The sequence below is a fragment of the Amblyomma maculatum genome, chromosome 1 (assembly GCF_055883805.1).
Source record: "Amblyomma maculatum isolate TAMU_Amacu chromosome 1, ASM5588380v1, whole genome shotgun sequence".
NCBI lineage: Eukaryota > Metazoa > Arthropoda > Arachnida > Ixodida > Ixodidae > Amblyomma > Amblyomma maculatum.
The window spans coordinates 224,371,495-224,515,673 of NC_139344.1; the positions used below are offsets into that span (position 1 = coordinate 224,371,495).

The following is a 144,179-nucleotide window of genomic DNA, read 5'->3' on the forward strand; positions in this document are numbered from 1 at the left end:
AACCGGCAATTGGTGTAGTGCAAACATGCTCTGTATAAGCTATCCAATGCTATCCAGTGGCTTGATGCTAGTCAGAAGTTCTATTTTTAATCACAGGTAATTAACGAATGGCAAGTAATTAACAATTGCAAATAGACTAGTGCAATTTTAGTCGACGCAAGGTATCCAACGATATATTACTTGATATTGCAGTGCAAAGTCCATTTTTATTCACAATTAACTAATTAACTAATGTACCTACAATAATTTTATTGCTTTTATACTCGAAAAAAATTTCAAATTATATAGCAGTCGTGGTATTGTAGTTAGAATAAAACACAGCTACACAGTGGCCGTGGACACTTTATATATACATTAGGATATAATGGTCATCAACCAAGTACACATTGAAACAATGCTCGGCTAACAATATTTTTTACTAAGAAATGTCATTTTGGTTTAATTACCAAGCTATTATCCCTACAAAAATCTACGTAATGTATCTTATCAGTTAATTCGGCCAATTTCTAATCTACACTCCTAAGCTGAGGACCAAAATGGCGCCCACCAAGCTTGACGGCCGTTTTTGGCCGAAATCGGCAACCCTGGCAGAAGATGTCACCACTATAGTATAGTGCCTAGAATATACTGGTTAGTGTGACGAGCGCCCGCGCTTCCCTATGGGCGAGGATGGCGCTATTTGCAATGAAAGCCAATCGTTAGCGGCAGAGGGCGCTGCCTGTCGGGAGGGTGCCACCTGAGCAGACGACGCAGTTTTCTCTCTTCAGAATACGGCAATCTGTTGGTGTTGTGCGTGCGTGTTAAACCTGCTTCTGCGCATCTTTTGCTTTCACGAAGGTGCAGTAGTTTATTTACGGTGTAGGTGTTTGCTCATGCGAGTCGTTCCGCACTTCTACCTGCTCGGCGACGATTGCATCGTTTTTTTTTTTTCTCTCGTTTTGTGCGCGCGTTCTGCGCTCGCCTGTATCCCTTCTTTTTTTACTGTGTCGCCAGTGGTGAAGCGCGGTTCCCGATTGTTGTTTCCCCAGTGCCTCTCACTAGACTGCAGAGAAAAATGCCAAAGAGAAAGCGATGGTGCACAGAGAAGACTTGCTTTTTTGGCAAACGGGGCTACCGCTAGAACAAGGCGCGTACGTATTACTGCGCTATCTGATGCTACGTAAGTACGCATTCTGTACAATGGGAACGAAGCATCGATAGAAATGACGGAAGGTAAACGGCAACTGCTTTTGTTGGCGAGAAACATTTTTAGAGCATACAGTTATATTTACAAGGATGCAAACCTGGGCGAGTCCTTTTGCGCTACACATATGTCATATGGATGTAGTTATATATTAGGCGCATGTTTCACCGTAAGCGCGGCATTACCAACGAGCTTCATCGCGATTAACCGGCCGCGTCTCGTGCATATTGTGTATCTGAGAAAAAAAAAAACTTCGCTAGCTTCTTCATTCAAAAGATGGTGACTTCGGCAAAACCTTGTGCAATCGCAGGCCGCGATGTACCTTAATTAGCCGCTGTAAGTAAAGGTTCCTCGTTTGTGTTCTGCTGTTTTTTTATTATTTTATTTTTATTCAAATACCTCACGGGCTACGATTGGAGTATTATGTGAGGGGGGTTACATAACTGGGGTGCGAAACAGAAGCATATGTAGAAGATGGTTATTTTAACATCATTATTTTTAAAACGTTAACATTATACCCTCCACACCTTGTGCCCAAGACGGCACCAAAAAGGAAGGAAAGAAACATATGCGAGCAGCAACCAGCTCGTAAACGCCATAAGCGGGACGCAGGGACTGTACCCGGCGATTCGGGCTCGCAAATCAACGAGGGCTCCTGTTTTCTCGAAGCTGGCTTTCAAGACTGCAACGACTCCTCCGGCTCCAGTGAAGCGGGCATTGTGGGTGAACAGAGTGGCAGCCAGGCTACACTGCAGACACCTAACCACCACGGAGGCAGTCATCCGTTTGAGGACATTCTCATTCCGGTTACATGGATGCGGAAAGCTTCCGTGGATGACAGCCTAGCTTATGCTTAAGACCCAATAACTTTGAAAAGATGAAGGTTGACCTTGCATTCCAACTTTTTGGAGATGAGGTTATTAAAGGACTTTTTTTGCACCGGCGGCATGTGGAGACTATATGCACTGGGGTGCAACCAACAGAAGACTTCGTCAAGCTAATCAATCGCCTGATACGAGTAATGACCTCCAGGATAACCAAGCGTGCACTTAAGCCGGGTAACCCAGACATGCGTTTCTTGGACGACTTTTTAGGATATCTGGACAAGTGGGAAGAACATGCCAGCATTGCCTTCCACTCGCATTGTCACCTTTGATTAAACATGCTGCCTTCGTTCTATTAAACCGAATCTGTGTTTCGTGACTTGTATTCTTTGAGTTTGAATTCCTCCAAACGCGAAAGCTCTCATGTGCATTTACCGGGTTAGAGTGTGGCTGACGTACCGATTGAGCTTTCAAGTTCGAGCAATCTACACAAAGCAATTCGATATTAACATTAGCATGTCAAAACGTTATATCAATTCTAAGCTCCTGAAAGAGCTCTAAAACGAAGTATTAAACGTGAGCCAAAGCAACGCGCAGCTCCCTTTCCAACTCTCAGCAGCGCGGCGCAATGTGCGCGAGAAACCGGCTCGCACCCTCTCGCACCACAGCGCCGCTATGCGGCCGCCGCCGGCTTTCATTGCTATCCGAGCCATCCCAGCCGGCGCGCTCGACACACTAAGGCACTATAACTATAGTGAACTATAGTCACCACCCATGGAGGAAGGAAAGCTTAGGAGAGGCCCTGACGTCATTTTTTTGAAGCCGGCGCGGCCGCGCCGCGACCGGACGCTGCAACGTCTCTCCTCCTCCTTTACCCTTTCTCCGCGACGCTCACGTACCTAGGGCCCTTAGCAACACTGTTGCTAGTGGCCCGAGTTTTCATAGCAACGCGTCGCCGTTGCTAATGGCCCGACTTGGCTAACTTCTGTCACTTTCGCCACACTTTCTCCAATGCATTCTAAGCATTCTAAGGGCCTCTCCTAAGTTGTTTCCTTCCTCCATGTCACCACCCCTACGGCGAAGCAAGTAGCAGGGTGATGCTACATTCACACCAAATCGGTCTAGGGGCGGAGCTTCCGCTTTTCACGTGATCATTGACGTCATGGCATCGGCAAAAAACACATAAAAAAAATGCTTTGCTCCGGCGCGGCGGCTGCGCGGAAAGCGTCGCCGAGGTAAGTCGCCTGCTTCAACTTTAGAGCCATAACGGCCGCTTGTGTACCCTGCACTCGTTGTAGCTAGCCAGCAGCGGGAACTTAAAATTCCTTATGCTAGCATAAGCAGACTTTCACTTTTTATTCACTTTTTTTTTTTTGCAAATCTTCGCCGAAATATTGCGCGAACCTCGTTCAGTTTCACACTATAATATAGCTGCTGCAATAGAAATGTGAGTGATGATTATACGAACTTACTATGTGCACTCGATGTGAGCTTAGAGATATTGTTCTTGAACGATACCTTTAATTGTGATCATTCGAACCGCGCATTTGCGGAGCTACGCCGATCATCAAAATTATAGGCTTACCGATCTATAGCTGCATATTGCGCAACTTAATTCTATGCAGCTAATAAAATGGCACATTTTTAGCTGGCATGGCGTTTCGTCGGCACTTACCTCGATCATGCACAGAACCTTCATGATGAGGGCGTCATTGAATTCACCAGCTGGCACATTATATATATATATATATATATATATATATCCATTTTACTCTCGGGATCTTAATTTATTTCATTTTATACATATGTATATGGTCCTATACCTAATACCCCTTGTCCGTTCTTATGCTGTGTTCATATTTTCTTCTAGCTGCAGCTAAGGTGTTTCATGCAGTCTTCAATACCATATCCTGGAGCAAAAAAAAAAAAATGGTTTGCTTCCACTCATTAACAATATTAATTAAACCGTTAAGAAAAAGAAATAAAGAAAAAAAGCTAATTATAACAGTACTGTTTACCATGTCTCTCACAGCAGCATTTTTATTATGCCTGCTCTCATTCGATCATACCGTTCTAATTTAAACAATTCAATTTTTTTTTAACAGGACAAAAATCTTGACCAGCTAGCTAAGCTCGTGGGGCTATTCTGGACCTAACTGGCTCTAGCTGGAACCAACTGAGGATTTTCCCATAAACTATACCCTAAATGGTGAAGATTTCTGCTTGATATAATTAAAAACAAAATCTCAGAACTGAAAGCATAACCTCATGCCCTTCATAAATTTAGCAGAACATACAGTACCTGTAGCTTTCACACCATGCATCAACTTTTCTATGGAAGTAAAAGCAATCGATGCATTGATTTTCTCGAAGAAGGCATGATATGCAGGGAAGACTTCGAAGTCAATAAAAATTCAAGTTTATTTATTATGTACATTATTTACATTGAAATGAACACAATTTCATTACAGAGAACAAAAAAAAATGAAGCCATATGAAGGAATTAAAGACAGAGATGAACTATGCACGCAATAAAAAATGCGCCAGAAACATACTCTAATTTCCAGATATATAGTCTGCACTGTCTATAAAAACCAGCTAAAGAAAGGATAATTCGCATATGGCATACATTGCGTGTGACTCAGGTGTATGCATAGCAATAATGGCATAACATGGTAAACACTCTTTTTTTTTGGAAGTATTATGAGTGCTTTTCAATGCACACCATTGCCATCACGTGTGCAGGGCAAAGACCTCTGCCATATACATCAGCTAATTAACGGTTTCTTGTGCCAGCTGCACCCGCCTAGTCTTCACAAACTTCCTGATCCCATCCGCCCACCTTTCTGCCTCCCTCTGTGACGTTTGCCTTCTCTTGAAATGCAGTCAGTTACCCTATAGCAACCATCGGCTAGCTTGCCCGAATATTAAATGCCCTGCCATGTCCATTTCTTCTTGGTTTCAACTAGAATATTAATAACTCACGTTTATTCCTGACCACTCTCTGTGCTCACTTACTGTCTCTTAGTGTTAAACCTATCGTTTTCTATATCAAAACTGTCTGCATTGTCTAAAAGTTCTGTTGAAACCTTTTTTTTTTTAGCCTTCTCATTGCTGCCCAATAGGCAGTACCAAAAAGATACAGCTGTCACATATACTATTTACTTCTTGAGGTGTACTACCGGGCAGCTGTCATTCATGATCTGAGAGCTAGTACCTGCCAAATGTACTCCAAGTCAATTTTATTTTTCTAATTATTTGACTGCCATCGAAGAGACAGGCGATTGTTATACCTGTACTTATAAGACATATTTCCTAACCACTTCCAGGTCCTTGCTACCTATTGTAAACTCCTATTTGCTATCCTAGCCTATTAAGTGTTACTTTCATTTTCTCCATATAAAATTTTAGCCCTATTGCTCTACCTTGCCTGTCTAAATTCGTCCCCTGAGTTACTTTACAAGGCACCAGTATCAATGAATCACAGGTTACTGAGGCGTCATCCTATACCCTTCAGTTAAAAAAAAAAAAAAAAAAACGGCTGAATTATTTGGTGAAATGAGAGATAGGGCAAAACTGCGCCTTTCTAAGTCAATGATTGTAATGGGGTCATTTGTCGTGCAGTTGCCTTCGTTTAGGGAGAGGCTTCAGAGATGAACATTCCTTTACTGGTGAACTTTGTACATGCAAGCCAGAACTCTCTGGCAGAACTGGCCAGCCTTCTGAAAGCACAGTAAAAAAATAATTCGTTTCGGAGAGAACTTCCTCGTTATGACAATGATAAAAAATTGAAGTGCACTTTTCCCAACCTTCCACAATTTTTCTATGCATTTCTGAAGGCCCTGGAGGAACTGCTGGCTCAGACACTGCAGCCCCAGAGGTTTCTGTTGAGTCTTTATGGTCATGGAATGTTGACGCGGTCGATGCCTTCGCATCAAGCTCTGTTCGTTGAAACTTTTCAGGACGCGTCATGGAATCGAAGACCAATGTAGCTGGTGTCAAACAGATAAAAGTTGGACCCACATATATGCTGTGACATATAAGCGGCACTTTACAGAAAAAAAAAAAAAAAAACATTTTCTCATGTCCTGCAAATTTTTGCCGCTGATGAATATATGCATAATACTGCTTTTACAACATATATATTGTAACAGCAAATTCAATTAACATCATTAAGCTGCCGTCAACACCATTTTTAATATTTTCTTCCCGCGCGCTTCAACAAAGAAATACTGAGTACTTCCGAAATACCGCGAAATACCGAGTGCATATGCATACGCGCACACACACACACACACACACACACACACACACACACACACACACACACACACACACACACACACACACACACACACACACACACACACACACACATAGGGCTCCTGATATCATTCTTGAATCTATATGCATGTGCATGCAGATTTGTATATGTAGTTACAGGCGGTTACAGAAAGGCTAAATTACTAACGCTAGTTGAATGAAAAAAAAAAAAAAAGAAAATCAGCTAGGTATAACCATCATCAATTTCAAATCTTGCACATACCGAGTTGTCATTCTTCCAGTATTCTTCGCCGAGGATGCAGATTTTTACAACTTCTTTCTCTACCCAGAAAGGCACGCGTCCATAAGAATTTTTCCGTCATATGATGAATCATGGAGAACATGTAAAGAGGTACGCATTTATTAGACTCGTATAAATGACTCACATACACACACATGCACACTCTCTCTCTCTTTCGCGCGCACGCAAATAAATTTTGCGCAATCCTTGCTACAATCGAAAAGCGAAATTATTGCTCTTATGTACAGTATAAAGTTCACATTACAGCATTGCACAGTTCGCCTTAATGCTGTCGTGCTGCAGCTAAATGGCGCAAGAAAAATCGAGTAATGCTTGCATGCGTATACACATACATATATTACTGGCTAGAAGCGCCGTCACTGTGAAAGGAACTTACCTTTGGGTGACGAATCGAACTCTCGTGAAGTCCGCACAGCTATACTTTACGTTGTCAGCCGAGATCTCTCCGACTTTTTACAATCTTCTTCGCATTTCAGGTATCAATGTCAGTAGCCTCCCTCCTCATGTATGTCGCTGAGGTAGCGTCGCAAAATGAGTTCCTGACGTTCAGGAGCGTCACTCGTGGTCGCGAGGAAACAGTGGAACGGATAGAGAAGATCGAGAAGCGCGCGCGCGGATCGACAGCCGGAAGGAAGGCGCGGAGCGCGCTTTTTTATGGTATGTATTTCTTGCCGACGCCATGACGTCACTGATCATGTGAAAAGCGGAGGCCCCGCCCCTAGACCGATTTGGTGTGAATGTAGCATCACCCTAAGTAGCACTATAGTGCCTAGGTAGCACGGCCGCTCAATGGAGGCCATTGAGCGGCCGTGCAAGTAGGCTCCCTAGCGCGTCCGCACTGGTGGCGCCATCCATCAGTCGACGGCAGCGCAACAAGTCGCGCATCGTTTCCTGGGGCCAGTTTTCGCTGAATGTCCGCTCTTTACCAATCTCTTTCTCTATGCCACACTGGCAAACACCCTGCTGTATATATATATATATGGTGCATGCGGCTAAGCTAGGGTACCTCGATGCGCGCCCGCTCGTGCATCGAAGCACCCTAGGCTAAGCCGTCACGCCTCTGGAATGCGCAGACTCTAGCGCAGACCGGCGAGGCGCGCGTGCGGCGGTGGGCCCAGGCAGCGTCAGACTTGGCTACTATGCAACGGAGGTGCACAGCTGGGCACGCGCCTGGGGCCAGATTTCGCCGAATGTCCGCTCTTTACCACCGTGCTCATTACCAAATCCTTTCTCCACCGAGCAGTTTCGCGTGGCTCCTGGACGTCCGTGCTGCGCAAGCGCGAGGAGCAGTGACGTCACACGGCACGGAGCGTCCGGAGCAGCGCGCGCCTCGCCGGTCTGCGCTAGGGTGCCTCGATCGGAGGCGAAAGACACATCGATGCACCCTGGTCAGCGCATCCCAGAGGGGTGATGTCTTAGAAGCACTGGTGTGCATAACTAATAACATCCCCGCCGGGGTGGTGCAGTGGTAAGACGCCCGACCACTGTGCCGGAGTTCCCGGGTTCGAACCCGACCACGGCGGCTGTGTTTCGATGGAGGCTAAACGGAGTGCAGTGGTAAGACGCCCGACTACTGTGCCGGAGTTCCCGGGTTCGAACCCGACCACGGCGGCTGCGTTTCGATGGAGGCGAAACGGAGTGGCGTCAGTGTGCTGTGCGATGTCAGCGCACGTTAAAGATCCCCAGGTGGTCGAAATTACTCCGTAGCCCTCCACTACGGCTCCCCTTACTCTCTTTCCACTTTCACTCCCACCTTCCTCCCCTCTCTTACGGGGAGGAAACATGCATTCCACCCGCGTATTTATCTTCATTGCTCCTAACGCACACTGTGAACGTCTAGCTGGTATTCCCTGTGTTCCTACCACTCGTGTAACAGATATTTTTATCAAATGAAGCGCGTAGTCGGCTGTCAATGCAGCTTTTAAAACCAAAGATTAACATGGGGAAATGGAGCAATGCTTGAAAATTACTGGTAGGAATCTTCGCCGTGTAGCTTGATATGTGCATTTTACGTATGTAAGCACGCGAGGTTTGATAAATCGTACTGACCATGATCGTAAATCAGCTTTCTCACGTTTAATCTGTTTACACAGTTTCGGTAAAAGGTGTATCACGATGATAAATACTTCTACTGTAAATTTTCCAGCTGATACCAGGACGCGGCTGTCTCTGCTATATGGCCCGGTGAAATAATTGCAGCATACGTGCAATAGGTCCGGACCAATCTTCCGCATCCCACGAGCCAATAGGTTTGAGTTTTCACTTTCGGTTGCCGTTTCACGTGATTTAATGTGCACGTCAGGTATTTCAACAACGGTATAATTCTTAACATGAAAATATGTTAATGGTCATGAAATAAATGTCCCTAATGTTTTCTGAAATATTAATAACAGCGCATGTTTTCACATTCCAACAAATGGACTATGTCTAAACATTGCAAGCTAAGCTTGGTTGTTTTATATTGTTTAACGTCCCAAAGAGACACAGGCTATAACGACGCGCATAATAGAGGAACCATTTTTATATTGAAACTGTTGTGCATTCTGGCTATGAAATTACTGCGTGCTAGTTACATTTTCGTCGTAAAATGAATGCAAGACACTTTGTAATATGAGTCTGAACGTTTTCTAGCTTATTTCGTGCTTACAGCATATTTGTGTTTAGAAACTGTCCAAAATTTCTGAAAAGGGTAATGCTGAGGATGAAGGACGTGACCATCTGCTGGAATTTTTCTGCTAATGTCGTACCCAAAAGCATAAGTTGGTGCGAGGAAAGGGTGCGCATTTAAATGGAAAGCAATGCTGTCCCTGTAGCGTAATACCCGAGACGACCTGAAGTGTATTTGCTTGAAATCTGAGTTTAAAATAAAATAAAGGGTACTCTGAGGGAATCGCGAGTGTATTGTGAGCATATAGTGTATGTCTATTTTCTTATGTTATGTATCATTTTCCATACTTTGTATATCTGCACGTCATGCCACATTTGTCTACCTATGTATTGCTCTTGCATTGTGCAATATTCTTTAAACTTTTTTTTGGTAATGCACACGTCGGCTGATGTATCCTACGTTTTGTCTGTCTTCCTTATTGCTTTTCTGCACCAAATTGTGACAGAATTGTATCGGTTTTGTTTTTGTATGAAGCAAAATAAATGTTCATTTCACAGAGCTCCTGGCATCTTACCTGCAATACTGCTGTTTGGCAAAGGCCTTGACACAGCTGCGTTGATGGCCAGTCAGCAGTAATTCTGACCTAATTTTATGTTTCAGTGCTTAAAGCAGATAGAAAACAATACTACTCCGTTCAAAACAATTAATGCGCCAACAAGCCGCGAGAAGAGGAAGAGGAAATTTTGAGGAGAAATTGATGTGTTCTTTGCTCGTGGGAGGACGCTTCTCCTCAAGTCGCCCCAAAGGTGGTCGCCACTCGATGGCGCTCGACGACCTCCTTGGTATAGTGTTTCCTTGGCTCAGGCCGTGATGGCGTGTTGCCGGCCTGGATCAAGGCTAAGCAATGCGGCCTCCCACTGTTCCGAATTGGTAATCTGCAGGCCCTCCGGCGGTTGCATATTTTCACATTTGAACATAATGTGTTCTAGATCTGCCCTCTGATCCCCGCAAAGGGAGCATGAGGGGCTGTATTCGCCTGAACACCATTGTGCTAATTTATATGGATTAAAGCATGTATTTGTCTGAAGTTTTCTGAGTAGTGTTTGTTGTAATTTGCTGAGTGTTGGATGGGGAGGGGGGGGGGTGGGGGGGGGGTTCTGGATATTTTAGTCTGTTTTTGTACCAATTCGTTATTCTTCTGTACGTGGGGTCTCTCTCGCGAGCCGATCTTAGTTCGGGGTAACGCACCTCCCGGTCTACGATGAATCCTCGCGCATACTGGTGCGCCGCCTCGTTCCCAGGATGACCCGCGTGAGCAGGAACCCGCAAAATTTTAATCGAACGTGCATTTTTAGAATTATCAAAAGACTTCAAAATTTCAGCTGCTGGTTGATGAATTCTACCTTTTGCGAAATTTTGAATCGCTGTTTTCGAGTCGCTAAAAATTAATTTGGAGTTCGTCGTGACAATCGCCAGAGCTATAGCTGCCTCTTCTGCCTCCTCTGGAGTTCGTGCTTTGTTTATCGTTTCTGAATTTTGCAAGTGAGTGAGTGAGAAGACTTTATTTACACCGACATGGACCTCGGGGCAGGGGCTCAGCCAGGAGGAGGGTCTCCTTGCCGGCTCTCCTGCGCCGTGGCCGCAGAGAAGGTCTTAGAGTAAGCCTCCTCCGCCAGGCGTAGGACGATCTTTTGTTCATCCACATTTGGGCTGCGGATGTTGGACTCCCAGGTAATTTGATCAAGGGGATCAGTTTCTTTAGCTCCCGGAGAATCGGGGCATTGCCAGATTAGGTGATTTTGACTAAGAGGTACGTTGCAGAGATTGCAAGCCTCTGGGTCCCCTGTCAACTCATTATGCAGAGTAACATGAGGAAAGAAACGATTGGCCTGGATTCTTCGCCAGGCCCTGCATTCTGGGGATATTAGGGACCTATCTGGTGGTGGGTAGATCCTTCTGTTTAGTCTGGGAGTCTCAGAGAGCTCCTTGTAGGTGATGAGGGGGTCTTTGTCTTCGGGTAGCGGGGTCTCTATGGCTGCTCGGGTGTATACATCTCGAGCGAGGTGATGGGCAGCCTCATTGCCTGGTAGACCCTCGTGAGCTGGAACCCAGATGGCCCTAGAGGCCATCCCTTCTATACGCGTGCTTGCGTATGCCGATGATATAACCTTATGGTGGTGTCACCCAGATACGTCTGTCCATCAGGCGGCCCTCCAGTATGCGCTGGATGTATTGAATTTCGCCTCCCTCCTTTGGGTCTAACTCTCTCGCATACAAAATCCTGTTTCATTCGCATTGGAAATAAAGCTGGCTTACGGAAAGCTCCCACTATAAATTTTATGATAGATAATACCCCGATTCCTCAGGCACAAACCGTTCGCATTCTTGGTCTTCTTCTTCATTCCTCTGGGACTGGCACCCCGTGGCTGACAGCCAGCCGTAAGACAGCTCACGCTACTCTAGGTCTGATTCGTCGCATAGCTATGCGCTCTGGCGGCGCGCGTGCTCACACGGCCCGCCAGCTTGTTCGCTCTGTCCTCCAGCCGCGTATAATCTACCAGGCACAGTTTCAACGTCTCACCCGCAGACAGTGGGACTCCCTTGAGGCCATCAATCGTGAGGCTATGCGTGCAATAACGTATCTTCCCCGCCTAACACCCATACCAGTACTTCAAGAGTACGCCCAGCTAAATACGCTCACTGAACTCGTTGATCAGCGGATGGCAAACAGAGCTCGCAAACAGTGTTTACAACTACATCATTTAAAGACACTACCTCCATGGTCGTACTGCCAGCTCACGGACAATCGCCCCACTACTTCCCCGTCGGTATCATCCGCACATCTGCCTGGAGGGTGCATATTATATACCGTTGCATCACATACTGCAGAGCGAGGAGTTACTTCTGTGTATAGTCCCTCTCATCCGCATCTCAACACTCACGTGACATATACCGCGGATACGTACACCCCTCTGGCACTGGAACTTCAAGCCATTTACAATGCCATACATTCCCTTCCGCCAGTTCCTACATTCAATGCAGTTCATCTTTACACAGACTCTCTCACTGCCCTTCAACAGCTTAAGGCCGTTCGACGCACATTCCAAATAACACAGTCCATACATTTGCTCTGTTCAAAGTACCCATGTCCTGTGCGCATACACTGGATTCGCGGCCATGCTCGCGATCCACATAATATTCAAGCGGATGCTATGACGCACATAAACACATCAGGCGATCCACCACCTTCCCCTCTTCCCCCAGATCCGTTCCTGTCCCACGTTTCCGATTCGCAAGTTCTGCGCCAGCGAACACGCGCTCTCATTCCTCCGTGTTCGCACCCTCTCCCCCGTAGTCTTACTCGGCAGGAGGAGGTAACAGTGCGCCGGATCCGGGCAGGGGCGGCTCTGACCCCATCTGTTCGACATCGATGGCGGGAAAAAGATCTACCAGTGACTGACAGGTGCCCTCACTGTGACACTCCACCTGACGTCTGCAATGTGCGTCAATTGTTGTGGATGTGTCCATCAACGACTCACATTAGGCAACGGATAATTATGAAGGTGGGCCTGCGGTGGAATCGCGATTGTGACTATGAGAAATGGACAATGGACAATCGCTACACTGCCAACCTTCTCGAATACATAAGCGCAACTGGACTTCACTCCTTCTTTTAACTTTCTATCTCCTGCATCCCATTCCCCCTTTCTCAACTTATGCCTTGTGGCAAACTTTTCGAAAAAAAAAGAAGAAAGAAACCTGCTACCAAGCGATACCGTACTTGCAAAATTCAGAAGGCTGAATTTTGCAAGTACGGCAGCGCTTGTTAGCATTCAAACTGCGCGCCATGGCGGAGTGCATTTCGGCATTCAAACTGCGCGCCCTAACCGAAAGCAGATGTGCGTCAAGCACCGACCGCTCGCGCTCTTTACCGAACCTCGGCCAATGTAGTTAACGCTACAAAAAGAAAGGAAGAAAGTGTGCATACTGCTCTGTTGTTTGTCGAGGGCAGCTGCAAGCCGTCACTGGTTTGAAACCGCGCTGTCTACGATGGCTAGCCTGCCCGCCCCTTTTGTCATCTGCTAGGGAAAAAAAGAAGCGTGTGTGCTGGCGTGTACTTTGCTCGCACGAGGGGACGCATCTACCTTGACGCTTCCTTGTCAGTACTAGAGTCCCTAGAAGTATCAGTACTTACATAACTACATCACAGTTGCGGACATATTCCTTTGCTAATTGTATTCCAAATTTACAAACTTCCAAATTTTTGCTTCGTATTTTTTCTTTCAATCAATTTTGTGATCTTAAATCTTATGTTTTTGTTTAGTTGACAATTACTTTAATGCACTAATTCAGTTTGTGTAGGACATTTAGCAGTCCACACTGAACCGTGGCCAATCCCCCTTCGTGGGTATGTGCCATGTATCAAGGCAGAAGAAGAAGGACGCTTCCACTCCTCCAGCTCGATGCCGCGCTGCTCACCTTCCCGCGTATGGCCCCTGGCTGCTGGCTGAAAAAAATTTATTCACAATAAGTGGGAGGAGTAGGAGAAGTCAGCTAGCATGCCGTAAGCCGTGGAGACTGGAAAATCCCGCGCATTGGGCACTTGTTCATGCTCTTGTCCACTCATATCTAAGCGGTGACGTAGAGACACGTGACAGCCGCGAAGGACCGAAGGACCGCCCCGGTGTAGGAGGCTGTGAGATTTGCCAGATTGCCTTGCCGCCCGGGTCGCCCGCCATCTGCTGCTCTCGGTTCTCGGTCATCTCATCCGCCACTTAGCGAACTCTTCAACTGCGTTCACGATGTCGGCGAACCTCACCTTCAAAGAAAACTTCGATTCTGAAAAGGCAAAGGGTAATTTGGCCGAACTGTGTTTCATTGCTAGTGGTTTAAATTTGTGTGCGCCGACTGAAGGCGTTCTTTTCTGCTTCGCCATTTCAATGAACCCTTTCCAGCCGCATTGGAAGACATACTCGCTGCGTTTGACCAGCCTGAGAACTTCGCTAGACTTCAGGATGCCAAAGACCTGGCTGGAAATGACATGCTTAAGCACATGCAGGTTGTATTCCCACTGCTAACACAGATAGAAATGGGCGTCATTGAAAGCTACGGCTTCACTCGTGATGGAGAAGGTATGTAAAACATTACGCTGCCCTCCAGCTTGTTTGAGTATGAGTGCAGCTGGCTGCGTCGTTACAGTTTAGTAAATTTTGTTTTTCTGTCTGAGTGACGTGAATAGTGGAGAATGTATGGGTAATGTAATCGCGCTGGTCACCAGCCGTACAAGAGTTTTGAACCATCCGTGTTCTTGCTTTTCTTAGGTGTCTTGCAGTTCGCCCAAATCATCAAGCAAATGGAAAGGGAGCACTCAGAAATTGCGCGGCTGAACGCCGAGCTTCGGGCTCATTTCATCCCGCCCATGGTTCCGCCCTCGTTGCCAGACAACTAATTTATTTCACTTCTGTTTACTCCCAGTCATTGCTCGAGTCATGTGTGCCTGTGCTATGTAGATTTTCTTTTTTTTTTTTTTTTTAGTATTCATGCTGTTTGGTAGCGTCTTATTACATTTTAATGAAAGGTCGGTGTGCCGTAGCCCATAACTGTATAATTTATTCCTCATGTCAAAATTCAATCATTTATAGCTTCCGGTGATTTGTCATTTAATGCTCATTTCATTTGCTGTCATTGGACTTTTCCAAAAAAAACCCTCTTTGGTGCATCACATAGTGGATGTGTAGTGCCACATGCATGTATAAGACCAGTGCGTAACATGCCAGGACCTAGGGAACGTTTTATTTTTATTTGGCAGGCTTATTAATTTCGAGATGCTATCCAATCACCAGTTCTGTGTATGTGTTGCTCAGATTTTGAAGTTAGCATCGCCAGAAAAAAAAAAAAAAAAAAAAAAAAACATCTGAGCCAGTAATGCACTACATTCATAATATGAGGCATTCAAGAGAATGCAATTTAGCAGTTTATTGAAGTCTTATTAGCCTTTTAAGGCTGCTCCGCTAGCATTAGTGTCAGGATATGCTAGAACAAGAGCTTTGGGATGTATGGACACATCTTTTCGAGCATTGTTGCCGGAGTGTGCCATATTGTAATATGCTTAACATAATTGAATTTGTTAGAACCATTTTAATGTTTGCCTTATAGTGGCTGTCTGTGCAGACCTAACTGCCAATCATGCATTTTATGCAGGGTTGTTTGAATCAGTGACATCTGATTGCAGTCAGGATATGCAAAGCCTCATAGTCTGTCTACACCCACATTTCAAAGTTTATGGAGCACATTATCAACAAAATTTTTAAATTCCATTGCCATGAGTTTGCACACAACCTGTGTTTGGTATATGCATCCTTATTCTGTATGTGTTGCACACGGTACATTATAAAATTTTCAGAAATGTGCCCTGGGATAAAAAATAAAGTTAATTGTATTCCATAAATTTTTAATGTTGGTTGTATTCACAAATGAAAGCTTATGCTCAGGAAAAACAATTGTGGATAGCACCTGGCTATTCGGCTGTGTTATCCAAAGTATCTGCAAGTTATTATTTTTTGTGTTCACCAAAGTCTGCGTAAAAATGTGTCATTCAGGCAAAACTAATATTGATCAGGAAGGTGTCGAGTAAGCTGGCTCAGGCTACTCTCTTTGATGCAGCAACCTGGATATGACATTTGCTCACACTTGTACAGAGATTACAATTATGTACTGTGGTGAAAATGCTGGATTGATGCTGAAGTTGATGCTCTAGAGGAAATACTTTAGGAATTCTGACAGCTCATGGGTGAAAATTCGTTCTTGCTAGAGAAGTTTGTAGCCTTGTTTATGAAGTGAAAGGAGCGTTATCTTCCCATGTAGAGAACTATGTGGATTCAGATTGCTACTTGTTCAGCCTCATTTAGCATGTTTTGATACTCGTTTAATGATTGTTTTAGTTTACTGTAACTGCACCTTTCAAAGGTTCCCTGCTGTTCATGTGTAGTGAGCTCCTGCACACTGATGACTGGAAGAGCTGCACAATAGTGGTGGCAATAGTAGGAAGAGTGCTGAAAGCCTATGTTATGGACAGTGATTTTTATATAAAGTAGTACAAAGACTTTGTCCGTATTCCTGCACTTGCAACACTTACTTGTAACCACAGAGTTTAGCTGGAATTGAGTGTAATTTCTTACATTCACAGTTCAGTGAAATTTTGCTTTAAGGGGCCACTGTCCAGGGTATGACTTTTTAAGCAAAGGAGCCCAATGCTTTGATCAGGTATCGGAGATAGGCTGTGCTAAATGCAACAGTGATATGCGCACTGCAAAGCGGCAAAAATATAAATCAAAGCTCTCTCCTTCGAGGAACCAGCTTCCCCATTCTCTACACTGGCCCGCCGGGCCGCTAGGCTGACGTGAGAATGGCAACGACATCCATTGGTCCGTCTCGCTGACTGGTGAAGGATGGGCGTACATGACTAATTGTGTACGTCGCTTGCTGTGTGCTTTTCCCTCACCACGGCCGGGTTGAATGCAGCGGCACATGCTACCTCGCCTGTTTCGTTTTTGCACATGCAGAGTACCATGCCCCACCTCCCTCCAAATGCAGAGGAGGAAGGGGAATTTGTCTTACGGAAGCTAGACGACCGGACAGAAGAGTGAAAAACCTTTGCGAGGGAACAAGAGGAGAGAAACACTACATAATTGGGTGATTGCGGTGGCTGTAACTGCGTTATTAATTACTCTTTTCAAAAACATTTTGCGGCCTTGAGTTCAGGGGGCGAAGCCCCACGGTCACCAGGGAAGAAAATTTTTCCGACCGGATGGTGGACAGTGGCCCTTTAAGGAGTGCTAAATAGCCTCATTGTCAGTGCTTTTGCTATCCATTGAACATCATTGTGTTTGAAAGCCAGAGGTGCAGGGCTTAGCACATCACATGCATGGTCAGTAATGGCGCTGCTAGCTTGGTAGAAACTACTCAGACAGGTGCCGCCTAGCCCATGCATTACGAGTATTTTACGATCGATTATGTGTGTACTATGCTGCATTACCTTTCTTCTTGACACTCCTTTACAGTGGTTCAGTGGTTAAGATACTCAACTACAGAGCCCGAGAACATGGGTTTAATCCTGGCTGTGGCGAAATTCAACATGCCCATGCCCTGTGTGATGTGAGTGCACGTTAAAGAACCCCAGGTGGTCAAAATTGCCCAAACCCACCACTGTGGCGTCCTTCATAACCAATGCCACTTTGGAACGTTAAACCTCATGTACAAACACTACAGTGCCTTTTTTGATGGCACATATTGATGTTACACAGCTTGCTCTCATTAGTCATGAAAAACCAGTGCTGGAGTTTTATTTTCAGTGAGAAAAACTAACCATCAGACACACACACACAAAAGGATGCAACGAATGGCAAGAGATAACGGAACATAGAAAATATGCTCTCAACCACTCTTCAGAGCCATAAAGCTGTTTTCATCTCTTTCCCGTGTTTATTTCAGCCATCACCCTTTCACTATTTTTCCTGGCATTAGCAAGCTGCTTGTAGCATCATAAAAGTGTTACCACTGGGTGACTGTTAAGCATTGTCAAAAAACAAAGAGGTGGCCTGATAGCAGTCTATTATAGCATGGCTGTTGCATGGGTTTTGCAAGCACTATGCACTGCTTAGTACCTTGCAATGCAACAGACGTGTTTATGGCTGTACAGTCTGAATGTCATAACTTGTCAAGGTCAGGACTGCTGTGGGAGAACCTTAAAAAAAAAAAAGAAAAGTATATTGTTGAATTGAATAGTGCAGTGTGACACACACTTCAGTGATTCAGTAGTACAGTGCTTTGAATGAATTTGGACTACCTGGGTCCTTCGACATGCACAGACATTGCGTGGCATGTGGGTATGTACCTTTTTTATGTTTTGTCTTCATTAAAATGCAGCTGCTACAACCACAATCACTGGTCTTCTGGCCCAATAGTAGAGACCTGCTACAAGTGGCGTGTCATTAGCATTCATTCTCCAGCACTTGACATACCTTATTGCTGCCTGCATCACTTTATGGGCCACATATCGCAGAATGTGCACACCTGCTTGCAAAGCTGAATTTTGGAAGGTTAGCTAGTGTTCAGTGGCCATCACTGGCATGCTCCTTATGAAACGTGTAACAGTTTCTGTGATGTTCTGAGCATGACTTTGCAGTCATGTGAAAGAGTTACCATTGTTATTTGTGTGTGTGTTTACATTTGAGACTTCCGCACTTAACTACCAACTTGCCCATGTCCTTGTGCCATAACTATGAAAAGCTTGTATGCATGGCATTGAGGCTTGTTTGCCACAAATAGGGCCCGCAAGTCTATGTACCAAAAATACCGCAAACTGGGCAGGCTCAAAGATATCCTAATATAGGCTACATAAACCAAAAATGCCCCACCGCAGTGGCTCAGTGGTTTGAGCACTCGACTTGTACCCAGAGAGGAAGGTGGTGATGGGCTTCTAGGAAAGTGTCATTTTAATTCAATGCAAGCTGCAGAATGCCTTGGAATGAACCATCAAAATTGTTCGGCAATAGGTTTAACATTCCAAATAGACTCTGGCCATGAGGGACACAGTAGTGGAGTGCTCTGGAAATTTTGACCACCTGCGATTGTTCAATGTGCACTGACATCGCACACTGCATGAGGCACGTTTCTTCTCCATCAAAAAGTGGCCACTAAGGCCGGGATCAAACCTGCATCCTCGGGATCAGCAGTCTGGCACCCTAACCACTGAGTCACTGTAGTGTGGAAAAGGTATTTCAGGGTTGGGTGTGAATATAATGCAGGAAACAAAACCACGAGCAGCACAGTGATTACTATAATGACTATAAACAATTTCCACATAACACATTGACGTCAGCATGAAGCTCACAATAATTCTGAAGTACAAAGGGGGGGGGGGGGGGGGCGACCTCTTCATAGTAGTAATTGTTAAGCTTGCATATATGTCATACATTAGCAATGAATATGGTGCAGATTTATTTCCCGAAACATTTTCTTTGCAATGTGTGAATGACATTTCAGAGTTGTGTTCATCAAGAATCGCTGTACAGAAGATATATTTGTGACAAAAATAAAGATCATTTTCCCTTTTGTAGAACTTCATTCACCATTGAATACATTCCACCTGAGCACAGTTCCATAAACAGGATGAATAATAGTGAACATTAGTGGAACGAGTTGTGTAATCTTTGAATGTATATACAAACTGTGGTAACCTGCACCATCTTTAAACTCAAATGCCCTTTTCATGCCAGCTTGCATTGTGGTTAATAATACATGAAATTGTATTCTTTTGCTTCCTGTTAAAACCTCTGAAGCAAACAGCTGCATGTGGACGCCTCCTTTCCCTTCATGCTTTGCAGTGTCAAAAGGGTCAGCCACACAGACAATTCAACACCAAACATCAATGCTGTTTATTTCTTGCAGTAGCATGTTTACTTGTCAACATATGTACATGGTGAACGATGCTTCCCTACTACTGGGCAGTAGGCACACTTGAACATGTGGTTAATGGAATCTTGCACCAAGCCTGTCAAATTTTACCCTGACAAGATAAGTCATCTTGACTTGTTTGGTGTCGTAGACAATGTACTCATTGTAATACAGTGACGACTTAACCGACGAATCCTTGACCAGCTGCCCACAAGACAAAGTAGCACCATTCTTCCTGGAAGAGCAAAAGGGGTGCATTATACTTCAAGTACACATCTAGAAAAATGGCTCTTGACAGTAAATGAAGACAAGGCAAGAATAGGTAGGAACCTACTAGAATGCAAGACCTCCCCTAATTAACTTACCTCATTACTATGCATCAAGATTATATTTATGAATATGTATTTCCTTATGGCTTGGGAAGTGAGCTAGAATTGCGGCACTTTTATACAAAACATTGGCTACATACATATCTTATTCCATGATGTGGAAATGAAAAAAATTCAGTTTTTCACAGCTATCATGACTAATAAATTTTTGACATTCAGTATACATATTGCTGCCGCAAACCATGTAACACATGAAATATATTAGCATTTACAATTGTATTAGAAATTTGGCAGGTGAATAGATGAAAACAAACCATTTTTTCTTGCCCATACAGTACCTTGATAAAAAATGAATATAGCCACTGGCTGGCTTCAGACCAAATTTCTTTGTGCACATACATGAAAATCATCAAATAGGCACCTGCTGAGGTACAATGTTTGCAAGCTCCAAAGCATTGTTATAGGGATCCAGAAATGATTTTGACAGTCTTATTTCCAATATTGTTACTAGAAAACAAAGAGTAAGTATTCTCCTCGCTTGCCTCTTGCAGGAGGTAGCTGTACAGGACTACAAAAAAGGTACTGCCCGCTTTTATGCTGATTGCGAGTATCGTTTAACTATCTGTACATACATAAACATTCACGTAAAACCCTTGGAGGTCTTTGTGTGAATCTGAGTCAAGCTTGAGAGCTTTGCGTGCTCCCTATAATTATTAATTTTCAAAAATTTCAGAGCTCAACTGATTAGGATGACGCTACTCCATGTTAGCTAGCCAGTTTGCAGAACCTCAATAGGCTGGTATCAGCAGAAATCTAACATTTAAAACATGGCTAAGTACTGAGGTTCTTGCATACTTGATGCCCAAGCATTTGTTTAATACATGCATATCCAAGCTAATTCAACACTTCTGCCAGGAAGTAAAACGTGCAATCAAAATGCGCTCCACAATATTGCAGTTGGTATGCATCGCCAAGTTTTCCAACCTGTAATGAACCACCTTTGCTGCATTGCAGACTGCAAAGCCAATTCACTTCCCTAAGCAGGTGAACTGCCACTTTTGAAACGCAAAGACACCCTGTCACTGAGTACATTATTGATTGCTCCAATGTGAACAGTAGTGAGTGACGAGTGCTTAAAGCAGTGTCGTGGCTGGGTCCATTTCACAGTTTGAGCCCATCTAGCTGGTGCAAAACCGCCACACTACAGTCTCTACCTCCAGCCTGCTTTTCATAAGTGTTGCGTCTGAAAATTATGATAACGGTGGTAGATTTTAATGGCACAAGGGCAGCTTGGTTTGGCACATAATATTTTCCTGTGCGTGCAAGGTGGCTCAAAAACCAAACTTTCCAAGCATTTCACACCAAAGGAGCTGAGGACCAGGTCAGTTGAAACTTTGTACCCATGTACTGCAACCTGAGGGTACCTGGCGGCACCGGAGACTGAGCTCTGCATTTCCTGCATGAAAAGATGCTCAAAGCACTTGGCTGCTGCCACTGCAGTACGTTGGAAAATAAACTTCTAGTCGCACAGACCGAAAACCATCCATCGAGTTTGCAATATTTAACATGGATTTGCACATGCATTCGATCGTATTTCCCAACTCATGTACAACTCTTGTCATTAGTTTTTTGGAAAAGAAGCATCTTTGAGTGCCCAAACTGTTCAGTGTCTGCATGAAACGCAGAAGCCCTTCACAACAAAAAATGGTTGGTATATGCCGCTTTGTAACCTACGTGAGCCTCTTATGCAGTGGAATGGTAGTACGGTGATTAAAATGAAAATTGCAACATGACATCCTAATAAAATAATCTGTTTACAAGCCATCATTTTTTGTTACTTGGATCATCTCAGTAGAAAAATTACTGCCAATTATGCAGCAAAATGCACTTTTTAACAAATTAAATAATGGTTCCTGAAACGCCTGTTCATATCTAATACTTTATTTTTAACGGGTAGTACAGGCCAGCCAGAAAAAAATTTGTGCAATTACCACAAAAAATAACTTAAGAATTTCAAGAAGGTGCATTTTGTGGTACAGTTATGAATTACGAATACATAACAAATAATATACTGCAGTTTTCTCAGCCAATATGAATAAAAAAATTCTTAAAATAGTTACAAACCATTAGAAGCTTTGGAGGAAAAACAAATTTTGGTTCGTAAAGTTTCTCACTCTTCCACAAATATCAAAGGATGATAACATACCCAGAAAATGTTATTAGAACTTCTCACTGGACAATGAAGTACCACGAAATTTTTTGAAGAAATTGGGTAAGGTGAGGCGCAAACTATAGTGCACTTGACTGCTTCCTTCAGCTACTACTATATAGCAGCCATTTTAAGACTACTTAAATGGGTCTGCTCACTGACAGTGATTGTGACTGATGAGCCTATCATGCAACAAGAGGTAGTAATTAAGCGTGAACAGCCTTCAAGGTCTACCTTACTCTTTTTAACAAATTAAAATTTGTTTAAAATCCAGCAAGATTTATTTGAGATAAATAATTCTGTAAAAATTAACATACTAGCACTAAAACCCCAGGTCCCATTTACTAGCCTTGTGTGAAGGTGCAAGGCAACAAAGCTCCCCCTTTCTGTGCAAATGCAGAAGGAGCTTTTGGCGTGACCGCTTCCACAAGCAGGCTGCTCTTTTTTGGCACCGACACAGGTCTGGCATCTGATGGCTGGCAGCACCAGTAGCTTCTATTACAGTGCCATAGAAAGCTGTTGGCAAGTACAGCATGGAACTTTTGTTGGGCTCGAATCAGAAAAGACGGGAGGGTGCAGAGGCCTGCTTCTCAGCAATACAATATGCAGAATTGGCTGAGACAAGTCAGAAAGAACAGGCATCTAGAGCACAGTACCTTTTTTGTCTTTTTCATTCTATTTTTGTCTTTCAGAAAGTTTGCAGGAATGTAGGCGTGTGGGGCTTAACATCCCAAAGTTGCATACTAGGTATGACAGACCATAGTGCCACTCTGGACTAACAGCTGAGATTCTTAATGAGTACAGACATTGAGAAACACGCAGGTCTTTTTGCATTTTGACTCTATCAAGATGCAGTCATCGTGGCCTGGATTCAATCCCACGACTTTGAGCTCAGCAGCACGGCACTAGCCACTATGGCACATCAATTCACACCAAGTTTCTAGACCTTGTCATATAGTTTACCTCGATGAGTAAAGATTTATAAAGAAGAGCTGTTGAATATATTTAAACTATGACGCAAAGACGGAAATGCCTAAGGAATTGATGAGCACATGTACTAACATGCTATGCAAACTTATGCAGCTTTTTACCTAGATGCAACCAAGTTCAATTAATGTGAGTAATTACTCATTACCATTCACCCAAGCATAGTCATATGACTATAAAAAAAATTACTCCCTTATTACAAGTCTACTCCTCCTTGGAGGCTTCCCTAAAGATTGGACCAACATCGTCCTTACTTCGAGCTGATCAATTCACTCTAGCCCTAACATCTCATTTACTGGCTGGCCTGGTTAGTTTAGTTAGTAGAACAAGTGCCCTGGACAGGTGATAGTTCCAGATTGAATATTTCTTCAACTACGAAACTTTTTAGAAAGCTGCATTGCATTTGTAGCTATTTGCTACACTTGGGTGTATGGTAACGAGTAGTTAATCCCCTCATTAGAAATTAATTCATCTCTGGAGCTTCTCCTGAACACCGGATGAAGCTGACTTAAATTATGAATGAGTAGTTGTGGTCAGGCCATAACAGCTGCACTGGTCCATGGCAAAGCACATTCTTTTATCACACAATAGCAGCTAGGAAATGGCACAGCATCTTTTGAATAACTGCCATAAGTATGCTAATAACATGTACATAAAACAATGTTCAATGCTTAAAATGCAAAGCAGAGAAATGACATACATGACATGATCTCCACAGGGGTCTGGAGAGAAGTGCCCCAACCCCTTGATACTGTGCTTGCCAGGTGACAGCTTTGCTCCAGATGCTAGCGAATGCTTGTGCTCCTCAATGTCTCCCAGAGACACCTGCATATATAGGAGTACTTGGTAAGGTGGCACTGTATTACATGTGTTTGTACAGTGTTGATGCTTCTATGTCACAAGGCTCTCACGTATCTTCTAACTAGAAACTAAGTGAAGTGCTTCATCCCACAGCACATTCCATCGGATATTATATATATATATATATATAAATATATATATATATATATATATATATATATATATATATATATATATATATATATATATATATATATATATATATATGAAATATATACAAAGAGAAACTAGGTATGTTGCACCACCGCACACATTGCACTTGAATTCAAGAAAGAGCATTTGTAGGCTAGACCACCTGATAACGTTAAAAAAACGCACAAAAAAAGTCTTATACTCTGTAACGCACAAAAAGACACCTTGTCAAAGCTAACAGCTTTTTTTCTCATCATGGTAGGATACAACATAAAATGCAGGCGGTAGCAATGGGCCATGGTCTGCAGCAGCCTGTATTACTCTGCTGACCAATCACAACAGTAATCGAAATCAGCTTTCTGATGTTTGACTACATAAATCAAGCCAGAGGCATAATAATTCTTGCTTATAATTTTGCCTGGTGGTAGGCTTTTTGTTTAGGTGACAAGGAAAGCTTTAACAGTGGATTACTTTTTTGTTACAGAGGGACTGTGTGTAGCTGTCACTGCAAACTTAAGTTGTATCAGGCGATCGTTACAAAGAAGAAAAAAAAACTGTTATCTTTAGTTCCTGCAAGGAGCAAGCACAAATTTTTCTTAAAATGTCTCTGCTTTGGAAATGAGTGTAAGACTGAAGTCGAGAGTTGGACGAAATCTCGTCTGGTCGGGGACAAGCATATTTACGGTGAAGGAATGACGACATAACAAGAGACTTGTGTTTTATTCGGTCGGCGTTTCTTCTTTACCATCAATAAGTGTAAGAGTTTAATAAACATGGATCACAGCATGAAAATTGCTTACACTCAGCAAGTTATATTTAAATTTATTCTGCTTTATAGTTTTGGTTCAAGGTTGCCAAACCATAGTTCCAACGTTGCACGTGAGTGTGAGACCAACAAAATATAGAATAGCTCTTGTCCAGTTGCTGTCATTCAGACTTATAACCTAGTGCTTAGCCTAAGAGTTTGCATGATTCAAAAAGCAGCAAATATACTGCAGCTTTTGCATCCGTCACATGATCTCATGCTCACTTGCGACACCAGAACCTTCGTTTCACAACCTGAATCTCTAAGTAAAAAAAAAAAATTCAATGAAAAATTATTGAGTGCTGACCAATTCACTGTGGTGTCTTATGTTTACTAATGTACACACAGTTCCAAAGCAAAATTACACTGCGAAAAATACTGTACCAACCCCTTAAGATTTATCATTGGCCACCCTTTCGTTAGTGCGGAATTTGATGCGCTATAACTTTTATGATCGCTGATAATTACGGGTGTGTGAATACTGAAATTTTCTACTGCAAATCGAATACAAAATGAGCAAAAAAAATGCCTCAGAATATTAAATATGTGGTTTGTGGAAAAAAAGAAAAAAAAAGAAAAATTAAAGCACAGCAAACATTGTTCACTGTTTATTTCGGAATTTGCATAGTATTTGCAAATATGCAAATAAAATTAAACTAGAATTGCACAGCAGAGAAAAATCCAGGATAAATTTTATACAGGATTCCATACACAGTTTTTTTTTATAGGAAGGAACTGCATGAAACAGGGTGCAGCTGTTATATTGCTACTGAATGTAGTAAATTCCCACAAATTCAGCCTTCAAGGGACCAGAAAAGTGTCCAAATTATCAGAATGCATAATTATTGAATGGGCCTAAAAAAGCTGCCAAAATGATTTGCATCGCAGTAATTTTGCCTGATGAACAACTGCACAATACTTCACCTTGCGCAGACTGGAGGAGGGTCCTCTTCACAAAAAGGAATGTCTCTCTTTTACAAAACGGCCCCGTTGCGTTTTGAGGATGCTTCACTGCACAGTCCCATGGACAAGCATTGCGGTAAAGCGCGCAGTGCTTCGCAACAGCAGTGAAATCGAAAGTTTTCAATATGCTCAGTTATTTTCGAATATGCGTGTAAAATTCTGAATATCAGTTTTTTGAATATGAATCAAATATCAATAATCAAAATTTCGAACATTCACACACCCCTACTAATAATTATATACCACATTCTCCAAAGTTCAGAAAACTTGTGTGTGTGCCTCCTAAACTTGCCAAGACTTACAAGGTCTCAACGAAGCCCTATGCATGTGTGTGTGTGTGCGTTAGCTACATCAAAAAATACATTAAGTCACATTTGCATCAACTTATACAAGAGCTTGCAATTTGGCACTGCCTACAGTGCACAGACAATACTGAACTACAATTCACACATCACACAACAGTAACATAGCAATTAAAAGCTAAGTTGATATAAAATATGTTACCTTTACCACTGCAGAGATCAAGAAATGGGAAAAATCATTGTATTTATGTTACCACTCAGCAATATAATGTAGTTAAACCTAATTAATGCCTAAATTATGTATCAAGGGAAAAAACTCGCTACTCCCAAATAACGGTAGCTGAAATATCTACATAAAATCTAATATGAAAATTTTGTTTGCACCAATAAAGTTTGAAAAAATAGTACATTCCCAATTAGCAACTAGTGGCATCTGATCCAGTTTGCACAGCTAGACAAAGATGAGTGAAAGAGCAAATCAGAGGGCCCAGCCCAGCAGAGGCAATGAACAATTTTTCATTTAATTGATGGGTCATTCCACGCGAAACATCCCAGCCCCTAAAAGTGACCATCTCCGATTCCTTCGAAAGGGGCAAGTTTCGATTGCGTGAATACTATTTTGCCAACTTATTTTGTATAAAAAAAAAAAAACCCTCACGTAAGCACCTTTCAAAGTTTCCATGAAGACTTAAAAGATGCTTGCATTGAAATATTATTAAATCAAGTGGAAAAGAGACAAAGTACCAGATTTTATTTTATATTATCGCAGATGGGGGGGGGGTTCTTTCATTTTACTTCATTTGTGCCTTCATATAAGCCTTTTCTGCGTTTACTTAGTTCAATAAGAATGCCAAAAACTGGGCATTTTCAGTTTTTTTTAATCATAAAGAACGTTCATGGTTTAATCAAAATAACTTTTTTCACTGTTCATATGTCGGTAAAGTTTATGCCAAAAATAATTTGCACTTTTTTTTCAACTACTTTTTTGGGAAATCAGTCCCAAAGTTTTCAATAAGTGATGCTTTTCTTAGATTGAAACCTAAATTAAATATAAAGGTCCTCGAGGTAAAATTATCTGAGATAGTTCATTAAACACATACACTCCTTAGCCTGCAATCCGCAATTTTTGTCTGGGTAAATTTTGTCTTACGCGAGAAATATATTTTTTAATTTCACAAACAGTGCCATTGGCCGGCACTTCCGAACTGTACTTTCACTGCATAACACATATGCGGCGCCAACCTTTTATCGGGAAGCATGTTTACTTTAGCTATTTCCCGAGCAAGTACATTCTCAATCAGTTGATGCCAACAAAAATCGACCTTGAACGATGCACTTTCCAGAGCTTGACACTCATTTTTGGCCTCGGCATGGTGACAAATGCAATGAAAGCATCGATGTGATGCCTATTGTGTGAAGATCAGTAGACTTTGCAGAGGCAGAAGAATCATGTGGTACAATTCTTTTCTCCTAACTTACAGAAGAGTGAAATGATGGCTTGAACGGGCCCACGGACACGTATAGAAGGAGGCTAAAACTGTAAACAGGAAATTTCTCTACATTCCTCTTCTCTGCCTTTTGTTTTCTCATCCCATCATCTATTCAACATGTGAATTTTTCACTCCGTGATGACTTGCGAAAACTGTTTCAAGCTTGCAAGCGCACTTAGAGTAAGGATGTGCGTGACAGAGTAATGCTGACGCTGCGCATTGCATTATTCGCTTCGAAAAGGATTAACTATGGTTGGCACATATTAACAAGAATCAGGCTCTTGCATGACAAGCTCAGCTGTTTTATGTACGAAAAAATGAATCCGCGCCATTCAGAATATATTTCGTGTCTGATAATTCTTCCGTCTAGACAAAGACCTGAAATTGTTTACGGTTTGCTTTCCTCATGCGAATGTATATTATTAAAAGGCTATTACAGTGTAAAAACACTGTAATAGCGTAGATGGTGATTTTATGGTCATTTTTCGCTCAGAAGATATCCTCCACCCACAGATATTTGATTCAAAGTTTATAGGCACTCCGAAATTGAGCTGTGGCATGTAGTCTTATGCAGTGAAACACAGTTCGGCAATGCCGAGCAGTGACACTGATTGATAACTTAAAAGAAATTTTTTCTCGCATCAGACAAAATTTACTTGAGTAAAATGTTCTGGATTATAAGCCGAAGTGCTTGTCACATAGGAGCCAGGTCACATATTTTTTTTTCACATATTTGAGGAGCCATGTCACATGTTTTATCCCGAGGGCCTTTATGCCTAATTGAACTCTCAATTTAACAAAAGTATTGCTTTCTACCAACTTTGCGTCTCATTTTCCAAAAAAGTGCGTCTTAAAGGAAGTTTAAATTACTTTTAGCATCAACTCTATTAACCGGTAAATGACGCAAATATATATATTGACTGAAAAGTGAATGTCAAGATAAAAAATACTGAAAATGCACAATTTTTTTATTCCTTATTGAACCTAGAAAACACAAAAAACCCTTATAAGGGGACAGTTAAAAAGTTACATTGAAGACTAACACAATGCAATAGTATAAAATAGAATTTGTTATTGTATTTGCTTTAGCACGCGATTTAAAAATGTTAAACTGCAAGCAACTTATGTGTGTTCTCGAAAACTTCGAATGTCGCTTACGTGAAAACAAAGTTTTTTTTCCACCAAATTACTTTACCAGGACAGTATTCACACAATAGACAATTACCCCAATTTTTTTCAAGAGAATTGGTGTTGGCCACTTTGGGGCCTAGAACGTTTCGCATGGAATGACTCAGATGTCTTTCTATTCTTCCCACGATCCTTTGCAGAAAAGGAGATAAACTGTTGATCACTACCTGGAAGCTATATATTCTTGTCCCCTTTTCCTTTGCACAGCTTTCTCAGTGACACCACACATTTTTACTGGAAAACTTTGGCTACAAAAACATGTTGAAGCTCCTTGAAGTCATGGCATGTCACGAATTTGCAACAATGAGCATTAATGGTTAACAAATTATGCACAAACTGACCACGTGTTGCAGTGCAACAAGTATAGATTGGCGAATCTAACCCTTCCATAAGCAAGCTGCACTCCCATCAGCTGCAGCGCAAATCTACATATCATGTGCACTCCACTTACCCAATTTCAAGCACGCCCCCGACTCTAATGCACACCCAATTTTCATAGTCAAGAAGGAAAAACTTACACCCCCAAATCTAACGCACAAGAACGAACATGTTTCTGGCATGCCGGAAGCATATGCGGCGGCTCTGTTGCCACCAGTCTCCATGTGCAAGATGGCCTTCTTTAAACTGGTTTCGTAGTGGAAGCGGCAGACATTTGCTGTTGCCTCTGCCATCTCCACCAGGAATTGCGGAAGCGCAATTATTTCTATACCACGAAACAAAACCCGGAATGACTGCTTTAAGCTATGCTCCAATTCTAGCACATGTGCAACACTGCATTTTAATTTTTTTGGAAAAATGGTTTCTGTTAGAATCAGCCAAGTATGGTAATTATCCTCAATGTAAAGCTATGTTGTTAAGGGTCTGCCCTACTAAAATTATTGAAAAATAACAGTGAGAATCAAGTCAGAGCACTTCATTTACACTTGAAGGAAATGAAATTGTGCCAGCAAATTGGGACTTGCTATTTCATACTAGTGTGAGACTACAGAGTGTGACAAGCCTCAAAAGAAAATTTATGAGGCTTTGCAGTTGAGACACTTGGCTCTGCCTGTAAAGGTGTGACGGGGCAGTTCCCCTTGTGCAGTCTGGCACCCTAACCACTGAGTCACTGTAGTGTGGAAAAGGTATTTCAGGGTTGGGTGTGAATATAATGCAGGAAACAAAACCACGAGCAGCACAGTGATTACTATAATGACTATAAACAATTTCCACCTAACACATTGACGTCAGCATGAAGCTCACAATAATTCTGAAGTACAAAGGGGGGGGGGGGGGGGGGCGACCTCTTCATAGTAGTAATTGTTAAGCTTGCATATATGTCATACATTAGCAATGAATATGGTGCAGATTTATTTCCCGAAACATTTTCTTGGCAATGTGTGAATGACATTTCAGAGGTGTGTTCATCAAGAATCGCTGTACAGAAGATATATTTGTGACAAAAATAAAGATCATTTTCCCTTTTGTAGAACTTCATTCACCATTGAATACATTCCACCTGAGCACAGTTCCATAAACAGGATGAATAATAGTGAACATTAGTGGAACGAGTTGTGTAATCTTTGAATGTATATACAAACTGTGGTAACCTGCACCATCTTTAAACTCAAATGCCCTTTTCATGCCAGCTTGCATTGTGGTTAATAATACATGAAATTGTATTCTTTTGCTTCCTGTTAAAACCTCTGAAGCAAACAGCTGCATGTGGACGCCTCCTTTCCCTTCATGCTTTGCAGTGTCAAAAGGGTCAGCCACACAGACAATTCAACACCAAACATCAATGCTGTTTATTTCTTGCAGTAGCATGTTTACTTGTCAACATATGTACATGGTGAACGATGCTTCCCTACTACTGGGCAGTAGGCACACTTGAACATGTGGTTAATGGAATCTTGCACCAAGCCTGTCAAATTTTACCCTGACAAGATAAGTCATCTTGACTTGTTTGGTGTCGTAGACAATGTACTCATTGTAATACAGTGACGACTTAACCGACGAATCCTTGACCAGCTGCCCACAAGACAAAGTAGCACCATTCTTCCTGGAAGAGCAAAAGGGGTGCATTATACTTCAAGTACACATCTAGAAAAATGGCTCTTGACAGTAAATGAATACAAGGCAAGAATAGGTAGGAACCTACTAGAATGCAAGACCTCCCCTAATTAACTTACCTCATTACTATGCATCAAGATTATATTTATGAATATGTATTTCCTTATGGCTTGGGAAGTGAGCTAGAATTGCGGCGCTTTTATACAAAACATTGGCTACATACATATCTTATTTCATGATGTGGAAATGAAAAAAATTCAGTTTTTCACAGCTATCATGACTAATAAATTTTTGACATTCAGTATACATATTCCTGCTGCAAACCATGTAACACATGAAATATATTAGCATTTATATTTGTATTAGAAATTTGGCAGGTGAATAGATGAAAACAAACCATTTTTTCTTGCCCATACAGTACCTTGATAGAAAATGAATATAGCCGCTGGCTGGCTTCAGACCAAATTTCTTTGTGCACACACATGAAAATCATCAAATAGGCACCTGCTGAGGTACAATGTTTGCAAGCTCCAAAGCATTGTTATAGGGATCCAGAAATGATTTTGACAGTCTTATTTCCAATATTGTTACTAGAAAACAAAGAGTAAGTATTCTCCTCGCTTGCCTCTTGCAGGAGGTAGCTGTACAGGACTACGAAAAAGGTACTGCCCGCTTTTATGCTGATTGCGAGTATCCTTTAACTATCTGTACATACATAAACATTCACGTAAAGCCCTTGGAGGTCTTTGTGTGAATTTGAGTCAAGCTTGAGAGCTTTGCGTGCTCCCTATAATTATTAATTTTCAAAAATTTCAGAGCTCTACTGATTAGGATGACGCTACTCCATGTTAGCTAGCCAGTTTGCAGAACCTCAATAGGCTGGTATCAGCAGAAATCTTTATAACATTTAAAACATGGCTAAGTACTGAGGTTCTTGCATACTTGATGCCCAAGCATTTGTTTAATACATGCATATCCAAGCTAATTCAACACTTCTGCCAGGAAGTAAAACGTGCAATCAAAATGCGCTCCACAATATTGCAGTTGGTATGCATCGCCACGTTTTCCAACCTGTAATGAACCACCTTTGCTGCATTGCAGACTGCAAAGAAAATTCACTTCCCTAAGCAGGTGAACTGCCACTTTTGAAACGCAAAGATACCCTGTCACTGAGTACATTATTGATTGCTCCAATGTGAACAGTAGTGAGTGACGAGTGCTTAAAGCAGTGTCGTGGCTGGGTCCATTTCACAGTTTGAGCCCATCTAGCTGGTACAAAACTGCCACACTACAGTCTCCACCTCCAGCCTGCTTTTCATAAGTGTTGCGTCTGAAAATTATGATAACGGTGGTAGATTTTAATGGCACAAGGGCAGCTTGGTTTGGCACATAACATTTTCCTGTGCGTGCACGGTGGCTCAAAGACCCAACTTTCCAAGCATTTCACAGCAAAGGAGCTGAGGACCAGGTCAGTTGAAACTTTGTACCCATGTACTGCAACCTGTGGGTACCTGGCGGCACCGGAGACTGAGCTCTGCATTTCCTGCATGAAAAGATGCTCAAAGCACTTGGCTGCTGCAACTGCAGTACGTTGGAAAATAAACTTCTAGTCGCACAGACCGAAAACCATCCATCGAGTTTGCAATATTTAACATGGATTTGCACATGCATTCGATCGTATTTCCCAACTCATGTACAACTCTTGTCTTTAGTTTTTTGGAAAAGAAGCATCTTTGAGTGCCCAAACTGTTCAGTGTCTGCATGAAACGCAGAAGCCCCTCACAACAAAAAATGGTTGGTATATGCCGCTTTGTAACCTACGTGAGCCTCTTATGCAGTGGAATGGTAGTACGGTGATTAAAATGAAAATTGCAACATGACATCCTAATAAAATAATCTGTTTACAAGCCATCATTTTTTGTTACTTGGATCATCTCAGTAGAAAAATTACTGCCAATTATGCAGCAAAATGCACTCTTTAACAAATTCAATAATGGTTCCTGAAACGCCTGTTATATCTAATATTTTATTTTTAACGGGTAGTACAGGCCAGCCAGAAAAAAATTTGTGCAATTACCACAAAAAATAACTTAAGAATTTCAAGAAGGTGCATTTTGTGGTACAGTTATGAATTACGAATACATAACAAATAATATACTGCAGTTTTCTCAGCCAATATGAATAAAAAAATTCTTAAAATAGTTACAAACCATTAGAAGCTTTGGAGGAAAAACAAATTTTGGTTCGTAAAATTTCTCACTCTTCCACAAATATCAAAGGATGATAACATACCCAGAAAATGTTATTAGAACTTCTCACTGGACAATGAAGTACCACGAAATTTTTTGAAGAAATTGGGTAAGGTGAGGCGCAAACTATAGTGCACTTGACTGCTTCCTTCAGCTACTACTATATAGCAGCCATTTTAAGACTACTTAAATGGGTCTGCTCACTGACAGTGATTGTGACTGATGAGCCTATCATGCAACAAGAGGTAGTAATTAAGCGTGAACAGCCTTCAAGGTCTACCTTACTCTTTTTAACAAATTAAAATTTGTTTAAAATCCAGCAAGATTTATTTGAGATAAATAATTCTGTAAAAATTAACATACTAGCACTAAAACCCCAGGTCCCATTTACTAGCCTTGTGTGAAGGTGCAAGGCAACAAAGCTCCCCCTTTCTGTGCAAATGCAGAAGGAGCTTTTGGCGTGACCGTTTCCACAAGCAGGCTGCTCTTTTTTGGCACCGACACAGGTCTGGCATCTGATGGCTGGCAGCACCAGTAGCTTCTATTACAGTGCCATAGAAAGCTGTTGGCAAGTACAGCATGGAACTTTTGTTGGGCTCGAATCAGAAAAGACGGGAGGGTGCAGAGGCCTGCTTCTCAGCAATACAATATGCAGAATTGGCTGAGACAAGTCAGAAAGAACAGGCATCTAGAGCACAGTACCTTTTTTGTCTTTTTCATTCTATTTTTGTCTTTCAGAAAGTTTGCAGGAATGTAGGCGTGTGGGGCTTAACATCCCAAAGTTGCATACTAGGTATGACAGACCATAGTGCCACTCTGGACTAACAGCTGAGATTCTTAATGAGTACAGACATTGAGAAACACGCAGGTCTTTTTGCATTTTGACTCTATCAAAATGCAGTCATCGTGGCCTGGATTCAATCCCACGACTTTGAGCTCAGCAGCACGGCACTAGCCACTATGGCACATCAATTCACACCAAGTTTCTAGACCTTGTCATATAGTTTACCTCGATGAGTAAAGATTTATAAAGAAGAGCTGTTGAATATATTTAAACTATGACGCAAAGACGGAAATGCCTAAGGAATTGATGAGCACATGTACTAACATGCTATGCAAACTTATGCAGCTTTTTACCTAGATGCAACCAAGTTCAATTAATGTGAGTAATTACTCATTACCATTCACCCAAGCATAGTCATATGACTATAAAAAAAATTACTCCCTTATTACAAGTCTACTCCTCCTTGGAGGCTTCCCTAAAGATTGGACCAACATCGTCCTTACTTCGAGCTGATCAATTCACTCTAGCCCTAACATCTCATTTACTGGCTGGCCTGGTTAGTTTAGTTAGTAGAACAAGTGCCCTGGACAGGTGATAGTTCCAGATTGAATATTTCTTCAACTACGAAACTTTTTAGAAAGCTGCATTGCATTTGTAGCTATTTGCTACACTTGGGTGTATGGTAACGAGTAGTTAATCCCCTCATTAGAAATTAATTCATCTCTGGAGCTTCTCCTGAACACCGGATGAAGCTGACTTAAATTATGAATGAGTAGTTGTGGTCAGGCCATAACAGCTGCACTGGTCCATGGCAAAGCACATTCTTTTATCACACAATAGCAGCTAGGAAATGGCACAGCATCTTTTGAATAACTGCCATAAGTATGCTAATAACATGTACATAAAACAATGTTCAATGCTTAAAATGCAAAGCAGAGAAATGACATACATGACATGATCTCCACAGGGGTCTGGAGAGAAGTGCCCCAACCCCTTGATACTGTGCTTGCCAGGTGACAGCTTTGCTCCAGATGCTAGCGAATGCTTGTGCTCCTCAATGTCTCCCAGAGACACCTGCATATATAGGAGTACTTGGTAAGGTGGCACTGTATTACATGTGTTTGTACAGTGTTGATGCTTCTATGTCACAAGGCTCTCACGTATCTTCTAACTAGAAACTAAGTGAAGTGCTTCATCCCACAGCACATTCCATCAGATATTATATATATATATATATATATATATATATATATATATATATATATATATATATATATATATATATATATATATATATATATATGAAATATATACAAAGAGAAACTAGGTATGTTGCACCACCGCACACATTGCACTTGAATTCAAGAAAGAGCATTTGTAGGCTAGACCACCTGATAACGTTAAAAAAACGCACAAAAAACTCTGTAAGGCACAAAAAGACACCTTGTCAAAGCTAACAGCTTTTTTTCTCATCATGGTAGGATACAACATAAAATGCAGGCAGTAGCAATGGGCCATGGTCTGCAGCAGCCTGTATTACTCTGCTGACCAATCACAACAGTAATCGAAATCAGCTTTCTGATGTTTGACTACATAAATCAAGCCAGAGGCATAATAATTCTTGCTTATAATTTTGCCTGGTGGTAGGCTTTTTGTTTAGGTGACAAGGAAAGCTTTAACAGTGGATTACTTTTTTGTTACAGAGGGACTGTGTGTAGCTGTCACTGCAAACTTAAGTTGTATCAGGCGATCGTTACAAAGAAGAAAAAAAAACTGTTATCTTTAGTTCCTGCAAGGAGCAAGCACAAATTTTTCTTAAAATGTCTCTGCTTTGGAAATGAGTGTAAGACTGAAGTCGAGAGTTGGACGAAATCTCGTCTGGTCGGGGACAAGCATATTTACGGTGAAGGAATGACGACATAACAAGAGACTTGTGTTTTATTCGGTCGGCGTTTCTTCTTTACCATCAATAAGTGTAAGAGTTTAATAAACATGGATCACAGCATGAAAATTGCTTACACTCAGCAAGTTATATTTAAATTTATTCTGCTTTATAGTTTTGGTTCAAGGTTGCCAAACCATAGTTCCAACGTTGCAAGTGAGTGTGAGACCAACAAAATATAGAATAGCTCTTGTCCAGTTGCTGTCATTCAGACTTATAACCTAGTGCTTAGCCTAAGAGTTTGCATGATTCAAAAAGCAGCAAATATACTGCAGCTTTTGCATCCGTCACATGATCTCATGCTCACTTGCGACACCAGAACCTTCGTTTCACAACCTGAATCTCTAAGTAAAAAAAAAAAAATTCAATGAAAAATTATTGAGTGCTGACCAATTCACTGTGGTGTCTTATGTTTACTAATGTACACACAGTTCCAAAGCAAAATTACACTGCGAAAAATACTGTACCAACCCCTTAAGATTTATCATTGGCCACCCTTTCGTTAGTGCGGAATTTGATGCGCTATAACTTTTATGATCGCTGATAATTACGGGTGTGTGAATACTGAAATTTTCTACTGCAAATCGAATACAAAATGAGCAAAAAAAATGCCTCAGAATATTAAATATGTGGTTTGTGGAAAAAAAGAAAAAAAAAGGAAAATTAAAGCACAGCAAACATTGTTCACTGTTTATTTCGGAATTCGCATAGTATTTGCAAATATGCAAATAAAATTAAACTAGAATTGCACAGCAGTGAAAAATCCAGGATAAATTTTATACAGGATTCCATACACAGTTTTTTTTTATAGGAAGGAACTGCATGAAACAGGGTGCAGCTGTTATATTGCTACTGAATATAGTAAATTCCCACAAATTCAGCCTTCAAGGGACCAGAAAAGTGTCCAAATTATCAGAATGCATAATTATTGAATGGGCCTAAAAAAGCTGCCAAAATGATTTGCATCGCAGTAATTTTGCCTGATGAACAACTGCACAATACTTCACCTTGCGCAGACTGGAGGAGGGTCCTCTTCACAAAAAGGAATGTCTCTCTTTTACAAAACGGCCCCGTTGCGTTTTGAGGATGCTTCACTGCACAGTCCCATGGACAAGCATTGCGGTAAAGCGCGCAGTGCTTCGCAACAGCAGTGAAATCGAAAGTTTTCAATATGCTCAGTTATTTTCGAATATGCGTGTAAAATTCTGAATATCAGTTTTTTGAATATGAATCAAATATCAATAATCAAAATTTCGAACATTCACACACCCCTACTAATAATTATATACCACATTCTCCAAAGTTCAGAAAACTTGTGTGTGTGCCTCCTAAACTTGCCAAGACTTACAAGGTCTCAACGAAGCCCTATGCATGTGTGTGTGTGTGCGTTAGCTACATCAAAAAATACATTAAGTCACATTTGCATCAACTTATACAAGAGCTTGCAATTTGGCACTGCCTACAGTGCATAGACAATACTGAACTACAATTCACACATCACACAACAGTAACAAAGCAATTAAAAGCTAAGTTGATATAAAATATGTTACCTTTACCACTGCAGAGATCAAGAAATGGGAAAAATCATTGTATTTATGTTACCACTCAGCAATATAATGTAGTTAAACCTAATTAATGCCTAAATTATGTATCAAGGGAAAAAACTCGCTACTCCCAAATAACGGTAGCTGAAATATCTACATAAAATCTAATATGAAAATTTTGTTTGCACCAATAAAGTTTGAAAAAATAGTACATTCCCAATTAGCAACTAGTGGCATCTGATCCAGTTTGCACAGCTAGACAAAGATGAATGAAAGAGCAAATCAGAGGGCCCAGCCCAGCAGAGGCAATGAACAATTTTTCATTTAATTGATGGGTCATTCCACGCGAAACATCCCAGCCCCTAAAAGTGACCATCTCCGATTCCTTCGAAAGGGGCAAGTTTCGATTGCGTGAATACTATTTTGCCACCTTATTTTTTATAAAAAAAAAAAAACCCTCACGTAAGCACCTTTCAAAGTTTCCATGAAGACTTATAAGATGCTTGCATTGAAATATTATTAAATCAAGTGGAAAAGAGACAAAGTACCAGATTTTATTTTATATTATCGCAGATGGGGGGGGGGGGTTCCTTCATTTTACTTCATTTGTGCCCTCATATAAGCCTTTTCTGCGTTTACTTAGTTCAATAAGAAAGCCAAAAACTGGGCATTTTCAGTTTTTTTTAATCATAAAGAATGTTCATGGTTTAATCAAAATAACTTTTTTCACTGTTCATATGTCGGTAAAGTTTATGCCAAAAATAATTTGCACTTTTTTTTCAACTACTTTTTTGGGAAATCAGTCCCAAAGTTTTCAATAAGTGATGCTTTTCTTAGATTGAAACCTAAATTAAATATAAAGGTCCTCGAGGTAAAATTATCTGAGATAGTTCATTAAACACATACACTCCTTAGCCTGCAATCCGCAATTTTTGTCTGGGTAAATTTTGTCTTACGCGAGAAATATATTTTTTAATTTCACAAACAGTGCCATTGGCCGGCACTTCCGAACTGTACTTTCACTGCATAACACATATGCGGCGCCAACCTTTTATCGGGAAGCATGTTTACTTTAGCTATTTCCCGAGCAAGTACATTCTCAATCAGTTGATGCCAACAAAAATCGACCTTGAACGATGCACTTTCCAGAGCTTGACACTCATTTTTGGCCTCGGCATGGTGACAAATGCAATGAAAGCATCGATGTGATGCCTATTGTGTGAAGATCAGTAGACTTTGCAGAGGCAGAAGAATCATGTGGTACAATTCTTTTCTCCTAACTTACAGAAGAGTGAAATGATGGCTTGAACGGGCCCACGGACACGTATAGAAGGAGGCTAAAACTGTAAACAGGAAATTTCTCTACATTCCTCTTCTCTGCCTTTTGTTTTCTCATCCCATCATCTATTCAACATGTGAATTTTTCACTCCGTGATGACTTGCGAAAACTGTTTCAAGCTTGCAAGCGCACTTAGAGTAAGGATGTGCGTGACAGAGTAATGCTGACGCTGCGCATTGCATTATTCGCTTCGAAAAGGATTAACTATGGTTGGCACATATTAACAAGAATCAGGCTCTTGCATGACAAGCTCAGCTGTTTTATGTACGAAAAAATGAATCCGCGCCATTCAGAATATATTTCGTGTCTGATAATTCTTCCGTCTAGACAAAGACCTGAAATTGTTTACGGTTTGCTTTCCTCATGCGAATGTATATTATTAAAAGGCTATTACAGTGTAAAAACACTGTAATAGCGTAGATGGTGATTTTATGGTCATTTTTCGCTCAGAAGATATCCTCCACCCACAGATATTTGATTCAAAGTTTATAGGCACTCCGAAATTGAGCTGTGGCATGTAGTCTTATGCAGTGAAACACAGTTCGGCAATGCCGAGCAGTGACACTGATTGATAACTTAAAAGAAATTTTTTCTCGCATCAGACAAAATTTACTTGAGTAAAATGTTCTGGATTATAAGCCGAAGTGCTTGTCACATAGGAGCCAGGTCACATATTTTTTTTTCACATATTTGAGGAGCCATGTCACATGTTTTATCCCGAGGGCCTTTATGCCTAATTGAACTCTCAATTTAACAAAAGTATTGCTTTCTACCAACTTTGCGTCTCATTTTCCAAAAAAGTGCGTCTTAAAGGAAGTTTAAATTACTTTTAGCATCAATTCTATTAACCGGTAAATGACGCAAATATATATATTGACTGAAAAGTGAATGTCAAGGTAAAAAATACTGAAAATGCACAATTTTTTGCTTCCTTATTGAACCTAGAAAACACAAAAAACCCTTATAAGGGGACAGTTAAAAAGTTACATTGAAGACTAACACAATGCAATAGTATAAAATAGAATTTGTTATTGTATTTGCTTTAGCACGCGATTTAAAAATGTTAAACTGCAAGCAACTTATGTGTGTTCTCGAAAACTTCGAATGTCGCTTACGTGAAAACAAAGTTTTTTTTCCGCCAAATTACTTTACCAGGACAGTATTCACACGATAGACAATTACCCCAATTTTTTTCAAGAGAATCGGTGTTGGCCACTTTTGGGGCCTAGAACGTTTCGCATGGAATGACTCAGATGTCTTTCTATTCTTCCCACGATCCTTTGCAGAAAAGGAGATAAACTGTTGATCACTACCTGGAAGCTATATATTCTTGTCCCCTTTTCCTTTGCACAGCTTTCTCAGTGACACCACACATTTTTACTGGAAAACTTTGGCTACAAAAACATGTTGAAGCTCCTTGAAGTCATGGCATGTCACGAATTTGCAACAATGAGCATTAATGGTTAACAAATTATGCACAAACTGACCACGTGTTGCAGTGCAACAAGTATAGATTGGCGAATCTAACCCTTCCATAAGCAAGCTGCACTCCCATCAGCTGCAGCGCAAATCTACATATCATGTGCACTCCACTTACCCAATTTCAAGCACGCCCCCGACTCTAATGCACACCCAATTTTCATAGTCAAGAAGGAAAAACTTACACCCCCAAATCTAACGCACAAGAACGAACATGTTTCTGGCATGCCGGAAGCATATGCGGCGGCTCTGTTGCCACCAGTCTCCATGTGCAAGATGGCCTTCTTTAAACTGGTTTCGTAGTGGAAGCGGCAGACATTTGCTGTTGCCTCTGCCATCTCCACCAGGAATTGCGGAAGCGCAATTATTTCTATACCACGAAACAAAACCCGGAATGACTGCTTTAAGCTATGCTCCAATTCTAGCACATGTGCAACACTGCATTTTAATTTTTTTGGAAAAATGGTTTCTGTTAGAATCAGCCAAGTATGGTAATTATCCTCAATGTAAAGCTATGTTGTTAAGGGTCTGCCTTACTAAAATTATTGAAAAATAACAGTGAGAATCAAGTCAGAGCACTTCATTTACACTTGAAGGAAATGAAATTGTGCCAGCAAATTGGGACTTGCTATTTCATACTAGTGTGAGACTACAGAGTGTGACAAGCCTCAAAAGAAAATTTATGAGGCTTTGCAGTTGAGACACTTGGCTCTGCCTGTAAAGGTGTGACGGGGCAGTTCCCCTTGTGCATCCTCATCCTTACACATGAACTTTACTACTCACTTAATCACTAATCCCCTAACTTTTGCATCTATATTATTGTGCCCATATTCATAATTTCATTAACGTTAATAATTGTAAGCTACCATATTATGTGAAAGACTGCCTAACAGACATAAATCCTTGCTCTGCCAAGCCGTAAAAACATGTTTGTCTGGCCAAGGGGTAGTGTGTGACTCAGGGTCCGAGGGTCCCAGGTTTGACTCCCATTTCACTTGTCCACCTCAAGGAGCTACCCGAATTAGCAGCTCTGACCAACTTGGCCATGTCATGTGGTCTCATGACATCACAACCGGCTAACTACCACCAGCCAGAGGTAGCTTGTGATTTTTTTGGTCAACGCTAACACAGACACCAGATATTTTGACTTTTGGAAGAACAGAACCTATAATGCTGCCAGGGTAAACTTTGCTAAAAAAAGAGGTAGGAATCATGTAGAGAGGGTCACAGAAATAACTTGAAGGTACTGATATTCTAGTGAAAATCAAGAAGAAATGAGCATGGGCAGGGCATGTAGTGTGAAAAGAGGATAACCGATGGTTGAAAAGGGTAACAAATTGGATACCAAGGGAACAAAAGCTTAGAGGGGCGGCAGAAAGTTAGGTGGGCGGATGAGGTTAAGAAAGTAAAACTAATTGCTGGGCTAGTTGGTGCATTACTCATAAAAGGAAAGATTCACAGCGCTAATCAATAGACACTCACAAATCTTTCCTTCATCTTCCTCAATCTTTTCTGAATCTTTCCTTTTATGAGGTTAAGAAGTTCGCAGGGGTCAAGTGGATGCAGCTAGCACAGGACCGGGCTAATTGGAGGCCTTCGCCCTGCAGTGGGTATAGTGTGGCTGATGATGATGATGCAATCAGGCAAGTCATAAGACAAATTCTAAATCAAAATTGTTCACAAGGTTTATAAAATGTCTTTTCAGCTAGAGGGGAAAAGAAACTTTATTCAATCATATAGTGCAATAAAATTCTTGAATCAATATAGGCACCCTGCAATGGAGTTTGCTGAGACATGTGGCACCACCTAGCAGCCGACGGGAGCTAACAATGAAGCCGCCCAGAAGCAGACGCCATGTATGTTGTGGCCGCTGTGTTCCTTTTGCGTTTGCGTTTTTTTTTTAACCCATTGAGTGCAATTTACTTATTTTGTGGCTTCAGTGGTCTCGTGCGATGCTTCGAACAAACATAAAAGTAAACGCAGGGGCGGCGAGAAAGGCTGCCACAATCGCGAAGGGGACCCAAGCGTACTGCTTGCTGGGGAGAACCTGGGAAAAATTATGAGAGAAGAGGATAGTGGTTGTGAGAGAGTAATGTAAGTGAAATTCGTCTTCTTATGGGGTCAATGACATACAGATGCCAAGGGGTTAAAATAAGACTACTGCCTGTTGAGTGGAGGAAACTGTATAAACTTCTGACTCGGCGCGCCACACGCTGGTTGGAGCACTCTCCTCAGTATGCACGCCGCACTGTAAAATTTCGCCTGTACTGGTATGTGCTCTGCAGGATTGAGTGCCATTGTCCTTTTTTTAAAGGGTGTAATGCCCAAAAATGCAACAAAGCCGTGCAGCAGCAGCATCGAATTCCAGCCGCATTTCATCGGAGGCAAAATAAAAAAAAATAATGCTCGTGGGTTCTTCGAGCCGGACTTCTAATGTGGTGTCTAATGGAAGCTTAAAGCCAAAATATGTTCAAAACTTCCAATAACTTGACCATTCTCGAACAGGCAGTGTCTTTTTGCCAGTATTTGTGTTCGGAAGTAGCTCTCAAGACATCTGATTGCCTTAAAACCGCAGAAAATGAGAGCCGACATGCTTACTGCCGTACAATGCAAATGCAACCCGACCGCGCCGGCCGCCTCAAAATACTCGGCACCGCCGTTGGCAGCGCTGAACGCTGCGCTCCACCAGCGCCGCCTGGCCATTGCAGGTTGCCTAGTGCCCCTTTTGAGTAGTATTCTCAGGAAATGAAATAAGTGATGCAATGCTCAGTGAAAAAGTACACTCAGTCAACTAAGCTCATAATTACCTCACAAAGAAGAAGCAATCCTTCATGTATATTGTCATTGGTGATGCAGTAGTTGGCGCTCTTGCTGACGCAGTCAGCAAAGTATATACCTTTGCCAAACATGTAGCCATTGCTTGGTACTTCAGGAGGGGCAATTCGGAGCCCTTCACTGAGAATGCCTGCAAAGTTAGAAGCTCGGGAGCCATGCCACAGCATCCGATGATTCCCTACAGAGGAGAATTCCAGCGATGACTTGTGCACTCGGAACACATTCACTACCACTATTCGATAGCCAGTGTGCGTTATCCCATGCACGTTCCGTATGGATTTAGAGATAAGCTGAAAAAAAGAAAAGAGAAAAAGCCAGTTTAATCTGTATTGCTGCACAGTTTTTACCATAGAACTATTTTGCTACAAATCAAGTTGCATATTAATTTATAAAATGCAGCTACAGTAGAATATCAGATTGAAGGATTCAACATCCTAAAATGACACATTGTTTATGATTAACACTGCAGTGGAGGGCTCTAGATTGATTTACATCACACAACATTCTTTACCATGCATTGACATCAGACAGCACATGTACGTTTTTGCATCTTGCCTTCGCTCAAGTACAACTACCGTGGTCAGGATTCAACTCATGACCTTAGGATCAGCAGCCGAATACCAAAGCCACTGGGCCACCAGGCAGACATAGATATAGCATAATTATTATACAAAAAAGAGAGATGGCAGTTATAATTAGGGTTTAGACTTGAACTCAAGATTGATTTCAGAACACAGGTTTCATGTTCTTATTCCGGAGATATAATGTGGTGATCCTGTAAGGACAAAAGTCAACCATTCAATTTAGAAGTACAAAATGGTTTTTACTTACAGAAATAAATGCTGCCACAATTAAAAAAAAAATGGAGGAGGAGACATATAATGGAGAGACCAGATAGCAAGACTATAGTGCTCTAGAATATTGGGCAGTGTGTTGACTGCGCCGCGAAATGCGTGGGAGCAGGAAGCCGCTTTTGCAATGACGGAGGCGCCGCAGCGCAGAGGGCGCCACCAGCAACTGGTGTGTCAGCCGTCCGGGCGCCCGCATATGCGCGCTGTGCGGCAGGGCGGATACCGCGCACACTGTAATTCTTGTTTGCTTGCGCGTCGTATCGATCTGCTAGCGTCAACATTTTACAAATAAGCCGGTTAACGGGGCTCAGTACTGTTAGCAATCATCTAATTTATTTTTCATTTTGGCCGTCGGCAACACCTCGGGGAAGCAACAAGACAGCAGTTGGGCTCTGAAAAAAACACCTTGGAGAGGGGCGTACGACTTCAGACTCTCAGAGCACGCTTCACTCACTGTAAAGCTTACTTTAGTATTCCTAAAGCACCTAATTCTCGTTCTGGAATGTACAGCCAGCCAAATCTTTAACTGGCGTGCGTGCTGGCCACATTTTCTGTGATTCTGAGAGTTACAGAGGAGCTAACCTGTGAGAATTACAAATATAAGCAAGGGCTTACCAAGCTCTTGCTTAATCTTGATCTTCCGGAGAGTTTTATTCGCCCTAAGGTGCAGGAGCACAGAAAAAGCAACCATCGTGCACACTAGTTAAAGACTTAGGCGGCTGTACTCGTTTTGAAAACAGGGCAATGCGGAGACATGATGTATGAAGAAGTCAAAACGTGCAACACGTGCATTCGAGCACTGACTAAATAAAGCTGGTCATTGGTAACCCATTATTAAAACAGTCCAAAATGGTATATTCCGTTGTTTCACGCGCGAATTATGCCTACTAAAGTGAGTCACCTGAAGCCACAAGAAAAGCCGGCATTCAGTTCAAATGAATTAAATGTGGACTACCCTGCATGGAGGTAGATATAGCAAGGAAATGAAAAACGAACAACACATCAGATAAGCTGGCTATTGAATAACGGAACACAGAGGGGATCAACAAAGGTGGAAGAAGTAAAAGGTAAAAATTGCACAGGAAAAAAAAAAAAAAAAACATGTCGCCTACCAGGGAGGGAGAAAGAGGTGGAAGGCATGTGGCGCTGAGAAAACAGCGACCGCAAATGTGAACAAAGGGTTGGAATTTTCGTGCGACAAGGCAAACGCACGACGGGGAAGAAAGCGGGCAGCTAAAGGCCATAAAAAATGGAGATATATGAAAGGCAATAAAAAAAAGGAAACAACCGAGCCTAACAACAAACGAAGGCCTGGGAAGAGGAAAGCAGTGCACAAACAGGCTACAAGTGGGGCGTGCAATGGAATGCGTATAAAAAGATATAAGCATCGAAATTTAAGAGTCAACAACTTTGTAAAACTGCGCACTAATCTAAGAATAAACTTTTTTTTTTTTCAAGAAGCTGGAACATTGTTGTAACGGATAGCTTTAAATACCCAGAGATATTAGCTATACTTAAGACATTTAATCACAATTCGTTATAGTTTGACGATAACTTACATTTGTTCCAGAAAATTCTTTCATTCAAGATAGTTTTTATTCTACGTGCTCAAGCAACCAGTAATATGCAAGTCATCACCCCCAGAAAATCACTCTAGTCCTGTTTTCGTGCATATACAAGATAAAAAAAAAAAAGCTTTGAAAAAGAAAGGACGCCTGAAAGATGACGCAGAGGCAATAGTGTGCGCTTATAATTCGCTTCTGCTAGATCATCCTTATAATGTCAAAATGTTTAGTTAGCTACATATGGCGGGATATGCGGCTCTTAACATTCTGTGAAAGATGTTGTGAGGCCGGCACTTGGTTTCTCACCACAAACAAAAACTGGGTCATACCTCGAAGCTAGGTCGCAATTTACCCAAAAATTTGACTCTGGTGGTCCTTCTCGACGCATTTGCACTTCAGATTTTGCAACCTTCCTGTAAAGTGTGGAGGTTCAAAAATTTTACCTGGACCAGAAAGCTCACACTTGAAGAAATAAAATTTCATGTGCTTTTGCGGCATCGCTCTTTGCAAAGTCAGCGGATTGCGACGAGAATTCCAAAAAGGAAAAATAATTAAATTCCCTTGGAAGTATTTATGCGTGAAAGGTTATAGTTTTCTTAGGGGAACAATTATATCCTGATTAGTTCTGCAAAGAGTAGCCAGCAAGTAAGCAGTAGTTGGCAAGTATATCCAGTCGATTACTCAAATTTCGTACCATAAACTCTAAGAATAAACTCGCATTAGTGTCCGCATTTGAATTTGGCCTTATATTAATTGCTTGCGTATCAGGTGCTCGTCATCTTTTTTGCATTTTTCCATTTTCTCTCAGTGCGCACCAAGAACTGCATCACAGATGCGCAATTGGCTCTGTACATCTACCATTTGATGCTAGTAAAACGTCTGCAAAGTGCCCACTGTGAACGCCTCGTATGTGGCAGGTTTAATTTTTTATATTTTATCTGCAGTATTTCCCTAGCTGTACTTGACATTTTTTTATCTATACAGCTGGTTCACCCTTTGGTGAGCGGCACAGAAACAAAATTAAATGTCGGCGATGTATGTATTTCTTAATTACTAGCAAAGAATAAATGCTTGAGTCGCGTATACGTTTTTTTTTTTGCCAGTAAATACCGCAGTGCTTTAAGTTAGTACTGTTATGAATCAATGTGTTTTGCTTGCACACTGTATTTGTCATTTCTATAAGCGGTGATTAGGGCACAGAAAGAACACAGATTAAGGAGATATGTTAGATTGCAGACGATTACTGACAAGCACAAGCTGAAAAATGTAAGCAGGTGTTCTCAAATAAGGTATTCCTAAAGAGGTCTTACAAAGCACAAGCTTTGATTCGCATGTGTACTGTTTTTCTCCTCATGTTAGTAGCGCTCCGCGGCAGCAGCCTTTATTCTCTTACGGGAAGAACAAATGCAAAACACCACACTTTGTTGGAAACATTGAGTACAAATCTCTCTCATCTGGATGATTTACGACTGTCTGGAGGAAGAAGAAACATTGAAAGAGTTTCAAATAGCGATTCAAACATTGCTATTTGCAAAAGGGATATTAAGCGTGCACAGTGTCTCCAGAGAGACGTAAAGGAATTTCAGGGATCAGCTTAACACTTTCCTGTCTGCGGGAAAAGTAGGGGTTTGTGAGTGGTGTCATAATGTTTTTTTTTTCTTTTTTACAAAAGCTCGCTTGGTACAGGAGTGTATGGTAGCAAATTGTAGAGGAAGAAATTCTCTTCACAATGGTATTAGTCACAATTAATATCATTATTGCATAGATGATGTAAAAAAATTATCGAAAAAAACTGCAGTTAAAATAAAAAGATTCATAAAAACAGCAAAATTTCGTCACACAAATCAAACATTAAAAAAATTTAAGATGTACATTTTTTAGAACGGACCGAAGTAACAATGCTGGAAATTCTAGCTTTCTATGTACAGTATTACTGAAGTTAGGAAAGAAAACATTAGACCATATGACTATCATGCCACCGCGCAAAACAGTTCCTTGTCGCGAAACAGAGGTTTGCTGCACGTCTCACAGAAAATATTTCTTTGTTCCACCTTGCTTTCTTCATAGCACAATTTGCAGTTCTTGTACTTCTCCATATTTTGAGGCTTGTGCTGCAGCCCCTGAGGTTAATCATGAGGCGGAAACAGAGTGCGAACATCGGGGTCTCCAGATTGTGGCTCACCAAATCCAAGCAGTTGCTCGGCCAATTTTTTTTTCATCTCTTCTGGAGTGACGTTGACACCCTGACGTTGACACCCCGAATGACGTTGACACCTCAGAACACTGATTTCTACCCATCAGCACGCAGCGAAAACGGAACTTTTTGAAAGAGAAAACAAAGCTTACCGGGGCATGGCCGTTGACGTTCCTGGTTGGTGTGACGCAGTTTCGCTGTCGGTGCTGAAGTCTGAAGATTTGAATTAGTCTTCGGAGTCATCACTATTACTGTTAGCATTCACAGATGAGCACTCAGATGCGTCAGTATCCGTGAAAACTGGCTGCTTCCGATCAGCAACAGCGCAATAAGTAGCCTCTTTATTAAATATCGCACCAATTGCGTAGTGTGTGAAAATAGCTCCACAGAGAACCGCGCCCCTTCTCGTACCACCGTTGTCCACGTGGCCGCTATGGGCTGAGCGGCGAACGTGGCATGCCTTGTTGCACGTTGCGACCTCTCGCAAAAGTCGGTGGCTGTCATCGCAAAAGAGGCCCGCTCTCCGGAGCCGGTTGTCACACTGCCCAATACTCTAGAGCACTATAGCAAGACAAAAAATTACTAAGACTATTTCGTGATAACATTGGGTTCCTGCACTGGGTGGAACAGAGACTTAGGGCTTCACATGGTCTGCATTTTTATGATAGTGACGAACTACTGCTTAACTGCGAAGGTAGTCAAAATATGACACTTCTTCCTGATGCTTATGTATGGTTTTGTGTCAGCATTATTACATGCAGTGGATGAACCTCAATAACGAAAAAAAAAAAGATAAACAGTGCTATAAATGCAAAACTTAGTATAACTGCTATGGGAGCCGAACTATAAACGGCAGTTTTAAATATGTAAACAAGGTTGCTGATGACTTTAATAGCCTTTTATTTATATAGGGACCGGCAGCAGCAATGAAGAACCTGCCACAAACATTCTGTTAAACTCAAATAGTATATTATTTCTGCAATCCACATGTAACACTAAAGCAATGGTTCTCGATATTTCACACAGCAGCATACACAGCTCCTGGCAGTTGAAAAGGTGTCACTTAAATGTAACCCAGAACCGAGAAAAATTTGACAGAAAAAAAAAAAATGAAAGTGATTTCGCACCAAAATTGTGATGCAATCCTTCTTTTCTGCAGTGTTCAGAGTGATGTCCTACCACTTTTGCTTCCTATTTAGAATTCATTAGCTGGTCAAGTTGGAGAATATCTTGTGACAGGGATTCAAATTGACGACATATATATATACCTCAAACTGGATGCCATTCATACCAAGAGTAGGTGTCCACTGAGATGAGACAGGTAAGGTAGCATTTTTCAGTGCTAACAAAACACATAGTACACAGAAGAAAAGGGAAGACATGAGAATGGCTCCAGTCTCGTGCCCTTCCTTTACGTGTTTTGTTAGTGCTAAAAAAAATGTCATCTGAATCTGAAAAGCATCTGACCCATCTACAAGTTCTTTTACATACTGCACTTTCTTCTCTAAAAATCAAACCAACTAAAAACATTTTAGCACAATGCCAAACTCTCTGCTTGTCTCTCAATGTCAAAAATTTGTGGAATGAAAAGGTGGTGCTAAAGGCATTATCATGTCTACTTTTAAGGCGAAGCTTAAGCGTCCTTTTAAATTTTAATCTAAGAGCATTAAAACCTAATCAGAGAGAAATCAATATTAAACAAATAAGCTCGATTAGATTTTAGTTGCACACAGCTAATCCACGCATATTTACTGTTAATCTGCAGCAACATTAGCCAGATACAGGTCTCAAGAAACAGTAAAAGTTGTGACTAAAGCATAACTGGTTATATGTACTTTGATAAAGTTGGCAAGAAATTTGTCAGTACATATGCATTAAGTTCCCTGTCCACCAATGATTTCTGCAAATAACAAAAAAAAAAAAAACTGCAAGATAATATAAAGTCCATGCTAGCCGGCACTGCATGTGAATGAGTAGGGCCATGGTGTTCTCCTCTAAGCACAAGGCTATGGATTAGATACCAGCCCTAGATTACATATACCCTTTACAACACCTTTTACCAGAATAGCAACACCCTTTTACCAAGATTTTGGTACTTGTAAAAAGTCGCTAAGTCAAAACTGATCCGAAATCCTCCACTGCACTGATTAACCACTCCTTCGTAGAGTCCCTAATGGACGTTGCAGAAGTCATGCACAAAGAGTGGAGCACCAAGTCATAGTCCCGGTACTCACTTGCAGTGAACGCTCACACCAAACTTTAGGGCTATACTTCGGGAACCAGAGCAACCTTGCAGTCATGCTTCACATCAAAGCACATGCTAGCCAGATTTCAACTATTCACTTACGTGATAATCACTGTCCGTGTCTTCTATCTTAGTGAGCTCGCAACCCAGTGAGGAGTAAAACCTGTCAAGACGATGCAAGCAGCTGTCTTGCATGTCCTTCTTCAGGAGAGCCATAGCTGTCTCAATGTCTTCCAAAGCCTGAAATTCACATCTCGATGGTAAGTTCAATTTCAAAGTTAGCCATCACAAGCAGAGCAGCATGGTTCTTTCAAAATAAATGAGAGCACTAGCAATGTTCAAGCTTTTTACCAATGGTTAAAGAATAATAAAATCACTGTATAAACCGGAATATATGTAGAGATCTTTTTCTAAAAGAAAAAGCAAGCTAAAGTTGTCCCCCGTCTTATATAGCGGTCTTTAGAAGAATTTGAGGCACAGTCTGGCAACAAGTGGCGTGCCTGCTCATAAACGAACAGCCAAAACAGTATCGACATCCTGCAGTTGCTGGCATTTCTCAACATACAAGGAGGGAGATCACAATGCAAATGGGAGGAGATCTGTCATGCAGTGGAGATGGAAAACTTGGTGTTGTATGAGTTTTGGTGGAAACTCCTCTGAGAGACGCTGAAGAACCGCCGGGAAACTCAAGAGTGTGCTGGGAAGGGTGTAATAAGATGAGTGATGAGCAAAAAAGAGGCAGAATTGGCATTGTGTTCCCACCAAAGCAAGGTTGGGATAGAGTGAGACATGAATGCAGAGAAGATCTGTGGGTAACTGGCAGACTGGGCTCTAAGAACGTTGCGGTAGGTGTGGTCTACATGTGGACAGGATCAGCCGCCAAAGCACACAACGATGTCCTCTGTGCATGTTTGAGGGACGACATCCGGTGCCTCCAGCAAGACTACCATTTGCTCATATTGGGATATTTCAATGCTCATCTTGACGACCTGGATGGGTACACAGATATGAATGGCCAAAGGCTGCTAGCAGTTGTCGATGACTTTGACCTGGTCATCTGCAATTTGCAGAGGTGTGAAGGAAAAACCACCTGGTCATCAGAGAACCGGACCTCCACCATCGACTATGCAGTAACGTCCCAACGATTAGCAGAGTCTCTCTCAAGAATGAAGATTGATGAGGGAGGCAGTATGAGCTTAGGCAGTGACCACAACCAGATTTTGGTAGAGTTTAGTGGTGTAAACAGAGATGTGGGGGAAGGCACTGGCAGAAAAGTTTTCCTCTCGGACAGCGAGATTGAATAGATGGCGAACCACCTGGAAGCGGCGCCAGCGAGTAGCTGCCAGAAAATAATGAAAACGGTACAGGCTACTCTTCGGCAAAAGAAAGGTATTGTGGTGGGACAGTACAGTAAAAAGCGGTGGTGAGACAGTACAATTCGAAATGATGTGGCAGCGAAGAAGGCAGCATGCCGAAACCATCGAAGAGCAGTGAGGTCTAACAACGTGAGAGTACCTGCCGTGAACTGTGGCAAAACTATAAGAAACAGAATGCAGCTGAACTGATCCAGACCAAAATTCGAATGGCCGACAGAGCTTTCTTAGAGAATTTGAGAAGCGGCTGCAATGCCCCAAGGAAGTTCTGGCGCTTTCTGTGGAGAGCCTATGGTCGGGCATCACCCAACCGCAATTGGTGCACCCAGAGACCCAAAAAGCCTTGTCCAGGGTGTCTAGCAAATCGCTATTTTCAAAATCCCCGACTTTTCCAGGTTTTTCCCGATTATTTCAGATCAAACTTCCTGACGAATGAAGAGGCTAAAAAATGTGGCTGCTGAAGCTATTTATTAATTATGCAATTTACATTAGTGAAAAGGCTGTCATTACTGTTAATTGCCGTTAAGAACGCCAAAAGTTTGAAAATTAAAAGTGCACTGATGCCAGCCTCAGAGAAAAAAACATGGCGTTCAATGAGTTTGGGGAAACCTAGGGACAAAATGTCAGCAGAAAAAACCACGCAAGCCCTCCACCCTGCAAACAGCTGAGCCAATCCAATCCAATATGGCTGCACACGTGCGCTTGGTTAGCATCACAGCTCGCTGATCGGCGTGGTTATTCCTGCTTTTTGTCGCGTAATACTCTCACGCATACCCACCTCACGTACGTATTGGTTCTATTGTGGCAGCTCAGCTACGCACTGGCATCAAAGTAATATATCGCGGCTGGCCTTGCGCGTGCTGGAAAGACAGCACACACAGACACACACGCACACATACACACACGCGCGCGCGCGCACACACACACACACACACACACACACACACACACACACACACACACACACAAACACATATACACACACAAATCTGCACAAATAACATGCTGTGCACCAGCTTAAAATCAAAGTGAACTTCAGAATATATTGTTACGGGGAATATTCACAGTACAGCAGTTGTCCACACCACTGAGGATGATCACAGCACAGCACTCGCACAGCAAAGCACTCGTCTGCGTCTTCTTCTTCTGGGATTCTGTCGCACTTCTTTTTCGTCAGCACGGCCAGCGAATACCGCTCAGTAGCACTACCCCCCCCCTCAGGAAAAGCACAGTCCCGGTGTGTTCTACGTTTGTGAAACAGAACGGGCATAATAGGGCTTCAGGCGGGACACATGCACTATTTCAGAGGATGGCGCTCTGGACGAGGATTTCGGAGGCACAGATTCAATTTCGTATGTGACGTCTGTCACGGGGCGAAAAACTTGTTAAGGGCCTGTGTAGCGGGACAAAAGTTTTTCACACAAGCCCACGCGACGGCATGGGAGCCACAGCAAGACGAGTGATCCAGGAGTGTAGTGGACATCACGGTGGCGACTGTCGTACCGGAACTTTTGAGAGTCTTGGGATGCAGAGAGCCTGGCATGAGCTATCCGGCGGGCATCATGAGCGCGGGCTACGGCATCACTGACGTAAGTACTGGTGGAGTTTGCCGTGGGTAGTGAGGTGTCGAAGGGCAGTAACAGGTGTTGGCCAAATAACAGATAAAATGGAGAGTATCCAGCGATAGAATGGACTGATGAATTGTAGGCAAATGTCACAAAGGGTAGATAAACGTCCCAATCCCGGTGGTCGTCAGACACATACATGGACAGCATGTCTGTGAGGGTACGGTTTAGGCGTTCCGTGAGGCCGTTGGTCTGGGGGTGATAGGCTGTGGTGAATTTGTGACGGACTGAGCACGAACGGAGAATTTCGTCAACCACTCGTGACAGAAAGCAGCGGCCACGGTCAGTTAGTAGTTCACGAGGGGCACCATGATGTAGAATCACATTTTCTAGGAGGAAGTAAGCGACGTCTGTGGCGCAGCTGGTCGGGATGGCTCTGGTAATAGCATACCGCGTAGCATAATCGATGGCGACGGCGATCCATTTGTTCCCTGAGGCGGAAACTGGAAAGGGCCCAAGAAGGTCAACACCTACACGGGAAAACGGGTCAGTGGGTATGGGGATCGGCTGCAAATGGCCAGAAGGCAAAATTGTGGGCTTCTTTCGACGCTGACACAATTCACATGCGGCAATGTATTGCTGGACGGAGCGGTAGAGCCCCGGCCAGTAGAAGCATCGGCGCAGGCTGTCGTATGTGCGAGAGACACCCAGGTGGCCAGCCGTTGGAGCATCATGAAACTGGTCAAGGATGGTGGAACGCAGATGTTGACGAACGACGAGCAAAAGGTCTGCGCCGTCTGGTCGCATATTGCTTAGGTATAGGGTGTTCTTGTGGAGTACATATAAGGCAAGAGATGGATCAGGTCGGTCGCAGGTCAGACGGAGGATAATGGAATGGAGCAAAGGATCTAAGTGTTGTTCGTCGGCAATGTTAGAAAAGGCCGACATAGACAAGACACATGCGTCATCGTCAGAGTCGGTAGGACTAGGGGAGTCGACGGGATGACGGGACAAGCAGTCTGCATCTTGGTGAAGCCGGCCGGACTTGTACACGACGGAAAATGTATACTCTTGTAATCGAAGCGCCCAGCGCCCCAAACGGCCTGTAGGATCTTTGAGGGAGGAAAGCCAACACAAGGCATGATGGTCTGTTATAACAGTAAAATGCCGGCCAAACAAATAAGGGCGGAATTTTGTAATAGCCCAAACGAGTGCCAGGCACTCTCGCTCTGTGATAGAGTAATTTTGTTTGGACGTAGATAAGAGGCGGCTGGCATACGCAATCACCCTTGTGTGGCCGTGTTGTCGCTGGGCAAGTATAGCTCCAATGCCATGGCCACTTGCGTCGGTGCGGAGTTAAGTATTGGCAGATGGGTTGAAATAGGCCAAGATGGGTGGAGTTGTGAGAGCAGCAATAAGTTCCGAGAAAGCTGCAACTTGTTCAGGCCCCCAGAATGAAACGTCTTTCTTTAGGAGTTTGGTGAGAGGACGAGCTAGCGCTGCGAAATTCGGGACGAATCGTCGGAAATAAGAACATAGGCCAATAAGGCTTTGAACATCGCTGGATGAACGTGGAGTGAGAAAATCTCTGACGGCACGAATCTTGTCGGGGTCAGGTTGAATGCTGGCAGTATTAACCAAGTGACCAAGGACTTTGATTTGTCGGTAACCAAAGCTGCACTTTTTGGAGTTTAGTTGCAGTCCCGCGTGGCGAAAAAGCGCTAGGATTGTAGAAAGGCGACGGAGATGGCTTTCAAATGAAGACGAGAAAACTATTACATCGTCAAGATAACACAAGCAAGTGGTCCACTTGAAGCCTCGGAGCAAAGAGTCCATCATACGTTCGAAGGTTGCTGGGGAATTGCAAAGGCCAAAAGGCATGACTTTGAATTGATAAAGGCCGTCAGGGGTGATGAACGCTGTTTTTTCACGGTGTCTCTCGTCGACAGAGATCTGCCAGTAGCCGGAACAAAGGTCGATGGACGAAAAGTAGCTGGCTCCGTGCAAAGTATCAAGCACGTCGTCTATACGCGGAAGAGGATACACATCTTTTCTGGTTATCTTATTTAAATGACGATAGTCAACGCAGAATTTCCAACTGTTATCTTTCTTTTTGACCAACACAACAGGGGATGCCCACGGGCTACTGGAAGGCTCAATTATGTCGTTCGCCAACATTTTGTCGACCTCTGTTTGGATGACGCGTCGCTGGGCAAGCGAAACACGATAGGGCCGCCTGTGAATAGGACTGGCGTCACCGGTGTTAATGCGGTGACTGACAACTGTGGTTTGACCCAATGGGCGGGTACCGAAGTCAAAAAGGTCACTGTAGGTGAGCAAAAGCTGTTTTAACTCTGCGGCGAATTTAGGCTGGAGATCAGCTGCAATCATGCTTTTAACAGGATCAGGGTGCGATGTAGAGGACGAGGGAGGTGTTGCAGGGACGGCATTTGGATTATCGGTAGTCAGAGCTGAAATGGCACAATCGGTCATCGGCGACAGCTCTGCTAGTGAAATTCCCTCGGGCAGAACTTGAGTTGATAAGCTGAAGTTAAGGACCGGGAGAGTGGCACGGTTCTGGGAGATATGCACAATCAGATGAGGAAGGGTGACGTGCCGCTGCAAGATGACATCAGTAATGGGACACGTGAGATAGTCGCCGTCTGGGACGGGTGGGAATGGTGACATAGGGATGTAGACGGCAGCTTCAGGAGGAAGGCGGCAGAACTGTGCTGATCGAAGGCGGGGTGAGCAGGAGGGGTCTTCAGAGCAGAGCGGAAGGTCCAAGCGAAGTAGGCCGGTAGAGCAGTCAATGAGGGCAGAGCGGGTTGTTAAAAAGTCAATGCCAAGGATAACGTCGTGGGGGCATCCTTGGAGGACGGTGAACAACACTGGAGCATGACGACCACCAATGGTAACTCGCGCTGTGCACATGCCAACCACGGCAGCAGGGCTTCTATTGGCGACGCAAACTGTGGGCGAGACGGCTGGAGTAAGGACGTTTTTGAGGGGACGGCGAAATGAGGAGCTCAGAACGGACAGTTGTGCGCCGGTATCAACGAGAGCAGAAACGGGAACACCATCCACAAAGAAATCGGTGCGATTATTTTGTAGAACAGGGGTCAGCAGAGGTTTTTCAGTCCGGGTCACAAATGCAGCGTCACCTCCGGGAGCTGCATTGGCTAGTTTTCCGGTATGTGGCTGGAATAGGACAGGGACAAACGGCGGCGAGGAAGAGGAGAACGCGAGCGTCTGGTCTGCGGGGATGGTGAACGGTTGGCAGCACGAGCAGGGACACCGGGGTCAACAGTGGTCTGGTCGGGGCGAGGTGAGGTATAGCGAGGGGCATAGTCTCCGCGGCGGTCGACGTAGGTGAATTGATGAGATGGCGTGTACCAACGGCTACGGCAGTCACGGGAAATGTGGCCAACGCGGGAACAAGTAAAGCAGATGGGATGATTGTCATGGGTACGCCACTCATTCGGATTGCGGTACCGATATCGGGGCGAGAAACCGACGGTGGGTGAGGCAGCTGCAATTACTGGAGGGGCAAGTCCTGAATCCACGGTGTCGGTGCGGCAGGCAGAAGGAAGACCCATATTGGCAACCTCTTGGCGAACAACAGCCTGAATGAGTGATATTGTAGCCAAGGTATTGTCGGGGGTATGCGAGAGTGAAGCTGTAGGAGTCATTGCCTCAAGCTCTTGGCGGACGATGCGGGTCAAAGTAGTGTCATTAGTTGGCGGTCGAGGAGGCGGAAGATCGACACAGGAAGAGCTTGCAGCCGTGTTCGGTAGACGGTCGAAACGATGAGATATGCGCCTCTGTTTCACTTGTTCATAACGTCGGCACACTTGTAGTGCAGAGTCCACGGTGGAACAATCCCTGCATAAAAGAAGGTTGAAAGCATCGTCGGCAATGCCTTTTACTATGTGGCCGACTTTATCCTCCTCAGGCATAGCGTGGTCGACTTTGCGGCACAGGGATAGGACGTCCTGTATATAAGTGGTGTAAGACTCTGTAGACGAAGCGAGCGCCTTTTTGGTGGCAAGGTGACGGCCAATGGGCTTTCCGAAGAGGTCGTGGAGATTTTGCTTACAGATATCCCAAGATGTGAGGTCCTCTTCATGTGTCTCAAACCACACCCGCACTGTCCCAGTCAAGTAAAAGATGATATTAGCAAGCATAAGTGTGGGATCCCACCTGTTGTGCTTGCTGACTCGTTCGTATAGGGCCAGCCAGTCGTCGACATCAACGTCGTCGGTCCCACAGCAGGTTCCGGGGTCACGGGGATGGGCCATGACGACAGCAGGTGCGGCGGCAGTAGATGTAGCGGCGTCAGTAGTCATAGTGGTGGTAATGATGCGTCAGCCACTGCGGAGATCCAGCTTGGGACGGGGATCGAAAGATTCACCTCCACCAAGAGATGTTACGGGAAATATTCACAGTACGGCACTTGTCCACACCACTGATGATGATCACAACACAGCACTCGCACAGCAAAGCACTCGTCTGTGTCTTCTTCTTCTGGGAGTCTGTCGCACTTCTTTTTCGTCAGCACGGCCAGCGAATACCGCTCAGTAACAATAACATTTTCCCTGATTTGGCAAAATTTTTGATCGTTTCCTTGACATTCCACTGATTGTTCCCAGTACATAAAATTTCCCCGATAATTCCCGGTTTTCCTGGTTGCTAGACACCCTGCTTGTCAAAAACAGAAGGCCTAGAATTTATGACAATGGGTCACACAGCAGTTCACGGAGCGAGAGAGGACGAATGAAGCAAGTGTTGAGGTGAACTGTTGAGGTGTTCCATGAAGGTGGTCAGTGCATCCTTCTTGATGATGCAAAAGCAGTCAATATATAGCAAGAAAATTTTTGACCAGGGTTGGAAAGAAGCCAGAGCCCGGTTTTCTATGGCTTCCATGGTCAGGTTAGCGGTAGTGACAGAAAAGGAAGCACCCATAGCAGTTCCGTGCACCTGTTTGTAGTATGCGCCTCGAAAGGCTAAGTATGTGTCTTCCAGGCAAAATTTGGCAGCCTCAGTAGTAGAGGTGTGCACAGGCTGAAATTTCGAGCTCGAGCCCGGCCCGGGCCAGACTTTACAGGCCCAAGCCTGGCCCGGTCCGACTCGGATGGGGACTGGGCCCGGCCTGGCCCGGCCCAGCACTTAGATTTAAGGCCTGAGCCCGACCCGGCCCGTCATCCTATAATTGCAGTTGAAGCGGTAAAAAAAAGAAAATAATTTCTGGGTAATAAGTTTATCAAGATATTAAAATGTTTAGTTCTCACGTTTGAAATTACAAATTTGCTGAAAATATATACCTTATTGTGCAAAAACAATGAGTTATCCATTAGTATTGAGGCATTCACGGCACTCTTGGATAATGAACCCAGCAGCACTGAAGTTTCTTTTGGTGCTACAACTTGTGCCTGCAGTGACTAACACGTTCTTTGATAGGAAACCAAGTTTTCGGTAAGCAGCTTGTTTGGTTCTCCAAAAGTGTGCTAGCTCTAAACCTAAACAAGGGGCTGATTTTGTGGCCAAGTACTCGGTGAGCTCGCCTAGCTCACCGTGTGCCTTTCACGTGAAATTTTCGCAACAAAAGAAACAAGAAGAAACTCTTGACCGCAGATTCTTTGAGCTGTGTCGAGGCAGGAGTAAGTCACTATAGAGATGTGTGATAGGTGACAGCGTGGCGCGAATCTTGAAACAAATTTTGCTGGTGTTATCAAAGCAGAGATGCGGAACTCCAAACTAAATAGCCCACCACCGGACACTCTGCTCGCTCACTGACGGCTGCCAAAGATCCGTTCGTGGCAAAGAGTCGGGGAGGAAAGGCGGTTGGACACCGCGAGAGATTTCGGAAGCTGTCGAGTGTGGAGTACGCGGGAAGATGCTGTGTACTCTAGACGTTTATCGCAGTTAGGCTTGCAGGCCGTCGGGCTATGTACACACTGCAACAAGAACCAAATCTAACTCGCACTACGGCCATAATCGCGCTTTCGCAAATGTGGCATGTATTGGTGATCGGGATGTTCAGCCCGGCCCAGCCCGCCCGAGAGAAATATAACTTGGCCCGGGACCGGCCCGAGCCCGAGCAAAAGGGCTACCAAGCGGCCCGAGCCCGGCCCGTGGGCCAGGCGGGTACGGGCTTTCGGGCCGGCCTGTGCCCGTGCACAGCTCTACTCAGTAGGTCCTGCGCCTCGAAAGGTGTCCTCTCGCTGAGCTTCTCGTCGTTCGCAAGTGCAACCATGCACACCCCTACTGCCAAGTTCACTGGGATGCTTGTGAACAGAGACTTGACGTCGAAGGACACCAAGAAGTCGTCTTCGTCCACCGTCAGGTCACACTCCTTTCCAATGAACTCGTACGAGTTTCGTATAGAAGTAGACCCTTTTCCAACAAGCAGCGTGAACACATGGGCAGGTACCTGCATTTCAACTCTGTGAACCCGTCCTGCCATAAACACACCGTTGCGGCCTCATTAATTCAACAATCCCGCAAAGTCTGCTCAAGACCCGAGGACCATGCCTCAGACCTGACACAAGTACGCCGTGAGCTGGCAGTTGTGGCTACTCATTACATTTGTGGACTCCGTGGAGCACCACTCTGTGCTCCCAATAAACCCAGACCGTAGCCATTGCCAATCACGTGTCGCCATTCCGTATGTACCAGGCATAAGTGAGGCACTGGGACGTGTGCTGCGTACATACAATATTCACGTTGACCACGTTCCCACCCGCAGATTACGACACAAGATGGTGAGCGTGAAGGACAAACTAAGAAAAGAAGAATTTCTCGGCGTTGTGTACAAAATTCCTTACGCTAGATGCGACCATGTTTACATAGGCGAAAGCGGGAATTTGAAAAGGCGCTTGAAGGAACACATGAAAGACATTGAAAACAAGAAAGTCAGTTCTAGTGCACTTGCAGAGCACGCCATATCAAATGGACACGGTAGCTGCTGGGAAGAGGCTTCCGTCATCACCAAGGAGAGGAACAAGCTTTCATGCCAATATCTCGAGTGTCTGCTAATACAGATGGCAAAAAAAGATGCTTCATCGAAACGATGGCAATCTACCACCTGCATATGCAAGTTGCCTCGGCCGATTACTGAAACGTTCTTAAGCAGCGCTCTTCGAGCGGGTTTTCAGTGAACAAGGCTTCCGTATGAAAGTCGAAACGTCTACATTTTTTACTCAAACCTTTGATCGGCATTTTCCTTGTTTGGGTACTAATAATGACTTACCCAACGAGACGAGATTTCGTCAAACCTTAGACTTCATCTAGAAGACAATCTGTTTGTGCTCACGCAGTGCATTGAAATAGCACACATAGAAGGACGTCCGCTATGGACAGCTTGTCTGGACATAGAAAAAGCATATGATAGAATCAACCATCCCCTGCTTTGGTGTAAACTACTTGAAAAGAGTCTGCCCCTTGGCAGTAATGGATCGGCTATGGGAACTATACACAGCGGCGTCCGTGGTGGTAGAATGGCAGGGCCTTCAGTTAGAACCTGTCGGTATAAAATGCGGCCTGAAATAGGGATGCCCTCTATCCCCACTTTTGTTCATGTTGATGCTGAGTGACTTGGAACGTAACCTAGAGACATGCGGAGCAGGGTTTGACTTGTCCTATATGGTTGAAGAGGAGATCAAGTCCCAAAAGCTTCCAGCTCTTCTATATGCAGATGATATTGTATTAGTGGAAGATTCAAGAGAGTTACTGCAATAGCTCCTAGATGTGTGCAGTGTACAAGCCGATCATCTGGGACTCCAGTTCAGTGCCAGAAAGAGTGCAATAATGACATGGGGGTCCCCCAAGGCAGGCAGAGAGGAATGGGCAACTACTAAGGCCGCAGGACAGGGTGATCCCATCAGTGTCGTCATACCGATATCTGGGAGTTCAGCTCACATCAAGTGTGGACTCCATCATCGCGCAAGAGAAACGGATCCGTGAGAAAGCACTGCAAGGCCAGTGGATACTGAAGGCATGTGTCCTGTGGGCCTTCAGCCGCATGGGAGTGGTTCGGGGCTATGGAAGGCAGTGATGGTTCCTGAGCTCACTTTCGCCAATGCGGTGTTTTGTCTGTCGTCTGCTACCCAGGAGTTTATTGAGCAGCGGCAACGTAAGGTGGGAAGACAGGTTCTTGGTGCCCATCAATCGAGGCCCGAGAGGCGGTGGTGAAGTTTTGAAATTCGGTCCTGGAGCCTTGGTCAGGAGCGCTGGGTGTGTCGAGTACAACACTACCTCTTGTACTGCGGAGTATCCTCAAGATGGAAGAGAGTGCATGGACTAGCAGGCAAATTTGAGTCCCCTTACCAGCTTTATGTGAACTGAAGAGCACAAGCCTGAGCAGCGGCAAACTGCGTAAACGGGTTTCAGCAGTCGAGACGCAACAGTGGAAGGCGGCCACCGAAAAGCAATCGTCCCTCCGTATATACTGCTCCAGGAAGGCAGAGATCAAGCAGCAGTTCTTTGACAACTCCATCGTGAGCTCACTGCTTTTCGAAGACTGCGTAGGGGTACCAAGGACAAAGCTTTGGTGGGCGAAGTGTGGCGAACGGCATGCAGATGGAACAGACGTAATGTGCGCAGTGTGCCAGCAAGCAGAAGAGACCACAGAACATGTTGTCCTGTTTTGTCCAAGGCTCCAACCACAGCATCAGGCCGGAACGACTCTCGAATAGGCACTTGGATTCCCGCCTCAACGACTGCTTGACGCCGATTCAGTTGCCAACATGGTTGAAGATGTGGAAGCAACCGTGAAGGCAACAAAGCGACGACTTGCATTGCGGAAGGAAATTTCCGTGAAGGCATATAGATTGTAGGGTCACCTACGTATAGGCTATAGGACATTTGTGGAAGTTTTTTTTTTTTTCGTAAGGACCACCCGCTACAAAGGGGAAGCCAGAAATCCAAATCCAAAGGTTTTTTTTTTTTCCATACCAAGCGTATTTATCTTCGCATGTGCGCTTTCGTTCGACCTATGAGAGTATAAAATGCCTCTATTGGCGTTCGCTTCGGCTAACGGCAACATGGCTGCTCTGCCAGCGACAGCTCAGCCTTTCAGAAAAGATTGTGCAGTGCCGTGGACAAGATCAGCTGTTCACATGCACCTTTCAAGAAATGCTGTGTAAGCAACACGCTTGATGAAACTAGATGACACACTCTAGGAGGTGGCGAGCAGCAAAGAGTGGTTTTCCGACGATGCTGCTGAAAGTTTTGAGTGAGATCGTAGCTCCGGTGATGCAGGGACACAGCCGATGTTATAAATACATGCGCTTCTCCATATTTTTTCTTGTTTTATTTTTCTTTTTGTTTTCACTTCACTGTAAGGGGGTCGACCTATATTCCCACTCACATATAATACTGTTTATAAGGTAGCATCTCCATATTCAACAAAATAAAACTTCACTCTCAATGAGTGTAGCTATGAACATGCTTTGTTTTTATTCACAGTTCCACTCCAAGCGGCTACTATCTGAACTCTCCGCATTTCAAATTAAAACATTACAGTTACACAACACTACTGATGCACAATGTCCCGACTCAAATTAGCCCTTAAGAAAATCTAACCTAACAATATCAAGATAACTGCACAAAATAAATACATGCTAGATAGTTTAGTGCACCACGTCCTCTGATCACATCCTCAACCTACTAACAGGTAGCTTGTGGTAATCTAAACCTGACCACGTTTCCTTGCTAATTAAGAATATGCACTGTGAGCAGCCTAATTCACCACCAAATCTTATACTTTATACTTTTCAGCCTTTCAAAGCACAGCACAAGGTAAGATGCTTGCGTGCACAGCCCACAAAAGTATAAAAAATGATCAGAACATCAGAGCCTTATAGAATTAGAATCTGTGCTCATTTCTGCAGAGACAGCAATACAAGAAATGGTTTATGGTGTTTAACATCCCAAAGTAGCTCAGGCCGTGAGGAGCGCAGTAGTGAAGGGCTCCGAATAATTTTGCCAACCTGGGGTTCTTTAACATGCACTGACACTGCACAGTACATGAGCGCCTTGCATTTTGCCTCCATCAGAATGTGGCTGTCACAAAGATTTGTACCCAAGTCCCCTGGCTCAGTAGTTGAGCACCTTAACATTCAGGCACCGCAGCGGGGCAAAGATGGCAAATACCTAATAAAATTATTTCCATTTTTGCATATGGCTAGATCTTGCTAACATGAGCAGCGATAGTCAGGTAATATATTGTCCAGAAGAAAAAAACTTTTGCTGTGCAAGCAGAAGTTCAGCAAAGGTAGTAATGCGTAGTTACTGAATTAAGTTTATTAAAGGGGAACCCGGGTCTTTGCAGCCGAAAATCGGTCAGAAAATCGGATTTTCAATCTTCTCGTTTTCGCGATTCTCAGACCTTTCCGCAGCTATCTCCGAAGTTTCGTTGAAAACTATCGCCTAATTTGCGTGTTACAGCGTTCCAAAGACGAGAATCTGCGTGTATGGCCCTTTAAACTGAGGTCAAATCACGCCGAATTTCGATCTCCCGCAGTTCGAGAAATACGCAATCTGCGGGCATAATCTTGGTGTCGTTCGAAAGATCGCGATTCAGGCCATTCCTATATCTCGGTTGGTGACCATGAGCGAGCCCACCGAAGCGGAAAACAAAGGAATAAAATTGCGTGAAAGACACCTTGCTATTGGACTTCCATCGCACGTGCGCAAAAGGCGAGCTTTGGTTGGCTGGCGGCGTCGACTGCTCACGGTCCGGCGCCATTTTGAAAAGGTCTCTCCTTTAGGCTTAGTCGGCCTAGCGCCATTCTCTCATCGTAACTACAACGCGAAATGCGCAATATTGAGATTCACGCTTCGTTATTAGCCTAAAAAAAGTAGTGAGAGGAGATAAACGCGCCAGGGACGCTGCATCGCCGCATCTGGTTATCTGCTATCAATGACGAAGCGGAGACGCGGAGCGTCGAGTCCGTGATGGCGCGCTCAGTGCGATAGCGAGGAGCGGCACGATCTGCCGCGTACGGAACCGTGAAAGTGCAAATGAGCAAGTGCAGCTTTCAACGCCGGGATATATCGCCCTGTGTGGCAGTGCCGTGACCAACCGCAGCGGCAGTCGCGAAGCAGCGTCCCGCGACACGCGGAACATAGAGAAGATTGCGCGGAATCCCAAATCTTGTCGAAATAAACTTTCTTCTGAATGCTACGCGGTGCAAGACGAGCAGCGGTCGCTTATCACTAGTTGCAGGCCGACTGCATTTACTGCATGAACGTGAGAATCGCGATCACGCGCCAGAACTTGACACCAACTTTTGCGGAGGTCACGATGCAAACGCACTCGTCTTGGTGGCGGCCTCCGGACCATGCGTTCCGTTCGCCGGAAATTTCATTCTTTGAGAGCGAATTATATCAATGGGAAATGATGCATTGGCATCAGAAGCTAGTCAGAACCAACTTTTATGAGTTACTGTTAGCTTTGGTGCTTCAAAAATTTATCAACACGTTTTTCCTCAATTTCTCAAAATCAAAATATTGAGGACGGTACATGTTTGGAGGTGCGATATCTCTGGTTCTACTTATGATATTGCTGTAATTCCTTTTGCACCAGAAAGGTAAACTCATGTACAATGCAAAAATATAAATGAACTTGTGGTACTTAATGTGGAAAGTTTTTAAAAATTTCATGTTTTCTGGAGTGTCAAGGTGGCTTTTTGGTCTGTGAACTTTGACAAGCTGTAACTTTGGTTAAAATGGAACCAGGACCTTCAATCTTGATTTTTGCATTCTCTGTGTGTTCTAAATTGATTTGATATGTCAGGTTTTATTATAGCTCCTGTAGTTTTACTTACAGCTCATCTCCAAACAAAGAACATAAAGTGCTCAATATCTTCAGAACTAAATGGCTTACATAAAGTTAATGTGCATATTTGAAATCAGCACAAAGAGCTGCATAAATGGTGCAACTTTCATCAAATTCTACCAGTAAATAAAAAATATTGTCTTAAGACCAGGGTCCCACGATCTAAGATGACAATAATGTTAAAGTGTGTAAAAGTGTGCGATTACCAAAGTGAATTTATGTCAAGTCCAAAATGCAATGCACCTACATAAAGCACTATTATAAAAAAATGACTCATCTGACAAAAGGCACCCAAAGGTTTTGTGCTATTAATGTGGCAATATTTCTGTAAATAAATTTGTCTCTGTCACTAACTCGCCTATCACAAGTGCCAGATTTGTCTATTTCTATGAGCTAAAGAGAAGAACAATTGCCAGTATACAGCAAGATAGCTAATTGTGCCAGTGAACAAAAAAGATGTTTCTCTCTAAACAAAAATTACTTGGGTGTGAAACTTACTTACTGATAAAAAATTTCATCTATGCTGCAATTCAATTTTTTGCACCAAGTTACACTTGTCAATTGCAACAACCTAAAATACTGTTTCTGAATAATAAACAAATAGCCAAAACCAGTGCTCCGGTTTTCCAGTATGTGAAGGCATGCTATGATACTAAATGGCTGCATTATGTATAGGCTCAGTCAGAAAAATATGAAGCAAGCTTTCTCTCATTCTGTTCAAAAAATATGAGGGCCTTATAGATATTTTTGCGAGTGCACCAGTGGCATATAATAAAAATATCAAATTCCTTCATATTGTTACGTGGAAGATTTACAGTCCCAAAGCACGGGCAGCACGGACAGTGGAACCGGGGTCAGCAAGGGTCTGGTCGGGGCGAGGTGGGGAATAGCGAGGGGCATAGTCTCCGCGGCGGTCAACGTAGGTGTACTGACAAGATGGCATGTACCAGCGACTACGGCAGTGGCGGGAAATGTGGCCAACGCGAGAACAAGTAAAACAGATGGGGTGATTGTCGTGGGTACGCCATTCATTTGGGTTGCGGTAACGATATCGGGGCGAGAAACCGGCGTTGGTTGAGGTGGCAGCAATTACCGGAGGGGCAGGTCCTGAATCCGTGGTGTCGGTGGTGCTGGTAGAAGGGAGGCCCATATTCGCAACCTCTTGGCGAACAACAGCCTTAATAAGTGATATGGCAGCCAGGGTGTTGTCGGGTGTATGCGACAGCGAGGCCGCGGGAGCCATTGCCTCAAGCTCTTGGCGGACAATGCGCGTCAAAGTGCTGTCGTTCGCAGGCAGTCGAGGAGTCGGGATATCGATACAGGAGGAGCTAGCAGCTGTGTTCGGCAACCGGTCGAAACGGTGATATATGCGCTTCTGTTTCGCCTGCTCAAAACGTCGGCACACCTGTAGCACAGAGTCCACGGTGGAGCAATCCCTGCACAACAGGAGGTTGAAGGCATCGTCGGCAATGCCTTTTACTATATGGCCGACTTTATCCTCCTCAGGCATGCCTTGGTCGACTTTGCGGCATAGAGACAGGACGTCTTGGATGTAAGTGAGATAAGACTCCGTAGACGTTTGGGCCCGAGAGGCGAGCGCTTTTTTGGCGGCAATATGGCGGCCAATAGGCTTTCCGAATAGGTCGTGCAGCTTCTGTTTGCAAATATCCCAAGATGTTAGCTCGTCTTCGTGGGTTTCAAACCACACCTGCGCGGTCCCAGCCAAGTAAAATATTACATTCGCGAGCATGAGTGTTGCATCCCACCTGTTGTGCTTGCTCACGCGCTCGTATAGGGCTAGCCAGTCGTCTACGTCGACGTCGTCGGTCCCGCAGAAGGTTCCGGGATCACGGGGGTGGGCCATTACAACAGCAGGGGCGACGGCTGTAGAGGTAGAGGCGTCGGTAATCATCGTGGTGGTTCCGATGTGGCGGCCGCTGCGGAGATCCAGTTTGTGACAGGGGATCGAATAGATTCACCTCCACCAAGAGATGTTACGTGGAAGATTTACAGTCCCAAAGCTGTCCGCACAACTAACGTTGATGAGGGCACCGTTTTCACAACACTCAGTGTCGTCGTCTTCTCGGAGTCTGTTGCACTTCTTCATCCTCATCACGAACAGCGAATACAGCTAGGCAACAATATTTTTACTAGGTCAAGAATGAGGGGAATTTGATCGCCGAAGCATGCCTTGTCAATATTAAGATTGCAACTGCACACCCACTGTCACAAGATTATGGAACACAATGTTGAAAAATATATTTGATTTCTTTGTTCCACATTTAATGGTGCACGATATAATTGACAAGCTGCCAATTAGGCTGCCTGTAAGCAATCCAACTTGCAAGTACAGGTGGGAATTTTTGGCAACTAATATTCTGCCCTATAAACTTTGACTGCAGCTATTACTCGATCTTGTGACCTCACCTCAAGAAGCCTCATCTTCATCTGAACCTCATGATGTTCCTTGATCACGTCAGGCCTTGTTGATCGTCTGAAAAAAAAAAAAAAATGCTCTTATTGCTACATGTGCTGACAAAGCATGGTGCACAGGTTATTTGAGATAAAAACACTCAAAGAGTGGCTAGCCAACATTTTCACTTAATATTTTTATATGTGATAGACCCATGACTACACCTAGCAGATCTGCAACTGCTATAAAATACGCTTATGCACACAGCACATTTGTTATTCAAGATTTCTGTAGGGCGCAACTCTCATATAAAAACGGCATTTTTCCAACAACAATGGGGTCCAAAATATGCACTTCCCCTTTCTGCAACAACCCCTCCTCAATGACCAATTAGCTTGCATCTGCCAAATGTCTCATTGCAAGAAGCCACTTCAGCACTGTATAATGATGACGTCTTTGTGTGCTAACTGTTTTTGGAAGGATGTGAATGGAATGGCACGTCATGAGCACGGTAGTACCATGTGTTACAAACAGAAGCCACTGTGCAATAACGCTGCACGGAATGTGCCACACAAGACACGCTTGATCTGTGTCGACTCTTCCCCAAAAATACTAATGCCAAGTTGAAGGGCAAGCGACCCTTTTATATCCTCTTCAGCAGCTGTGTGCACCCATCAAATTTGGTGTCACTCTATGCTCCCGCCCTTGTTTCAAATGGGCTGAGAAGCAATGTGAGCACTCAAAGATGGCCTTGAACAGACAACTCGCACCATCTAGCAAAAGCGCAAACAAACAGTGAATATAGATCTCTCCACCTGCTACGGACCTGCACTGCAATTCTTCTTTCTTGAGGTGTAATATGTCGTGATAGAAATGGTGTTCATATCAGCTAATGCTTAAGGTTATAACTTGCACTTGCGGTTTTTCTTAAATATGGCTCGCTGGTTTGATTTGTGGGGTTTAACGTTCCAAAGTGACTTAGGCTACGAAAAACGCCATAGTAGAAAGCTGCAGAAATTTCGACCACCTGGGCTTCTTTAACGTGCACAGACATTGCACAGAACACTGGCGCCTCGGTTTTCACCTCTTATCGAAAAGCGGCCGCTGCAGCCAGGATTCAATCCTGCATCCTTGGGCAAATATGGCTCTATGTCGTACAGTGAACAATACATGTGTACAACTGTACACATGGCGCTTCAAAGATGCCTTTTCACATTACGTTACTATTTTATTTTCTTTAATTTCAAAGTGGCCAGTGCACAACTTATAAATATTTTATGCATTCAGGTGTTAGAGAGCATTCAGTAAGCTGCCAGAAGGCATCGACTACATCGGCTTTAGCTTTTTTGGCTCGAATAGCCGACAGGAACATCTCAAATGAGGACTTCTCTAACCTCAGTCAATTCGAAGAATCTGCCGAAATTATGGCTAGTAAGGCTCTCCATAACACAAAAACAATTTTAAAGTTTTGCTTTTTACTTCTTAAATACTTCATTTTATTCTAGGGTGCCATAAGGAAGATTCTTTGCAAATAGAAGCGATAATGAAGAGAACATTTAGCTGCCACCAACCAAAAGAAATAAAGCCCCCGGTGAAGTGGATTAGAAAAATTCGCATGGGGTAAACTCTACATCCAGCTGCACCTCTAACCGAGGATCACCTACTCTGTAGCTGTTCGACTACTATATGAAGTACTACGCGAGAAATTTTTTTATAACCTAGCATTTTTCATCAATGCTTGTACGCTGCAAAGAGATGTAAATGATATAAATGCCACATCAGAAGAAATCAAAGCTTTCATTGGCGTTATGATATGCATGGCAGTCTTGAAATTTCCAAGGATCCGAATTTACTGGCACGACACACGAATACTGTGTATTGATGATGTAATGAACTCCGAATGATTTTTCAAGCTTCGAGCAGCATCACTGGCATCGATGCTCCACAGAATCCAATTAAGAATAAGCTTTGGAAATTGGCACCAGTAACTGATAGTGTCAGATGTAGATGTCTTGAAATGGAACCCTTTGCAGAAGGCAGTATTGACATACAGATGGTTCCCTTTACAGAAAGGGTCCTCAGTGAGAAATTCGTAAAAAATAAACAAAACCCAGAAGGAATTAAATATTTGTTGGCTGAACTCGGTTCGACGGTAACAAACACTGGCCCCTTCACTTGAACGCCAATTTCCCACAAAAGTGTCGAAACATTTATTGTGTTTCGAAGTCTTGAGTTCGCTGTCACAAATGTGGAATTTTCCTCTGCCCAAGTGCCGGAAAGGTCTGCTACTATGAATTTCACACCAAAAATTATCGGCCGTCAAGGCAGACGAACCGAGAGGCAATGAAAATGCATGATTAAATATTTATGCAAGGCTAAGACTAACTGAAACTAGTTGGTCCATGTGGAGGTGTTCATCAAAGCCTTTGTGGTCCTGAGACAATATTTATGCAAGGCTAAGACTAACTGAAACTAGTTGGTCCATTTGTAGGTGTTCATCAAAGCCTTTGTGGTCCTGAGACACCATGTGTACAAATGTACATATCCCAGAAATGTTTTGTTGGCTAAATAAACAGGTTCCTATTGATGCCATTCAGTTTGTATCCCTGTTAGAGACAATATTTGAAGGAATCGAAATTTTCCTTCAAGTTTTTCTTAATTCGCGCCTGAAGGGGATATATAAAAAGATATTTCAAAGAACAAAAATAATTATTGTGAAAAAGCAAACTTCTGCGCTCACTCACAATGCTAGTTTTGCATGCTTTGGTTATGAAGAAACTAACTATTTGGCGAGATGTCTCAAGAATTTTGCCCCAAACTCACAAAACCTCTAGAATGTATTTAGTCGTTCTTGTGAATGTCTAAAATTTTATCCTTTTTATGAACTTCCAAATCTTCAATCAATTTGCACCCGTTTTTTTGTTGAAATTTGAGAGTCTTTGTCCCACCCAAACTTAAGGCAACTTTTATGCTAGCTGTATGTAAACCCATCTACTGAACAATATATTGGTAATAGGCACATCCATTACCAATAATGATTGGATTGTTAAAACGTTTATTATTACCGATAATGAAATATTATTGCTCGAAACAAAAAAAAAAAAAAAGACCAGGAACTGTTCACAGTAGCTAAAGAAATTGTTGTTGTGTAGGGTTGCACATAGGCTTCCAAGGCTACCATGCCCCAAGCATGGGGTTGAAAATTCGTCTGTTGCATGTAATGGACTAGAGGTTCTAAAACGTTTTCTTGCCTCAAGGGTCTCCAAATGCCATCAATATACGCCACGACCCCCTCCCGTCCCCGCCATCACAATCGGGTGATGTTGCTTGTGCATGGACCCCCTTCCTTCCTTTCTCTCTTAGTTATTTCATAAGCATTTCTTTTCTGAAGTTTGGCAATCAGGGTTTTATTAAATGCTTGCTTCTCACTTCAATCAGACATGCACACTTTTCTGCCTTGATTTGGCCCGAGTGAATCAGCTGTGTGACCCATGTCTTCAGTTGCTACTCGCGCGAGTGCACATGCCCTAATAAGCGTCTAATGACGGAGCCACTTGGCACACTGCCAGGTTCACTGGGTGGGCTGCCATCACAAGTGTTCCTGTCGCGACTAAACAAGCAGGTGGCGCACAGCTCCTTGATGTAATTGCCGAGGTCTGTGCAATGGACAGTGCCTATGCTGATAACACGAATCTGAGGAATGAGCAAGGAATCTAACACTCTGAAAAATGGGTTTGAAAGAATCATGCACTGTGTCTGGCTTGCTAGTATAGCAAAAAGTGGGACAGGAGCATTGGAGGGGGCAGGAAGGAGGGTTTAAATCTAGTGGGAGCTCGCAGAACCCGAGAGAGCAGCCTGCACAACCTAGTTTGAGAAACTCTGTGTTGGACCATAGTTTTTCAAATCTACAATTCGTTTCAAGACGTTTGCTTCTTTTAAAGAATTAAAAATAAATGACAAATTAACAAGAGCATCCTCCCCAAAACCTACATTTGCTGAAAAAGATTGTATTTGTAGAGAAGGAGTATAAAAGGTTTTTTCTTTAGTGTATCGAATTATCTACATGAGCCTAAGACAATGTTCATGGCGACGTCTTCGCATGCATCACACAGTGGCCTATTGTTTTGTCAGTATGAAGTTATATGTAAGGTATGCGCATCCTATGTGAAGATTGCATAAAATCAGTTCTTTAGAACATTCCTGGTGAGTGCATGATTTCGATTCTTCCAACCCAGAGCAATTTATTATTCACTTTGTTATTCCAAGCGGACTGCCATTATCCCTCAGTTGGCAATGTACTAATTTCATCATCATTGGCTATCATTGCCTTTGATTCCGACATGACTCCAAATCCAGGAGAATTCTATGCTTAGCGTGGCTGTTATGTTCTGTATAATATCTCCAAGTAGCAGTGCAACTGCATCTGATCTGAAATGCTGTGAGTATATGCCCAGTGTAAAGCAACGGCCACGCCACTGATGGCGGAGTTGGTAAGTAAATCCAGGAGCGGAGCCGGCCGCATCAAAACAGCAACCGCTACTAATGCACTGTGACACAAACTATAGGGCATCTCCAGCAATAGTTCTTCCTTGGGGAAATGTTTCAAAGCTATAAAAAATCGCGTTGTAAATTATATCTACCTTATCCCAGCTCAGCAAGCAATGTGACCAAGAGCGTACTGTTTGAGTTCACTTTGTATTAGCAAGCCGCTTGTCATTCCTGTCTTATATTTCGATATGAAAGCACCTGAAGAATATCTGCGCATCATCGTGAATTACCTGACGATCACTACCATTCGAAAATTAGGTGCAGGGAACAAAATGTGTTGGTTAGTGTCTAAGCCTGTAATAGTAGTTCATTTATTTAGTGCAGTGCTGCATAATTTTTTGGTGACTTTGTAGTCGTATGGCTACGCCTGGGTGAATGTCAATGAGTAATTACTCCCTAATCTGCTCCACCTTGGGGCACTCCCCTAAAATATTCGATCAACAATATTCCCACTTCGAGTTATTGATTAATTCGCTCTCGCCTTACCATCTGACCTGCTGACCGTCCTGGTTAGCTCAGTTGGTAGAGTGACTGCCCCGGAAAGGCGGTAGTCTCGGGTTCGATCCCCAGACCAGGACAAAGTTTCTTTAACTATGAAGTTTCTGAGAAAGCTGTATAGCTTTCCTTTGTAGCCGTATGGCTGTGCCTGGGTGGACGTCAGTGAGTAATTACTCCCTTATTACATTTCATAGGCCCTGAGCGCAAAGTAAAAACGGATATGAGCGTTAGGTACGAGACTTAATGATTTAAACACGGTGCGCCAAGCACATGGTACATGCATTTATTGGACTACAAGCGGTACTTGTTAGGAGCAGCATGTCTAAATATTTTGTCCTTTTACCTAAGCGCATAAACTTTAAGAAGCATAGATTTTATTGAAGGTTCTAAGTGCTCACTTTATCACGTTTCACCCATTTCAGACTGTACACGCTGTGAAACGTGTCATTGCCACGATCCGATCAATCGTCACAACTAATCTGTAAGGGGGAGACGGGGGGGGGGATGGTTTAAACATGTAGGTGCTTAATTTCAATTTATTTATTTCCCATGTATACATGGCGAGGGTTGAAGGGAAAAAGCCAGTAATTGTGGCTTGGCATACCCCTCGGCCCCTACATCGCCTATTAAGACCAGAACGTGACTGTGTTGTCGGACCCCATTCGCATCACCAATTCAGTTGGTCTACCTTTATTCAGCTTGAACCAGCAAGCCTCCTCGATATATGATCGTACCTATATCTATCTCACAACACTAAAATCTTGGGTTCAGCTTCCACTCATTCAGTCAATGGGCATTCGCTAGGAGCCGCCATGATTGCCTAGCAAGCCATCGCCACCATGCAAGCAGTGTCATAAGTTTTTTCATAAGTCATAAGTATCAAAGGTTTGGTTGGTTTGTGAAGTTTAATGTCTTAAAGCAACTCAGGCTATGAGACGCCGTAGCGGAGGGCTCCGAAAATTTTGACCACCTGAGGCTAACATGCACTGACATCGCACAGCGCAGCAATGCCTTTTCATTTTACCTTTATTGTGGAGCTTCGAACGTCATGGTTTGTTTACGATGACAGATAGTGAGGATGTTAAACTTATTATGACAGGTAAATATTTGCTTCCAAAGGGGATTGTTGAGGATGTCCAATTTAAAATCAGCAAAAACAGGTGACAAACAAAGCAGCTCATTTTTCCAGTGCTTGGAGAACAATATACGCACTTTCCTATGTTGAGCAGGCAGAGATCGTTGCACAAAATAGTACCTGCGAAAACACACTAGTGTTTGTTCACTTCACCAAAAACTACAGTGAGCATCAAAATCTCAAATTACCAAAAATGGCCCTGGTAGCTATTTAAAGAAGCTTCTGAAACATTAAGGTGGCTGTCAGATGCAGCCTGAGGTAGAGGCTAACAGAGCATACTGTGATTATTTTATAATGAAAGAGGTTACTGCAATGGCTTCATATTTGGTTTCAATATTGCAATTTGCAATATTGCTCTGAACGATAGCAGCACCTGCAAGGGAGCCTTCTTGACTGCTCTCTCTCACAATGACAGGACAGTTCTAAGAAAGAAGATATAAAAGTGAAAGATGGAGAGGAGGACAAGAAAAACTTGGGGGACACATAAGCTATGTTGTTAAGAATGTAACATGACAGCGTTCATGTGTTCAATTACCAATCACAATTACAGATCACCAATTACAAATCACTATCGATCACCCATCATCAATAATAATTACCAATCACTGACCAAGTTACACTCCGCAACATACTATGCCACTGAATTATTTGTACACGCGCACCATTTGTTTCAGCACAATGAATCACGATAACAGTCTTTCCTTCCGTGTATGTATCTGATACTTCATTAGCATACTAGCAATTACTTTACCATCAGAACACATCTCCAACACATGCTACTATGTCACATGCCGCAACGCATTCACTAGTCACCCTCTAATACACTGGAACCAAAAGCCATCACGGCCCATGCATAGCGTGCCCACCTCACATGCAGAGGGCCCGAGTTCGACTCCCAATATCCTCCTAAATAATGTGCATTCATTTTATCAAAATATTATGGCATTCTGAATTACCCCTCTTACAGGAACCTCCTCGCCAATTTTGGCTTCATTTGGAACCTTCCCTACTTGATGTCAACATTTTCAGGTTCCTCAGGTTATTTCCGACTGCTGAATAACAGAAAGAAGAGGAGGATGACCATGCCGGCTTTTCTGCCTCACAGGCTCCTCAATGCAACTGCATTAAAAGTGGCTGCTATTTCTCTTTGGTTGTGTCAGCCCTGCGGTGCCATTTACAGGAGGGCCAGAGTGGTATGTTGCCTCTGCCAAGGGCCTTGAAGGTCCATTCAGCATCGCCACCAGGACACCCTTTTTCTCTGGATACGGCGATGCCACACACAACTAAGCACGGGAGATCGGGGTCCGTGGTATCACATAGTGCACCAGAAATCTACTTCAAGAGATGCCCTATGTGGGGGAAATTATTTTAAGGCGAAAGCCATTCTAGGCTCATGAAACGAAACCCCATGCGTGAGATTTGTCATATTCCGCAATATGTGTCCTTGCCTAGCGTTCCTGCCATCTGCAAAGCCACACTTGAACGCGCACCAAGGAACGCCACGCGACAGGAGCGATGGTGTACCGTTCAAACTCCCACTTGCTGTAGAAAGTGTAACAGATACTGCGCCTTTCCTTTCCCGTAAACCAATTATAATTATATGTAGCACTGCAACGAAAGTCGACAAGAGGCAAATGATGAGAGACAAATGATAGGAGAGGAAGGGTAAGTGAGCTTTTGCCATTCTCCTCTTAAAAGACATTTTAGAGACCATCTATTTTTTTATTATTTATTATATTTACTCCCAAAATTGCACTATATGACTAGTCTTAAAAACATGCTCAATAATATTGGCGATATAATAGACACAGCACCTTTAAAGAGACCCTTCTGCAATACTTGGCACAGCATGTAGCTATGAGGAGGTGCTTGATGCAATGTGTATCAAATCCATAAAGTTTTCATTTCTATTGCACAAAGGTACGTAGCAATTAAACCAGCTTTAGGAATTCGGAACTAAATGCACAAATTTGAAAGCCTAATGAAGACAACTTCATTATAGGTGACTTATACCCCTGTCGCACGGTCATTTTCAAAGGCGATTGAGTCGATAGCCTTTGAGATTAAAATCGCGATTGAACTCTGAGTTGTGCCGCTGCCACACGGCAAAACTCAAAGGCTGTTGAAATAGCTCTGGTGTTTGGCACCAAACTTTTGTGGTGCCACTATCGTTGCTTTCGGTTTTGCTTAAAGAACTAAAATATTTTTATAAATGAAAAATGAAATATAACTGTTGCCTTTTTTTTTAGTAACTGTAGGTTTTTAGTTGTTATTAACGAACAACTTTTGTTCTAAAATGCTTCGACGGTCATACAGCTGTGCTTTTTATTGTGTTAGCTTTTCTTGGCAGCGCAGGTTACAGTGGTAGAGACTACAAAAATAATGCGCCTTAAGAAAGAGTGATGTTATTTTTGTTATTACGCATACTAATATTTTACTGCACAAATTAAAGATATGAAATAATAACACTTGTTTATGTTTTTGTAGCGTAAACGTGCTGTGCCCGAGAGTGCACGTGGCGCTCTCGTATGCATTATTCGTGTGCATATTTTGAGAAGATCTGACCATACATGATGTACACAATTTCCAAGCTAGCACTGCCAATGGCTTAGTTAGCTGCCACATGCGAACACTGAGTGGCAAAGAAAACATGTGCTGTTAGCCATGCATTTTTTCATTCATGAACATAGCAACCCCATTTTTATCTAAAAATATGAGTTGCTTGGATGAATAAATATGATCATATTTGTGACTCTCTGGATTGCACTTTTCTGTCAAGTTAGCAAAAAAAAAAAAAAGAATTTAAAAATAGAGAAGAAAGTTAGAAACTACAAGCTATCTAGAAGTGCCTCGGGAGAATTCATAAATTTGTTCTATAAAATTTTCAGAGAGCCCCCTCCTCCTCCTCACAACATTCATAAACAAGTAAAACATTTTCCACTTTATAAAATATAAAAATATTAAATACATTAAATTGTAAACCAGCCACTGCAGGCCCCAAAACAAAAACTGCACAAATGCAGTTTCAATAGCCACTTCCTCTTACCGAAAAGAATGGGGAATGCAAGTATAAAACTTGCTGCATGCATCCATCAACTCCTCCTCGCTACTATGCTTGTTAATGCACTCTTCAATCTTGCAGAGTGCCTTGTAGCCTTCACGTATCTGCTCCCTCTTAAGCTTTCCTGCAAATAATTGCACACAAGTCACTGCAATAAAAGATGTCTAACTACCAGTGTACCTTCAGTCATTCATTCCAAAGTCATTCTGGCAAAACTTACCCAAGGGCATTTTGATCACATCAAATTTCATATCAATCAAATTTTCTTCCATTTCTTTGACATTTGATATTAATGCCATGACATCCTGGAAAATACATAAAGCAGAAACTGTCTCCCAAGCTGCTTGAAAGAGGAGTAACTTAAAACCTTGACAGTACTTACTTTCACGCTGGGCTCAAGCTTGCTTTTGATAGTATCCTTTGCAAGGTCAGAGATCCTCTTTTCAATGTTGCCACTCTCAGACTCCTTGAAAACCAAAGTGAGGCATTAAGACAAGTGCCCCAGACTTTCTAGTAGTTACATGCATGTACTCACTGCCTTAGTGTAGTCAATCTTGATCATATCATACTTTCCATTGTACTTAACAAAGTTGCGGTGTTTACACCACTCATTCTTCGTTTTTTGATAAAATCTAAATTAAAAGATAGCAAACAGACCAGTTAAGCCATTAAGAAACAATTTTAATTTCACAGCAATACTAGTAAAAAGTGGCTTACTTGGTCTCAAACAGCAGTTGTGCCTTGACGTTGTCATTACCACACGGGATTAATGAGCGAGCTCCTTTCTCTCCGACGCGACCCCATCGGAACCAAACATAATATACGCAATTTTGTTGGTCTTGTAGAAGTTGCATTTCGAAAAATTTGTTCATATTTTTTTTCAAGCATACTTGAGTGAGCATGGCATTGTAAATTCCGTTGCTGTTCGAGTAGACAATCACAGATTTCCCTAGACCGATACACTCAGGGGAAACTTGTGGGAACACCAGTCCTGTTGGCATATCCTTTGGCTGTTGTACTGCCAGATAGAAAAAAAAAATAGAGGGAAAAATTGGCTGATGAACCAAAAGGAAACCACAGCAGGGCCACCTTTCTGCGACTCATACAAGATAGAACAGAAGCAACACACCACATATCAAAAGAAAGGGACACAGAATGATACTGTATCAATTGGTTTCACTTGTAAATCATGCGTTGTACAGCTCCAATTTTTGCCTTGCTAAAGAAGCACCCCAACTACAGAGCCACTGCGGCAGGGGAAAGCAGCATAAAAAAAAGTTGTGGAAAGAAACATTCTGAACAAATACCGAGCTTACTGCGCTGATGAAGCTCCACTGGGTTAATGACTTGAGCTTGATACAGAGTGCAGACTCTGTTTCTCAGTCTCAGTGCAGACATGATTTAACCAGCTTAATTCTATGTAAATGGTTATCCAGAAGAAACACTAGACAGTGAGTGCATTTGCAAAATGTGCATTAATTTTTTCTGGAAAGTTTATTCCCACACTCTAGTTATAAAGAGTAAGAAAAGAGTAAGCCAACGGTCTAGGTCAAGGTCATCTTCCTCGGTTAAAGCGAGACATTTGTTCTCAAGCGAGAGCCTGAACTCCTGTACTTTTTCTCTTACCATAAAATAGTTTATGAAGTTCTTCCTCATTTCTCCATCTCCCTAAACTTTTTTCTACCTATTCAAGCTCCCCCATATCCGTTTTCCGGTCTCCAGTTAGTGCAACAAGGTACAGTAGACAACCAATTTTACGAACTCTCTAGGGGCCACGAAAACATCCGAAAATCTAGGCAGTCCAAAAAATCAAATTTTGTAGAGGAAATCACTCTACATAAACTTCTGATCGCCACTATGATGGAGGAAGAGATCACTAGGCTAGTCTGGTGCTTGATAGTCTTGTCGCACAATGTTTACACAGACAGTGGGCGGCAACCGGTGTTTGATGGCTGCACTGTACCTCGCTGGCTTAGATGAAGTCCATATGCAAAAGCGAGCCTGCTGCTTTGAGAATTCGCTGGCTTAGATGAACTCCAGATGCAAAAGCGAACCTGCTGTTTTGAGTTTGCTGAACCGCTGCATTTTGAGTTTGCTTCATGGCATAATCTTATCTGCTGTGCAGTGATGTAAGAATCCTCTAAACGCGGCGGGGCCGTATGCACAGCTACCGTGCCACACTATGTTCAGGGCCCCATATTTCTAGCTTTAAACTTTTATATAATCACATTTTCGACCCTCTTGATGCCTGGATTATTAATGTCCCACAGTTCATGTTATATGTTGTTTATTAGCTGTGGTGTCGCGGCGAAAGCGAATGAAGTCCGAAAAATCAAGCAATCGGTCACGATGCATCCAGAATTTCGGGAGTTCATATACATTAGTTGTACGGAGCTCATCGCGGTGCCGCGAAAAAGTCTGAATTATCACTCCGAAAAATCAGGTGTTCGAATTTTTGGTTGTCGACTGTATTCATAAACAATATCATTGTGCATATCCTGCTAACACAGTTGCCTCCTGCTACTCCTAGAACCTGTGCCCCTGCTACCTGCCCGCCTGCCTGCTTCTTGCGCCTATCAGTATGACGCATTGAACTTGGCACACTGCTGTTTCGATATCTCCCTATAACCTACTGACCATCTTGTCATCATGACTGAATACAGGTGTAGGCCTCGACAACTTTCAACTTGTACCTCTTGAAGTTCATTAGGTAACTCAACTTCTTGCTTATGATGAAGAAATCACTGATACTGCCAGCCATAGCCTGACTGAACATGTATGTCTATTTTGGTTAGTATTTAACAACAAAAACGCTCATAAGCGGGATGCATGACATTTTGGCCATGTAAGTTCTAAGTGGATAACCTTGCAGACTGATTTTGTTTTATGCAATCACTTTTAAATGATTGGCAAAAATATATCTTTGAATAAAACCTGCAAACCTCTGAGCATTTCGGTACCAGTTTCAGTTTCTACATATAAAAAAAAAAATTTCCCTGTTTTAGTGGTCCTGCTTTTTTTTTTTTTTCATTCTTAATTTTTAAGTTTCATAATTACACTTGTTTCCATGCACGTATGTCTATTTTTGTTTGCAGTTAAGAACAAAAACGTTCACAAGAGGGATGCATGACATTTAGACCACGTAGGTAGTGTATAAAGGAGCGCTCCCACGCGAATTGAACCTGCAGGCTACATCTCGGAGCCTCATGTACTTTTATGCCTTCACCTCGTTGTTTACGCGCTTTAACTACATGGGAAAGGTAAAAACTTGTTTGCAACCTTGCTTGACAGGTGACCAACAGCGCATCAAGAAATCCTCCTGTCACTCTATCGATGCCGCAACAAACGCGAGGAAAAAAAAAAAAGCGAGCAGATGCACAAGCAAAAAAAAATAGAGAAGGCTAAGGAGGACCTTGGCTTTAAATGTAGCAGATTTTAACCCTCTTGGACAACGCAATATGACGGATGTAGCTACATGAACTCTTTTTTATTCTTTTTCTCGAAACTCAGTTATCTCCCATTTTGGCTCACACAAACATTCGTAGAGTTTTTCCCTGAATAGATATTTTAATGAAACTTTGCACACTTATTGTTCATATATTGGGCTGTGCAATTACCTACGAAAAATAAAAATATACAACAAGTTTTATTATTGTTGCATTTGTTTTAAAAATGTTCCTTACTAAAAACCATTGTTTTTTGTAATTATTCCATTAAAAAACAGCAATTGATGATACTGCTACCGTGTGAAACTTTCACTTCGCACACGGCAGTCTTCGTCACCTTGTCGCCGGTCCTCATCATCTCGCCCGGAAGACTAACCAGCGCGACCGATGGAGGTGAGGCCGCTGGAACTTCGCTCTGTACTGATATTCCTCCCCCCCCCCGTCTTAATGCTTAAAAAAGTTTGTGTGGTCGTTAATGGCCTATCTACATTAGCTCTCGTTGATACCGTTGCAACTGTTTCTGTGATTAGTACGAGATTTAAACGCCTGCTGGAACGCAAAGTGACATTCAAGTGTGATGAAACTCAATGTTTTGTAGTGTCAGTAATCCTCTTGGAGTATGTAATTTTGAAAGGGGTGGAGCCGTTCATCAAGCGGAATTCGTTGCTATCTCTAGCTTTACCCATGACATCATTTTAGGAATGAACTTTTTGAAGGTTTGCGGAGCCACAGTCGACTCCACAAGTGGAGAGATTTATTTTGAGCGTATGAATGTGCCTAGCCTCACGGGAAGTGATGCCAAAACGGTGTTTTGTGCCATCGCGGGCTGCAGTATGTATTCCGGTGTTCACTGCCCCTGGCAAAGGTGAAATGTTTGAAGCACTAGTGGAACCAGTGAGTGGATTCAACCTGCTTAAAGTACAACGTTATAGTGCCACACTGTTTGATATCTGCAGTTAATGGCAGTGCGTGGTTGTGGACAATTCACCATCTCAACCCGTTGTTTTACCAAGTAGCTTAAAACTTGCTTTATGTGAACCTGATGCACCTCCAGCTGTGGCGTCAATCTTGGCTACCCCGGCTGAACCCGTTACAGAATCCAGCACTGAACGTATAATTCTTGGCATGATCAACGCAACTCTGAGCACCATTCAACACCGCTTACTTGTAGACATTCTGGTGCAGTACTCTGTTATCTTTGACTTCTCCCAGCCCCGTGGACCACCCTCTACTCCCAAGTCTTGTACCTGCCACACTATCGATACTAGTTCGTATCGCCCAATTCGTCAAAAGTTGTGTCACTGCAGGAACACAAAGTAATCCACGAGCAAGTCACAGAGATGCTTGAGAAGAAGGTCATTCAGGAGTCATCCAGCCCTTGGGCTGCTCCTGTGATCCTTGCCCGTAAGAAAGATGGCACGTGGAGATTTTGCATGGGCTACTGCCGTTTAAATGCCATCACAAAAAAGGATGTCTACCCTTTGCCTCGCATTGATGATACCATAGACTGCTTCTCGGCGCTTATTTTTCCTGCGGAGATCTGTATCAGGTTACTGGTAAATCCCAGTGCATCCGGAAGACAAAGAAAAATTAGCGTTTGTTACACAGGATGAACTTTTTTTATTTTAATGTTATGCCGTTTGGACTTTGCAACACGCCTGCGATGTTTGAGAGATTTATGGATTGCGTAGCATGAAATGAGACACAATGTTACGCTATCTTGATGACATCATCATTTTTGGTAAAACGTTTGGCGAACATAACAACCACATAGCGCACATATTACACTGTTTACATAATGGCTGACAAGTCCTCAATTCTAAGAAGCACCGCTGTGGCGAGCATTAAGCATTGGTGCATGGCCCTCTCGATGAGCAGCAACGCGCCTGCGATGCTTGAGAGATTTATGGGCCCGGCATTGCGTAGCATGAAATGAGACACAATGTTATGCTATCTTGATGACATCATCATTTTTGGTAAAATGTTTGGCGAACATAACAAGCACTTAGCGCGCATACTAGACTGTTTACATAACGGCAGACAAGTCCTCAATTTTAAGAAGCACCACTGTGGCAAGCATTAAGCATTGGTGCATGGCCATCTCGATGAGCAAGGTGTGAGAGCAGACCCTCAGAAAATGGCAGCTGTGGAGTTATTTCCAGCACCACGGACAGTCAAAGAGGACCGCAGTTTTTTGAGGTTATGCTATTTCCGGCGTTTTATTCACCGCTTCGCCAACATCACCTACCCACTGACGTGCCTTCTTCACAAAAAATCTTTGTTTGAATGGACTGCCGAGTGCGATGCCTCATTCTGCCAGATGAAGTTTCTATTGACCTCGCATCCTGTTTTCCGGCATCTGGATCCCTCTGATGCAGACTGTCTCTCATGAATAAGCCCGTTATACTAAGTGGCACGGGCAGAGGCTCTTAATTTTTCTTTCCTTTTCATGCCTCAACATAATATATGTCTCTCATGAATGCTGCTACCCTTAACAAAGTATGACAGTGACAATTTCAATCATTGCATTTCAGCTATCGTCCCAGAGTTTCCTGATGTTGAGGTGTTTAAAACTGAGCGACATGAAGATCCAGCTCTACAGCCCATTTGCCACCGCATGCAACCAGGGAGTTAAAAGACCGTTTCTGTATCCGCGACGGTCTCTTGTGGAAAAAGAACTACTCTCCTGTCAGCCCATGATACCTGCTCATTGTTCCAATGGCTCTGTGCTCCTCTATTTTACATGTGATGCATGACAACCGTACATCCGGACATCTGTGATCGGCTCGCACGCTCCGTCGAGCTCAAGAGTGGTTTCACTGGCCGAGAATGCGTTCCACGACAGAACGATATGTGGCTAGCTGTACGCAGTGTAAGCGCCATAAACGCCCTACCTCCGCTTCACCTGGCCTACTTCACCCTGCGACACCTCCCAGCAGTCCATTCAAACAGGTCAGAATTGATCTGCTTGAACCTTTTTACAAACTTGTAAACAGCAATTAGTGAATCATGATATGTGCACACTACCTTACTCGCTATTGCGAAACAGCTGCTCTACGCTCTACGATCAGATACCGTGCATCAAGTGTCGCCGTTCCTCCTGAACTCTGTTTTCTTGCGGCATGGACCACCATGAGCAGTAATCAGTGACCAAGGCCGTCAAATTGACGGTTGACATCGTTGAGGAGCTACTACATCTATGCAGTCACCTACAGGCACTCAACACCATACCACACACAGCCAAACAGTTTGATGGAATGCATAAGTAGGGCACTGGCCAACATGCCTGCCATGTATGCGGACTCGGATCATAAGAAATGAGACACCATACTGCCCTAGGTCACATATGCTTCCAATACCGCTACTCATGAAACGACCGGATACAGTACAAACCTCTTGTACGCTTGCCTGCCGCACTACACCCTGGACACAATCCTGCCATTTTCTACAAGTGAAAATCTGGATGTCACCAAGATCCTGTCCTTGGCTACAGAAGCTCGTCGGATTACCCGCTTGCAATGCATTGCATCACAACAGCGCTTCAAGGACCACAACGATGGCCACCGCCGGCATGTTATGTACACTCCAGGCGATATTTTCTGGCTATGGCGTCCAGTCCGGCGTCAAGGCTTGCATCAAAAGCTACTGGCCCACTACGATGGCCCTTACGTTGTTGCCGCCAGAGTTCGCGACATCATGTATGAAATTGCAAGCGTTACCACAACTGGTCGCCGTTATGGTGACTGTCACAAGTCACTCGTCTGAAGCCATGCCACTGTCGGGAGACAACATAACTCACCCTGTGGGCTTCGAAGACCTGACTTCACATCACATGTCTGGTGCGACCCTGTCCCGATTGAAAGTTTCGGGCCGTAGCATCTTGGTGGAGGTTTGCTAGGTACATCCTAATTAACAAGAGATCAGCCTGAACCTCTCGGAGTCGATGTCTTGCCGGCCTACAACCTCACCGAGATGTCCCTAGATAGAGATGCCACACTTAGGCCTACACCCAGCAGTTCCTGGCCGCATTACCGAGAGTCCCGCTCCTTCACGCGAGCAGCTGGTGATGGCATGGAGAAATGGCTCACTCACTACCAACGAGTGAGTTGTTATAACAAGTGGGACAATAACGAACAGCAGGCGAACGTCGTTTTCTCTGTCACGGACACAGCCCTGACATGGCATGAAATACCTCAACATTCTTGTCTCGCCTTGGGGATTCCCTGGCGAAAAAAGAAGAGGGGCTGAGCAAACACTGATCCACAGGGCTCAGCTTCCCGGTGAGATGTGTACACAGTATATTGAGGCAATACTGAAACTGTAAGGTCGCCTCGCATCGTATGTCCAATGAGGACCAAGTGGGCCATTTGCTCAAGGGTTTTGCTGAAGACATCTATACGTCCCTTATCAGCAAAGAAAGTCTACACTCCACCAGCTTGCGGCGCGCATCCCACAATCAATACGCATTGAGTGGGTCCCACGGGATCTGCTGCCTTCCCAAAGTCAAGCTGATTTTGCAACCCGCCTCGTGAACCAAGACACATCAATCCCACGGCTTCTCGAAGTCGACGACGCTACCCTCCTTTTGTCAAGAAAGGAGCACCTCTGGCGTCGCACACGTGCACTTATCCCTCCGTATGCGATATCCCTTCCCCGCGGTCTCACCCGTGCAGAGGAGGTTGCGCTTAGGAGGATCCGGGTCGGTGTTGCCCTTACACCAGCTGTCACTAGGACGTGGTCATACTTCCAACAACCCCGCCGGGGTGGCGCAGTGGTTACGGCACTCGACTACTGTTCCCAAAGACGCGGGATCGAATCCCGGCCTCGGCGGCCACTTTTCGATGGAGGCGAAAAGCAAGGCGCCCGTGTGCTGTGCGATGTCAGTGCACGTTAAAGAACCCCAGGTGGTCGAAATTTCCGGAGTCCTCCACTACGGCGTCTCTCATAGCCCGAGTTGCTTTGGGACGTTAAACCCCACAAACCAACCAACCAACCATACTTCCAACACTTATATCCTCGCCCAGGATGCCCGATCTGTAACAACGAAGATGTCGAGGCCGACATCCACCACTTGCTGTGGGACTGCCCAGCGCTCAAGCCAACCCGAATCCGGCACCTGAGCATAGCTGGCCTATCAGCAATCAATCCTGCCTCATACGTCACTTGGACGCAGGGACCTCATCATCGCTCACTTCTGGACTTCATAAAATCAGCCAACCTTTTTCCATTCATTTAATCATTCATTCATCCTTCATCTCATACCCTACTGATGCCCTGAGGCAATAAATATAGACTAAAAAAAAAAAAAAAAAGTCTAAACTCCGTCGCCGATGTCGTACAACATTGTCCAACATTTGAGAATTCGAATATGCGGCAAATAACATTGAAGTTCGGTCGCTTGGACGCAGTGACAACAGTTGTTGCCATTGACACAACTTCCGAAGCCACTGATCTCACCTTCACTATCTGCTGGATAGCTCAAGAAGAATTGTCCCACTCCCATGCACTCCCTTGTGATCACACATTCACTTCTATGCAGCGATTGGGAGAGTCTTTTTGCATCAACGCAACAGACTTTGGTAGCACCACTTCCACTTCTTCCACTACTAAAACCCTGTTCTTTCACTGCGTCGTCTTCGCTCCTCCGTGACAATATTGTAATTATTTTGGTTCTTTGCCCAGCTGCCATCTTTATGCGTATACTGCAAAAGGAATTTTCGTTGTGGCGAATTATATGAGAGTTAAGATTGCTGACGTGGGATACATATTTAGTAAATATCCCGACCTCGGCGGTAGCTTTTCGATGGAGGCGAAAAGCAAGGCGCCCGTGTGCTGTGCAATGTCAGTGGAAGTTAAAGAACCCCAGGTGGTCGAAATTTCCTGAGTCCTCCACTACGGCGTCTCTCATAGCTGAGTCGCTTTGGGACGTTAAAGGGCCACTGTCCAGGGAAGGCCCTTTTAAGCAAAGGAGCCCAGTGTTTCGATCAGGTACCGGAGATAGTCTGTGCAAAATGCTACAGTGACACGCACGCCGCAAAGCATCGAAAATACAATTCAAAGCTCGCTCATGCTCTCCTCCGGGAAGCCAGCCTCCCCGTTTCCTGCGCTGGCCCGACAAGCCACAGTAATGACGTACATACCGCGAACGACGTCCATTGGTTTGTCTCGCTGACTGACGGGAGAAGGATGGGTGTCTACCGCTCGCAGCGCGCTTTTCCCTCGCCACGGCCAGACTGAATCCAGCGGCGCGCGCTCCCTCGACAGTTGTTTTTTTTTCGCGCTCGCGGAGAGCCACGCCCCACCTCCCGCCAAACGCGGAGGAGGAAGGGGAATTTGTCTTGCGGAGGCTAGATGACCTCGGGCAGGAGAGTGAAAAACCTTTGCGAGGGAACGGAAGGAGAGAGGCATGACAGAATCGGGTGATTGCGGTGGCTGTAACTGCGTTATTAGTTACTCTTTTCAAAAACATTTTGCGGCCTTGCGTTCTAGGGGCGAAGTCTCACAGTCACCGGGGAAGAAAATATTTTCGACCGGAGGGTGGACAGTGGGCCTTTAAACCCCACAAACCAACATATTTATTAGATTATCTGAAAATAAAAGTAAAAAAAAGATCCTTTTTTGTATTTGAACTTTCTGATTGGAATACAAAAAGGCCATTCTTAATACAGACCACTAATTTCTTCTTTGTCTTTGATATTAAATTTGTTTTTTCCCGAAAAGTGGCTTACCTATATTAAGGACCCTCAGGACTCTTGCCATTGCATTACATAAAATTACATGACCTGCCCATGTCCATTTCTTCTTAATTTCTAACAGAATGTCATTAACTCTTGTTAGTTCCTTGACCCGAAGTTTTTCGACCACCTGGGGTTGTTTAACGTGCACTGAGATCGCACGGCAGCACACAGGCCCCTTGCTTTTCGCCTCCATCGAAAAGCAGCTGCCGAGGCCGGGATTCGATGTCGCATCCTTGGAAGGTATTAGAATGAGTAAGTGATTTATAATTATACATCTGCCTACAGCAAATAGTGACTGCATATCCTGGCCACGTTCAAGTCACGAAACAGTTTTGCTAACTTAGTTTATTTCACCCAACACGCACACATGTAGAGAATGGAACCCAGATGAAAATCGGCACCTAAGCAATTTGAGTGTGTAGGCGACCCTAAAGCAGCTTGCAACTCTGAAAGAGGCAAGTATACAATAGTTGCATCCTGCCAGTGCTCACAGATATGGCAGAAACTTGCAGACCATTGGAAATGTTTGATATTAGGTTGAAGAAAGTGCAGAAAACTGTGGAACTTAAAATGATAGGGGTAGCATTACAGGAAGACAGCATTGTGGGTTAACAAAGAAACTTGCATAAATGACATCCTAGCCGAAATTAAGAGGAAGAAATCGCTATGAACAGGGCATGTAATGAGAGAAACACACAGGATCCTCAACGTAATGAAGCGGTTTTCAAAAGATAGTAAACTCGGTAAGGAGTGGTAGAGAGTCAGGCAAAAGAGATTAGAAAAATTACAGCATAGAGCGACTGCCAGTCAAAAATAATTAAAGATCATCAAGATAAGCTTTTGTCCACAAGTGGAAGCAATTGGGTTGATGACAATGACGACCGCACACACACACACACTTTGCTTCTACTTGTAAGACACATGTGGATTCTTCATTAAATGGTTTTTCAGTTAAAATACAGCAGTAAGTTTGCAGTATGTTCAGCTAACATTTTTCCATACTTTTTTTTTTCAGGTTGTTTTTTACAGCAACACATTCTGTTTGGCAGTGCATCTCCACACTGTTACTTGGTTTAGCCGGCATTCAAAGGGTTTCAGGTCTTTCCGAAGTACTCAGGTACTGCCCGAGAAAGCCTGGTACTGCTACCAGGGAGGAAGGAAGGGAGGGAAAGGAAAGGAAGGAAGGAAGGGAAGGAGGAATAGAGGAAGGATGGGAGGAAGGCGCAGAAGGGGGTACACATCTTTTTTATAATCTTATTCAGATGCCGATAAACCAAAAACGCTATGATCAGTCTTTTTTCTTCACCAGGACAACTGGTGAAGCCGAGAGCTCGATAATGTCCTTTTCAAGCACTCTGGTAACTGGCATTGATGATTTGGTGTTCAGCATGGGACATATGGTAGGGTCGACAGCATATAGGCGAGGCATCACCTGTGTCGATGCGGTGCATCAGTGAAAGTTTGGCCCAGAGGATTGTTGCCGAGGTCAAAGATGTCCGAAAGAGATTCTAGAAGTTTCCAAAGCTGGGCAGTTTAGACAAGATTGAGATCGGAGGCCAGCATAGGCGTGAAGACATTCTCGGAAAGAGAGGCCTGCTGGTGATGGGGTGTATTGTTGCTCACTGATGTAACGTCCAACGTAGCGACTTGGCATAGAGAGAGTGGGGATAGTGTGGCAACACAAATGCCGCATGCGAGAACTTGAGAATAATAGCCGAAGCTCAGAAATGGCAAAAAAGTGTGTTCTCCTTGATGGTGACAAGGATATGGGGCAGTGCAATTGGGTGAGTCAACAGCAGGTCTAGGATGGGTACAATGAGGTAGTCTCCATTGGAAACGGGAACGGGTGGTGCCAGTCTAACAAAAAAGGCAGCTGTGCATAAAAAACATAGCGAGCAATGGGTGAGCACAGAATCAAACAGAGGAAGTTCCAGGTGCAGGATGCCTTGGGAGCAGTCAATGAGGGTGGAATGGTCAGTCAGAAAGTCTAAAACAAGGATGAGGTCATGGGCACATGTCTTCAGAACACTGAACTGTACCGGGATACTGTGTCTGGCTTGGACTTAAGTGACACATAGCCCTTCGACAGCAGGCGTTCCACCATCTGCGAGATGCAAATGGGTCGCCGCAGGTATGAGGACTTTGCAGAGATGATGGCGAAGGGCAGCACTCATCACGGATACATGCACACCAGTGTCATTAAGTGCACAAAGAGGAACACCATGAACAGCAACATCTAGTAAGTTAGGTCCGGGGAGTAATAGAGGGTATCTGGTTCGAGGCGTCGATGCAGCGTTACCTCTTGGGACTGCATCAACTAGTTTCCGGAAGTGGAGAGTTTATACGAGGCAGCAGCCGAAAGGAGAGACGACTGCAGTGAGTGAGCGCACCAGGCTTGCGGCAATGTGCAGCATGAAAAGGATCAAGGTGGATGGAAGGAGGATTCAGACGCATTGAACTGGGATCGGAGCGAGAAGCGGCGCGGCGAGTCAGGATGGTAACGAGAAGAGAAGGTGGCGCTGGGAGGAGTATGCCATGAGCTGCGGCAATGTCGTGAAATATGGCCAGAGCGAGAACATTTGAAGCACATTGGTTGATCATTTGGAGTGTGCCATTCGTCCAGATTGCAGTAACGTCGAGGATAGTAATAGGACGGCCGGAAAACATGGCGACAAAGTTGATGAATTGGTTGGCTACCGACGGCATGCACTATGGAAGGTAGGTTTAAGTTGGCAAGCTCCTGCCTCACTACGGCCTGAATCAGCGACATCATAGGGAGTGTGGTGTCTGTAGTGGTTGGTGGTGATGTCGCAGGTGCCAGGGCTTCCAATTCCTGATGGACGATTATTGTCACAGTGTCCGTGACGTTGCGCGAGTCCACACGCTCTCGAGATGATGGTTGCTGTTCCTCGCAGGAGGATGTCACTGCTGTGTTCGGCAGCATCGAAAACTGCTGGGAAAGGTGGCGGCTTTTCACCTGCTCAAAACGGTGGCACTCATCAATGATGGTGTCGATAGTGGAGGAACCTTGCAGACAATCAAGTGAAAAGTGTGATCAGCAATTCCTTCGAGGACGTTGCCCACCTTATGATCTCATTCATGGTACCGTTGACCTTATGGCAAAGTGCCAGAATGTCTTGAATGTAGGCCACATAACTCTCCACAAAGATTGGGCGCGACATACCAGCTGTATTTCATTTGAGTGATCGTAGCCTCCCCTTGCAGATGTCCCAACTAGTTACCTGTTCTTCATGGGTTTCATACCATTGGTTTCATGGGTCTTATGCCATTGAGATAAAAGATTATGTTGGCTAGCATAGGCGTAGGATCCCAGCGGTTGTAAGTGCGTACTCTTTCGTACAAGCCCAGCCAATCCTCAACATTGGTGCCGTCAGTGCCGGTAAAGGTGCTAGGGTCACGAGGCCGCACCGTTACCATGAAAGGAGTGGTATTGTTGCTGCGTGACTTGCCAGGTTGAGTCATGTTGGCAGTCCCGGCCAGGCAACCACTGCATAGCTCTGTGGTGCGAAGACTGTATTCAGCACCTCCACCAAAAATGTTACGTGGCTTGGGGTTAGGCCCAGCGCACAAGAAAAGGCACACAGCAAAAAAAGACTGCCCACCACAGCACAGCATAGAGCGAGCGACATGCACCAGCACTTCCTCTTCCCTCATAGAAATAGTTTGGAGCATTAAATGGGGCAGCTAACTTGGATATCGCTGCATTAGAATTTAGTAGAGGTGTGCGAATATTCGAAATTTCAAATATGAATCAAATATGTTCGTTATTTGACTGATATTTGCAATCAAAAAACTATATTAGAAATTTCTGAATATTTGAAAATTACTGAACACAGAAAATTTTCGAATACACCACAGTCTCCCCCCCTCCACTGCGTGCTTCATCGCAATGCTGGACCGCGTGGGCTGTGCAGAAATGCATCTTCAAAACACGACGGGGCCCTTTTATGCGGAGGGACCTTCCCTTTTGTGAAGAGAGCCTCCCCGACAGAGTGCGTAAAGCGAAGCCCTTGATGAAACCGGGGAAAAAATGTTCTTACTTCAGTTTCATCTCAAATGCAGACATCCATTGTACAGGTGTTCAGCATACAAAATTACTGTGAAGTTTTCAACAATTTTTCAGACCCATCTGATAAGTCAAGCTTTCATTTAATTCAGGCATTTTTCTAGTGCCTTGAAAGCCAAATTAGTGAGTTTACTGCTTTCAGCAGCAATATGACAGCACCACCTGATTTCATGCAGATCCGTTCTGCACAAAAAACCGGCATAGGAAATTCTGTATAAAATTTATACGGGATACCTCAGTACGGTATAAACTGTGCAGTTGGAATTTAATCTTATTTGCAAATATACCATGCTGATTATTAAATAAACAAGATGGACAATGTTTGCTATTTTTTCAATTCTAACTTTTTCCATTATCATATATTCTATATGATGTTCGAACGCATTTTCTTCCCATATTCGTATTCAATTCGCATTCGAGAATTTATATTTACACATCCCTACAATTTAGGGATAAGTTTTTATAAACTTGCTATACATTTTTCAGTGTTTATTTAGGAACAAAAATTTAGTGTTTTCGCCTGCCAAATATACATTCTTGATAGATGAACTACTGACTCTTATTGATAATTTATAGCAGTAATACTGGGTGGTCTGCCTCCTGTGTTTTTGTCAGCATGAAAAGTTTATTTACCAGTAATTAAACGCAAATCATTGGAGCTGCGCATGTAGAAAAAAATCCTATCGTCATTAGTATGTAATGCAAGTTATACGAGATAACAGACAAAAACGCAAGTACAAGTTTACTTCTAACAACTATCAACATGTTATTGCCGAGCTGTAATGATGGACTGAGCAACACTGAGTGTTGCTTGCGACTGAGTGTTGATTGCAACAACAAAACTTCCATTCTATTGTTGCGATAGCCAGAGCATCATACATTTTAATTACTCCACATGCACAGTTTCGTATAAATGTCCCACATGCAGTTAATAAAGCAGTTAAGTAACTGCTCCAAACAGGTGATGACAGTGAACAGTGTTCAGCTAGCACAGAACGATAAGGTGCTGCTTTCCAGCCTACGGAGTTGTGTAAGCTTGCAGAGGCACACTTTAGACTGCACAACTGCACAAGGTGTAGGCAATACACCCTTTCAATATCAAATTAAGCGAGTGGCAGGAGTGGCAACCCTGTATTGCAGCAGCCACAACATTGCGCGGTTTGAAACTAAAAGCACACACACAAAAAAAATGTTTCGGATGCTTTGGCACTGGTCTGCTGACCGCTGAGAGATTCGAGTAATTTGACTCCTCCCTGCTGCTCGAGACACTTAGCAACATACTGTTCACCGTGCAATCAGGGCTCAGATTTCACAGATACCAGCGTCAACAAAGCATCAACTCTTTCTCTCTTTCTGATGTTGTGTGTTGTATGCCATGGTTTCCAGTATAACCGCAATGACTGAAACGTGGCCTTGTAATAGAGCATCCGCCTCGTGTTCGGGAGGTAGCAGGTTCGATCCCTGGTGCCGCCGGGTGCCCACCGGTCTTTCAATGGGTACAAGCTTTCCCCCGGCCTGGTACTCGGCTCTTTGGGGTGAAATTTTTGGGAAAGGGGTCATAGGTTCCAAATAGTTGCTCCGATGTGGCAGTGATCCGTTCCGCCATCGGACAACAATAAGTCCACTTCGGGCGGTAAAAGCCCATTATGTGGCCCTTTTTTGTTGCTGTTGCTGCTGCTGCTGCTGATGCCGAGGCTCAGAGGGAGGGCTAAGACGGACATGAACCAAATTTGCAGGTTGCGAGGTTGTTCGAAACTAGGTTTGGCCCACCAGGGGCACAGCGGGGTTTACGGAGTTTCTTCCAAGCGAATGCCCCTAGGAAAGCCAAGCGCCAGGCCGAAGGACGCTTGTACCCATTTTTACAGGTGGGTGCATGACGGGTTTCGAACTGACCACCTCCTGCAGCCGCGACAGGAGCTCTAACCACTAAGCCACGGCTGCGGTCTTTATTATATATAGCGAATAAGCTATATAAATATCATTGTCCATCTAAATATCAGCATCAATTCCTCAATGCCACCTAGTTATGCTTTGCATGCCAAGACTACCAGCTTTTCCCAGTTAAAACTGAATTCAGCATACTGTTATGATTCTTTCTTTATGGTTTAAACTGATAACTCTAAGCACTAGCTATAATCAACTGTGGCAGTCCCTTCTTGCTTTCTGATGAAGGCAAACAGTGCCAATCACAATTAATCTAAAGCTCACATTATGCATGTTATTTTTATTGCCGTCTATAACAAACTGCACTGTTATGAATATAGATTTGACAAAAAGCAAGCATAAATTTTTTTTTCTGTTTTCTGTAGATAAACAAGAGTATCAGCCTGACTTAATCACTCATGACTCCATGGAGTATGGCGTAGTTTAGCATACAGGATGTTTGATCTGCTATTCATACCACATCATTAGGTTCTGTGATAATGACTTAAATGTTGGTTATGCTTGCATTACCACAAGCAGTTAAGTTCTTCATCTCACCAGTAAGATGAAGAAGGAAGGTGGAAAACATGCAAAAAATTAACACAGCTTCCAAGTTTACATTCCTAAAGCAGCTCAAGCTCATATAAAGTAAATTAATGAGTGAAGTATAAAATGGTGTCATTGAAAACTGAAAATTTCATTACCTAATAAAATGTGCCGAAGGTGGCTTTTTGTTTTGTGTCAGTTTCAGTTACAGGCTTAATTTATGTGCACGTGCTTTCAAATGTAAATTGTTGTGGACGCGAACCGATGCACGGCCACCTCGCCTCCTAGCTAATGGACGCACGGCCGCTCCAGCTGCAATGCCTTCTTGCACGCGTGGGCCGGCCGCTTCGGAGAGACCGGCAGCAATCCCCCCTGCCCGTGACGACGTGCAGGCCAATGAAACCCAAGCCGTAAGATTCCTTGCAAGTCGACCGTCCTCGAACAGTGTGCGCGACCGAGGCACGAAAAGCAACGCTTCACAAACGCTCGCATTTCTTTCTTTCCTTCTCTTCCTCTGTCTTCCAAATGTACAATAAACCAGCAACCGAGTTAACAAGTTCCGAGGCTCCCAGGCCTCGAACTAACACTGGCGATGAGAAGTAGGATTAGAGCAGACGCAGTTCGAAGTCAGGCCATGGCTACTGGAGAAAGGTATGGTGAAATAGAGCTGTTTAACGGCAAGAGTTGGTCTTCGTAGACTCAGCGCCTCACCTTTTGCTTCATGGCAAAAAGCGCACGCTCTTCCTGACGCTATGCGTGTCCAACACTTTCGAGACTGTGCGCTGGTTGCACCGAAGACTCCTGGAGAAGTCTGTTATCAAGGCTTAGTCCCACTTCTCCAGAATCACTTCGAACCGAGGCCATCTGAACTGTACAGCCGGTACATCTTCCAGCGACGCGACCAACTGTCCGAAGAATCGATCAGCAACTACATCGCAGCCCTCAGAAGTCTGACAGCAGACTGCAACTTCGGGGTCTTAAAGAGATAGAACACTGGCCAAAATCTTGCCTCATATAGTACAAACCAAGCACTACAATATATATATTTTTGTTTATTTAAGAAATACTGCAGGCATATTAAATGCCCAAGCAGGAGAGGTCGTTTGCATCAGATGTCATGTAGTTTGAAAACAATAAAACAAAGAATTTTACACAGCGATGAACTGATAACACAAAGAATACAATGCACAGTAGAACATATGCACACTTCAGTTGGGAGGCGATAAAAACGGCGAGTCAATCGGTAGGGCGTTCCAGTCTGCGATTGTTCGTGGAAAAAACGAGAATTTGTACATATTAGTTCGGGCAAATATAGGTGACAAGGCAAGACAATGCTTATGGCGAGAGGGTCTGGAGGAATCTTTTTTCAGGTAGGTGTCAGGTTTAATACCAAGTGTGGAAACATATAACGATTGAAGGAAGGCTAGACGAGCTTTCTTTCTCCTTTCATTAAGTGTATTAAGGCCAGCAAGAAGAATCATAGATGAAGGTGAGTTACGGCGTCAGTATCGATTAAAAATAAAACGGGCTGCTGAGCGTTGAATATTCTCAAGTTTTTGGGTGTCATTCGATGTATAAGGGTCCCATGCCACACAGGCATATTCAAGTGTGGGTCTGATATATGCTTTGTATGCTTTAAGTTTTAATGGGCTTGGACACTCACCCATGCGATGTTTTAAAAAACCTAGCTTTTTACGTGCTGTAGAGCATGTACTGTCAATGTGCCTTGTCCATTTTAGTCTGGAAGTAATCGTTACGCCTAAGTATTTATATTCATTTACCTGCCTGACTAGGTTTCTGTTTATGTTATACTGAAATTCAAGTTTATTAATTTTATTTGTGATGCTAAGTACAACAGTTTTCTCAAAGTTAATGGCCATCGCCCATTCATTGCAACATCGTTCCAAAAATTGCAAATTTTCGTTTAGAGTTATTTGATCATGAACAGATTTAATATCTTTTAAAATTACACAGTCATCGGCAAATAACCTAATTGAAACTGTTGGTTCCAGTGCTTCGACCAGATCATTAATATAAAGATTAAACAGTGTAGGCCCTAAAACCGAACACTGGGGAACGCCAGAAAGGGCATCTAGTAAACAAGAGTTGACACCATCAACAGTAACAAACTGTTGGCGCTTTGTGAGATAAGTGGATATCCAATGTACAATTTCACTAGGCACACCAATCATTTGCATTTTAGTGATCAGCTTATTTTGAGGCACTCTATCGAAGGCTTTTGAGTAATCTAGGAAAACAATGTCAACTTTTCCTCCAATATCTATGATTTTAGAAATTTCATCAACTGTTGTAACTAACTGTGTAGCTGTGGAAAAGCCTCGTCGGAAGCCATGTTGTGCATTGGTTAATATTTCATTCCGTTCCAGAAATTTATTTAGTTCAGTAACCAGTATGTGTTCTAAGAGTTTGCAAACAGTAGATGTTAATGAGATAGGACGGTAATTATTGACGTCTAATCTACAACCCTTCTTAAATACAGGAACGACTCTTGAAACTTTCCAGTCATCGGGTACTGTGGCAGTCTCTATGGATTGTTCATATAGTATTACTAATAATGGTGCTAAAAATTCAGTGTACGTCTTGAGAAATGAATTTGAAATGTCATCCAGTCCTGATGCTTTCTTAGGATCAAGACGCATAAGTAAGTTTAAAACACCTTCTCTGGTTACATTGAAATTAACTTCATTTGGACTATCTTGAGTGGCATTGCTTATCTCATCGTTTTTGGAAAATACACTTTGAAAATGGCGATTGAAAGCATTTGCTATCTCATTTTTATCTGTGACAGTGCGGTTATTCAGAACTATTTTGTCGAGCTTTGAGTTATCTTTACGGGAAAGAAACTGCCAGAACTTCGCTGGATTTTCTGTTACGAGACGTCCAAGTGTTTCCGTAAAGTAACGGTTCCTACTTTCGCGCAATTTAGTGGCTAGGGTTAATTTAAGGTGCACAATAAATGTGGAGCTGGCAGATTTATTTCTACGACACCGTCTAAGTTTACGTTTTAAATGGATAATTTCTCTGGAAATCCAAGGATTAGTCCTGGCAACCCTCTTTCTCTTGTTGGGGATTAAGTTTCACATACAGTAATGGCAAATGAACCAGAAATTTCTCCAGAGTGTGTTAATGTCAGTGGAGTGAAATGTGTACAAGGAATCTTCTAAGTAATGGACAATGCTAACATGGTCAACCAAAGTGTAGTTTTTTACAGTGACGTATTTTTCTGTGGTGGGTTTTGAAAATCTTGGAAGAAGGCAACTGAAAGATACCAGCTTATGGTCCGATATTCCCTCATGTATATCTGTATTATAGTTGTGTATGCTATTGGAACAAAAAACTAAATCCAGAATAGACTCCCCAGTTGGAATTACACGTGTAGGTGAATGGACTGTCTGGGTTAGATCAAACACAAGGAGCATGTCAAACAGAGCCTCAGTGCTTTTAACATCACTGGTTCCTGTAGCCATTGTATCCCAGTTAATGTGCGGAAGACTGAAATCTCCGGCGATTACAAACTACGCTTTTTGAAAGTACTCAGGTGATCATGCATACAGTGCACAAAATCAGGGTGTGCACCAGGTTTTCTATATACAGCAATAACAATGACAGGGTTTCCAAAGAAATCGACCTCACAAATAACACTTTCGTGATCATGACCAATATCAGGCATCACGCGTGAAGAAATGCTACTCTAACCAAAATAGCAATGCCACCAGCCCTTGACCCTCGATCCCTACGGTAGCAAGTGTACGATGGCGGAAAAACTGCAATATTAGGAATGTCAGAGTGCAGCCATGTCTCACTTATGATAACAATATGAGGATCGTAAGATAATAGGATGTGCTCGATTGGTTCTTGCTTATTGCATACGCTTTGTGTATTGAAGCTGATTATACGAAGGAGCTTTTTTTCACAAACGACGTTGTCATCATGATGTCAATTTTGTTGGCCATCATCTTCGCCACGCAGCCGTATTCGACAGCTTTCTTCTTCGTCCCAAATGTATACTTCGTCCTTTATCACAAGTTTATCGTGAACTAACTTCGGTTTCGTTCCAGGCTGTTCATCTGCTTTTGTGGACTGCCATAACTTTTTCCTTCTTTGCTGCGTGGCATATGAATAATCGTGTGAAACAGATATGCCGGTATCTTTCAGCTTATGGCAGTTCTTAAAGATGGCCAGTTTTTCGTTGTAATCGTACACTCAAAAAATTATTGGCTGATGTCTGTTATTATGTGCCCTGCCAATCCGATGAATGCGTTTGACAGTAGTAACCATTACCCCAAGTTTCTCATAACATATTTCTTTAATTACTTTTTCTTCTAAGTCTGACCGAGTTTCATTAGGCAATTCTCGGATCCCAAACACCACAAAGTTGTTCCTTCGAGCACGGTCCTCATAATCTATCAGTTCTTTTTCCTGTTCCGCTAGTTTTTTCCAGGCGCAGCACAGTACCTTCAAGCTCTCTAATATTTTCCTCGTTCGCTTTTGACAGGTTCAGAACTTCATCTAGTTTAGACAGTTTTTGGTTTATCTGAATAAGAGTCTCATCCCGAGCACTATTAGAAGCTTTTAATTCTTTCAATTCTGCCAAGATATTCTTTAGTGTTTCGTCTTGGTTAGGGCCTGGATTGGTTTCTACGTCCCCACACAACAGTAAGAGAAGAGTAGACCAGCAACCAGCAATAAAACCAAACCACTTTTGAGGGCACGGCAGAATCACAATCCCATAGCAGCTCGTCTTAATAGAAGCATAGGAAGTGTAATAACCAACCTGCACAGCCAGCCAAGCGTGGTTAGACATGATATCCCGCCGGACGCTGCCGTGCCTTCTGAGGTTGAAGAGGGAAGTAGGTGCCTTTATAGCACTGTCCGATGACGTCACCGCAGTAGGAAGCCAGAGATGGCATCCATGGTGACCCCTGCAGTCTGTTGCCTCGCTGACGTTGACGGAATGATAGTGATAAGATGAACTGTTCCATTGGCTTGAAGGTTCGCAGATCCACGGCGCATATCCGGTTAGTCCGGTGCCGTAAGGACTTTGCAAATGCGTCAGAAACAGCACCTACACAGCCAGCCAAGCGTGGTTAGACATGATATCCCGCCGGACGCTGCTGTGCCCTCTGAGGTTGAAGGGGGAAGTAGGCGCCTTTATAGCGCTGTCCAATGACGTCACCGCAGTAGGAAGCCAGAGATGGCATCCATGGTGACCCCTGCAGTCTGTTGCCTCGCTGACGTTGACGGAATGATAGTGATAAGATGAACAGTTCCACTGGCTTGAAGGTTTGCAAATCCACGGCGCATATCTGGTTAGTCCGATGCCGTAAGAACTTTGCAAATGCGTCAGAAACAGCACCTGCACAGCCAGCCAAGCGTGGTTAGACATGATATCCCGCCGGACGCTGCCGTGCCTCAAAGAAAAGAGGCTTTACAATTTTAATTTGCCATTGAAAATTAGGCGCTATCTTAGCGGAGAAACCCTATTACTTTCAGTGTAGTACCCATGTGACTACATGTCAGCAAAATTTCGCTATTCTCGTAAGCACACTGTTCTTTTTTCTCCCAGGAGTGATTGTCATAATTAATTATATTTTGTACTCTCTCCACTGCGTCCTTAAATAAAAACCACCCCTCCTTTCGCACCGCGAGCAGCAAGCTTTCAGGTTTTGCCACTAGATGGCGCCACAGTGTTTGAAATTCCGTGAATGAACCTTTCTATCTCTATGGATGATAGTACCCAGTAGAACTTTCACCGACGAGGCCTGCGTTATTGGGCCGTTACAGCCTTGAGTGTGAAACTGAAAAGGACGTTACTCTAAGCAAAAAATGTCGAATTACTGCCTGGCGAATGAAATTTATATTTGTTTTCGATGCATCTTTTTTGTCTACCACCAGTCGTCATCGCTGTCGCTGCTCATGGTTTCCAGCATCGGACTACATAAAATCGGGCGCATGCACTGATTGAAAAATTCTCGGTAAAACTTTCCTACAGTGTTTCTACCAAAACCGTTATGGAATCGAGCATTTAGACACCAATCTTCCTACTGCTCCGAAAAAAAATTTGAGACCTAAATTCCAGCGTTCTGTCCCTTTAACGACAACGTCTGCAACATCGACTTCACCGGCAGAAGGACACACACCTGTTGTAACGAATCCCACCATGCTGCCCCAAGACATCATGCTTCTCGACAGATTCGTCTGTGGCATCCGCGACGAGCACCTCCAACAGAGACTGTTCGCGGAGAAAGACGACGTTTCAACGTGCTTTTGACCTGACCCCAGGAGAAATTGCATTGCGGCAGCAGCAAGGGATCAAAGGAACGACGAGGTCCGCAGAGGTACACAAAACTTCTCACCTGAAAAATAATGCAAACATTCACCGCAGCAACGATGCTGTTATCGATGGGATGGCTGGCACGAGGCTCATACGTGCAAGTTCAGGACCGCATTATGCTGTTTTGCTCCAAGAAAGACCACACCGAGAAAGCTTGCATATCCCGCAAAAAGGAAACTAAGAAGGGCAAGTCCAACACCAGAACGCACAGTGTGTCCACGAGCAACCCTCCGCACAGCGGTCCAGGCTACAAGCTTCAAGCAGCGAGTAAGCGAAAACCCTGCCCAAAATTCCTTGTTGATGTGAGAGTAGAGCACCTAAAATTCAAAGTTGATACGGGTGCCGCATGCTCTGTAATCAGCGAGGCCACATATTGTCAAACATGGCCAACGAACACCCCAAAGCTGACAAAAGAGCCTCTTGCCTTGCGTTTTTGGTCGGGAGAGGAACTTCGTACTTTGGGATCGGCACAAGTTTGTGTGAAATTTAAGTCAAAGGACTATCTGCTACCTGTATGGTAATGAAAGGGAATGGCTGCAACTTGCTAGGACATGACTGGTTCTCGGTGCTGGACATCCGTGTGGACGGAGTTAACCAGTTCACTGAGCCAAAACAAGATGTTCTCGCACGTCAACAAAGAATGCCGCCTAGAGCACCGCTGATTGGAAACGCTCTACAGCTCCATAGCACATAGTCCTTTGCCGACTTTGCTGACCCCGTGGAGGGAAGGATGCTGGTAATTATTGTAGACGCTTACAGCAAGTGGCTCGAAGTGCACTACATGCACAACATACAGTCAGTAACCTGCTCGCAACCTTCAGCATTCCGGAAAGGCTACTAATGAATAATGGCCAGTCCTTCGTTTCAACAGGAATGAAAGATTTCCTTAAGAAGAAGAGAGTGATGCAGAGTACAAGTGCTCCCTATCATCCGGCCACGAATGGGCAAGCAGAGAGAATGGTATACGAGACTAAGCAAGCATTAGCCAAGGATCAGTATGGAACACTTGCGTGCAGGCTAGCTCGGTTTCCGCTCAAGCAGCACACAACTGTTTTAGCAACAACGAACAGAATACCAGAATCACTCATGTTCGGACACGAACTCTCGACAGCGCTCACATGCATTCAGCCACAACCTGCTGAAAAGGCGACCTTGGGAGACAGAGTTACGAGAGGAGTGGCCGTGCGACAATCGGTCTTCTTCCGCAACTTCACATAGCTAGACAACCATACTGAAGAGACTAGGATATCGATCTTGGCTAATCAAGTCAAAAACCAAAACAGTCCATCAGAACCTTGAACCACATAAAGCCAGGTGGTGAAGCTTACCCAAAGAAAGATCCGCCACTGGACGATCGGACCAACGGACCAGTATCAAGTGAACAACAATCTACACTGCTGGCTCCTTACGTGATCGCAACAAGAGCGGAAACTTAGCCTGCGCACGATCTGCTTACAGCACCTCTCTACGAACATGGAGAAGCTGAGGCCTGGCAAGATGACTGCGCAATGTAACCCTGCGATGACCAACCAAGAGAGTTCAGATGAGATCAAGCTCCACCGAGGCCTCAACGGGAACATCATCTGCTCAACCGATATGGTGACCCAATCTAAGGAGGAAGGGATGTTGTGTACGCGAGCTAACGCACAGCCACCCAGCCCCCCCCCCCCCCCCCGTCCGCGACGCGAAGGCCAACGAAACCCAAGCCGTAAGGATTCCTTGAAAGTCGACCGTCCTCGGACCACTTGCATGACGATGGCATGAGAAGCAATGCTTTACAAATGCTCGTGTTTCTTTCTTTCCCTCTCTTCCAAATGTACAATACACCAGGAACCGGTTGAGAAGTTCCTTGCTCACGGGGCTGCCGCGCCCTTAACATAAATGTAAGAGAACATTACAAAAAAATTAATATTACTGTCCTGATTCCAAACATCCTTGAATAGGTATGAGCAGACCAATTGTCTCTGTGCATAAGACACAGTGCACTGCTTTGGATTCAAAGAAATCAAAATCTTTCCACATAGTCACCTTTGATTTACTTTTGATGCCACCTATAGATTGGAATACAATTTGGCTTATATTTATTTATCTTTGTAAAACTTACCCGGCTTTTCTTCAGTCTGTTTACCGTACATAAGTGAAGCTAAAGAAGGAAGTTCATCTTCACTTTCGTCAGAGCCTTGTTGAGCCTTGTCGTTGTGATTAGTGGGAATAGCCGAATCCAAAGTATCTAAATGTAAGGCAATAGTACAAAAAATTCATTTAATCAGCCTCATTTCATGCACCCTTGAATAGACTTAAGCAGACTAATTGTCCGTGTACAAACTAGACAGCACACCAATAAAATAAATCATTAAGCTTTGGATTCAAAGAAATCGAAGTCTGCCCATATAATCACCTTTGATTTACTTTTGATGGCACCTATAGATTGGAATACAATTTGGCTTATATTTATTTATCTTTGTAAAACTTACCCGGCTTTTCTTCAGTCTGTTTACCATACATAAGTGAAGCTAAAGAAGGAAGTTCATCTTCACTTTCGTCAGAGCCTTGTTGAGCCTTGTCGTTGTGATTAGTGGGAATCTCCGAATCCAAAGTATCTAAATGTAAGGCAATAGTACAAAAAATTCATTTAATCAGCCTCATTTCATGCACCCTTGAATAGACTTAAGCAGACTAATTGTCCGTGTAAAAACTAGACAGCACATCAATAAAATAAATCATTAAGCTTTGGATTCAAAGAAATCGAAGTCTGCCCACATAATCACCTTTGATTTACTTTTGATGGCACCTATAGATTGGAATACAATTTGGCTTATACTATTTGTTTATCTTTGTAAAACTTACCCGGCTTTTCTTCAGTCTGTTTACCGTACATAAGTGAAGCTAAAGAAGGAAGTTCATCTTCACTTTCGTCAGAACCTTGTTGAGCCTTGTCGCTGTGATTAGTGGGAATACCCGAATCCAAAGTACCTAAATGTAAGGCAATAGTACAAAAAATTCATTTAATCAGCCTCATTTCATGCACCCTTGAATAGACTTAAGCAGACTAATTGTTAGTGTACAAACTAGACAGCACACCAATAAAATAAATCATTAAGCTTTGGATTCAAAGAAAACAAATTCTTTTAGCACATTCCCCTTTCATTTACTTTTGACAGCATCTGTACACCTGCATGCACTCTGGCTTACTACCATATTTATCTTTGTGAAACTTACTTGTCTTTTCCCGAGTTGATGCCCAGCTGTCATCGCTGCTATCAGAATTCTGCCTGGCAACAGAGGAGCTGCTGCCATGTCCACTATCCAGAACAACACCACTACTGAGATAATCGGGCTTGAACCTCATCACATCATCACTGCTGCCATCGGTGACGGCTTGTTCAGAATCTGAATCAATTACAATGATTTCTGTAGCTTTTCTTTTCCTTCATGAAGACAACAAAGTGGGGAAAGGGAGCAAGGAAAAGAAACAAGCCTTTCAGTAATATGTAACACATCAATAAGCAGGATACACTAATACCCAACAATTTAAAGGCAAAAATTCGAGGTTTCTTGCTGTATCTTGCATGCTTTGCTGTGTAATGTCACATTACCTATTATTCGTCAAGTGGGCTTGATCAACAGTATCGGACACTACACTGCAGGGACTGTGTAAATGGGGTAAACAGTTTCCGCAGACTTTGCGTGCTATTGTTTTCAGTAGTTGCTGCAGTCAGACTAAGAAAGAGATGATTAAAAGCTGGATACTCGAAACTCTCCCTAACACTTGAATGAGTGCCAGAATTGCCATGAGACTCTCAGAATTCAAGAAAATAAAAAACGGAAAGTCAAGATCATAGAGAAATTTTCCAGTGGTTGCTGTGGCAATGCCAGCAGGTGTGCCATATTTTGAAAATGTGGCGCTCTATTTAGGCCAGTGATGTTACATGCATGCCCTCTATACATAGTCACACATCCAAAACACACTCTCAGTTGCTATTAAAAATTTATTGCCGCATAGCACATGCAACCGCCCTATGATAACTTGAGTGTGTCGCTATATTTAGACAGTGGACACTACAAAAGTCCTTTCATGACACTGTTTAGAAAAATGCATGGCCCCACGTGGCTCATTAAGGTTTGGAAGCCGCATTCACCTATAAGTGAATGCACAAATCTCCCATTATTTGTATCATAGCAAAATTTCTTGTTTGTTTCAACCTTGTGCAGTTCTTACTAAACTGAACTATACATCTAGGAGCCCTTCTGAGGGGAATACCATGTGCTGCACGACATCAGTGCAAGTTAAAGAAGTTAACCCAGGCCCTCTGCTACAGCTTTTCTTTCTTTTTTCATTCCTTCACTCACCACACAGCTGGTACGTCCACCGAAAGTGAAGCAGTCACTGTGTCCTGATTATGCTCATGACCGATTTATTACTTTCATGTATAAGCATTCTTAACCCTTTCGCTGTCAGGCGTTTCTGGCTGTGATGCACCCCCAATGTCGGCTTGGTTTCAAGGAACGAGCATAGCTATTTAGTTTTGATCATGATTGCTATACACATAACATAGTCAACGGAAATGCACATTTCAGTGTTCTGCAGGTATTGTTAATTAACAGCAATCATTATCAGCCTGACTATAAATTATACAGAAAAAACTGCTTGATGCTTCTTGAGAGTCCGAATCCGAGCTCGGCTCGTATTTATAATGAAAAGAGCCATCGCTTCAGTCTGCAGTCCAAGGTCCCGCGCAGTCAGCCATACGAAAGTAACCGCGTGCACGGAGGGCGCACTTTCAGTGGCCCGCACATTGGAGAGAAATGGCACGTTGTAAAATCAAGATGACAGAAGGAGATGGAAAGAGGCTAGAACAACCTCCTTTACTGCTGCCAGCCGCAAGCAAGGGCACGGCAAGAGAGAGCAAAAGCAGCGATCGAGTCATGTGTCGACCTATTGGGGAGGCAACGGCGGCGCGGCTCGAGCCCCTAAACGTAGCAGACACGCCAACAGAATAAAAATAAAAACCTGCGGCAGATGGAAGAACAACCCTTGAACCCGTAACCGCACGCACGCACCGCGAGACGCGCGTGCCGCACGATCGTTTAGCGCAATAGAGTAGCGCGCACGGAGCGACCGCGCCAAACAGCAAAGAAGGCGGCGGGGGTGGGCGTGGTTGCTCCATACTCTTTAATATATACATACCAGAACAACACGGGGCAAAAATACGAATTTGTAGAAAGATTTGACAGATGGCACAGCCAGTCCAAGCACACTAGCTTTGTGCTCAGGCGCTAAGTTTTGAACGCACGATAGAGAACGCACCGATACGTCGGTGGCACTGTGGAGGAGAAGTGCGAAAATGTACTGGTACGTTTGTGACAGCAAAAGGATTAAGTAACTCCCTTTGTAAATCTGTCTATCCATAACATAATCCTCACAAGTACACACGACCACTAAACTTTGCACATCTTCCATTTTTAATGACAATGCGAAGTACTTCTGAAGGGCGGCATTTCAACAGTGGCCAAATGCAAATGAATACCGTGCACTGCGTGATGTCAGTGCAAGTTAAAGTTAGCCCACAGCCCTCCGTTACACCTTCATTTCTACACCCACCAAAGAGCTGGTGTGTCCATCTAAAGTGAAGCAGTCACTGCATACTGCCTTGGCTCATGACCAATCTATTATTTTGATATATAAGCAGTCTACGGTAATTCCCATAACTAATCTGTCTGACCGCAGCGAAATTCATAACACCATCCTCACATGTACACAAGTACAATATTTATAGAGGAGATACAATAATACAAATGAGTAATTAGTACTTAATACTCAAAGTACTCAATTAGTTGTCACTAAAGTTTCTCGTGAAAGTCATGAGCGAAAGATGAGCCACAGCAAGAATGCTTACACATACACTGACAGTCCCCTCGGAACTTCTGTGCATTTTTTTAACATGCAGTTTGTTGCGCATCTTGCCAATAACACCTGCCACAATATTCGCTTGTCTAGCAGCAAAAGATGATTTTACTAAAACGAGGCAAAACAAATAAAACACCAAACAAAGGTTTGCCCTATAGCAGGGGTGCAACAGCTCAAACAGGATTTCTAGCAATTTTTGGAGCAGCAAAATCCATATTTGGAGCAGCTCACAGGAAAAAAAAAAAAAAACTGCACTTCGCAGTATGAATTCGAATTTAGGAGCCATTAAATGGTGAACAAACCTTACTTTCGGCACAGAAAATGAGATGTGAACATCGGGCCGTATTAATGCGATCCAAAGAAAATCTAGCAATGGCCACTTATCACAGACGTTGTGTGTACCTACTATTGTAAATAAGCCTTTTGTACTGCAAGGCATGGTATCGCACACACACACACACAAAAAGAATGCGAGCCGTAAAACCACGAGGATAATTTTTCAAACTTCGGGGACCGAATAAAAATTGAAAAAGCTAGCGAATATGCACTTTTTTTTGCATCTAGTGTTGTTTGACAATTTTAATGACGGGATCTTATCTTGCTCGCAAGACTCATAAAACAATGTCTGTGAAATCCACAGCTTGTGTCCTGCGAGGGCAGCTTCAGAAGAGCCCAATTGGAAGTCATGAGTGCGATCAGCCTGAGCATCAAAAGCGAGCACTGCACAAAAACAAAACCAAAAATAAAATGTTGATTCAAAACCAAACACAAAAAAATGACAAAAAGAAAAGAGAAACAGCGACCAAAAGGTGAAACGGCAAAGCCAAAAGCAGATAAGAAAGCAGATGAGTGAGCGCGTATTCTGCCCATGATTTCTATAGGCTGGCGACTCGGTGGTTTGAACTAAATATTTTGACTTAAGGGGAGGCTGGCAATGACTCGGGATATTAGGTTATATATTTTATGCAGATGTTATAGTATTTTGATGTTCTAGCATACATAAATGTTAATTTTAGCAGTCTTGGGCTCCACTGCAGCATTATGGAATTCAATAGCTAAGGTTTCTGCACATTTCCCAACCTACTGAAGCTCGAAACAAATTTCACATGTAACACCTAAAGTTAAATTAATACAGACACAGGAGCCATAACTGATGCACCTCCTATACTATCTGACGACGGGAAAGCGAGTTGATCGACGAGACAGCATTAAGAACAACCGTAGAGTACATGGTCTAACAATATACCGAAAACTTCCACGAGCGACATAAAAAACTAGATATACATCCATTAAAAGCATGCAGCACTTCAACACAGTGTTGAAGTATCGCTCCAAAATCACAAGTATCTCCACGGCCCTTTTCGTAGTGCGACACAGCAGCAGTGGTGCCTACAAACGGCCCCTATGCGTTACGCAGATTACCCGTGCAGTGAAGCATCCTCAAACTGAGACTGTTCAGCTTACTCAAGTGGAGGAAGCACGTGGACGCAGAGAGAAAAATGTGAGAAAAACAAAAGGCCAGTGACACACACTGCAGTGTCTGCAACGTCGTGACTGGCCATACCACAGTCGTAAAAAGTAGTCCTTGAATATGGCTAAATTTTGTGGCTAGTCTGGGCATTTTGACGCAGCTTGGCACAAATTTAATAAATTTCACGCTTATGGCGCAATTGGTGCAGCTGCTGCACCCCTGTTATAGGATTTTACGTCGCAAAGCTATCCAGGCTATGAGGGACACTATAATGGAGGCTCCGCAAATTTTTACTACCTGGGGTTCGCTCATGTGCAATGACATCACACATCACACGGGTGCCTTGCTTTTTGTCTCCATCGAAAAGCGGCCAGTGCAGCTTATTTAATCCGGAGTCCCTGGCTTTGGAAGCTGATTTTGAAATTTGAAGTGCACAGAGTGGAATGAGGATGCTGACAGATACAGGCAAAGCGCTATTCCATTTTGTGCACTTCAAACTTCAGAACCAATGCATAATTAGCCCATCGGCAGATTGTACAATACTTCAGCAGCCGAGCGCGGTAACCACTGAGCCACCACCCCAAAGGAGCACCAAAACAATGTTATTTCTTTGAGTTAAATGGTTTGGTTTGTAGGGTTTAACGTCCCAAAGCAACTCAGGCTGTGAGAGACACCGTAGTGGAGGACTCCGGAAATTTCGACCACCTGGGGTTCTTTAACGTGCACTGACATCGCACAGCACACGGGCATCTTTCTTTTCACTTCCATCGAAAAGCAGCCACCGAGGCCGGGATTCAATCCCACATCCTTGGGAACAGTAGTCAAGAGCAGTCACCACTGCGCCACCGCGGCGGGGCTCTTTGAGTTAAATGTTAGTATAGTGCTCTTAATGTCATTTTTTCTAACATCGCTAAAATATCACACACATAGTATAATGTTATACTATCATCACAACTGCCTTTATACAAGAATTCAAAAACCTCAAAATACCAGCATTGAGGGACTAGGCCCAGCAGTTGTAACACTATGTGCATGCACACTAGCTGCTTCACACAACCCTGCGTGAAGACAACAAAGCACAAACCATAAAGCATGCCACGATCAAACAATCACTTGATGGTGCTATCCCCGACTCATGCTAACCCCAACTCATGGTACATGTCTCGCAGCCACAGTGCGAAAAACCCGGCACCACAATGAGCGGCGTTTATGACACTGTCTATGAAACGCACAAATTCATCTATGCAGACGAAGACTGCGAGACATGACCCCGGAGTACAAACGACATCCTCGGCGTGATAGCTGAAATGCTGCAGCAGCTTGCTGAAGCGATGCAACAGAACATGCGTCCGTTTCAAGTATGTCCATCTGGAGGAAGATTGTAAATTCATGCAGATTGCGAGTTCAGGAGGAAAAAGGTCGACGAATGCATCAGACTAGGGATAGTCACACCAAGTCAGAGTGAATACGCTGCACCGACACTCATCCTAGATCAAACCACCCAACAACACCTAGAATTGTTATGACTACCGCGAACTCAATGCCAAAACAGTGAACCTGCCATATCCACTGCCGCTGATAGAAGATGCTGTGGATGAAGTCATAAGAGATAGCTCATGTTACTTCATGGCCATGGATATCAAGTCAGCATTCCTCACAATCCGTATCAAACCTGAGGACACGCATAAACCAGCCTTTGACATGCCAGATGGAAAGTATGAATCCCTTCGTATAGCATTTCGATTTTGTAAAGTCCCACAAACAATGCAAACGGTCACAAAAAAGAGATTTGATGGCCTGCCACAAACAAGTACTTATATAGATGATATTGCACAAGGTGCAGGATCCACCCCAGTGGCACTCGAACTTTTGGAAGAAGCTTTACACCACATAAATATCAACGACCTGACAATGGACATTAAGAAGTGCCAGTTTGTGCACAACCAGATTTCCTTTCTAGGTTATGTCCTCACAAAAGAAGGACGCATCCCAGACCCTAAAAGCATAGAGGCCATCAACAAGTTCACACCATCTAAGGATGCCAAACACCTTTACTCGTTCCTGCAGTTTGCAAACCATTTCAGAAAATTCATCCAAAGATTTTCTGCAATGACTACGGAAGCTGCTGGCCAAAAGCAACGTGTTCACATGGACTGAAGAACATCAGGAGATATGTGACACACTCAAGCAAGCTCTGATCAATCCACCAGTGCTTGCAAACTTTTGAAACGACTCACTCCACAGTGCACACCGATGCTAGCCAACATGGACTCTGAGCTATCTTGACTCAAGAGCGGGACTCGCAAGAGCGTGATCAAATACGCCAGTAATGTTCTAAACGCACATGACAACCAACTCCACTATAATCTACCAGAATGTATGGCTTTGCACTGGGCTGTCACGGAGAAATTTGCCATTTACCTGAAAGGAGGACCACGGTTAATGCTACTGACAGACAATCTGAGCGTTACATATCTGGCACAAAAAGCAGCGACAAATCGACGATTTGCACGATGGACTATGGACCTAGTGGAGTCCAGGCAAACTAAACAAAGCCGATTCACTTTCCCGGCTAGACGATCCCATCAGAGAGTCTGAGTCTGTCCAACTTCCCCGGACAGCAAGTGGCACAAGCATCTGCATGGCAGTAGTGACAGGTAGCAGCAGCCTGTGTGAGCTACAGACATCAGACCCAGTCTGTAAACAACTATGCCAACAGGCTGAAAAGGAAAACTAAGAATTTTCAGTGAGGAGTGATATTCTTGTGCGGGATACTGTAGATAGAAAGGGTGACAAGGTTGTAGTACCTACAGTCTTGAGGGACTTTGCACATCAAATGCGTCATGATTCCACAAGACAAATGGATGCACAGCGCATTCTGAGCAAAACTCAGAGACAATATTGGTGGCCAAAGATGCAATGAGAAGTAAAAGACTATGCCAGGTCAGCGACACTTGTAAGAGGGTGAACCGAATGACCACCATCACGTAGGGGTGTTTGCAACCTAGAGGTATCCCAACCCATTCAAACACAGTCATATGTACTCGTGTGCATAGACCATGCCACATGCTGCATTGACGCCGTCCTTGTGCCTTCAACAACTGCAGTCTACTATATAAACTACATGCTGAACAGATGGATACCAAGATTAAGAATCCCAAAGATAATTTTTACAGACCAGGCAAGAAGGTTCATCAACAAAACGACAACTGCCATGCATCACCGTCTCAAAATCACTCGCATCACAATACTGCCATCTGGCCTCAAGCCAACGGTTTGGTGGAGCGAGTAGTCGGAGTGTTGAATAACATACTTTGAAAGATTCTAGAGACACACATCGACTGGTACAAGAAGCTTCCAGAAGCTGTACTTGCTGTAAACGTCTTGAAGCACAAGTCGAAGCAATACACAGGCCAAGCGAAAAAGAACCTCAAAGAGAGCCAGAAGGCAGCTAAGGAACATTATGACGGAAATCTCAAGGCACCTAACTTCCAAATCGGAAAGATCGTCTACTGCATGCTCGGCTCCCAAGCATCAACTCTAGACTCCCTGTTTGACAGCCCTTATGAAATTTCTGAAATCTTGGGCGAGAACACAATGAAGATCAAATGTGCGCATCGGACGTTTCCCAAAGTAGTAGAAAGAGTCAACACGGAGCAACTGAGGAGACTACCCCAAGAGAGGTCCGCTTCCCTGAACTCTGCGACTCTTTCATTGGATGTCAGTTTGCAGCCAACAACGCCAACGACGACAGTGAAAGGGCAGAGCTGACTGAACATCACCATCAGAGTTGCAATCAAGAGTCTCCGAACAGCCCAACAGTGATGGGACAGCTTCCGACCCGGGTGAAGAACACAAGATATGCAGCCTCAAACAGTATGACCACGTTCCACACGGACACGCCACATCCCAGCACACCTCAAGGATTTTGTGATCAGAGGTCAGATCAACATGAGTGAGGGGCGTGTGAGCCCGAGTTTGTGTTCCTTTGACGCGCCCGCTACGGCTAGTGCCGACTGGTGACAGACAGAGAGACCGTGGAGATCACATGTTCTATCGAGAGACGCTAGGGCCATTTGTTTAACCTGCACCAGCTACACCAGTGCAGCAAAAATCCATTGTAGGTATAGATTTCCTGCACTAGTTAGGTTAAACAAATGGCCCGGCTGCTAGCCTCAAGGGGGAAGCAGGAGAGAGACATGTCGAGGCGAGCTGGCGAACGCACACGCAGACGCGCATCAGAAGACAAAGAATATTTGATTGGTTCATAAACCCATTTCAACTCTTTAATCTTCGAGTTTACTTCAGTTATCTGGTACGACTTCTGACACGGGTGAAACCGTGCAGAAAGCTTGCGCATTGTTGACCCTTTGTTGTGTAGTAAGTCTTACAGTGGTGCTTACCTGGTTTGACCCCTCGTGATAAGAAACCAGAGCAACATTTTGCCGGAAACTCGGCGTTAGCGTCTTCTGCCCCTCAATGTCGTCGCAGAAGGTTATGGTTTTTCATCACGCGTGGCCAAACCAGGTAAGTACCATGGTCAAATCGTGGGCCAGACAAGTGGGCAGCGTGATGCTGTATCTGTATGCTGATGCTGTAACAGGTAGAACTAAAACACCAAACAAAGATTTGGTTTACAGAACACAACAAAGCGCAACTCTAAAATACACCATACCAGTCGCAGCTCTTCTTGGCACGTTCTGAGGTTGCTGCGCGGCGCTTTGGCATCGTTAAATAATACTTTTGTTTTTGCACTCTAACAAAGAAGTGCTTCAAACGCGCGCGCGTGCGGGATGTCACGAGTTTTTCTTTTTCTTCAAGCTATGCCCACTGTGCCCCTTGGTACAAAGAACGGATAAAAATTTCTTAAAGGTTACTGCCTTATAGGTAATTAAGATGAAAAATAAAAATAATAAATGCGATTTTCAAAAGAGAAAGACGGAAATTGCAAAAAGATTTTATTGATCGTTTTCCCCGCGTCTGTGTAGGAACCATTAGGAACTCTATTAGCATCCTCGATCGCTCGCACCAGTGCGCACCGGGGCGCCTGGTGCGCACTATATATCCTCGATCAACTGCACCGGTGCGCAGTTTTTTATTGCCCCGCATGGAGGAAGGAAACAACTTTTCTCCATGTTGCCCCGTCACTATAGTGAACTAGAATATTTTCTAGTGGCGCGAAGTGGCGCGAACGGAATGCCACAACGGTGGTTCGCAGGGGTGCAATCCCGGCAAGCACTGCGGGACGCGGCCTGCAGGGAAGCCGCTTTGCCCCTGCTCGATGTGCTCGCGTCTGCACGCTGACTGACGCGATGGAGAAAAATAGTACGGATGATTGCCGCAGTCGATAAACTGCTGTCAAGATCATATCTGGTTACGAAGACAGTATGACAGTCGACCTCGCACAGCGTAAACACGGTGCTTGAAAGTCAACCGTACAACATATGTGCCTTTGAGATGTGAATTATGTTATTGATATGCAGTTCCGAAAGCATTTCTGGGTGAGCTGCAAGGTGGTCGGCACGGCTATGAGTAGTCGTGCTTTTAAGCTCAGCGGGGCCCTTGCCCACAGAAGACGGCTAAAGAACACGTCCTTTCATTTCTTGTTTTTGAGTAATCACGACTGCGTGCGTAATGACTGGATATTGGCTGTGGCTAAAGGTACGTCCGACGGACCCGGTGCGTTTTTCTTCGGGATACGACGGACGGATCCGGGAAATATTTTTCAGAGGTACGGCGGACGGACCCGATCGGTAGGGTTCTTCCGACGGACCCAACGCATTTTTCTCCGATATGGGCCTTGGGATCCGTCGGGAAAGCCGGACGGATTCGAGATCCCCAGATGTGGTTGTAGCAACTAGTAACGTTGGTAGCAACAACATGGTAGCCATATGTAGCCAAATCGAAGTTTGTATGAGGTGTACGTGCGAGGTGTAAGAAGTATGTACTACATGCGTGCGTGAAATGTGAAATTACAAAGAATAGTACAGTGGCAAGAATAGTGCCTAGAATGGTTGATATACTGCGTGATGGCATGATGATAGGTTTACGTGAGTTGGACCGCGGCAGGGTGGCAAGCACGACAAGCGCATGTAATCGCGGTGTTGACGGCCAGCCCGCATGCCCGCTCATTTGGTCCTCGTTATCATGTGGATTAACGTCTACGACGGTCGTTATGTAGTTTTGATTCTTCAAAGTTTCGTCACTTCCATCTGTGATGAGATGCGTCACGTAACGCATCGCTTTCTGCTCGCATTGAGGTTTGGTGCTGCAAGTTCTACGTAGTACATATACAAGCGGCGCTGAAAAAGCTGGGTGCCGCCGGCGTGTCTCTAGCCCAAGCATCGCGTCATTCGTGTTTGTTGGAGGTGTGGTTTGTGCTTACCGTGAGATGCTGTGATGTACGGATTACTGCCTACTAGAGTGCTGTGTGAGACTACGAAGAGTGCTGTGATGAGTGCGCCGATGTCCGGACGGACATCAGTGTGTCCGTTTATGATCGGCGATGTTGCACGTGCATGTCAGTGTTTATTAGGTGCAGTGGTAATTTATTTACACGCGCTGTGCAACAATCAGACGAAAATAAGTCATCGACAATTTGTTAGCCTGCAGTACAGAGCTCAAAACTCGGAAAATGGGAATGCACATGATGCAGTTTTCGCATGTTGGAGTGGACCGAAAAATAAGTGCCCAGCCCACACCGCCGGGATGCGCATTACTACAGGTGAAATGGTTCAGGTTTCTGTAAAATAGCTGCCTGGCACAGCGCCTTCCTAAATGTTCAGGCTTTGTACTATTGTTGAAGGCCACTTTATCATTAATAAAGGAACGAATATGCTTTATGTGTTAATGACTAGTGCTTTTTCAACATATGTTCTTTTTTTTTTTTTCGTTTTTCCTTAGTTTCCTTTGTTTTTCATGCTAGACAAACACAAATAGTACACTTTTAAACTTGTCAGTCCAAAGCTGAACATGAATATCTGTCATGCATATGACAGCTTTAATGCTAGAAAGGTTGACGTGTATAGCATGTACGTAGACGCTGCGACATCTTAATGGCACGTTCGGCTACTTGCCCCAAGGTCGTGATGTTTAATGCCAGTGATGGCAGTCGCACTTTGGTGCAGGTGAAATGCAAATGCTTCTGTTTCCTGCAAGATGTCAACATAAAGTACAAAGCCCGGGCAGTCAAATTAGTCTGGAGCTCTCCACTACGGTATTTTTCATAGCTACATATATCACTTTAGGATGTGAAACCCTACATGCCACAGGTAGGCTGCATTGTTTTTTAGATTTTGTAACCTCTCATCTATGTTTTGCAACATTTGGCTAATTTTAGTTCTCAAACAGTTGTTAAAGATGAAACCGAAGCAGTTCTTGGCATGGTATTCTGCTTGGATTAATTTGCTAATTGCAGTTCTTTGAAACTTGCATCAATGCTGGACAGTTCATAGCAGGCAGTTGAATTACAGAAATGATGTGGATCGTGCATTTCAGTTCTGACAAATAGAAAGTAACGGTCCCCTCCTTGCATGCATAGGTACCCTTAGACAAATACATACTCGGGTGTGTGATTGTGACGCATATCAAGGGTCAAAAGAAGGCCATGTGGAGCCAGTGTGATATTCTTCATGAAGGCTAAAGTAAAATTGTACAACAGCTGCTGTACCATGCAGAAAGAAATTGATCATTTTGTGTATGATTAACTGACCATGAATAGCATCTTACTCAGAGTATGATGTGATATATATCTGGTTTAGCATCCTGAAATAACTACGGCTATGAGGAACACAGTATAGTTGAGGGCTCCAGTATAATTTCAACCACCTGGGGTTCTTTTACATGCACTGACACCGCACGGTGCATGACGGCCTATTGTTTCGCCTCTATTGAAATGCCCCTGCTGTGGCTGGAACCAAATCTGTATCTTTCGGTTCAGCAGCCAAGCACTCTAACTACTGAGCCAGCACAACGGGGCCAAGTATCAAAATGCATGCCATTACATTTCCTTCTAGCCTGTGGTTTTCTTCACAGAATTAATGTATACAAGGAAAAGTAAATAGCAAGAAAACACTAGTTTTATTGCACATTATGTTCACATTTCAGCAAACATTCTTTAGGAAAACATTTCTCATAATGTTTGCATGGAAACCATGAACATCTTACAAAAACAAAACAATGCACTTACTCCACTCCAATTATCAAATGGGCAAGGTTGCATCTATGCTACTACACTCACTTATCACAAAACCACAAGCCCCATCTGCTTTGTCCAATCACTTGATGAAACTAACGGAGACAGATGTCGCACACCACAGACAGGTCGTCTCGCAACATATCTCTGTATATGTTGCATTTCAATTTCATGCCTTTCCACTTAGCTTCAACTGTTGCCAGCATTACTAGTCACCCATCTTTTCTTAAGTTCCTTTCTACGCTGTTGGGATCAGCATCCTTGTTAATGATGGTCTCTGGAATTTTCGATGCTATCATTTTCACATCTTTCTCATCTGGAAGAACGAAGGAAATGACAAGCTTTGAGCAGAAAAAAAATTAGGGAGACTCCTAATCTCCACCTGTAAGGGTATGGTGTGCCAGCGTTAATGGTTCTTGTCTGCAGATCCCACTGTGGATTCCCGTTAATTTACATGCCCTTTGCTACAAACATAATTACTAATTCCTTAATTCAGGTCTCTGTTATCTCAGATATACTCATTAGCATACGGTCGTAGACTGCCTTGTTAGGTGATATAGACAACCTGGCATAGACCTCTGTAAGCCTCAACTTGAAATGTCCCAGAACATATTTCAAATATAACTTTGTAAGCTTGACTTAACAGCTCCTGCCATGTCGTGTGGCCTCGCGACATTTGGCTTGTGGCACTTTTGGCTTGTGCACAGGGGTCATCTGTTAAATACTGGTTAACATGCATTAAAAATACATTTTCACACAAACTGGTGGCAAATGGTGAAGTGGTGCACTGCAGATTCTGAAATGTATACCTATATGCATGCAAGGATCGCATCATCACATAACATGATCAAGAGTTCTATCAGTACCTGTAGTTACATAGCATTTCAATGCCCATTAAAGGACCACCTCAGACAATGGTTGCTGTTACCACAAAGCCTGTTCTAACAGCATACTGACATCATTCCACTGAGCGATGGACATGTATATGCATACCCTAGATAGCTCACGATTGTGGATCTCATTTATTTCTATGACTCCCAAGGCGTTCCTGAAATCAGAAACCCTACACTTTATGAAATCGGGACAGCTGTCTTGAAAGGTGATGAAAAGAAATAACCAGGTTACCTTGACACAATGCTAAATTACAGAGGATGAATATGCTGCATGAAGATACCAAGAAGCTTGTACAAAGAAAAGTGAGAGTGAAATGGCAGGATTTTTGAAACATTGAAATAAACTACAAACTATACTTGTCAAACCTGTCATTAAGGAATGGATATCATGCAGTAATCAAAAACACAAAATGGAGGCCATTTTAGGTCATGTTCACGAAACACATACCCACACCTCACACACAGCTTCATACTTATGAAAGAGGACAAACCAATATGCAAGGAATGTGGAGATGAACTAACAATAAACCATATCTTACACGTGCGCCAGAGTCGAGAAAATAAGAGGAAACATTTTGTACAATTTTGCAACAGATCCCTTTCCATCCCAGCATGATCCTAGGAGAGACGTGCAAATTTCCTGCATTTTTGGTTTCCTAAAATGTTCCTAAACAAGCTACATCCTAAAGAACATTTTAGTCATTACACACAAAATAAATACATTAAACCTTGTTCTTGGTGCATGGCAGCATTAGTTGCTTATGCACCATAAAAATCAACACAATGCTGTAAGGTATACCTTGGTTAGCTATGTTATATGATACAAGCTTTCGGTCTGGTGTGGTCCTTATTCACGTGACAGCGCTGTCATGAGGGTCTATGTCCCAGCGATCGGAAAGTGACCTATTCCAATAATTTTACAAACCGAAGGCGATTCTACAGATTTCTGAAGGCTGAAGTGCTCAAATGTTTTATCAACGTCCGCCTGCTTTGACAGCCTGGAGTGAAACTGTTGAAGAGAATACATTTTTGTACATTTAACGCGTTTCTGAAGGCGTTGCTTTCAATTACGGGGCCCACAAAAAGCAGCTAAATGTCAAACGCCGCCTAGGTAGGCTTTCTAGCAAGACAGCGGTGTAGCGTGGAAAATCGCTCCGCCGGTCCATTGCTGGCGCCGCTGACTTGACAGGCGAACTGTTCAAACTTATAGCTAGTGACCACACCTGAAACACTGAATTGCGCATGATCAAGGCAGAATTTCTCTAACACTGAGCAGTGGTAGCTATCGATTTCGGGCCCAATATTGTGAAAATCTGTCTCTCTTCGATCATTGATACGTCCACAGTTGAACATTTATGCGCCTCGGGGTAGGCCAGCCGTTGGAACATGGATGCGTGGTTGTAGCAACGATCACTTGCATGGCACACTCTGCAAAATTCCAAGTCAGCTTCTGCAACGAAATGTGCAGCGCACATTTTCTACCGCGTACCTAAGTCCGGCGATGCATGCATATCGATCTCGATCGTTTCAAAGCTGCGCGGCCGTTCAGTCAGGTCACGCTAACCTCGAGCATGCGGGAGTTTAAACTACATGTACGCAAAATTCAACGACAAGAAAACGATGCAGGCTAAGCACTTTAGTCTTCCCCTAAATACCAAAGAACATTGCTGTTCACAGGGAATTCGGATCATTCGCGCTTCCGGCTTTCCGGTTGTGCACTCTTGCGGTGCGGTGCAGTAGGTCTTCGCCTCGACGAGTCGATGTGCAGCTCGCCGCAGTAGCAGCGCAGGCCTCTAGTAGATTCGGCATGTCTTCTGTCACGGCTCTGAGGTAGAATTTAAACGAAGAATTTAGCTAGAAACATCCTGTTTCCTCGGTCTGCATGTGAGGAACGAGCATAATGCCATTTCACATACATACTTTGGACTGCCGAATGTAAATCGGAGGTCGATGCAGAACCTAAGACAGCGTAAATGCTAGGAATAGCTCGCTCGCATTACGGGCAGATCGGGGTGATAGTTTAGTGCGAAGCGAAAGCTGCTCGTGAATGTGCGTATCTCGATGCCAGCTGGTGGAGTAGCATCGCCTGCAGCTATGTGCGTGACAGCGATGCTTGCCGTACACAACCCTAAGTGAAGACCGTGATCTATGTTAGAACGGATGCACTCTTCGTAGCACCTCATCGATAGTCGCGGCTAGCTGATATCATAGAGGATAAGATTCATTCACGCGTAGCAAGCGGAATGTGGCCGCGTTCGACGTGCATATAGCCATGAGCCTGTATATCGACGTCCGCCGTATCTTTACGAGAATCGAATGGATACGTCGGACGTACCTTTAGACACTTCGCTGGATATTTAAATCACTTGTGGTAAGCGAACAAGCCGTCACCGTAATATTAAGCATATCAGAAAGTACACTCTATCATAATCGACCGTGTAGCCGCTTCCATGACAGCATTCAGTTCTCTTACCGTTAATGCTGTTGCTTTCTACAACGGTATGTGTGCAGCGCATTGAGTTTGGTGAGATTACAGCAAACAATCAAATTCGCGCTCCAGAAGAAAGGTGTCACTGCATACATGCACCCGCTAAAGCACCCGCGGGGTGCATTTTGTCCTCGATGCTGAGATGAAGATTCTCAATTAATTCTCATTAACAATAACGCACTTGATGCAACCGCCACCCTTCAACTCTTGCAAAGACAGACCAAGCAGGTTGATGGACTAATCAGGCGTGTGGCTGCGCGCAACCATGCATGGGCTATCGGAACACGAAACCCTCAATATGACCAATGCATTAATCATTAGCCGAATCGCCGAATTACATACCTCCTCCCATCATATACTCACTCAGTGCCAAACAGAGCAGGCGGACATCCTAATACGCATGGCCGTAACCTCTGCCCTACGTCTTCCACGGACGGTTAGCACAGAACGTCTGCTGGCCACATGGTATCTCACAATACCGTGAACGAATTAATAGAGGCTCAACGCACCAACCAATTAGTCCTCCTGATTCGCACGGAAACAGGACAATGCCTACTGCGACAACTCCGTCTCAATCCACCCATCGACAACCCCAGCAAGTGCTACACCTTTAATCTCTCCGGACACGCAGGATCACATATACCAGAAGCACGTACCAGAAGCCCCTACCACGCAACATGGGCGCCAATGCCTTTAGCAGGGAAGGCGGAAGAGCCAGCTATTACACCAAAAGATACCGCAACCGCTCTGATATCATGTCGACGCGGCAGGGAATTATTTTTCACTGCAGCCGCTGCCTACGAGGATGGCAGAGTGGGGGCCGCCGCCACTATCTGAACATTCGCCTGCAGAAGCGGAAGGAGCCGCCATCGCACTCGCGCTTGCCCATTGCCATTGACAAAGACATTACCGAAATTTGTACAGATTCTCAGGCGGCATACCGCCACTACCTAAACGGCGTGGCGACACCGGCCGCGCATCATATTCTTGCCACCGCCACGTACCTCTCTCGACCGAACGGTTAATTCTAACTATGATATAACGTGGATCCCAGGGCATGCCTCGATCCCCGGTAATGAGCGCGTTCATGCGCTGGCTCGAGAACTCTCTACCAGAGCCCCGGATGATCAGGCACCCAACTCCGCGCAGGAGACCGCATCGGTCCTTTCTACATATACCACCAAATCACCACATTCTACAAACACAACCGCATGACACTGCCACCACCCCCTTGTCACCCTTATCCAGTGCCACATATGGCGACAATTGCAGGCGGATTGTTTCATTTCCCCCGGCCGTCTCTCATGCCTTCACCCTGGCTTGCCCCCTCACTGCGACACCTGTGGTGTGGTGACCATACCTGTGGCGAGCCCAAATCCTCACTTTTCCACTACCTGTGGGAATGCCTTTCCCCCCAGGCAGTGCCCCCCATCCCCCATCCCACCTTTTCTTCCAGGGAGGCTGCTTTGCGGACAGCTCAACCCGCCGGTCAGAAATGGCTGGTAGATCGGGCTCTATGTGAAGCAAAAGCCCGTGGACCCCTGGACTATTTGGGGACCACCCTGGAATACTTTTTTATTTTTTTAATTAAATAAAATTGTTTCCATCCATCCATCCATCCTTCTCAGGGTGCCACCGCCGCGGTGCACAGGGCATAAGCACAGCTACATGGTAGAAGAACAAATGGTAGCGTAACTCCCATAGAAGCCTGCGTGTCGACTCTGAGCGAGGCTTTAGTTTCCCAGCGCCCCCTGCGAACTGTGAGGCACAACAAACACGTGACGTTGCTTGTGACGTCACAGTAACATACTTTTGGCGGGGAATTTGATTGTCTTTTTACATAAGCACGAAAAAAAAGGGCAACAACGACGGAGGCAGAACGATGCTCGGATAAGGCAGAAAAATGGACACCGTAACTGTTCAGCCAACTTTACTTGACATGGATTTCTACTGTCAAGTTTCACGTTAACTGAAATGTTACGGCATCTTTAACCACCTTATCATAGCATCGTTCTGCCTCCGTCGTCGTTAGCCTAGTCTGTCGTCGCGCGTCATGTAAACGCATTCTGGTGCTTATTTCTTCGGACACGTTTGTGAACAAGGGCCTTCAAGTGAATTCGGCAAGCACATGGATAGAACCACATGGCTTGAGGCATTTCACTAAGGGAATAAATGAGTGAAGCTGTGCTGCATAGAAAGCCAGGCTTTATTAATTCACGATTACTTACATAGACGCTTCACGACAATCAGATCTTTAAGTGTAGGAGAGCGACCACCGCTCATTCGTCACGGTCTTCATGAAATTCTAGTGATAACAAAATTTCCTGAGCGTAGGTCTCCAAACGAGACGCGGTGAGATTATAAAAGTATGAAAGATCTTGCTAACAAACAAAGTACATATCAGCGTCAAAGAACAACAAAAACAAACGAGCGGAATAACTAACGCTAGCGCTAGAACGCCAACCTGTAAGAGCTTAGGTAAGCAATTCAAATTGGGATTGCTAGTATTTAGAAGTTAATGCGTCTGAGAAGTGAAAATATCTACGATATAGCTTCGCTCCAATAAATCTCGCCCTGTTCATGATTCCCATATTTTACTAGCGCTTCATTTGCCACTGAAAGGAGTCAATGTGAGGTTACAAATTTACAACTTAAGCATTTAACATGTTCATGAGAAAGATCTCATTGACAATAGGAACATCACTGTAATAACAGCTAAAGCACGTTCAGCGAACGTTGGTGCGGTAATACGACGCAGTAAGCAAAACACGCAGCAAAGGGAGCGGAACGGAAGGCTTTGAGCAATGCGACACGCGTCTTGGGGGCAATAAAATCTCACCTTCACCGCTCAATTAAAACATGCAGCGGTACGCCGCTCATGCAGACGTGTATCCGTAAAACAAGCCACCACTTTTGCGACGTGCCTGGGAGGCCGAGCCGAGCCGCCGAGCTGTGACGCAGCATTGTCCCATCGTCCGGAAATGAGCACATGCAGCGGCAATCAGTTTCTCATCGAGCACAGACAGTCTTCGCCTTGCTGTAAAGCTCTACCACAACCAGCAGAATGAAATACTGACTGTTTGTTACAGATAACCCACTCTGTACGCAGCACGCAACGATGAACGTTGAACCGGGGCCGATGACGCACCCATTCCGCGGATGAAAGAAGCTTTGGTCTGAGCCATATCTGAACTTTGGGCAACTACGCAGCGGATAATAAGTGGCCGAGAGAGGCCGTTAGAAACAAGTTAAAATATTATTAAAAATGTGACACGTTTTTTCTTACGCAAGAAACAAAAACTGCATTCATTCCTGAGCGCGAATATTATGTTTACTGTCTAGTTCTTTGGAGTTCTGGCAGATCTTATTTTCTGTGCGCTAGTAATTTGCCTCACAGTTCGCAGGAGCCCTCATCATCGAGTTGATGCCGCTGACAGTAGGCAGCTGCACGCGTTTTCTTCCAAGTTGCGCGACCAGTTGTACATTGACCTTGACAGCTATATATAAAATATATATATATATATATATATATATATATATATATATATATATATATATATATATAGGCACCGCGCCGGTTTTGGGGGGCACCGGTGCGCGGTCAAAAAAAAAAAAAAAAGAGAACAAAAAAAGCGTACAAAATTCGATTACTTTTTGAAGCAGAGTTTCGGCGGTGTCAAAGTTTTGGCGGACATTGCGTCACGGCGAGAGTTTGTCACGTAAATTTTGTTTTCCGGGTCGTTTTTTGTGGTTTAGTCAGTTTAGTCGTTTATAGTTCCTACTGGCATTGCTTGCAGGCGTGCGGTTTTGACCTTTATTCTCTTGATATTTGCGCTCAATGTGTTGGAAATGTGGCTTTGTGCTCAGCTTTCAACTACAGCAACTCAACTAGAACGCGATACAAGATGTTCCGAGTGCGATCCGCTGGCTGACCGTCGACGGCGAGTTGCACGTGGAACACGAGGCTTTATTTCGAGTGTTTTGTCAATGGCAAGTGTTGGACAGTGCTGTGAAAGCTAGGAAATTTTGTGAAGTAGGTTGTTTGCTTTCGTTCAGGAGCACCAAGTTCTCTCTCGGGCGACTTTGGCTATGCGCTGTTTTCGCACAATGACGCAGCGAGCGGTCGTTCTACGACTTCAAAAGGTTCGCAAATTGTGTTGTTTCGCCTCCGCCAGTACAGCGTGATATGATATTATAAGTACTGATCAATTTTATCCCCTGCCATTTCTGCTAAATGAAAGTTTCTAGAACCACGGCGAGTGCTTACCAATCAGCTGTCGATGGTTGGTCTCGTTGCCTGACTAGGCCAGCGTAGGTAGTCGTGCACCGTTAGCAGTTGTAAGACTTATACATTGTTGTGTAAGCAATTAGTTGCTAATGAAACATGCTTTCACCAGGGAAGCAATCAGCGTGAGCACGCAGAAATTGCGGAGAAATACAAGCAAGATTGATAAAGTTTCCTGCTTGCTGTGGTGTTTATTGTTATCTTGCGTAGATAGAGAGACAGGACTGTTGCAGGGATAAAAATGAATAGCATTTTTCTATGCTCTGGGTCAGAGTCATGAAATCTTCATTGAAGGACAGCACTACATTGTCCAGCTATTTTTCATCTTTCATAACGTAGAAAAGCTGAGATGCATGGTATACAACCAAATTTTGCTGTTCAGCAAAGCAGTTTTATAATGGCCTAGGTGCTGCTAAATGTGGGCATGCGAAAATTACATGAATGCATTTACATAATCTACTTTCCATATGCAAGGTACTGCATACATTTATGTGTTATTTTCATTCGCTGCGTGGCCTTCAGATGGAAAACAAGGTGCTGGTGGCCATTGGCTCTCAAGAAGTGCAAAATTCTTCAAGGTAGGTAGAGGCTGGCCTAACTAGCAAGTATGAATCTTGCCGAGGCAAGGCTTCTGTGCTCTGTGCTATGCATTTTCTTACAGATATTACTCGCACACAGGTCTATTGAAGCTCATTTCTACAGCCTGTACTAGGCATTTTGTCACAATTTACTATTCCTCACTTCTAGACTTAGGTCATTATAATCACATGCTGTAAAAAATGTGCTGCAAAAGTTCTGCTGGACAAAGTATTATGAGGTGTAAGTATGAAAACAGTTTCCCATCTCCAAGAACCTTTGCTTTTTCATGGATGTCGAATAAAGACTAGTCACTTTTACCTTTGCCTATTTTCTTGTGCCTGACTGTTTCTCTTGGTGCCCGTAGCAAAGCTGTGCTAAGCGTTAATTGATACGTCTTTCATTTGATGTTTTCATCATGAAGAACCACAAGACAAGTTGACTTTATACCTGGCTTTTCATATTTGACTCCTTTACCTTGAACACATACCATATAGTGCAAAATATATACATTTCAGATGTATGCATTAACAGTTTATATGCCTACTGGAAGCATCTGAATGTATGCACAGTCTAGTTTTTCTGTCCAACCAGACCCCAAGCACAAAGTACACAACAGCAAAATAGTTACAGGCTCTTGCCAGCTTTGATTGGAAAAAATAATGGTTTCACATTTTGGAGTTTCTGGGGATTTCAAGAGACGTCACTAAAACAAAGATTTTGTTTTAGTACTTCCATTTTTTTGACCAACATAATGAAGCAATCAGTATTGGGGAATCAAGCATGGGAATTTCAAACATGGAAAGCTTCCAAAGTTGTATGTGAATAGCGTAAAATGTCCCACACACCATGCTAGTTAATTTTGTTTATGAGGGGTTTTCTCGCATGCACTGCAGCCTCAGCAATTGGATATGTCTCTCGGACTGCCGGAATAGCTACGTTACTAGCCGACCCAGGCCCTCAACAAGCAGAGGTTTTTGACCATATGGTCTTGGCTACATACATATGTTGGGGTATGATGCATGAAAAATGAATTCAGTAGTGCTAAAAATGCAACTCATATACATCATGCAGTTGCATTTTTGTAATATAAATCAAGTAGAAATCAAATATGCTTGAGAGATATTTTATAATTTTTTTCGTGATCCTCCTAATGTTTTCATGATTGATATTATGAGGTTAACCATGACACAGTTCTTTGGCATTGTATACCTCCTACAGCTTTCAGAAAAAAAAACAAAAAAACTAGCACACATGTAAACAAAATTAGTTGAGCCTGTCAAGAGCATTTAACTTAAAATAGCGAAGATTGCACATACTTCAAAGGTATCGAAGCACTGCTAAGTAAATCTAGATCTTCTGAAAGAATAGAACAGCTGTTAAAATTGCATGCCACAATTTTAGCCGAGTACAGTGTTCTAGAAGCTTTCTAGAACACTGTATAGCTAAGAAACTAAAAACCTGGTGCACCGGCCGTGCTTGCACACAGCTGCAGTACACCGCAAGACAAGAAACCCTAGCTTCTCTGACTGTCTCGGGCAGTGCAGCATAAACCTATAAAGCTTTGTAAAGGCTGCAATAAAAGTGTACTATGTCCTCCTGGTATTTGCATGCTCTCAGCTCTCTGCCGTCGCAGCTATAACTTGCGCGACAGTCCGTTCCTCCGTTTCGCTAAATTGCGGCTGCCGGCAGTCTAATTATCTGGATTCTGCTAGCGAAATAGCTCTAAAGAATGCTTACTCTAGTATATTTTAGATGTATGTAGCGATTGCATGATAACATCAACGAAAAACGAGCTTTCGCCAAATGGATGATGCATGCTAAACTTCAGTGCGAACAGACGACGCACGTTGTAATGGTTGCACTTGCAATGATTTTTCACCCGCTTTCTTCAAATATGAAACGTTAAATAGGGTCATAGCATGTGTGCAGATCATTACGACTTTTTCTACGACTTCATTCGCGCTTATAAACACGTGAACAGTCGAATATAAGCTTGTCGATGCAGAGTGCACAGCGGAGCAGACGCGCGCCTCGCTAGGGCCCCTAGAAATAGTCTCGCTGATCGACCCCTTGCCTAGTCAGAATTCCCCAGCATGCTTTGCGGCTCGTTTAGATTGGACACCACCTACTGGCCAAGACCAACTGCTACTGGCATGATCCAAAAGCTCAGCTTTGGGATAGGCTTACGACATTTAGCATGGAGGAAGGAAATAACTTCCTTCCTCCATGGCTTGCGGTGTTGCTTACTCGAAAAAAAAAAAAGAAAGATAACGAACAGGATTTCCTCAATGCAGTAATGACTTTTCATTTTTCATTTGGTTTGTTTCACCTTTTCGTTTCTTTTTCTCTACCCCTCCAGTCATATTCTATACATAGACCTTGAGCGTACTTCAAAAACAAAAACTTTGAAAAAGGCGGGAAGCTCGGGGAAGCTTCTTGCTCTCAACAGTCTGGTTGAATAGTTGGTGATAGTAACGTCCCTAAATCAGCGCTGCTAAGCTTATAGAACGACTTTAGAGAATACGATAACATAATGACAAAACAACGTGCAGAAGCAGGGCAAGGAAGTCGTGGATCACACGGACCTGTGTGGGAAGCTTTTATTTTCATACCACCCAGTCCAATTGGTTTTGACCACACAAGAATTCTTGCTATAATGAATTAACTAAGAAGAATTAGATCAATTGGAATCCATTGTACAAGGCCTTGCGCCGCACTTTCAAGCTCGCACACCATACTCGCACTACCTCTTCAACCCGATTTCAGTGTTGGGCAGTCGGCCCTAGTGTTGACAGATAGAGTATCAGAATTGCCTTTGCCTCGGACCTATTGCAGATTGTGAATTGGTCTTTGGAAAAAGCCTGGATTCCAGCAGCTTGGAAAACAGCGAAAATAATATTACTACTGAAATACCAGAGCAAGCATTTTGATCTCGACAATATTCGGCCGCTTGCTATCACTTCAAAATTAGTTAAGCAAATAGAATGGTATAATGTTCTATCCTTTCATGGCCTTAGCGAGGCTCAGGATTCCGACGGGGATGCTCGATTTGGAGCGCGTTCCAGCTCTAGTTACTTTGGATGTTATCATGGTGTACGACAGCGTAGAATAACATTTTGCTTCATAAACTAGCTGGTCTACATCCTCCGCTGTACATCTTTGCGTGGATAAGGGAATTTTTAAAGGATGGATCATTCTTTTGTAGGGTGCTTTAAATTCTAATAATCCCAGTCAAGAGGTGTCACAAGGCTCATCCTCTCGCCGTTATTGTTTAATATACTAATGTGCGATATTCTTATTCACCCGGCCATCAGTATGCAGATGATATTGCTTTTTTGCTTCTGCCACAGATATTCACAACCTATATCGTTTGTTGCAAGATTATCGAAGGCATGGAAGTCTGGCTGGACAGCCTAAGGTTAGCTTTAAATGTCAACTGTGCTGTCCTCGTATTCCCACAGACAACCCCTGTTAACATTTCTTTGTCATATCATTCTATCCTAATCCCGCAGGTTGATTTTATTAAATATTTGGGTATAATATACGACCCATATATAGTTAGACTGGAGGAGAATCAGCAACAAAAAATATGGTATGCTTCGGGACACTGCTCTTGCTTAATAAAACGTATGTACGGCCATTATTTGAATTCGGCTCAATACTCTTTTCTGGGTGCCCAAGGTACAAGCTTGAACCCCTGTTTGTTTTGGAACGACGAGCTCTGTGCCTTTGCTTTGGTCTACCCATATCAGTGGCAAATGCTGTGCTGCACTTGGAAGCTCAGATACCTAATCTAAATTCGCGGTTTCAGCTTCTCACTGTGTAAACATATTTAAGGTCTTTGAAGCCTGTCCCTGGATTGGCTAACCCCATGTTTACTTCGATTCCATCATACTTCTTTGGTAACATTTGGCCTAGATATAAGCTCCCTCAGGTTGTGTTTACTGATTCCCTGCTATCGAAACTTTCCGTATCAATAAATTTTTTGGTAGTTAGCTACCGGTGGCCTGATATACTATAATCTCATTTAACGACACCCTCCCAGGGAATGCTAAGAATTTATCTGCCAATGTATTAAATGACCTTATAGAGGAGTATCTAAAGAACTTTCCGAGCCATATTGCCATTTTTACAGATGCCTCTCAGCAGAATGATAAAGCAGCTATTGGCATATACTCCCAGGCTCTTGACTCAAGTTATTAGAGTTATTTTTGCTGCTGAGAATCTGGCCATTCGGTTCCTAGTAATACCTCTAAGGTTATTTTTCTTTCTGACAGCCTATCCGTGTTGGCAGCGCTCGAAAAATTCGAGGGATACTCTGTTGTGCCGTTCCCTTTATTTTTTTATTCCATCTCACACTACAGAAGTGTGTTTTCACTGGGTCCTTGGTCACTGTGGCATTACATCTAATGAAAGGGCAGATTTTTTTAGAAAAATGCGCACTTGGTGGACCTCTTGTGCCGTACATACCTAATTCTATTTACTTAACTTTAGCATGATTTCAAAATTTGTCTACGTTACCTTAGTCACGAGACTCTCCTTTCTGCACCGGATAACCAACATCTGAAATGGCCATGGCGTGGACACATGTATAGTTCAAGGCAATATGAAGTGTTTATGACTCTCTTGTGCTGCATATTACCGAAACTAAATCTGTATTTATGTTGTTTGCGTCTATCCATTACTAACTTCTGTGAGTCTTGTAGAAAAATTGAATCCATAGATCATTTTTCCTCTTCAGCCGGCAGTTCGCATCTATCCGTAAAATTTACTTAGCGACTCCCCTTTCTAGATTAGGCATTCCTCTAACCATTCCAGTTCTCATCTCTTTTGGGGTAAGCGTCACGGAATATGCCTTGAAACCAGTGTGCGATTCTATTCATAACAATTTCATCAGGCACTTCATTGCTTTTTCTTTTCCTTTTTATTTTTTCCAAATTCTAGTTAAACAGCCATATTTATCTAAATACACCAGTCCTTGACCATATATATTTAGTATCTACAATGTACCCTGGTCAATCCCCCGTTGTGGGTATGTGCCATTTTGACTGAGGTCATCATTTTGTTTCGATCTACCATGACGTACAGGCGTACAGGTGTGGACATAAATAGACGAAACACGTTTCTCTTCAAATTATAATCATGCCTTGTAAATTCGAGATAATATAACATTATTTGTGCAAGTGAAAGTGCACTGGTGTCTACTACCAGTTTGCACATACCACGGCTGCCAATTTCAAGAATGCGTGAAAAATGTTATAAGGAATCATTTGTACTCGGTCTGATTTTATCTGGCCCCCATTGTTATGATACAGTGAACAGTAATGGTTTAATATCATTTTACAACAAAACACTGTCAAATGCGTGCGAGGTCGCTTTCTAAAGCAAGTAGACTAATTACAGTGATGTAAGCGATTGCGCCTTTTGTCCACAGCGCATAAACATCTACTAGTTTTAAATTCTATTTATATAGGAAAAAAGGACCGCTTAAAAACTTGCGTGTAGTTTTCAGTGCGCAGGGATCTTCCTTATTTGTGCTCTGGAGTCCACTTGCTGGTATCTGAAGTGAAACAAATGGGACCATGAAAGGGAGATGCACAGGTCGCTAGCTTACATGGAGTATATGAATAAACCGAACAGGCAAGCATTCCTGCTAAATTTAAGCGAGTGAACATTGAGTACATGTTGCTTAATGACCTCTTGACTGTATGGAAGCTTATGGAGGAGGCCTCACACTGAAACTTAAGGCATGCGGAAATGTCTTCATTTATTTCTAATTTGCAATGACGAATGAATAATTCATAGGCTAATAAATTTTTTACCTAACAGGTAATCGTTTAGAAGAAAAACGACCATTAGCCACTGATAGGTACGAGCCCACAACCTCCACATCATGTTCCACATGGCACTTGCTGTATTACAAAGCGACCCCATGTATGCCTCTATGGTTTAGGATGGCACTGGTAGATGCTGTGTTAAGATACATGCAACATAAATAGAATAGCTTGAAAGTAGAAGCTTGCACAGCCATCATTGTAACTGTAGAGCTCGGCATGCAACATGTGGAGGTCCTATATCTCAATGATGGCACATGTTCCTTCTAATTTGTAATGAATTATCTTTCATTTAACAAAGAGTTGCATTGCTAATTATCATTCATCGGCACCACAGCTTTTTCTTTTTAATTGAAACATTTCTTTATGCTTTTCTCAGTTTCAGTGGCTGTTGGCCTGCATACCTACTAAGTCATAATAGGGCCCTAATATATTGTTACGTGGTGACAAGCAAAGAAGACAGCACAACATGGCGACAGGATGAATGATGATTTAATGTCTGCCTAGTGCGAGGGCTCCTCTCACGCCACTGCCGTTCTTCGCAACACTTCTCGAGGCTACCCGATCGTCCCGATCGTTTTGTTGAAGTCGATTGTGACGTGATGGTGTAGATGTTGAAGAAAAGATAGAAGAGAATGATGCGCTTGCCACCACGATGATGAACACGATGATGCTTGGGTGATCCGCCTCCCCTGGAGCTGTTCAACCATCCGCCACCAGAGTCCATGGGACCGATGGCTCGAGGTCATGACGAGCAGCTGGGTGGGGGTTGCATGTACATGTCCGGTTCCTTTGAGTCCTTCAGGTCTTTTGGTTCCTTCGTCTCAGGTCTGGTTGGTCTGTCTGTTCTCCTTGTCTTCAGATCCGGGATGGGGGCTGGGCGGTGGTAGTTGGTCGGGTCTGGGCAGGAAGGGCTGGGGCGAGGCTGCTCGGCAATGTCCCAGGGCCCTCGGTCGATGGTCTCGGCTTATAGATGGCATCGCTGCTCCACGGCGAGGATGGGGATGACGTACGCCACACCTCCAACCAAAAATGTTACGTGGAGGTCTGACAAGCAAAGAAGACGGCACAATATGGCGACAGGATGAACGATGACTTAATGTCTGCCTAGCGCGAGGGCTCCTCTCACGCCACTGCCGTTCTTCGCAACACTTCCCGGGGCTACCGAGTGATCGTCCCGATCGTTTCGTTGAAGTCAATGGTGACGTGATGGTGTAGATGTTGAAGAAAAGATGCGCTTGCCACCACGATGACGAACACGATGATGCTTGGGTGATCCGCCTTCCCTGGAGCTGTTCAATCATCTGCCACCAGAGTCCATGGGACCGATGGCTCGAGGTCGTGACGAGCAGCTGGGTGGGGGTTGCATGTACATGACCGGTTCCTTTGAGTCCTTCAGATCTTTTGGGTCCTTCGTCTCAGGTCTGGTTGGTCTGTCTGTTCTCCTTGTCTTCAGATCTGGGATATGGGGGCTGGGCGGTGGTAGTTGGTCGGATCTGGGCAGGAAGGGCTAAGGCGAGGCTGCTCGGTGATGTCCCAGGGCCCTCGGTCGATGGTCCCGGCTTACAGAGGACATCGCTGCTCCACGGTGAGGATGGGGATAACGTACGCCGCACATCCAACCAAAAATGTTACCTGGAGGTATGACAAGCAAAGAAGACGGCACGACATGGCGACAGGATGAACAATGATTTAATGTCTGCCTAGCGCGAGGGCTCCTCGCACCACTGCCGTTCTTCGCAACAATATATTTCCTTCTCTGCTAAATAGAAGAGTATGAGCCTCGTTTCTGTCATTTTTAATGTCACACATCATACACGAGGCTTCTTGCACAGTTTGTTTTTTGCTGTTTGGTCGATTCACCATGGTGCTTCCACTATTGGAGGGCGTTCTTATGTCTGCCTCTAGATATTTTGCGACCCTTCAGGAAATGTTCGCCAAGAATTCACAATGGTTGCTTAAAGGAACTTAGGAGTAGTGAACCAATTGCTTTATGCATGCCTCTTGATCAGAAACGGGCTAGATGTATTGCTGAAAACAACCCAGGTCATCTGTAGGTGGCAAGAATAAGAGACTGGCCAAAGCGCAGATGGCATAGCATCATTTTGCCAGATGCGGCATTTTAAACTGATACAAAGCAGGGCGAGACTTAGGCAAGACAACATGTTTATTGGGTGCAACTCTCGGTTCATCACCACATGGCATCAAGAGATGCACGTGACACAGGGCACAATTCCAACAGTCAGGAATATGTACGTGACACAGCGAACATTTACAACACTTCTCACTCCTTGTGAATCGGCCAGGAGGGGCGGCGTCTATGTGTGGACCGGTTTGAGGTTATCGCAGCCGGGCTGCTGTGACCAGCCACATTGGTGGTTTTGGTGCTAGCCAGTTGGTTCTGTGTTGTGGTGGCATATGGCAGATTCTCTTGGGATGGATGACTGAAATAGTTTGTGGGCTCATATTTCACAGCTGCCTAGTTATGAGGCAGCCTCACTACCTTCACATACCCTCAGTTAATCATGATAACAATGAATGGAAAGAGTTGTATTTTATTGATCCTCTTTGTTAATAACAAGCGTATCAAGCATACGCCAGACAAGCGTTATGGGTGTGACGCCACGAAAGTGCCAATCACTGGAAATGTCGTCATGAGTGTTGGAAAGCCATAGAGGGCCTATCGCTGACATGTTGAGATTAAGGAAGCTCTAGCGTTGTTCAAGCAAAAACATCACAAGCCACTGGCAGAACGCCATGAAGTAAAGAATTTGAAGGAGGAAAAGGGTACGCTTGAATACTCTGAAGGCATTACTGACCAGCGATTAGGAATTTTATCAGCACAGGCATGAATCAAAACTGATATGCATAAGATAGGGCGTGGAAATGTGCGGCTTATTGATGTGAACTCAAACTAGTCTGCTGGTGCATGATCACATCAGAATGCAAAGCTCCACATTTGTTAAATCTATCAAGTCAAAATAGTCACAAGCTATTAGTCAAACTCACCATTCATACTGTTCATTCATTCATACTTCATACTGTTGCTAAGGTCAGTAGTAAGGTGTCCAATCTGAACGAGCCACAAAGAACGCTGGGTAATTCCGACTTCCGGGTCTTTCTGCGAGACGCACATCTGCTGCGCTATGGTTGAAACTTGGCATCGACAAGCTTAAATTCGACTCTTCACGTGTTTTATAAGCGCGAATGAAGTTGTAGAAAAGGTCATAATGATCTGCACACATGTTATGACCCTATTTAACATTTCGTATTTAAAGAAAATGGGTGAAAAATCGTTGCAAGTGCAACCATTACAATGTGTGTCGTCTGTTCGCGCTGAAGTTTAGCATGCATCATTCAATTGGCCAAAGTTCGTTTTTCGTTGATGTTATCATGCCGTCGCTACATATATCTCTAAAATATACTAGAGTAAGCATTTTTTAGAGGTAAAACCTCGTTACAAGAGACAACTCAAGGAACCCGAAAAAGATGTCTCTTGTAACCAAAAAGTCTTACCAAATCGTATGCGCGGCAGTTTAGATTCCCTTAGCTAAATTCTGTTCCGTATCAGTTGCAATATGTCAGGAACAAAAAAGGAGTGCCTCCTCCCCATTGTTTCAGCCACTGTCATCACATTCCTGTGCAACTGAAACAATGGGGACATTGATTTCTCAGCCAAGAGGAGGCACTCCTTCTTGGTTCCTGACATATTGCAACAAAACAGGACATTGATATGGAACAGAACTTAGATAAGGAAATCTAAACTGCCACACATACGAGTTCGTACGAGTCAGCTGTGTTGCATGAGCGCACCTGGGTTAATTTTGTCTCTTCTAAATTGTGAAGGAGTTACTTTAGGAACCTGCAAAAGTTTCCTTAGTAACAGAGTGTCTCTTGTAACCATGTCTTTGGTATGCAATATTATTAACATGGCAAACATAGGAAAACCAACCAAACTATTTTCATGTGTCTCTTATGACCGAGTGTCTATTGTAACCATGTCTCTTGTAATGAGATTGTACATTGCTTAGCAGAAGCCAGATAATCAGACTGCTGGTAGCTACTGATAGCCGCAGTTTACCGATACATAGGAGCGGACTGTCAAGCAAGTTGTATATAGCTGCGACAGCAAACAGCACGTTAACACTGGGAAGTATTGCACTCGCCAAAGACCACCCACTTTCAACGTATATTGTTCTAGACTCTTTGCGAATGCATATACGACATATTTCAAGGGTTCCACAGCATCCCCTTGTGCAGATTTCTCTGCAGAGACCATATTCTGCATTTGCAAAAATCATAGCAATGCACCAGTCTTCCATTCCGAAACAGTTCACACTGGCAGCACGACCTCCGTCGCCACTGTGGTGTCTGCAGCTGCCATGTATGTGCCTGCTATTCTAGGGATATTGAAGAAATCTAACTTATCAACGCTAGCCCTTCAACAACTGACAATGTTCATGCTACACAATGATTATTGGGACTGCATTCCTGTATATGCAGATGCCTCGGTTACTTCTACCAATTCTGCATGCGCCGTCATTGTTCCTGCGAGACAAGCAAACATTTACCATCTAATTTTGCTTAAGATTAACCTCGACTGGAGCAGAACTGACCGCAATTCGTGCTGCAGTAAAGTATATCTCCGATTAAGATCCTCGAAAATGGGCTGTGTTCTGCAATTCTAAACCTGCCCTAAAATGTATTCAATCGGTCTTGAGCCACGGCGACCATGAGCAACTTGTAGCAGAGGTTCAACATCTGCACCACCAGGCATTAGAAGAGGGTCACGAAATAATCTACCAGTGGATACCAGGCCATAGTGGAATTGTTGGCAACAACTTAGCTGACGATGCTGCTCGATCGGCTCACGATACAGCCGACATTGTCGAGATAACATTGACAAGAGCCGATGCAGCAAGGCACCTTCGACTGATCTCCCGAAACGTGACGAGACGATTATGGTATACGCCTGGAGGGTGGACGTCCCGCTCGCACCCCTTTGACCAATTACTTCAACTGCAGGTACGATTCGGCCTCCCCCGCTATGATGCTACATTGTTGTGTCGCCTGTGGCTAGGAGTGGTGTTTACAAACGCATATTCCCACCTCATCGGCATGGGACTGTGTTGAAACTATTGCGCACATACTTTGTGAGTGCCCTCAGTTTGAGCATGAGAGTGCTTACCATGGCTGCTACACTCCGCCGCTTGGACTCTCGCGCCCTTATTGAAGAAAAGATTCTGGGCCCTTGGATGATTCCTTTATTACAAAGGAAATCAGTGAAGGCACTACTTAAGTTTTTAAAGGACTCGAGTTCGAGTTAGAGGGTTGAGTTAGACTTGAACTGCACGCTCTTTACCCCCTTTCACTATAGATCTCTAGACATGTTATAGACTCCTTCCCTTCGCACTCTTTTCTCCCTTTGTCCCCTTCCCCTCGTGTAGGGTAGCATACTGGGCATCGCCTGGTTAACCTCCCTGCCTTTCTATCGCTCTTCACCATACGGACTGTGACCCGTGTGGTGAAGCATCCTCAAACCGCAATGGTTCACCGCAACGTGCTTGGAGAGCGACGGAAGCACATGGATGCAAGAGAAAACTATGAGTAAGCATTAAAACGGCGTGACACCATCTCAAAATAAAATTAAAATGCTAGTGATGTGCGCTGTAATGTCTTAAATGTCATGACTGGCCATACCACGGCCGCGGAATGCTGATCCCAAAAATGGCAAACTTTTTCATCTAGTCGGGGCTTATGGCATAACCATGCAATCTTGTAACTGCAACTTATTTAGCCAACAATGAACAAAAAATCTCATAGCCCAAGCAAATCGCCTGGCGACGGCTCCAAACAAGCTGCTTCCAACGATATCTATTCCATGATATACCAGGTAACATGTACCCTTTAATGGGAAGTGCATTGAGAATCTAAAGCCAAACTATCACACGCACTAAATGAATTTCATGAAACCACCCGTAGCGCTCTAGGGGCCTTTTTGCTTCTTTTCACTGACTCTATCACCTTTCCCCTAAGGCAAAGTCGCGTTTTTCTTTGAGACTACAGCACTTACCGCGTCTCTTTTCACAAAACTTGCATTAGTATCGAATTTACAAGGCAATAAAGATCCAGAGCACTCTAGCGGTACGGGCTGCGGACCTCGCGAAAAGTTGGTTTTCTATGCACGGTGCGGTCGCAAGGAGCAGCAACGCATGTCTGTGTTAGGTATTGGATGTGCCTGGATGAACCTGGTACATTTTTTTTTTTTCAGGCTCGTCGGACGGATCCGACGGCTGTGTTTTGATGCTGTGGCATACGTCGGAGAAACCAGGTACTGTTTTCTCAGTTGTACGTTGATTTTCAAAATTTGACGAATCATGTGAGGCTTTCGCGTAGGTTCGGTACCACGGACACGACAGTGTGTTTCGATTCACTATTGGTCGTAACAGCTGGGGAAAATCGAAGCTGACACAATTGCACAAGTGTGAGTCGCGTCGTGGCTAGCTTTACCACCTGTCTTTTTCCGTGTATATGCACTGCCCGAAATGGTGCGATTGGTGTTCGTATACTTAGAGTGTGCCAACAATAAACTATTTTTCAGTTTGTGCAGTTACGTACACCAAAAAAACAACAAAAAAAAAAAAACAAAGCGTCTTTCGGTTGTATACTGCTTGGCATAATGGCAGCAGCACTGAACTGCAGATTTACTCTCGGCTATTTCTAAAGTGGTCTTACACCTGGACTCGGGAATGCCAGCAAGGCAAAAGCCAACTTTGTGTTCGGCGTTTCTTATGCCCAGGTAAGGGAAAGGGGATCTGGGGATTGGACAAGTGATAGTCACCAAGAGCTGCGTGGCACGCTGACCTAACAATTTTCATACAAACGTGATTGTCTTCCGTGTACTTAAGTCCGGCGCCACATATCTTCCGATGGCTTAACAGGGGCCGTTCGATCTTCTCACGCTAACCTCGAATCTACGTACGGAAGCGGATTATTCACCCTTCCGGCTTTCTGGTTGCACACTATGTTAACTCATGCATTGAGGTGCCATGCGCCTTCACCTCAAACAGGCTCGCCAGCCAGCAGCATGGTCATCGCCGCTGCACCAGTGTAGACTCTAGTAGATTCGGTATGGCTTTTGCCATGACTGAGAGGTGGAATCTAAAAGAATGAGTTTACGTGAAGCATCCTATTCTCCTCATCTGCATGTAAAAAACTAGCACAGTATTTCATACGGATTACAACGTATGGACGGATGTTCTGCAATCGGCTACGAGCATAAACGTAGCATTTTTTTTTAGTTTCGAAGGCCGTGCAGGAAATTTTTTTTTCGCATTCACGTTTCACCTGACACGGCTTTACATATTTTCTCAGCAGCGCCCATTTTCTAGCCCACCTAAATACATGTGTTTCTCGTCGGCGTTTTAGTGAATGTGAGATTTCCTAATTGTGGCGTAGTAAGACAAGACCGTTTTACCTCTCTCAGAAATTGCTTTTATGGCCAATGTAAACAGATTTAGCAGCAGTCCGGCAAGCTGCTGTGACAAAGTTGTTAAAGGAATGGCTTTCAGTTATCCGGATTCCTTTATGTGCAAATAGAAAACTACCTACATGGTCGTGTCCCCTCACACTCAACAGGTATCGAGGTCAGCTAGGTATCGGCCCCGCAAGTTGGTGGTACGCTGAGAAAGTAGAACACCTTAGCGAACGAGCCATCAGAGGGATTAATTTACCAATAGAACAATAGAATCGGTGGCTTATCTTACAACACATCACACTGTGTGTGTGTTTTTTTTCGATTGTATTTAACAGTTTGACAGTATTGGACTATTGCCTTCAGATGTTCAAGGCAGCTGCGGTCAATCGAATTGAACTTCCTGCGCTGAGAGAACGCCTAAATAAGCAAAAGCCAGATACTATGAAGATCTCTCTATCATAACAGGCATCTGAAAAATAGGGCCACTGATAGCAGGAAATTTAATTTTTTTTCTTTTCACAGCCTCCGCAGCATGTCAAGAGAAAGGTATGTATAGTATAATATTTTCTGCGTCAATCATATGTAGCAGCTCCGACGTGTTCAACAAAAGCATTGTCGTATGTGTAAAAATGATGCTGAGGTGGTATTACTCATTTGGCTTATATTATGATTAAGTTTGATAGTCTTAAGGCCGGGTTCAGTGAGCTATTGTAGCGATTACAATTACCATTACAATTGTGTTTTTTACAATTGTATCCCCCCCCCTATGTAATACCCTCCTTTGGAGGGCCTTAGGGGTAACCTGAATAAATAAATAAAAATAAATAAGTAACTGTGCAGGAAGTCCTGGAAGTATATGTGTGTTTGCTATTCCAACCATAAATGGGATCCTACTTTTGTTTTGCTTGTTTATTTTTCTCCTTTTACAGCTCTCGTTGCAAGGTTGAAACTGCAATGTCATTCGCTATTATTCTACTCTGAATCGTTTGAGCCTAGCTATTACCAAAAAAGACAGGTGCAGCATCATTTTACATGAACGCTGACCATTACAACTACCACTACTACGGCGCCAGGGCTATAGTGCTCTAGAATATCTTCTAGAGCACTATACCAGGGCTACATGGCTTGGCGGTATTTGATCTTCAGGCAGGTTTCAACTAGACCTAATATAAGATGGACGCGCAGTGCTGGCGCAATTCTCGTCTTCGAAGTCGTCTTAACAAGTGCCTAAAGAAGGTGTTTCTAGCGCATGGTGAAATCACGCGTGCGGCATTTTCGAGTATATAACAGAAATACCATGCGCCGAGCGGTTTGAAAAAGAAAATCATGCACGCCCTGCCGAGGACGGCCCTTTTCTTTTTCGAGATTTCCCGGTCAGAAAATACTGCTTGCGATTACTCAAAGCAGCTCAAAGCTCTCAAAGCCACACTGCAAAACGACGGGTAGGGACATGCTCAAAAACGCCTTGCAGAACAAAAACGACTGCGCCGCTCAGCTGCCTCGGCACTCCGCTGCTTCGGCACTCCGCCGTGGGCGGCGCTGTTCCGCCGAGGCGACGGTGGCGCCATACAACGGGCGCCCAGTCCCTATAGCGGTGGTTTTGGACGGAACGTGCCACGTTACCCTTGGTTCAAGCCGACAGCGGCCAGGTGAAAGATCGTTGATGATGCTCGAAGGCTGATATCTGAAATCAGCCTATCTGCATTTCATGACCTAAGTCATTGCCTAGAAGCCAAGTCATGCCATTCTTGAGGCAGTTTTCTCCATGAGACGAACAGTGAGCCTGATGACTTTTGATGCAGGCAGGTACAGAATTCGCTCAGCAAAACTTCATCTTCCACGTTCTACAGCTACCCTATGCAAACCCTAGTTCAGTCCTCTAGTTGTTGACCAAATAACATATGGCACATGCCCACTGAGGGGGATCGGCCAAGAATTGGACAGCAAAATGTTTTTGTAGTATGCTTGCATGTAAAAAAAAAAAAGAATGTGACTGGAGGAGTAAAGGAAAAAAAAAGGTGAAATAAATGAAATAAAAAATATGGAAAGTCACGCACACACAGGAGATTGACACTTGAATATGTAGAACAAGTGATGTTTCCGATTTGATTCCAGTAAAAAATTTTGCATGGCGGTAGAAATAGACCTGTGACTGTGACCAAGGATTGTGGTGCCAAATGATAATAATATCGAGCTACTTAAACCAAGGCCAAGGTGTTGCAATGGCTTTTCCATCAACTGTCTTCTCAACATACTGAAGCGACGACAAAACAATAAAAAGTGATCTAATGATTCCTCTTCACCGCAAAATGCACAGGCTGGAGAAAGTGCTAAACCAGACTTGTGAAGATAAAAGTTTAGAGGTGGGATACGGCAGCGCAGCCTTGTAGAGAAATCTCAGGTAGCCATGAATGGCATAATTTCCTACTCCTAGAATATTTGAGATGCAGGTAGTCATCAGATCTTCAAAGATGTCCAGTTTGCATGTTTAATAAAATGTTTCTCCAAAATCTCACTGTGGTGATATACGCTGTTACCAGAAGGATAGGTAATACAGGGCCATTGAGGGACTCCTTTGCCAAGGTATCAGCATATTCATTGAAAGTCACATTGTTGTGACCTGGTACTCATATCAGGTGTACAAGTCTCAAATGTTGAGGGATCAGGGAGAGGAACGTTTCTACAATTATAGAATCTACTGAAGAAGAGACGGATGAGCACAAGGATAAAGAGTCAGTAATTACAGCCACTGCAGAAAAAGAGGAGTCTAGTTTTTGTAGCGCAAGTACCATAGCCAAAAACTGTGCTTGAAAAATGGGAAAAGACGCACAGAAAACGACCAGTCTAGATGCGGACAATACATCCCCACACCTGTCCTTTCATTACACTAAGATGCGTTGTTTGTTATTGTTAAACTTGCAGAAGGACTTCTTAAATGATCTTCTAATAATCAGTTTATAATAACGGATGACAAATATTGACCATTATTTGGGAAAATGTCATCAAAGACAATTTCAACACAAGGCCAGCTGGTTTGCATCGGAAGAATGCTAGGAAGGGTAACATTCAAAGGGTCTAGCAAATTTTGGACCACAACTACCTGCAGGGTGTGAAATTTAGGCCAATGGACTCCGAAAAAGGAGGTTTATTGGCAGCAAAAAACAGACATAGATCGATAAAACTCCGATTCATATATCCTTAGGTACGTCTGAACAGTTAGAAATTGTAATCTACATAGCAAAGGTGGAATTCGGGCCTTAAGGTAGAGCACATTTTTGGCCACAAATTTTGAAAGCCCAAGACACAAACGAAGTGCTTCCCACTCCAAGAGAACAACTATTGTATTAGGTTTAGTGGCGCATAAGCGGCTCAGGCTATCATGCGCCAGGCACAAAGTTGTATCTTGAGTTTAGTGGAGTATATGTATTTATTCTACAGTTTCTTTAAAACATATGTTTCCTTTAGAAAGCTAAAAACACGTGACAGATCAACAAGACCATTTTCACCCAAAATAAATGCTGGATGGAACGGAATGTGCTCATTGTAAAATCTAGTAAAATACTTTTTCCTTTGTGTCTTAATTCCTGTGCACGAAAATAAAACATTGTTTATGGCGAGTTCCTCTCCGCCTTCTGGACACAATGGTTTGTTTTCTTTTCTCAACAAAAAATTATGCGTCAAGTGTGTATGGCCAATGCGGAGTCAGCATAAAATCACTTCTATGAAATGTTCTTGATGATGACATGATTTCCATTCCCCCAAAATCGGCTTCACCAACTGCAGTTTATTTATCTCGCTACACCATGACGACTGCCATTTCTCCTTTAGTTTACAGCTCACTAGCACCATGCAGTCTCTGTATGGAATATTTACGTTCTTGATCTGTTTGTCATGGGCTTGAGCAGCGCACGTCTGCTCTCTCATTGCCTCCAATGCCGACATGACTCGGGACCCAACAAAATGTTATGTCCTTGAGCAGAGGCTGCTATATTATGTATAATGTCTCCAAGTAGTGGAGCAACTGCGTTTTTGTGGTGAAGGGCTATTAAAACACTTAGAGAGTCTGTGTAAATAATACTTTTGCGATGTGCCCATTGGCTATTTTTCTTACTGCCATAGCAAGTGCATAACACTCAGTGGTAAAAATGCTCGTACACTGAGGTAGTCCTACTATTTTTTCCCATTTTCCTTGCACTACAGCACTTCCAACATGCTTGATTGTCTTGTAGCCATCTGTATCAAACTGTGTGCAGTTTGAGTACTTTTCTTCAAGAGCTAAGAATTCTTGCAAAATATGTTCATGCGGTGTTTTCTGTTTACAAAACAGAGTCAATCTGAAATCACAAACAATGGGGGGGCTGTACCATGGTGGTAGTGGATCGTGCCTTGATTCAATATCAGAGAGGGAATTTAAATTTCCCAGCTCTTGGCATTTATCCTCGAGCCGGAGTAGCAAGGGTCTGATTAAGTGCGGTCTATTGTTGAACAACATTCTGGAGCTGCACTTTGTAACAAGAAGGTAGCATATATGTTTTGGTAATGAGCGTATTTTGAAGAGAGATGAAAATGTAAGCATGGCTCTTCTGTATTTGAGGGAGGGCTCATTTGTTTCAACATAGAGACTGTTTATGGGAGAGGTTCTATATGCACCAGATGTGAGACGCAAACCCAGGTTGTGCACAGGGTCCAGGCGTTCTAGGTATGACGCTCTTGCAGACCCGTACACTACACAACCGTAATCCAAACAAGACAGTACAACAGAGTCATCAATGCTCAAAACGCATGTTCTATCGGACCCCTAGTGTTTTCTTGAAAGGACCTTGAGTATATTTAGGGATTTGGTAGCTTTCTTTTTATTAGTATTGATAAGCGACAAAAAAGTGAGTTTTCTGTCAAAAGTTATCCCCAGGAATTTGTGCTCATTTTTAACTGGTAATTCGGTCTCGTTCAGGCACAGAGTGGGGTCAGTTTGTATTCCACGTCTGAGTGTAAACATAACTGCCACTGTTTTTTGTAGAGAAAACTGAAAATATTTTTGTCTGCCCATGTCACTAGCTTATCAATAGTTAGCTGCACTTGGCTCTCACATTTTGCTACGTTTGCGGAGGTGCAAGCTATTTGAAGATCGTCGACGTAGACCGAGTACATAATAGATTTTGGTATTACTTTGAAAATGGAAGTCATCTTAACTATAAAGAGTGTTGTGCTTAAAATACATCCCTGTGGAACACCATTTTCTTGGGTAAAGGTTTTTGACAGTGTAGTACCTAGACGCACCTGGAATGTGCGTTTGGATAGAAAATCATTCAGAACTTTCAGCATTCGGCCATGGATCCCTAAGTCTACTAGGTCACACAGGATCTCGAACCTCCAGGTTGTGTTGTACACTGTGTCTAGGTCAAAGAAAACGGCGAAGCAGTGTTGCTTGCGTATAAAAGCCTCTCTGACTGTATTTTCGAGGCGAACCAGATGGTCTGTCGTTGAATATGTTTTTCTAAAACCGCATTGGTTGATGTCTAAAAGTTCACGGGATTCAAGAGTAAACATTAATCTGATGTTGAGAACGCTTTCAAAAGATTTAGCTAGGCAGCTGGTGAGGGCAATGGGCCTATAACTGCTTGGGGATGTCGGTGGTTTTCCTGGCTTTAGGAATGGTACAATTATCGCCTTCTTCCAAGCCTCTGGGAGTATTCCGCCAATCCATATTTTGTAAAAAAATTTCAAAAGTGCTTCTTTTGAACATTCGGATAGATTGGCGAGCATTTTATAATGTATTCGGTCAGGACCGGGTGCAGTTTGTTTACCTGCAGATAAAACACTTTTTAATTCCTGAATTGTGATTAGGCTATTGTACTCCTCGTCTTGGCCTCCACTTGTTGGAAGTCTTTGCTTTTCAGCTGTTGGTTTTGTGCTTTAAGAAAGATTTAGTGTAGTGTGTGAAACTTGAAATTGTGGAAAAATGTTCCCCTAATATATTAGCTTGCTCCTCCATACTGTTTTGTACACCTGGGGCTGTCAGCAGGGGAAGAGTGAAGGGAGAGTAGGTGCCGTTTAGTTTATTTACCTGCTCCCACATTTTTTTCGATGTGACTGAACTATTTATTGAGAATATGTAATTTTGCCAGGATGTTTTTTCAGCGCTACGACGGATATGCCGAGCTTTAGCTCTGGCCTTTTTAAAAATGATTAGATTTTCGTATGTTGGGCACCTACAAAGATGCCCCATGCCTTATTTTGTTCTTTCTTTGCTGCCTTGCATTCTTGTGTGTACCAATATTTATTTTTTTCTTACCACTCCCGAACTCTGAGGAATGGCAAGATGCGCGGCAGCGAGAACACAGGATGTAAAAATATCATTGAGTTCATCCACACTGAGGCTATCTGAAAATATTTCCTCCAGACGTGCTTCTGATTTAAACAATGACCAGTCCGCCAGGTGCAATTTCCAATGGCGTGGTTTAGTAGAGATGATTATTGGGGAGGATAAAAGGCTAATAACCACAGGCAGGTGATCGCTCCCGTAAGGGTTGTCTAGAACCATCCCATTTAAAATCGCTAAAAATGGAGGGTGAACAGAAAGATAGGTCTAAGCAGCTCATTTTTCCGTAGCTTGGCGAGCAGTATGTTTTCTTTCCCGTGTTTAGAAGGCAGATGTTGCTACATAAAATAAAATCTTCTAAAATACGACCTCTAGTATCGGTTAGTTCACTTCTCCAAAATGATGAGTGGGCATTAATAAAATCACCGACTATGAGATATGGTTCTGAACGGTTACAGCCACGGCTTCGAATTTGGTTTCTAGGCTGATTTCGCTAGTTGCAACATCACTCCTGACAGCAATTGCGATGCCTCCAGAGAGCCTTCCTGACTGCTCTCGGTCGCACCGAAAGAATTTATAGTTTTTCATAACACCTTTTTGTTGGGATCCTAAGTTTGTCTCCTGTATACATAATAATACTGGGGAAAGTGAGCCTAAAAGGTCTTTTATGTCGCTGTAGTTTTTAAGAAATCCATGACAGTTCTACTGAATGAGGAACGCCATGTTTAACAAGTTATGGTGATTTGATTAAAAAAAAACAACTTCGTAGTTTGTCTGGTCCAGTTATTGCGTTTTTCTCTCTTTTTTTTTCGTTCGAGAGAGCTATTCCGCCTCTGCAGCAGTGGCGGAGGAAGGGTTGTATCTGTTGCCTGCTCAGAGGCAATGTCCACGAATGAGACGCGGATGTGGGGGTTTCTGGCTTCTGTTGGGGGGAAGCCGTGTGGGCTGCCGCCTGAGAGGCTGGCGGGCCCTGTTTCTGCAATGGCAGGACAGCTCTTGCTGTTCCTGCCTGGAGTGGGGATGGTCCTGCCCTATGCTGTGCCTGGGCAGAGGCCAGATACTGCTGTGGTGCGCCGCCCCCACACTCCACAACATTGGAATAGTTTAGTTTTGCAGTGAAAACGAATGTGCCCTGTGCAACAAGGTAACGCTTACATGCCTCTTTGAATGTTATATTTTCCTTTACTTTTATTGTTAATTAT

General features: G+C 43.7%; 2 protein-coding genes and 1 long non-coding RNA gene across 8 annotated transcripts; 1 reads left to right on the top strand and 2 right to left on the bottom strand.

The window, feature by feature from the left end:
• The first annotated feature begins 13,837 nt into the window (after window positions 1-13,837).
• Window positions 13,838-19,320, top strand: LOC146205742 (protein C10). The gene is made up of 3 exons (XM_084590402.1): window positions 13,838-14,054; window positions 14,156-14,332; window positions 14,522-19,320. Exons 1-3 carry the CDS (start codon window positions 14,003-14,005, stop codon window positions 14,647-14,649), a joined length of 357 nt encoding a protein of 118 aa, XP_084446528.1. The 5' UTR covers window positions 13,838-14,002; the 3' UTR covers window positions 14,650-19,320.
• Window positions 19,321-19,594: 274 nt separating this feature from the next.
• Window positions 19,595-25,990, bottom strand: LOC146205743 (uncharacterized). The gene is made up of 3 exons (XR_014703222.1): window positions 25,903-25,990; window positions 23,881-24,005; window positions 19,595-19,890 (listed from the first exon to the last, which is right to left on the bottom strand). It is a non-coding gene; the product is annotated as an uncharacterized LOC146205743 (long non-coding RNA).
• A 4,678-nt stretch (window positions 25,991-30,668) lies between these two features.
• On the bottom strand, window positions 30,669-111,725 carry LOC146205744 (poly [ADP-ribose] polymerase 2-like). Of its 6 annotated transcripts, XM_084590404.1 has the most exons (16): window positions 111,584-111,701; window positions 111,312-111,517; window positions 102,749-102,957; window positions 102,377-102,502; window positions 102,004-102,129; window positions 101,634-101,759; window positions 77,153-77,453; window positions 76,971-77,067; window positions 76,818-76,901; window positions 76,656-76,740; window positions 76,421-76,583; window positions 67,208-67,274; window positions 50,103-50,240; window positions 43,118-43,435; window positions 34,956-35,080; window positions 30,669-30,962 (listed from the first exon to the last, which is right to left on the bottom strand). In XM_084590404.1, the coding sequence occupies exons 2-16, from the start codon at window positions 111,347-111,349 to the stop codon at window positions 30,803-30,805; spliced, it is 2,163 nt and encodes a 720-aa protein (XP_084446530.1). In that variant the 5' UTR covers window positions 111,350-111,517; window positions 111,584-111,701; the 3' UTR covers window positions 30,669-30,802. The 6 variants fall into 6 exon arrangements, 5 of the variants coding, with proteins under 5 accessions (XP_084446530.1, XP_084446529.1, XP_084446532.1 ...); XM_084590403.1 differs by lacking the exon at window positions 111,312-111,517 and having other exon boundaries at window positions 111,584-111,725; XM_084590406.1 differs by lacking the exon at window positions 111,312-111,517 and having other exon boundaries at window positions 102,749-102,919; window positions 111,584-111,714.
• Between the last annotated feature and the right edge of the window lie 32,454 nt (window positions 111,726-144,179).

Coding starts and splice junctions, on each gene's coding strand:
- LOC146205744 (XM_084590403.1), bottom strand. CDS start 111,636: ATGCCAAAGCGCCGCGCAGCAACCTCAGAACGTGCCAAGAAGAGCTGC. Junction 76,741..76,817: donor AGCTTGAGCCCAGCGTGAAA/GTAAGTACTGTC, acceptor TGTATTTTCCAG/GATGTCATGGCATTAATATC. Junction 67,275..76,420: donor TGCATTCCCCATTCTTTTCG/GTAAGAGGAAGT, acceptor TTTTTTTTTCAG/ACGATCAACAAGGCCTGACG.
- LOC146205742 (XM_084590402.1), top strand. CDS start 14,003: ATGTCGGCGAACCTCACCTTCAAAGAAAACTTCGATTCTGAAAAGGCA. Junction 14,055..14,155: donor CGATTCTGAAAAGGCAAAGG/GTAATTTGGCCG, acceptor AACCCTTTCCAG/CCGCATTGGAAGACATACTC. Junction 14,333..14,521: donor CTTCACTCGTGATGGAGAAG/GTATGTAAAACA, acceptor TGCTTTTCTTAG/GTGTCTTGCAGTTCGCCCAA.